This window comes from Melanerpes formicivorus, unplaced genomic scaffold (assembly GCF_026170545.1).
Source record: "Melanerpes formicivorus ecotype bairdi unplaced genomic scaffold, bMelFor1.0.p_v2 SCAF_9, whole genome shotgun sequence".
NCBI classification, from domain to species: Eukaryota; Metazoa; Chordata; class Aves; order Piciformes; family Picidae; genus Melanerpes; species Melanerpes formicivorus.
This window is the reverse complement of record NW_027142361.1, coordinates 1,060,614-1,197,190: the sequence shown is the minus strand read 5'-3', so window position 1 is coordinate 1,197,190 and position 136,577 is coordinate 1,060,614. Positions and strand designations below refer to the sequence as shown.

At 46.2% G+C, this 136,577-nt stretch overlaps 1 protein-coding gene and 1 non-coding gene across 4 annotated transcripts; one reads left to right on the top strand and one right to left on the bottom strand.

The window, feature by feature from the left end:
- Positions 1-33,336: 33,336 nt before the first annotated feature.
- Positions 33,337-91,576, bottom strand: ELOVL5 (ELOVL fatty acid elongase 5). Of its 3 annotated transcripts, none has more exons than XM_068142951.1 (8): positions 91,482-91,576; positions 56,115-56,180; positions 54,376-54,563; positions 47,729-47,806; positions 46,955-47,126; positions 45,325-45,449; positions 36,527-36,661; positions 33,337-35,086 (listed from the first exon to the last, which is right to left on the bottom strand). In XM_068142951.1, exons 2-8 carry the CDS (start codon positions 56,170-56,172, stop codon positions 34,955-34,957), a joined length of 888 nt encoding a protein of 295 aa, XP_067999052.1. In that variant the 5' UTR covers positions 56,173-56,180; positions 91,482-91,576; the 3' UTR covers positions 33,337-34,954. The 3 variants fall into 3 exon arrangements, with proteins under 3 accessions (XP_067999052.1, XP_067999050.1, XP_067999051.1); XM_068142949.1 differs by lacking the exon at positions 91,482-91,576 and adding an exon at positions 89,932-90,013; XM_068142950.1 differs by lacking the exon at positions 91,482-91,576 and adding an exon at positions 89,317-89,377.
- A 34,882-nt stretch (positions 91,577-126,458) lies between these two features.
- LOC137443542 (U1 spliceosomal RNA) lies at positions 126,459-126,622 on the top strand. Its single transcript, XR_010987922.1, has one exon. It is a non-coding gene; the product is annotated as a U1 spliceosomal RNA (small nuclear RNA).
- Positions 126,623-136,577: the final 9,955 nt, after the last annotated feature.

Genomic DNA, 136,577 nt, shown 5'->3' with positions numbered 1-136,577 from the left:
TTCCTCCATCCGACCCTTCTTGTGGATGGGGACCACGCTGGCCAGTTTCCAGTCATCTGGGACCTCACCGGTGAGCCAGGACTGGAGGAAAATGATGGAGAGTGGCCTAGCTAGCACATCTGCCAGCTCTCTCAGCACCCTAGGATGGATCCCATCCGGTCCCATGGACTTGTCAGTGTCCAAGTGGCTCAGCAGGTCCCGAACTAATTCCTCATGGATTTCCAGGGTATTACTCTGCTCCCCGACCGCAATGCCCAGCTCCGGAGACCACTCGTCCTGAACTCCTGCCTTGCTGTTAAACATTGAGGCAAAGAAGGTGTCCTGACGAATCATGAGCCCACCGAGCTAAGAATATCTCACCTCGGTGTTTCCTGTCGAGATCAAGATTAGAGTCCATGTCTACTTGAGAAACTCTTGCAGCCAGATCGGCCTGATGGTTGTGTTGCTGTTCCTCAGTAGCTTTGCTCTTAGGAATGTGAGCATCGATGTGTCTCACTTTCACTGGAATTCTCTCGATTCGGTCAGGAATGTCCTGCCACAGGTCAGCTGCCCAAATGGGTTTACCTTTCCTCTGCCAACCACTCTTCTTCCAGTTCTTTAGCCAACCCCATAGAGCATTGGCTACCATCCATGAGTCGGTGTAGAGATAAAGCTTTGGCCATCTCTCACGTTCAGCTACGTTGAGGGCTAGCTGGACATCTTTTACCTCTGCGAACCTACTGGATTCTCCTTCTCCATCCTTCGCCTCTGCAACTCGGCGTGTTGGACTCCACCCTGCAGACTTCCACCTTCGCTTGTTTCCAACAAGACGACAGGAACCGTCTGTGAACAAAGCATATTTCTTTTCATCATCGGAAAGGTCATTGTAAGGAGGAGATTCCTCAGCACGAGTTACTTTCTCCTCTGGAGGTTTAGCACAGTTGATACCTTCAGGCCAACTTGAGATCACCTCCACTAGACCAGGTCTTTCAAGATTTCCCATTTGCGCTCTCTGTGTTATCAGAGCCATCCACTTAGACCATGTTGAGTCTGTGGCATGATGTGGTGTGGAGCCTTTGCCTTTGAACATCCAATTCAAAACTGGCAATCTGGGAGCTAAGAGAAGTTGTGATTCAGTTCCAATTACTTCAGAAGCTGCTTTTACTCTTTCATAGGCAGCCAGAATTTCTTTCTCTCTTGGAGTATAATTAACCTCTGAACCTCTGTAACCTCAACTCCAGAAACCAAGAGGTCGTCCACGTGTCTCACCTGGAGCTTTTTGCCACAAGCACCAGGTTGGACCATTGTCACTTGCAGCCGTGTACAAAATGTTCTTAATGTCTGGACCATCTCGGACAGGTCCCAGACCCATTGCTTGAATCACCTCTTGCTTTATCTGGTCAAAGGCTGCTTGTTGCTCAGGTCCCCAGTGGAAATGGTTTCTCTTTCGAGTCACATCATACAGAGGTTTCACAATCTAGCTATATCCAGGAATGTGCAGTCACCAAAATCCCACTATCCCCAAGAAACGTAGGGTCTCTTGCTTGTTTGTGGGATTTGCCATGGTAGAGACTCTATTTACCACATCCACTGGAATGTGTCGGCGTCCATCCTGCCACCGCACTCCCAAAAATTGAATTTCTGTGGTAGGTCCTTTCACCTTGTCTCGTTTGATGGCAAAACCAGCATTCAGAAGAATGTCAATGATTTTGTTACCTTTCTCGAAGACTTCTTCTGCAGTTCTATCCCAGACGATGATGTCATTGATTAACCGGACGTGTTCTAGAGCACTGCCTTTCTCCACAGCATCGTGGATTACTGCATGACAGATGCTTGAGCTGTGGATCCAGCCCATTGGCAGCCTGTTGAAAGTGTACTGGATTCCTCTCCAGGTGAAAGCAAACTGAGGCCTGCATTACTCTGCTATGGGAATAGAGGAAAATGCATTAGCAATGTCTATGGTAGCATACCATTTGGCCTCTTTGGATTCCAGCTCATACTGTAGCTCCATCATGTCTGGTACTGCTGCACTCATAGGTGGTGTCACTTCATTTAGGGCTCGGTAGTCTACCGTCAGATGCCAGTCTCCATTCTGCTTCCGCACAGGCCACACTGGACTGTTGAAAGGTGAATGAGTTTTGCTGATGACTTTCTGACTCTCCAACTGACGAATCAGATTCTGAATGGGCAACAAAGAGTCATGGTTGGTTCTGTATTGTCTGTGATGTACAGTCTGAGAAGCAACCGGCAATTTAATGTCCTGTGTCTTATGTTGTCCCACAACTGCAGATTCATCAGAAAGTTCAGGTCTAGCAGATAGCTTCAATTTTTGTCCATCAATATCTATAGAAGCTTCTCCAAAAGCCCATTTATAACCTCTAGGGTCTTTGAAACGCCCTTGTCTCAGAAAATCAATTCCCAAAATACAAGGTGCGTCAGGTCCGGTCACAATTGCATGCTTCCTCCATTGTTTACCAGTTAAACTTGTATTAAACTCTTGTCGTAGTTTGGGCTGGGTGCCCTCTGCTACAGGGTGCTTCCTGTGTCCAGAAGTCCAGCCCAGTGGGTGGACACAGGAAATTAGGTTATTTCCTACCATGATCCCTTGCACCACTATAAGTTTTGTGGCGGGGTCTGGCACTTGCTCTTTTCTTCCTCCTCCGTCAGTCGGTAACATGGGGGAGAGATCTCCTGGCCTTGGGCCTTGCTAGGCCCAAGGCCACGGGGGGATGGGCAGTCTCAGATCTGGCCAGCTGAGACTAGCCTAGCAATGGGAGGGGGAAGAGGGAGCCCTGGGGGTCTCGGGTGTACCCCCAGGTAGGGATGGGTTTCTCTGGGTCTGTTTTGGGTTCTTTTCTCTCGTCACTGTATCTCTAGTTCTCTGCACGCACTCACTGTTCTATTTAAACTTTCCATCACTTTTGCAATCTGTTTGTCTGAGTCATTATTTTTTTGCGCGTGGTGGGGAGGGGGTCTGCCCCATTACCTTACTTAACTCTTGAGATCCACCAGTGACTCCCAGAATAGTTATAGACTCTGATCCCTGATAATTTGATGGCATTATGGTGCACTGAGCTCCTGTGTCAATCAAGGCCCTGTACTTCCAAAATTGTGAAGTGCCAGGCCACTGGATGTACACATCCCAATAGATTCTGTTATCTCTGTTATCCCTCTCCTCCCCCTGGCGGGAGGCAGGGCACCCCTAGTTATGGGGAACATGCGCACATGTGCATTGAGCACAGTGTGCAGTGTTATAGTTTCATAGTTTCATAGTTTCATAGTTTCATTCAGGGTTGGAAGGGACCACAAGGATCATCTAGTTCCAACCCCCGTGCCATGGGCAGGGACACCCCACACTAGATCAGGCTGGACAGAGCCTCATCCAGCCTGCTCTTAAACACCCCCAGGGACGGGGCCTCGACCACCTCCCTGGACAACCCATTCCAGGGTTTCACCACTCTCATGGTGAAGAACCTCCTCCTCACATCCAGCCTGAATCTCCCCACCTCCAGCTTCATTCCATTCCCCCTAGTCCTATCACTTCCTGATATCCTGAGAAGTCCTTCCCCTGCCTTCCTGTAGGCCCCCTTCAGATACTGGAAGGCGACAATTAGGTCACCTCGGAGCCTTCTCTTCTGCAGACTGAACAGCCCCAACTCCTTCAGTCTGTCCTCATAGGAGAGGTGCTCCAGCCCTCTGATCATCCTCGTGGCCCTTCTCTGGACACGTTCCAGCACCTCCACATCCCTCTTGTAATAGGGGCTCCAGAACTGGACACAGTACTCCAGGTGGGGTCTCACCAGGGCTGAGTACAGGGGGAGGATCACCTCCCTCGACCTGCTAGCCACACTTCTCCTGATGCAGCCCAGGATCTGATTGGCTTTGCGGGCTGCAAGTGCACACTGAGAGCTCATGTTGAGCTTTTTGTCCACCAGCACCCCCAAGTCTCTCTCCTCAGGGCTGCTTTCCAGCCAGTCACTGCCCAGCCTGGATTTGTGCCTGGGATTGCCTCGACCCAGATGCAGGACCCTGCACTTGCTCTTATTGAACTTCATGAGGTTGGCCTGTGCCCACCTCTCCAGCCTGTCAAGGTCCCTCTGGATGGCCTCCCTTCCCTCCAGCGTGTCTGCTGCACCACACAGCTTGGTGTCATCAGCAAACTTGCTGAGGGTGCACTCAATGCCACTGTCCATGTCCCCCACAAAGATGTTGAATAAGATAGGTCCCAGGACTGATCCCTGAGGGACTCCACTTGTCACTGGCCTCCACTGGGACATGGAGCCATTGACAGCCACTCTTTGGGTGCGGCCATCAAGCCAGTTCCTTATCCATCTAGTGGTCCACCAATCAAACCCATGTGTCACATGTTTGGAGACCAGGATGTGGTGCGGGACAGTGTCGAAGGCTTTGCTCAGCTTTGCATGTTACAACTGGAGCCACTGTTGGAGCTACTAGTGTTGTTCTGGGGAACTGTGGAAGTAACAGCTACCCTTCTGGTATTGCTACCTCGGGTTCTGCCACTTTGCAATTCCCTCAGTCTCCTGAAAAGATTAGAAGTTGGTTGGCCATCCCAGCAGTTCATGTTCTCACCAAACTGATCACGCAGAGTTATCCAAACAGTTCTACGTGATTGCCTTGGTGGTCTGTTTTGATTTGATCTGTTTTGGAATGACCTCCTTGGAGGATGTGTATTCCTCACAGATGAAACTTGCATCCACCTGGAGGAAGAATTGAAATTATCCCTCTGTGCCAATTGGGATATGGAGTTTATAAATTCATGTTTTAACTCTCTTATGCAATTCTGTATATCACCAGACATAGTTTTAATGGCCGAAACCAAAGAAACACGTGTCATGCTATCTTCCAATTGTCTCATTTGATCACTGAATTGGCCAACCGTAGGAGAAGCTCCACCATAACTTCTTGACACAATTCTGCTTGCCAGAATGTTTGCATAATTAGAAGGAGCAAGTTTGATGATCTTTTTAGCAAGACCAATACCCACAGGAATGTCATCAGGATTCAGAGTTTCATGTTCACCATAGAGTAGCTCTCTAACAGCAAATTCTCTCAAGCGCTTAATTCCCTCATCTATGGTAGTCCAGGGTTTAGGATTCCATGGAAGATCATCTTGGGAAGGGTATCTCAGGGCAACCGCCATTAAAAGGCGTATCCACAGATTAACCTTACCGAGAGCCCTGCCTAGATGTCTATCTATTCCATTATCCCTCGAGAGAGTTCCTAACTGAGCTGCTGACTTGTCTCCAACTGTTAGAGCTGGAGCACCTGTATCATAACACCTACTAAGCCAAGCTAGAACTGGCTCCTTATCTGCCCTGGTGAAATCTTTACGGACATTACGCATTCCTCACGCGGTGAGGAACATTCTAAAATATCATCTTCCTCCTCTTCTCCCTGAACTTTTTGTCCTAATAATCCTGCTGTCATGTTCTCAAGGATCTCTTTAAGCTGAGAACCACCTTTGCCAGCTCCTTTCCTAGCTTCATCTCTATCCTGCTTTTTTCTCACTAGGTTAGCTAGATCTTTAAAACAAATCTTCTCTTCCTTCTCAGCAGGATTTCTTAGAGTAGAGGGCCCCTCACCAGGATCAGTCTCCTCCTCTTCTCCATCTTTGGCCTTTCCACCTCTAGTCTTTAAAGGAGCCACCTTAACTGGAGCTGTGTTTGAATTTACAGCCACCTTAATAGAAGCTGACAGGTCCTGAGATAAATCAGCTGCTGGGGCAGTGACTTCCGGTCCCACCGAGAGAGTGGGCGGAAATAACGTTGCTCCGTTAATGGCCGACGGAGAAGAAGGAGGAAGAGAAGGAGTAGGCGCCATGTTGATACCAGCCGCCGCCCTTGGCAGCTTGTCAGAATCAGCAGCAAAGTCATTTAGAGCTGCTTTACCAATTAACTTTTTAGCCCTCTTTTAACTGACAGGGAGTCTCCACATTCCTCATCACTAGATGACTCTGGGACTGATCCAGAGCCATGGCATTTTCTTTTTGATCTAGTTTTAATAAGAAAGCACGCCCTGGACATCTTCCTCTCCCGTCACAAAGAAATCAGGAGATACACGTTAATTATCAGCGAGAGCAGGATTATACACATGAAATAAATCACCTTTGGATCCCAGCCATCACCTAAAGTTGCTCTCTCCTCTGGCGGAATCTTAAAACCCTTTATCTCAATTGGGAGGGTGGAGGAGGTAACATTTCTGTATCTTGCTGGCCATAAGAAATTCACACATTTTCTGTACCATAGTTTAACTCTATACATAACCCACAGATAAATTGTACGCACCAAATATTTACCCAGGTAATCCAAAATCAGGGATCTGCTAGCCAAAGTGTCGTGGGACAAAGCCCTGGAAGGAAGAGGGACCCAGGACAGCTGGTCACTATTCAAGGACCACCTCCTCTGTGTCCAGGAGCTCTGTATACCAACAAAGAGAAAAGCAGGTAAGAATGCTGGGAGGCCTGCCTGGATGGGCAAGGAGCTACTGGACACACTATTACTTAAAAGGAAACTCTACAGGAAGTGGAGAGAAGGACAGCTAGAACAGGGGGAATATAAGGAAGCTGCCCGAGCAGCAAGAGTCCTGGTTAGGAAAGCCAAAGCAGAGTTTGAATTGAATCTAGCCAGGGAGATTAAAGGGAACACTAAGAACTTCTACAGGTATATTAATGGGAAGAAGAAGACTAGGGAAGGTGTGGGCCCCCTCAGAAAGGAAAATGGTGACATGGTCACAAGTGATGAGGAAAAGGCTGAGGTACTTAATAACTTCTTTACCTCAGTCTTCACTGCAAGGGCCTCTAGCCACACTCCTCATGTTATGGAAGTCAAAGCCAGGGACGGGGAGGAAGAACTGCCCATTGTAAGTGCAGATCAGGTTCGTGATCATCTGAAGAACCTGAAAGTGTTCAAGTCCATGGGACCCGACGGGATACACCCATGGGTACTGAGAGAACTGACAGAGGAGGTTGCTGAACCCCTCTCTATTATATTTCAAAAGTCATGGCAGTCTGGGGAAGTCCCCACAGACTGGAAAAGGGGAAACATTGCCCCCATCTTCAAAAAGGGTAAGAAGGAGGAACCAGGGAAGTACAGGCCAGTCAGTCTCACCTCTGTGCCTGGAAAGATCATGGAGCAGATCCTCTTGGAGTCACTACTCGCTCAAAAGAATAGTGAAGAGGTGATTGGGAACAGTCAGCATGGCTTTGCCAAGGGCAAATCCTGCCTGACCAACCTGGTGGCCTTCTATGAGCAGGTGACAAAATTAATAGATGAGGGGCGAGCAACTGATGTCGTTTACCTGGACCTGAGCAAAGCCTTCGACACTGTCCCGCACCACATCCTGGTCTCCAAACTGGTGACACATGGGTTTGATGGGTGGACCACTAGATGGATAAGGAACTGGCTTGATGGCCGCACCCAAAGAGTGGCTGTCAATGGCTCCATGTCCCAGTGGAGGCCAGTGACAAGCGGAGTCCCTCAGGGATCAGTCCTGGGACCTGTCTTATTCAACATCTTTGTGGGTGACATGGACAGTGGCATTGAGTGCACCCTCAGCAAGTTTGCTGATGACACCAAGCTGTGTGATGCAGCAGACACGCTGGAGGGAAGGGAGGCCATCCAGAGGGACCTTGACAGGCTGGAGAGGTGGGCACAGGCCAACCTCATGAAGTTCAATAAGAGCAAGTGCAGGGTCCTGCATCTGGGTCGAGGCAATCCCAGGCACAAATCCAGGCTGGGCAGTGACTGGCTGGAAAGTAGCCCTGAGGAGAGAGACTTGGGGGTGCTGGTGGACAAAAAGCTCAACATGAGCTCTCAGTGTGCACTTGCAGCCCGCAAAGCCAATCAGATCCTGGGCTGCATCAGGAGAAGTGTGGCTAGCAGGTCGAGGGAGGTGATCCTCCCCCTCTACTCAGCCCTGGTGAGACCCCACCTGGAGTACTGTGTCCAGTTCTGGAGCCCCTATTACAAGAGGGATGTGGAGGTGCTGGAATGTGTCCAGAGAAGGGCCACAAGGATGATTAGAGGGCTGGAGCACCTCTCCTATGAGGACAGACTGAAGGAGTTGGGACTGTTCAGTCTGCAGAAGAGAAGGCTCCGAGGTGACCTAATTGTGGCCTTCCAGTATCTGAAGGGGGCCTACAGGAAGGCTGGGGAAGGACTTCTCAAGATCTCAGGTAGTGATAGGACTAGGGGGAATGGAATGAAGCTGGAGGTGGGGAGATTCAGGCTAGATGTGAGGAGGAGGTTCTTCACCATCAGAGTGGTGAAACCCTGGAATGGGTTGTCCAGGGAGGTGGTCGAGGCCCCGTCCCTGGGGGTGTTTAAGAGCAGGCTGGATGAGGCTCTGTCCAGCCTGATCTAGTGTGGGGTGTCCCTGCCCGTGGCAGGGGGGTTGGAACTAGATGATCCTTGTGGTCCCTTCCAACCCTGAATGAAACTATGAAACTATGAAACTATGAAAATCAAACCCAAACAATATCTGTAAACCAGAGCCCCAAAAATTGAAAAGAATAATCGCTCTACAAACCACAACACCTTTATGTTTGCTAATTCAGCTCAAAAACTCTAAATCAATAAAGAAATAAATTAAATTAATTATCTGCCCCATGTTGAGCGCCAAGAAAAAAAAATGTCGTAGGGTTGGAAGGGTAAGGCCAAAAAGCCTCCTCCCTCCCCCCTGTAAAGTAAAGGGAAAGAAAATTTGAAGGGAAAGGGAAAAAAACCTCACAGCTGAATTAGCAAAGCAATGGGCGCTGTATATTTACAAAGCAGGGAAACGCAGGGAAATATATAAAAATTTACTATATTTACAGTATATACAGAAATATACAACAAATTGGCACAGAAATGAGAGTTCCCCCCTCTGCTGAGGGAGGTTCCCCACCTCTGCTCTCCCTCTGTCTCCCCCTTTCCCCAGAGTGGGTTAGAAAGAGAGAGAAAGAGAAAAAAAAAGTTAGAAGCAGTTCTGTGTTAATTGGAAAGCAGTTAATACAGGCCTTGCAGTTTATCAGTTTTTCAAGGTCAAGCCTTGGCCGAAAGCTCAGAACAGAAAGCTGCTGCCCTAAGGATGAGCGGAAGGAAGACTGAAGATAAAATTGCCGGAATGCCCAGGATACCCTCCTGCACTCCCAGTTCAGAAGGTGCTTCCTCCCAATCTACCAATGGAATTAGTTTAGGTCCTTCTTTTCGTTTACCAACTTCCGACCACCATATTGCCTTTCTTAAGGGGACAGCCTCAAATGGTCACACCAAGGTTCCTAGAGGGGGTATGGAGAGCGAGTTTTAGGGGCAAAAGGGAAAGGTTTAACGTCTTGGTAGCTAAGGATGTTAAATTGGAGACTGAAGGTGGATAGTCGGTTTTTTAGTGAAGAATTGGTGGGTGTGATGTATGGAGAAATAATTCGTGTCGATCAGGATGCATAGGATCCAGGCTGTTCGGTGAGTTTTGCCTGGGTAGGGGTCCTGGCTACGGGGTCCTGGAATTTCACTGTGGGTGAGGATTCCAGGATTCTGGATGGTAGTCAGGTGGTCTTCACAGCCCTGGAGAATTCGGGCTGTGAAGGGGCAGTGTTGTTTCTGCGGTCTGGGGGCTGTGGAGACTGGTTGTCCGTGGGGATCGGGCGACCAGCGCTGCGTCCTGGTTTTCGGCGTCCCGGTGGTGAGGGGCCCGGTTTCGGGGTTTTGGTGTCCTGCGGTCCGGTTTCTGGAGGGGCCTGGTCCGTGGGGGGCCCGCGTCGCGTTGGCAGGTTTGACATCCTGGTTCCCGGTGTTCCGGCAGTGGGGGACCCGGGTTCAGGAGTTTTCGTATCCTGCGGTCGGTTCCTTAGGGGGACTTGAACTGTGGGGGCCCGTGGCGCAGTCACGCTCGCAGGTCTGACGTCCCGGTTTCTAAGGGGGGACCTCGGTTTGAGGGACCTGCTTCGGGAAGGTTTTTTTCCGTGGTTTCAGGTTTCCACAGGAGGGCAGGGACCTGGGCTGCGGCGTGTGAGGGTTTTTTTTGCGGTTTGACTTTGCAGGGGATCGGCACAGTGAGGGGGGGTTGGTCGTTTGCAGGGAGCGGTCTGGTGGCTCGGAGCTGGCGTTTCAACTGCCGCCACTCGGTTTTGACCCCCGGGCAGTGATTAGTGATCAGGAGAATGGGACAAAAGCAAGTCATCAGAACTCCCTCCCATTCCCATCTCAGAGAGCGCCTTAGGGATCATATTATAGTATTGGGATGATGAGTTGAGAAAAGGGAAATCAAAGAAAAAATGGTTTATCTTTTGATGATTGGATTTGCCAAGCTTTGAAAAAGTGTTTTAGTAGGGAAGAAGCTGAATATGCTGCTGTTTGGATTAGGGCTTCACACCCTACCCCTGTTCCCATATTTAAGGACAAAGACAAGGAAAAGGCAGACAGGCTGGCATGAGAATATGGGAGAGGTGGAATCAGAGTGGGGGGGGCCACCAAGAAATCAGAAGTGGCCTAATCAAGATCCTCAGTGGGACCATCAACAGCTTCAAGGGAGACAGAACATGGGAGGTAATACAAGGAACTGAAGAAGCTGTGCCCAGAAATTTTGATAAAGCCTATAGTAAGCATTAAAGGAAGCCTCCTACGGAGTGGATGGTAAGATTAAAGAGAAGTTTGCAGCTCTATTCTGGAATAGATCCCAGTTCTGCAGCTGGGGTGATACTTCTCAGGATGCAGTTTGTGGCAAAACCATGGGCAGATATTAGAAATTGGAAAAGATTGAGGATTGGCAAGACAGAGGTTTAGAGGAATTACTACGTGAAGCTCAGAAGGTGTTTGTAAGGAGGGATGAAGAGAAACAGAAGGCAAAAGCTAGAATGTTGGTAACTGCTGTAAGGGTTCTGTTGATTATGGATAGAGAGGGAAAAAAAAAAAAAGAGGTAAAAGTCTTATATGATAAATTAGCCCTCAAAAGTAATATTAAATGGAGTCCAGAAGATGATGAGTGATTGGATAAATAAAAAGAATGTTGATTGATGCTCTGTTTTAAATTTGCCTGAAGTAAAAATTCTGTTGGGCATTGTTCCAAGTTATTAGATTCTGTAAGTAGGTGAGGGCCAATTTGCTTATCAGCGGCCTTTATTAGTAGAGGAGGCCCAGAAAGCAACTTTTTATTTTGTTCTGGTCTCAGATCCCACCTTTGGGATTCCTGATATATATAAAATTAAAGCTGGGGATAAAGTGTTAATAACTACTTGGAAAGGAGAGTGTAATGGGTTGGGGCAGGCCCCCTCCCCACCACGCGCAGAAATAATGACTCAGACAAACAGATTGCAAAAGTGATGGAAAGTTTAAATAGAACAGTGAGTGCGTGCAGAGAACTAGAGATACAGTGACGAGAGAAAAGAACCCAAAACAGACCCAGAGAAACCCATCCCTACCTGGGGGTACACCCGAGACCCCCAGGGCTCCCTCTTCCCCCTCCCATTGCTAGGCTAGTCTCAGCTGGCCAGATCTGAGACTGCCCATCCCCCCGTGGCCTTGGGCCTAGCAAGGCCCAAGGCCAGGAGATCTCTCCCCCATGTTACCGACTGACGGAGGAGGAAGAAAAGAGCGAGTGCCAGACCCCGCCGCGAAACTTATAGTGGTGCAAGGGATCATGGTAGGAAATAACCTAATTTCCTGTGTCCACCCACTGGGCTGGACTTCTGGACACAGGAAGCAGCCCTGTAGCAGAGGGCACCCAGCCCAAACTACGACAGAGAGTCACTAATTTCCCCCTGGGAAGGATGGTTTTTTTTTTGTTTTGTTAACAACAGATCCAGCTGTCCATTCTGCAACATCAAATCTGCATTACAAGAAAATATCAAGGATTTCATTCTGTGTATAAAACATCCTGGGACTTGATGTCATTGGGGATGGGTAAAGTGTAATAGCAGTGGTAAACTGGTTATTTAGAAAAGTGATGGTAAACAATGATGTGCTGAGAGTGTGTGTGGTTATAAATGTATCTATGTAGTTATAATTTGAAGTGATTAGGACAGAGGATTCATCTATGTTCTGTGTGTTAAAGTACCAAAAACTGTGTTCGGCTAGTGGGACCACAGAGACTGCAATACAGACAGCCAACAAAGGACTGGTGGATCCATCCACTGAATGGACTGTGGTACCCCAAATGGAGGACATAAAGATGGTCATGATTTGAGTTCCAGTATCAGAATAGGAGTCGTAATGGTCCTTGCCTGAAAACATCACAAACTAGAAACAGGTTGGGGTTCGAAATTGGTACAACCTCCCTGGACAAGGGAAGGAGACATGGTCTGCGCAGAGCATTGGTGGGGATTGTAGGAGGCAAGACCGGGTAGACCTCTGTAATTGCCACGAAGAAGATCTAGAACCATGGCTGTGGGCAGCAACCCCATAGGCCATGTGAGTGGAGTTGCAAGTCAAACCGGACTCCTAATTCCCAGGATTAACCACTCGGAGGGAGAAAGTTGTCACCCAGATATTGGTATATATAGCATACCCACTCACTGTGTATGGTGCCTATTAAAGTAAAAGAGGAAATATTTTCAGGCAAGGAACATCAGTTGTTATCCCATTCCTGGGGACCATGGGGCTTGATCATTGGGCTGGATCGTTGGGCTGATGGTCTGTATTGTGTGGGGTATTGGGAAAGAAAGGTGAGGTGCCAACAGGTCTAAAGACTGGCCAGGTCAAAAGTGCAGGTTTTGTCTCAATCCTGATGGAGAGGGGTGGGAGCGTGTTGGGGAATATATGAATATGTACGTTTTAATATATTAATATGTATGTTTGCTGTCTATATAAGTTCACCTTGTGTTGTTGGGGTGCGCCTCTAGCAAACTCGCTATGCGCCCAGCGCTGTGTTGCCTTTATTTTATAATAAACTGGTTATAAATTTCAGCAGAGAGTTCATTTCTCACACACAGGTCTGCACTCTGATCATTTTAATCAAAACAGCTCCTGTTTTCCCTGGAAAGCCACCACTCCCAAGGTCATTTGTGTAATCAAGGTCAGAAGCACCATAAAACCCTTTACATAGAATATGCTTGGTTTAATCTCCTCTTCCATCATGACTCCTGTTTCCACACTAGGAAGAGCTCTTAATTACAAAGTCTTTGCAGTGGTGAGACAGAGGGCAATGTGCAATTTTAGTCTTATCTTTGTTATGCAAAATTAATTATATTTTGGTCATCCCTACTACGAGGAGCTCTGGTGATGATGTTTCAAATATTAGGCTAGAGCTCTGTTTACCTAATACCTTTCTCTCCAGTCCTCCTCTTTTAAAAAGGGCATAAATGTAATCTGTTATGAACATACTGCAGTGCAACTGCAAGGAAAAAGCCTTTGGCTGCAAAATCTGTAGCACAATGTAAATATTTATGCACCATCCTAAATGTACTAAATGGTGGCATATTTGTCACTGCTGTCAGCTCTAGGTTTTTATGAAATACTTCTGGTGGCACCATGCAGGCCAGCAGGCACCAGCCAGTCCCCAGCTGTCACCTCGCAGGTGCCACCAGGAGAGGGCACCCCATAGGTGCAAATCCCACCCCTACGCCGGCTTTTGAATCCCCAGGGTGCTCACCCTATTGATCAGACACCTCCAATCTCCCTCTCAGCCAGCATAGCTAGCACCAGTCCTGGACTTAACCAAACCTGACTTTTGGAGGACTTGGTTTAAAATCTCGGTGCTTGCTTATATCAGACAAACCGTCTGTGTAAGAGACAAAAAACTCTCCTAATGCTGCTTAGAGCTGCTATGCCCGTTTTTGAGGCCAGAAGGCCAAATGTAGCATAGTTGTGTTTTGGGGATTTTTGTTTGCTTGCTCGGGCAAGGCGGGATGGATGGGGTTTGGTCTTGAGAGGTTTAGGGGGTTACTTGGCAGGTTTTGGGTCTGATCTTTGCTTCTACTTCATAAATTCTCACAGTGACTATGTTTTTTTTCCTAAGTGCTCTGGCCAGCCAGGTATTTGGCCCCACAGTTTTGGAGATTTCTGAAAACCTCCTATCTCACTTCTTTTTGACCAAAGGAGAGTGAGTTGTTCATTATTCTGATTCTGCAAATGAACTTTAGGTAAATATTGCATATTGAAAACATGCTGACAAACCACACCGAGCATCCCTCACTAAAATACATGGTCTGGTTTCAGGAGTGTGTATGTGTGTGTGTGTGTGTGTGTCCCCTTTCAAAACCTCCTCATGCAGCTGTGTCAGCCAGAACGAGCAGCCATTCTTCCCATTCTCTTAGTGTGGAAACAAGCATCAGATGTAAAGACAACTCCTTAGCTCTTTATTTAACTCCTGGGGACAGAAGGGTCTTTTTCATGATGATTTGAATAAAATCTGCACAAATAACTTTAAAAGGAAACAAAGCTGACAATAGCTAGCTGATAATGGTTATGCCATCTGTATGCATGGCAGGTATTTCCTGGTCTTTTCGGCAAACTGTGACCGTTTGAGGCCGTGCCCTTAAGAAAGGGAATATGGTGGACGGAATTTGGTAAACGGAAAGAATAATCTAAACTATTTCATTGGTGAAGTGGGAGGAAGCACCTTCTGAACTGGGACAGCAGGAGGGTATACTGGGTTTTTCCAGTACTTTATCTTCAGTCTTGCTTCCGCCTCTCCACGGTGCAGCAGCTCTCTTTCTCTGCTGGGCTTTCTGCCAAGGCCTCGGCCTTGAAGACAGATAAAGGCTGGTATTAACTCCCTTCCAATTAACACAAACTGCTTCTAACTTTTTTTTTTCCTCTCTTTTCTTTCTCTTTCTAGCCCATTCTGGGGAAAGGGGGGGAGAGAGGGGAGAGCGGAGGTGGGGAACCCCCTCTGCCGAGGGGGGTCACTCTCATTTCTGTGTTACTCTGTTGTATATCTTTGTATATATTGTAGATATTGTAAATTTGTAAATATTCCCCTGCATACCCTACATTGCTTTGTAAATATAGCTCCACTGCCTTGCTAATTCAGCTTGTGAGTTTTTTTTTTCCTTTCCCTTCAAGTTTCTTTCCCTTTGCCTTACAAGGGGGAAGGGAGGAGGCTTCTTGACCTTACCCTTCCACCCCACCACATTTTTTTTTTATTGGCGTACCCAACGTGCGGCAGATAATTACTTTAATTTATTATTTGATTGATTTAGTGTTTTCTAGCTGAATTAGCAAACATGAAGGTGTTGTGGTTTGTGGAGCGATTATTCTTTTCAATTTTTGGGGCTCTGGTTTACAGATATTGTTTGGGTTTGATTTTGGATTACCTGGGTAAATATTTGGTGCGGACAATTTATATGTGGGTTATGTATAGAGTTAAATTATGGTATGGAAAAAGTATTAATATCTTATGGCCAGTGAGATACAGGAATGTTACCTCCACCACTCTCCCAATTGAGATAAAGGGATTTAAGATTCCACCGGAGGAGAGAGTAACTTTAAGTGATGCCTGGGATCCAAAGGTGATTTATGTGATGTGTATAAATCTGTTGCTGGTGATGGTAATTGCATATTTACTGTTCTCTCTGCGGCGAGAGAGAAAGATATCCAGAGCTTATTTTGTTATTAAAACTAGATCAAAAAGAAAACGCCGTGGCTCTCGATCAGTCCCAGAGTCATCTAGTGACGAGGACTGTGGAGAACCCGTGTCAGTCAAAAAGAAGGCTAAAAAGTTAATTGGTAAAGCAGCTCTAAATGACTTTTCTGCTGATTCTAGCAAGCAGCCAAGGGCATCGGCTGGTATCAACATGGCGCCTACTCCTTCTCCCACTCCTTCTCCTTCTTCTTTTTCTCCGTCGGCCAGTAATGGAGCAACGTCACTTCCACCCACTCCCTCGGTGGGACTGGAAGTCACTGCCCCAGCAGCTGATTTATCTCAGGACCTGTCAGCTTCCATTAAGGTGGCTGTAAATTCAAACACAGCTCCAGTTAAGGTGGCTCCTTTAAAGACTAGAGGTGGAAAGGGCAAAGATGGAGAAGAAGAGGAGGAGACTGATCCTGGTGAGGGGCCCTCTGCTCTAAAAGATCCTGCTGAGGAGGAAGAGAAGGTTTGTTTTAAAGATCTAGCTAACCTAGTGAGATCAAAGCAGGATAGAGATGAAGTTAGGAAGGCAGCTGGCAAAGGTGGTTCTCAGCTTAAAGAGATCCTTAGGAGAATGACAGCAGGATTATATGGGCAAAGAATTCAGGGAGACGAAGATGAAGATGATATTTGGAGTGTTCTTCTCCACAGGAGGAATTGCGTAATGTCCGCAAAGATTTCACCAGGGCAGATAAGGAGCCAGTTCTAGCTTGGCTTAGTAGGTGTTATGATACAGGTGCTTCAGCTCTAACAGTTGGAGACAAGTCAGCAGCTCAGTTAGGAACTCTCTCAAGGGACAATGGAATAGATAGACATCTAGGCGAAGCTCTCGGTAAGGTTAACCTGTGGATACGCCTTTTAATGGCGGTTGCCCTGAGATACCCTTCCCGAGATGATCTTCCATGGAACCCTAAACCCTGGACTACCACAGACGAGGGAATTAAGCGCTTGAGAGAATTTGCTGTTAGAGAACTCCTCTATGGTGAACATGAAACTCTGAATCCTGATGACATGCCTGTGGGTATTGGTCTTGCTAAAAAGATCATCAAACTTGCACCTTCTAATTATGCAAACATTCTCGCAAGCAGAATTGTGTCAAGAAGTTATGGTGGAGCTTCTCCTACGGTTGGCCAATTCAGTGATCAAATGAGACAATTGGAGGATAGCATGACACGTGTTTCTTTGGTTTCAGCCATTGAAACTCTGTCTGGAAAAATTGAGAATTGCATGAGAGAGTTAAAGGATGAATTTAGAAATTCCATATCCCAATTGGCACAAAGGGATAATTTCAATTCTTCCTCCAGGTGGGTACAAGTTTCATCTGTGAGGAATACACGTCCTCCAAGGAGGTCATTCCAAAACAGGTCATTCCAAAACAGGTCATTCCAAAACAGACCACCAAGGCAATCACGTAGAACTATTTGGATAACTCTGCGTGATCAGTTTGGTGAGAACATGAACCGCTGGGATGGCCAACCAACTTCTAATCTTTTCAGGAGACTGAGGGAATTGCAAAGTGGCAGAACCCAAGGTAGCAATACCAGAAGGGTAGCTGTTACTTCCACAGTTCCCCAGAACGACTCTTATGGCTCCAACAGTGGCTCCAGTTATAACATGCAAAGTTATAACCCTGCAAACTATGTGCAATGCACATGTGCGCATGTTCCCCATAACTAGGGGTGCCCTGCCTCCCGCCAGGGGGAGGAGAGGGATAACAGAGATAACAGAATCTATTGGGATGTGTACATCCAGTGGCCTGGCACTTCACAATTTTGGAAGTACAGGGCCTTGGTTGACACAGGAGCTCAGTGCACCATAATACCATCAAATTATCAGGGATCAGAGTCTATAACTATTCTGGCAGTCACTGGTGGATCTCAAGAGTTAAGTAAGGTAGAGGTTAATATAAGTCTAACTGGTAAACAATGGAGGAAGCATACAGTTGTGACCGGACCTGACGCACCTTGTATTTTAGGAATTGATTTTCTGAGAGAAGGGCGTTTCAAAGACCCTAGAGGTTACAAATGGGCTTTTGGAGTAGCTTCTATAGAAATTGATGGAGAAAAATTGAAGCTATCTGCCAGACCTGAGCTTTCTGATGAATCTGCAGTTGTGGGACAACATAAGATACAGGACATTAAATTGCCGGTTGCTTCTCAGACTGTGCATCACAGACAATACAGAACCAACCGTGACTCTTTGTTGCCCATTCAGAATCTGATTCGTCAGTTGGAGAGTCAGAAAGTCGTCAGCAAAACTCATTCCCCTTTCAACAGTCCAGTGTGGCCTGTGCGGAAGCAGAATGGAGACTGGCGTCTGACGGTAGACTACCGAGCCCTAAATGAAGTGACACCACCTATGTGTGCAGCAGTACCAGACATGATGGAACTACAGTATGAGCTGGAATCCAAAGAGGCCAAATGGTATGCTACCATAGACATTGCTAATGCATTTTTCTCTATTCCCATAGCAGAGGAATGCAGGCCTCAGTTTGCTTTCACCTGGAGAGGAATCCAGTACACTTTCAACAGGCTGCCAATGGGCTGGATCCACAGCTCAAGCATCTGTCATGCAGTGATCCACGATGCTCTGGAGAAAGGCGGTGCTCCAGAACACATCCAGTTCATCGATGACATCATAGTCTGGGGCAAAACTGCTGAGGAAGTCTTCGAGAAAGGTAACAAAATCATTGACATTCTTCTGAATGCAGGTTTTGCCATCAAACGTGACAAGGTGAAAGGACCTACCACAGAAATTCAGTTTCTGGGAGTGCGCTGGCAGGATGGACGCCGACACATTCCAGTGGATGTGGTAAATAGAGTCTCCACCATGGCAAGTCCCGCAAACAAGCAAGAGACCCTACGTTTCTTGGGGATAGTGGGATTTTGGAGACTGCACATTCCTGGATACAGTCAGATTGTGAAACCTCTGTATGATGTGACTCGAAAGAGAAACCATTTCCACTGGGGACCTGAACAACAAGCAGCCTTTGACCAGATAAAACAAGAGGTGATTCAAGCAATGGGTCTGGGACCTGTCCGAGATGGTCCAGACATTAAGAACATTTTGTACACGGCTGCAAGTGACAATGGTCCAACCTGGTGCTTGTGGCAAAAAGCTCCAGGTGAGACACGTGGACGACCTCTTGGTTTCTGGAGTCAAGGTTACAGAGGTTCAGAGGCTAATTATACTCCAACAGAGAAAGAAATTTTAGCTGCCTATGAAGGAGTAAAAGAATCTTCTGAAGTGATTAGAACTGAATCACATCTTCTCTTAGCTCCCAGATTACCAGTTTTGAATTGGATGTTCAAAGGCAAAGGATCCACACCACATCATGCCACAGACTCAACATGGTCTAAGTGGATGGCTCTGATAACACAGAGAGCTCGAATGGGAAATCTTGAAAGACCTGGTCTAGTGGAGGTGATCTCAAGTTGGCCTGAAGGCATCAACTGTGCTAAACCTCCAGAGGAGAAAGTAACTCGTGCTGAGGAAGCTCCTCCTTACAATGACCTTTCTGATGATGAAAAGAAATATGCTTTGTTCACAGACGGTTCCTGTCGTCTTGTTGGAAACAAGCGAAGGTGGAAGTCTGCAGTGTGGAGTCCAACACGCCGAGTTGCAGAGGCGAAAGATGGAGAAGGAGAATCCAGTCAGTTCGCAGAGGTAAAAGCTGTCCAGCTAGCTCTCGACGTGGCTGAACGTGAGAGATGGCCAAAGCTTTATCTCTACACCGACTCATGGATGGTAGCCAATGCTCTGTGGGGTTGGCTAAAGAACTGGAAGAAGAGTGGTTGGCAGAGAAAAGGAAAACCCATTTGGGCAGCCAACCTGTGGCAGGACATTGCTGATCGAATCGAGAGAATTCCAGTGAAAGTGAGACACATCGATGCTCACATTCCTAAGAGCAAAGCTACTGAGGAACAGCAACACAACCATCAGGCAGATCTAGCTGCAAGAGTTTCTCAAGTAGACATGGACTCTAATCTTGATCTTGACTGGAAACACCGAGGTGAGATATTCTTAGCTTGGTGGGCTCATGATTCGTCAGGACATCAAGGCAGAGATGCAACATACCAATGGGCTCGTGACAGATCCATAGACATTTCCATGGATGCTATCACACAAGTCATCCATGACTGTGACATTTGTGCTGCTATTAAGCAGGCAAAACGACTTAAGCCCTTGTGGTATGGTGACAGATGGTCCAAGTACAAGTATGGTGAAGCTTGGCAGATTGACTACATCACTCTACCACGTTCTCGTTCTGGTAAGCAGTACGTGCTTACTATGGTAGAGGCAAACACTGGATGGTTGGAAACTTATCCAGTTCCACATGCAACTGCACGCAACACCATTCTCGGTCTGGAGAGACAGATCCTGTGGAGACATGGAACTCCAGAGAGGATTGAGTCAGACAACGGAACTCATTTCAAGAACAACCTTGTAAAGAACTGGGCAAAAGAGCATGGTATTGAGTGGATATTCCACATTCCCTACTATGCACCGGCTTCAGGGAAGATTGAACGCTACAGTGGTTTGTTGAAGACCACTCTCAAAGCCATGGGAGTTGGATCTTTGAAAAACTGGGAAAAACATTTAGCACAAGCAACCTGGCTGGTAAATAGTAGAGGTTCAGTGAACCGAGCTGGACCTGCACATTCAGATTTGCTACGAAAAGTAGAAGGTGACAGAGTTCCTGTTGTTAGAGAAAAGAATCTGTTAGGTAAAACTGTTTGGGTATTTTCACCCTCAGGAGAGGCTAAACCTGTCCGAGGGGTGGTTTCAGCTGAAGGTCCGGGTCACACTATTGGGTAATGCAAGAGAATGGTGAAATTCAGTGTATTCCACAAAGAAACTTAACTTTAGCTGAAAGAGGTTAATTTCAAACTGTTGTACAGCTACATCGCGTCCAGAGGAAGAATCAACGAGGAATCTACGGTGCACGAACCCTGAGATCCCTGAGAGCCCTGAGTCAACTAAGAGACCCTGAGAATCCCTGTTTCCCTTTCCTTCGCTTCGTCGGTGATGAAATGAACTGTTTTCCATTTTTCTCATTTTCTGATTTTCTTGGACTTTTGAATCATCTACATCTGAGCATAGCCGGAATGGACTATGAACATTACTTACGAACTGTAAATATCGTTTTGGATTGGATGGACAGTATGAAAAGCCAATGAAATTGTTTAGAAGGGGTGGACTGTGACCGTTTGAGGCTGTGCCCTTAAGAATGGGAATATGGTGGACGGAATTTGGTAAACGGAAAGAATAATCTAAACTATTTCATTGGTGAAGTGGGAGGAAGCACCTTCTGAACTGGGACAGCAGGAGGGTATACTGGGTTTTTCCAGTACTTTATCTTCAGTCTTGCTTCCGCCTCTCCACGGTGCAGCAGCTCTCTTTCTCTGCTGGGCTTTCTGCCAAGGCCTCGGCCTTGAAGACAGATAAAGGCCGGTATTAACTCCCTTCCAATTAACACAAACTGCTTCTAACTTTTTTTTTTCCTCTCTTTTCTTTCTCTTTCTAGCCCATTCTGGGGAAAGGGGGGGAGAGAGGGGAGAGCGGAGGTGGGGAACCCCCTCTGCCGAGGGGGGTCACTCTCATTTCTGTGTTACTCTGTTGTATATCTTTGTATATATTGTAGATATTGTAAATTTGTAGATATTCCCCTGCATACCCTACATTGCTTTGTAAATATAGCTCCACTGCCTTGCTAATTCAGCTTGTGAGTTTTTTTTTCCTTTCCCTTCAAGTTTCTTTCCCTTTGCCTTACAAGGGGGAAGGGAGGAGGCTTCTTGACCTTACCCTTCCACCCCTCCACATTTTTTTTTTCATCACTATTCTATTGAGCAAAAGTGTATTTGCATCAGATGTCTCAAATCCCTAGGAGCTCCGCACATCAAGAGCTGCTCCTCCCTCTCTCTCACTCTCCCAACCTCGAGCACTGTGGGAAGCAAAGCAATTTAATAAGTTAATAGAAGATCTTTCAGAAGATCCTTTCTAAAGGTACAGAAATGTTTTAGAGACACAGATCTAGAAAGGCCAGCACCAAGATCCTTTTGACTTTAAAGGAAGGAAGGTACATAAGCATGGGCTACAGATTTCTTTTCAAAAAGCTCATGTTTCTGCTGTGTGAGCTGAGATTCTGATTTCCTACAACAGCTAGTAAAACTGAATTAGTATCATTTAACAAACACATGGCTTGACAGATCATGATGACATGCTTCCCACTTGCTAAGTGGGATGAGACACTGTATGGCTAAGCAGCTACACAAACACAACACCTTGCATCAGTATGTGCAGAAAAAAATGTCACATGGTTTCACTTCTAATGAGGTAATTTATCACCACATAGCACCACTGGTGCTGGCTAATCCTAGAGGGAATGCTGTAAATTTCCACTAAGACAAGTGTAAAGCTGTAACAGTGCAGTTGGGCCATGCAACCAGAATGATTTTGCATTGTTTGCTCTCAGACAGCCAGACCATCCCTGTTTGAAAAGCCAGAACTCCAGCTGCCTGTGAAGGATATGGGGCAAATCCTCTCATAAGGAAATTCACACAGACTTACACAGAATTATTGAGGCTGGAATAGATCTCTGAAATCAAGTCCAGCCTATGACCTAACATCACCACACTGACTAGACCATATCACTAAGTGCCACATCCAATCTTTCCTTAAACACCCCCAGGGACAGCGACTCCACCACGTCCCTAGGCTGTCCATTCCAGTGTCTAATTACCCTTCCTAACATCCAGTCTAAATTAAGGACCTTTCTGCTGCCCATGGACTTCTTCCACACATGGTGCCACTGAAGTACCTTCCCTCCACTGACTTTAAAAACTTTCCAGGAATTATGGGCCATATTTCTGCGGCAGCTTCCATTTCAGCGGTAAGCTCCATCGGGAACACACATCGAGACCAGAAGCCTCGGAAAAGCACAGACTGCTGCTGTTTTTGACCTGAAGGACCCGCACAGAGTCTGTGCGCTCGGCAGGAATCGGCTCTCACTGATTCTCCACGTGTTCGGGATCATTCGGGCTCCCCTGTGTGCCGCGGCAGTTTCAAAGCCCGCGGCAGCTCGCGGCAGCTCCCATTTCAGCCCATGGCTTCTCGCTCGGACGCGCGCGCCGCCACAATTTTTAAAAAAAACCAAAACTTTCTCCAGTAGGTTCCGTGGGCAGGGCTAGCCATGGTGGTAACTCACCGCAATAACTCCTTTAAAAAGTCAGTCTCGACTCAGACTGAGGGGGAATATAAGCAGATAGGTAGGTGTCATAAGCAAGAGGTAGGTGTCCAGGCATCTAGCTGCAGACGGTGCTGGAACCTGGCACTTGAGATGCAGGGTAGAGGGGACGGCTCCTGCATTAGGTGTGAGCAGATCGACTGTCTGCTTAGCCTGGTGGCCGGACTGAAGGACAAGGTTGCTAGATTTAGAGATGTATGCAATTGCAGAAGGGTGACAAACCTGAGTAACCAGGCTCTGCAGGCCCCCCCCCAGCAGAGGCCAGTTATCCAAAAAGCAGAGGGGAATGGATGCAGGTTCCTCTCAAAAGATGCAAGGTTAAACCTCCTTGCCTCCCCTCACCCCCCCCACTGCCCTGGGAAAACAAGTACGGGGCATTGGAGGTTGAGGGTGAGGTGATTCTGATGTCGGAGGACACACCATCTGGGGTTTTCCCTGTGGCAAAACAGCCTAAGGTGAAACAACCTAAGGTGAAACGACCTAAGGTGAAACAGCCTAAGGTGAAACAGCCTTCCCCTGGCATCAGGACTTGCTCCCTTAAAAAAAAGAGGAGGGTAATTGTTATTGGCGATTCCCTCCTGAGGGGAACAGAGGGCCCCATATGTCGGCCAGACCCTACTCACAGAGAGGTTTGTTCCCTTCCAGGAGCCATGGTTGGAGATGTTACCAGAAGACTGCCTGGTATGGTGCAGCCCTCTGACTATTATCCCTTGATAGTTATGCAGTTAGGGAATGATGATGTTGCAACCAGAACTCCCAGGGCTATCAAAGATGACTTCAGGGCCCTGGGAGATCTGGTTGAGGGATCAGGTGCACAAATAATTTTTTTGTCTATACCCTTAGTTGCAGGTGGGAATACCATAAGGAACAGGTCAGCAGCTGTAGTCAACAAGTGGCTTAGAGGCTGGTGCAGGCAAAAGAATTTTGGGTTTTTTGATCTTGAAAAACTTTCTGCTGCACCAGGCCAGCTGGCAACAGATGGAGCACATCTGTCCCAGAGGAGGGGTAAGGTCAGAGTGTACGAGAATGGCCTATCCCTCAAAGGGAAAAAGATTCTGGGGAGGGAATTGGCAGGTCTCATAGATAGGGCTTTAAACTAGTTTCGAAGGGGGAAGGGGTTGAAACCAGTCCCCCCAGGCTGGGGTCTGGGGGTGATAAGCCAGAGCCAGAGGTGAAACCAGCAGCCTGGATGAAGTGCATGTACACTAATGCACGAAGCATGGGCAACAAACAAGAGGAGCTGGAAGCCTTGCTGCAGCAGGAAAGTTATGATGTAGTTGCCATCACAGAGACGTGGTGGGACGACTCACATGACTGGAGCGCTGCAATTGATGGCTACAGGCTCTTCAGGAGAGACAGGCAAGGAAGAAGGGGTGGAGGGGTGGCCCTGTACATCAGGGAGGCACTAGATGCCATTGAGACGGAGATTAGGGACGATCGGGTTGAGTGCCTGTGGGTAAGAATTAGAGGGAAGGCCAACAGGGCTGACATCCTGGTTGGAGTCTGTTATAGACCACCCAACCAGGAGGAGGCTGTTGATGAGCCATTCTATAGGCAGCTTCAGGCTGTCTCAAGATCGCCTGACCTTGTTCTCATGGGTGACTTCAACTTGCCTGATATCTGCTGGGATCTTAACATAGCAGAGAAGTGGCAATCTAGGAGGTTCTTAGAATGCATGGAGGACAGCTTCTTATCCCAGGTGCTGCGAGAGCCTACCAGGGGCAAGGCTATGCTTGACCTCCTCTTCACCAATAGGGAAGGGTTGGTGGATGATGTGGTGGTCGGAGGGTGCTTAGGGGCCAGTGACCACGAGATAATTGAATTCTCATTATTTGGTCAAGCCAAGAGGGGCAGCAAGAAGACCTCCACTCTGGATTTCCGGAGGGCGGACTTCAGGCTACTCAAGGAACTAATTCAGAGGGTTCCTTGGGATAAAGCCCTTAAAAACAAAGGGGTCCAGGAGAGCTGGTCCTACTTCAAGGAAGAATTGTTGAAGGCTCAGGGACAGGCTGTGCCAATGTGCCGGAAGACGAGCCGCCGGGGCAGACAGCCAGCCTAGATGGTTAAAGAACTTTTAATGGAACTAAGGGAAAAAAAGAGGGTGTATCACCTTTGGAAGAGAGGGGAGGCAACCTGTGAAAAATTTAAGGATGTTGCTAGGTCTTGCAGGAAGAAAATTAGGGAGGCAAAAGCGCACTTGGAGCTTAGTCTGGCCTCTGCTGTGAAGGACAACAAAAATTCTTTCTATAAATACATTAATAGCAAGAGGAAGGGCAGAGACAACCTCCACTCCTTGGTGGACACAGAGGGGAATGTTGTGATAAGGGATGAGGAAAAGGCAGAGATACTTAACACCTTCTTTGCCTCAATTTTTACTGGCAGGACAGAATGTCTTCCAGACAGCTGGCCTCCAGAGCTGGCAGAAGGAGCCAGGGAGCAGCATAGTTTTCCACTGTTCCAAAATGGGGTAGTTGGTGATCTGCTCAGCCGCCTGGATCCCCACAAGTCCATGGGACCAGATGGGATCCATCCTAGGGTGCTGAGGGAGCTGTCAGAGGAGCTGGCCAAGCCGCTCTCCATCATTTTTCAGCTGTCCTGGCTCACTGGAGATGTCCCAGAGGACTGGAAGCTGGCCAACGTTGTGCCCATCCACAAGAAGGGCCGGTTGGATGAGCCAGGGAATTATAGGCCTGTCAGCCTGATCTCAGTGCCAGGCAAGATCATGGAACAGGTCATCCTGAGTGCATTAACACAGCACTTAGAGGATGGCCAAGGGATCAGGCTCAGCCAACATGGATTTAGGAAGGGCAGGTCCTGCCTGACCAACCTGATCTCCTTCTACGAGCAGGTGACCCGCCTGGTGGATGTGGGGAGGCCTGTGGATGTAGTTTACGTGGACTTCAGCAAGGCCTTTGACACTGTCCCCCATAGCAAACTCCTGGCCAAGCTGTCAGCCCATGGCTTGGACAGCAGCACTCTGAGCTGGGTTAGGAACTGGCTGGAGGGCCGAACCCAGAGAGTGGTGGTGAATGGTGTCACATCCAGCTGGCGGCCAGTCAGTAGTGGAGTCCCCCAGGGATCAGTGCTGGGCCCCATCCTCTTTAACATCTTTATTGATGATCTGGATGAGGGCATTGAGTCTATCATCAGTAAATTTGCTGATGACACCAAGCTGGGGACAGGAGTTGATCTGCTGGAGGGTAGAGAGGCTCTGCAGAGAGACCTTGACAGGCTGGACAGATGGGCAGAGTCCAACGGCATGAGATTTAACACATCCAAGTGTCGGGTTCTGCACATTGGCCACAACAACCCCATGCAGTGCTACAGGCTGGGGTCAGAGTGGCTGGAGAGCAGCCAGGCAGAGAGGGACCTGGGGGTGCTGGTTGATGGTAGGCTGAACATGAGCCTGCAGTGTGCCCAGGCAGCCAGGAGGGCCAATGGCATCCTGGCCTGCATCAGGAACAGTGTGGCCAGCAGGAGCAGGGAGGTCATTCTGCCCCTGTACACTGCACTGGTTAGGCCACACCTCGAGTACTGTGTCCAGTTCTGGGCCCCTCAGTTTAGGAAGGATGTTGACTTGCTGGAACGAGTCCAGAGAAGGGCAATGAAGTTAGTGAGGGGCTTGGAACACAGCCCTATGAGGAGAAACTGAGGGAGCTGGGGCTGCTTAGCCTGGAGAGGAGGAGACTTAGGGGTGACCTTATTGCTCTCTACAACTACCTGAAGGGGGGTTGTAAACAGGCAGAGGTTGGTCTCTTCTCCCAGGCAGCCAGCACCAGAACAAGAGGACACAGTCTCAGGCTGCACCAGGGGAAGTTCAGGCTGGAGGTCAGGAGGAAGTTTTACACAGAGAGAGTGATTGCCCATTGGAATGGACTGCCCGGGGAGGTGGTGGAGTCGCCGTCACTGGAGGTGTTCAGGAGGAGACTTGACAGGGTGCTTGGTTACATGGGTTAGTTGATTAGGTGGTGTTGGATGATAGGTTGGACGTGATGATCTTGAAGGTCTCTTCCAACCTGGTTTATTCTATTCTATTCTATTCTATTCTATTCTGGAAAAGGTGTTGCTTTAACACAAATTACAGGAAGAAACAAGGTGAAGGGAAAAAAAAAAAAGGCAATTGCTTCACTCCAGGGAATGTTTTCCCAGATTGCAAGAGCTCCAGCTGTACCAAGGGCCAGTTCCCTCAGGATATGCTTTCTAGTTCCATGGTACCTTGCAGGCATTGATATATCTTCCTTACAATTGAGGAAGCTACCTTCTGCCCAAACTGTTGGATCGGTAAGAAAAAGATCCTAGGTGGGGTAGGTGACCTTGGCCAGCTGCCAGAAGTTTACTCAGCCACTCTCTGCCCTTCAATATGATTGGGGTGGGGGAAATGAGATGAAAAGCTTGTGAGCTGACATAAAGACAGGGAGGTCATGGGCAAAACAGATTTTGGGAAAAATAACTTAATATATTACCAAATAAAATAGAATTGAATGGTGAGAAACAAATACAAACTTAAACCACCTCCTCCATTTCTTCCAAGGCTCGGCTTTACTCCTTCATTCCCAACTCCTCTGCCTCCTCCCTGCTCTGAGTAGGTTTGTGTGTGGGTGTAGCTAGTCCAAAATAGCTCCTTTTTGCCACATCTTTTGTCTCATGCTCCAGTGTGGGCCCTTCTCATGGGCGGTGGGATATACCTTCAGGATAAATTTGTTCCAGCATGAGCTGCTGTTTCTTCAGGGCATGTCTGCTTGGTCCACCATGTGGTCCTCCACACACTGTGGTCTGGGTATCTGCCATGGTCCCCTCTGCAGGTTGCAAGAGAATCTGCTTCAGAGTAACTCTTTCCCTCCTTTTCTTGGTATTTGCAGGGTTGTTTCTCACACTTCTGTCCTCACTGCTAGACAGTGTTTTTCTTTTTCTTAAGTACTTTCACAGAGGCACCAACAGCTGGATTTTGCCAGAATGCAGAAGAGGACACCAGGGAGTCCCACCCCCTGGTGTTGCATGCTTTAAAATTGGCCAGTACCCTGTCTTCAGGCAATCCCCCAGGCCTCCATGCTACTCTTACAGGAAAACTGCTCCAGAGCCATATTCCACTAACAACGGCCTTCTTTCAATTTCTAGCCTAAGTTTACTTGTTTTGTGTCAGTTTATCCTTGGCACTGTCTACTGTCACAATGTCCATGTAGGCTGCAAGTACATTCCTTCTTAACCTTGGTCTTGCTACACTCTCATCTTGCAAGACTTAATTTATTTAACCATCCAAGTAACTCTTCTGCATGGCCGATCTTTCAGAATGTTTTCTTCAGAGCAGGTGACTATAGTGAGAGAAAAAATGTGTACCCATCAAAAGGAAGCCCCATCAGAGCCTTACCCTCCAACTCTAGCACATTCCTCTTTTTTACAAAACCCAGACTGATTAACAAATAAGGAATGTTTTCCCCTCTCTTTTCATAGTCAGAGCTCTAAGTTGTTGAACAGAGGATTCTTGAATGTCTTACTTTCTCTTTGGTCATTTCCCTGCGCCCTGGCGGCAAGATGGCGCTGGCCAGGGGGGTGGCGCTGGCCGGGGGGGTGGCGCTGCTGCGGCTCGCCGCCGGTGGCCTGCGGGGTCCCGGACGGCCGCTGTGGGCCCAGGCTCCCCTCCGCTTCTGCAGCAAGCAGGATGCCCCCCAGCCCCCCCCAGCCCCTCCGTCCCCCTACCAGGAGCGGCCCTGGGAGTACCTGGAGAGCAAAGAGTACCGCCTGCTCTACAGGGCCAGCCCGGTCTTTATTTCTGCTGGCCATCAGACCCTCTAGTATAGGTAAGCATTTCCAAGATTTAAAATAGTATCTACTGCAGATGGATGGAAGGTGGATTTCTTTTGTCTACACAGTACTTTTTATTAAACAACAACATGGGTAAATCAGGTGCAATCACTTCCAGAAAAGCTGTTACATTTTATCCCATTTTCTGTTTACTTCCTTGTACTCAGCCATTCTTCCCACTTATTCATGAACCTTGCATCACAATGAAATCAGACTATCAAGCCTACCAGTTGCCAGGTGCCACTTTCTACATTCTTCCTACAGAAAATACACCACCTACACCATATATCCTTGAAACACAAGACATGTAACTCTTGTTCCTCCTTCTGCACATTCCAGCTTGACTGACTTCAAGGCACCACACTTTTTTTAACTGACCCTTTACTATTATTTTTCTCCCTTTCTATCTGAGATGATTTTAGCACCTTTAACTGAAAAACTAATGCCTCTGCTACCACCATGTCATGGGAACCCCTGGGAACTCATTGAAATCCACTCTACAGATACTGAGAAACATACAGACCTTATTTTGTATATCCATCTTACATTAAATGAATTGAAAGTTCAAAATTGAATTCAAATTTACTTTTTAAACCAGTTCTTGCAACCCCCTGATGACTACAAGTAGCCACTTTTGTTGGTTCAGTAATTCTTGGCAGGAGGGTAACAGTGACAGTGTAAGTTAATCTTCTGTATCAACACAACTCTCAGCAGCACCTTTCTAACATGAGGTCTTGATCCACATTTTAATCGCTCCTTGACTGCTTCAAGACAATTCCCAGCAGCAGCCACAATCAAAATTGGCCTCTGATTTTATTTAGACTTTTCTTCGGTGTCTAGTTTACTTTTACATCTCTTTTTTTAACAGCCTTTTAACAACTATACTCCAGTCTCATACAACACAAAATCATTTCTATCAGCTTAATGCCTTAAGACAGTGTTTTGATTGGGATTAAATTAACGAGGCAGGAATGATAAAAAATATAGTTATCTTTATTTTTCCTGAAAAACCTTGTCCCAAAATTATGTACAAAACTGATTAAATTATTTACAGGTTCTGTTCGGTCGCGAATTCTACCGGGATGCTTACGGACAACTTCAGTACAAGTTAGAGAATTAAGGAAATGGAAAAAGCGAAGCCACAAAATAGCTTCACCCCATTTATAAAATCAGAAACAAGCCAGGACCTTAGGGAAAGTTATGAGAATGCTGGCTGTACTCACCAGGACAGAGCAGGAGTTTGGAGATAACGCTTAGGTCTTTCTTCAGTGGCAGGCTCCAGAACTGCAGGTTTTATAATCCGATTTGTGGATAACATGGCACAAATCCAAAGGAAAAGTGACCCGCCCAAATCAAAGAGTCCGTAGACACGGCTGCCATGAAGGAAAACTCGTGCAGTAGCACGGTCTGAACAGTGCAAGGAAAGCTGCAGTTTGATGGCAGGCAAGGTCACTCCAGCAGCAGGCAGAGAGCAGGACCCGAGGGTAGGCAGGCCCAGGAAGAAGCCAGTCCGAGTGCTGGTTTCTCCAAATTCCCCACGAATGCAGAGCGAGTCCAAGATGAGCCAAAATGAGAGCGGAAAAATGAGAGCGCCGACCGCTCTATTTAAGGCTTTCCGCGACAATAGTCCAATGTTAATGTATCCTGGGCGCGAAGAACCCAATCACAGTTACAAATCGCAGCGGGCTCCCTCACGGGTAAATACCTGAGAAGGACCTCTGCCCCGGCGGGAAGAATGGGCGCCTTTTACCTGTCCCCAGGGGAAGGCAATTTCGCGCCTTTGCCTTTTCATAGTTTCATAGTTTCATTCAGGGTTGGAAGGGACCACAAGGATCATCTAGTTCCAACCCCCCTGCCATGGGCAGGGACACCCCACACTAGATCAGGCTGGACAGAGCCTCATCCAGCCTGCTCTTAAACACCCCCAGGGACGGGGCCTCGACCACCTCCCTGGACAACCCATTCCAGGGTCTCACCACTCTCATGGTGAAGAACCTCCTCCTCACATCCAGCCTGAATCTCCCCACCTCCAGCTTCATTCCATTCCCCCTAGTCCTATCACTACCTGAGATCCTGAGAAGTCCTTCCCCAGCCTTCCTGTAGGCCCCCTTCAGATACTGGAAGGCGACAATTAGGTCACCTCGGAGCCTTCTCTTCTGCAGACTGAACAGCCCCAACTCCTTCAGTCTGTCCTCATAGGAGAGGTGCTCCAGCCCTCTAATCATCCTTGTGGCCCTTCTCTGGACACGTTCCAGCACCTCCACATCCCTCTTATAACAGGGGCTCCAGAACTGGACACAGTACTCCAGGTGGGGTCTCACCAGGGCTGAGTAGAGGGGGAGGATCACCTCCCTCGACCTGCTAGCCACACTTCTCCTGATGCAGCCCAGGATCTGATTGGCTTTGCGGGCTGCAAGTGCACATTGAGGGCTCATGTTGAGCTTTTTGTCCACCAGCACCCCCAAGTCTCTCTCCTCAGGGCTACTTTCCAGCCAGTCACTGCCCAGCCTGGATTTGTGCCTGGGATTGCCTCGACCCAGATGCAGGACCCTGCACTTGCTCTTATTGAACTTCATGAGGTTGGCTTGCGCCCACCTCTCCAGCCTGTCAAGGTCCCTCTGGATGGCCTCCCTTCCCTCCAGTGTATCTGCTGCACCACACAGCTTGGTGTCATCAGCAAACTTGCTGAGGGTGCACTCAATGCCACTGTCCATGTCACCCACAAAGATGTTGAATAAGACAGGTCCCAGGACTGATCCCTGAGGGACTCCGCTTGTCACTGGCCTCCACTGGGACATGGAGCCATTGACAGCCACTCTTTGGGTGCAGCCATCAAGCCAGTTCCTTATCCATCTAGTGGTCCACCCATCAAACCCATGTGTCACCAGCCTGGAGACCAGGATGTGGTGCGGGACAGTGTCAAAGGCTTTGCTCAGGTCCAGGTAAATGACATCAGTTGCACGCCCCTCATCTATTAATTCAAACCTCCACTGATGGAGGTGGGGGGAGGGGGGTGTGTTACCAAACATCAAAGTCAGAGGCAACCCCCAGAACAGCTCTAGATTAGGTTTGGGGCTTCGGCAGTTTTGTTGCCACAGTTTTGGTGGCAGAAGTCCTATTAGAAGTTCCAGCACTTTGCACACAGTGAACCACAAAGACTTCCTGGATTCCCAGACTTGTTTTCTGTTCTGCTTTTCCACTGACATTTGACAACTCAGTATTCCCAGTGACCGAGTGACAACAACCCCAGGGGTCGCTTGCAAGTCCCTAACACAGATCACAGGGTCTTCACACCAGGACCACCATAAGAAAAGCTATCTTTGGGGCATTTGAGATAACCTAGCCCATTCACACCTTAATAAAACAAGTCACCTCTCTTTCCGTCACTCAGGCTGTAGGGCCCAAGTACAGGAAGGGATTCCATCAGCTCATGAGCTGCACAAGATCTTAACAGTTTGAAGCTTGGTCATTCACTCTTTGCAAATAGGTACTCAGCTGATTTTACATGAAACTTCATGCTGTTGGCAGCAGTTGGTATTTTTTAATTTCTTCAGCCTTTACAAATCAAAAAGTCCTTTTAAAGGATTCTGCTATATTCTTAAGCACCAATCACAGTTACATCTAATAGGAAAACTGCAGATGATCAGGGCATTGAGGCAATCAAAGGGCTGTTACTTGCCCCAGATCAGGCAATGCAATGGAAGACAAGCCAGGTAGACAGACCAAAGGCTCCCGACTCAGTCCATCAGGCTGGATATCAATTATGGTGAGACACTTTTCAGTGGCTGCTGAGAGTACCCAGGAACCACAACCTTTTAACCTCCAGCTGTAAATTCTACAGATGCTATGTATCTTCCCAACATATCATCTGCCAGTTTTGCCAGTCCCCGAGTCTGTGTGGTGGCAGATGATGATAAAGGCATCACATTTTAACACTGTGTGCACTGACCTTGAGGGCTAGGTTTGGAGTGAAATAGCCCAGGCTCTGCTGGCTCCAGGTGGAAGGCCAGGTTGGTGCCATGGCTTCTGCCTTACACGTAGTCCCTGTATGTAGGCTTACCATCCAGAGAACTGCACCTTATGGAGCCTTACTAAGAAAACAAAATTTGCAGATGTGGGAGACAAAACCATCTTAGCAACCATCTCACACATTAGGAGCTCCCTCCCAGAAAAGAGCAGTAGCAGTATGAAACTTCTGAGCTTCCAACACAAAGTGCAAAGTCCATTTCCCTGTTTTTTGGAGTCTCCTATGTAAGCAGTTCTGGATTTATTCAGTATATCACAGAATTATCTGAGCTGATTAAACACAAGTGATCATTTCTGAGCCCCCTCAGACTGAAGTGCAAGGCTAACTATAAGGAAACTGTAAAAATGCTCCCATTCTGGAGAGAGGCATCATTCCCGTTTTATAAACAATATTTGAGGGAGAAAGTTCCTCTTGGCCATGTTAAGCTTTGCTCCCAGAACTCATTGTCTTGGAGCTATTTGGGCTGCTCTGCATTCAGTGTGTCAGTAATCTCAGCAGGAGGTTTAATCCATCACATGGACAAGTACTTCTACAGCCAGGCAAGGGAACAGCATTTAGTAGCAGCCAAAGGTTTCTGTAAGGAATTTGTTACCATCTCTCTAGTACACTAAATTTCTCTGAATATCTGCAGCTGTCCTTCCATCATGACAGCTCCTCCTTTGCCTGACAAGGGATTGGAGCAATACACTATATCTATACAAACCCACCAGAATTCAGGCAGAGATCATCAAAAGTGTTTTAATGATTAAACCATGTCAAACATTAACAATGTAGGTATATTCAGATGAGCCAAAGGTTTATTTCTAGCACATTTAGACAGCCTATTTTGAACATTACAGATGCTGTACTGAGCTATGTAAAGACTGCAAACCAGTACCTAGAAATGAAGACACACACAAGCTTTGATAATGTAAACATAACAGACACTGTCTTCTTCAAAACAAGGAATCAAAACCCACAAGGCTAGTAGGGGAACTTATGAATTCCCTAAAAGATGTGCAAAAATTTTAAAAATTATTTAATTAAAAAAAATTAAACATGTTAAAACTGGAATTTATATAAATATCAAAAAACCAAACTTGAGCAATGACCAGCAGAACATCTTGCACAATTTCAATTTTTTCAGAGCTTAATGAATAAAATATTCGTAAGCCAAACTCCACCCTGACAGATAGCAGAATACCAGCAACAGACACTAACTTTGCAACTGACTCCTCATATGTGCAAGGCAAGATTTTACAAGAAGGAGTAACTTCAACAAGTGCTCAAACTAAACCTTCAGATAACAAGCCAAAACATTACTGGTGATATACACAGCTCACGCTATAGAAACAGACATTTCCAGCACATTTCAGTAACATTAAAAAAAGCAACCCAAAATATTAGGTATGACCTACACTGTTTAATTTTGATGTTTGGGGAAAAAAAAAACAATATTTGTGTTAGGCACATTGTCAAAATGAACATATGCTACATGAAGAACAGTATGGATACCAACATAAATGCAGACAACACCATTGGAACAGCATCTGTATATACCCTAAACCTTAGAAACAATATTTAAGTCTCACTGGACTGTGTAAGTGCCAATTAATTTTACATTAGTGACGTACTTCAAACAAAAAAAAGAAGATTTATTAAAAAGGTAAAATGAATTTTCCATCCAATTTTTATTGTTTAGCCTGTTAAAGCCAAATATACAAAACTAAATGTGCCATTTCCAATTTCAATGTATCACATAAGAGATAAGTAACGTCATGTGTCACACAGAACAGTAAAACAATCAACAGATTCCTCTAAATGGCTTCTTTTATTAAAAAGTCAGTCAACTGAAAAGTTCAAACATACCCTAATTTTCAAAACAGTAATAAGCTTTTGGCCCTGCTTTTAATTTAAGGCATGTGTGTTTACCTACTGAAACCAACCAGCATTGTACAAATTACCTATACAATCACATGCAGGATCTAACAGTAAAAAAAAAAAAAAGAAAAAAAAAAAAAGGAAGTTCAGATTACAGTGTTTTCAAATTGTGAATCATAATTCAGCACCTATCATATTGACTAGTAAGGCAACAGCAGTGTTGGATACTACAATAATACTCCCTTCCACAGTCTACAGTGGGGGCAGTGACAGCCCAGAATTATTTTTAAACTTTAACCTACTTTTATGTTCTGTATACAGTTTCTATGATGTTTGCACTGGTTAAGTCCTACATAAATCACACTATTCTAGGTAGGAATAGTTACAGTAGCCGTTAGAGTATTAGTGCACAACTCTTATTGTGCTTATAATCAGATGATTTTGTTGTTGGGGGTTATCAAAACGTTTTTTCAGTTTGGTCTTCAATCCTTCCTTTGTTTCCTTTGTTTCACATTGTTCTCAAGGGAAGAAAAGCTGTTTGTGTACCCATTCACAGTGGCTGTAGAGCCGTTCTGATACTCTTTCCTCCTTGAGGATGCCTTCTTGTTGTAAGTCTAAAATACAGGGAAAGACACATGGTTTTGCTTAAACAGATGCAAATAACTGTTTCCTCACAGTAACCCAAGAAACTCAAAAGTAAACTTGCTTCCATCGATTTTAAAGACCTGCTAGTGGCAAAGTCTAATGACCGTGTATGAGGCTATACTATTCCTTCATTTGGATAGTGAAAGAGAATTAGTTCACTGGAAAAGAAAAAGGCGTGGTGGTATGTTAACAGCAAATACGAAACAAGGAAAGCAATTTTATGAGCAGACTATGGCAGAAGAATACACTCAAAATGACAAGTGAGGAAGAAGGTTTGATGGACTACAGGGGACTAATCATGAACAAAGCTGGAACAGGAAATGGGAATACAAGAACAGTGAAAGAGGCTCAGAGACAGGAATGTGAAAGGAATTTGCACTGGTCAACATGGGAAGGAAAAACCTAATAGTATCAAGGAGGCTCAGGACAACAAAAAAAGACAGTGGAGTGAAAAAAGGTAAGTGAATAAAGTCTTTGTCATGGGGGGCTCAGTCATCTGGAAAGAGCATTTCCTAAAATGTGTATGTGAAAGACAGTTAAATGGTTAAAGATAAAATATGAGTAAAAATTATTAAGAATGCTATGTAATAGTTGGAATATAGTATCACATTTAATTACCATGTTCATATGCAGTCAATAACAGGAACCACAGGTCTGACTTTACGAAATGCCAGAAGATCAGATAGGGAAGCCTGCTATGTTTCCCTTCATGAGTTATTCTTCAGATCGTAAATGCTCAACTCCTTCAGGTGAGGTTTAATATATGTAACAGATTTTGTTTGGGTGCAGTAGGCTGTGTTGGTTTGATTTTCTGAAGATGGGTACATCTTTGCACAGAGACTGACTGTGACCTGCTCAAAACACATACTGAGCCTGGATCTGTTCAGACATAAAAATCAAGCTTTGTGGAAGCCCAAATCAAAATGCTAGTTTGCCATATGGAAATACAAACAAATGCCTGTAAAGGTGAGCCACAACCAGGTTTCTCTATGGTGAGAGTTTGGGTAGTTTCCCTGGATATAAACCAAACATTTTTCCCTTTTAAGAGCAGTAATGAATAATTATTTTGGGTGCTTCACAGGTTCAGAGGTTGCTGTTTTATTTCACACTGAAAGTCTGTTTCTTACATACAACTCTTCCTCTCCCATAGCTGCAGTTAAAATTACATTAGTGAAGCACTTCTTTTGTGCTATTTCTTACTGACTTTTACCAATGGTTCTGAATTACAGAGAGAAAACATCCAACAATTTGAAACTGAAGGGCAGACCAACAGCTATGCTGCTTTAAGAACACATGCATGTTACTGAAAGATAGCAAAAGGACATTTCAAGCATCACTTTCTGTAAACAGCTTTCAAATGAGAAACAGCCAGCAGAATGCTACAAAGAGTCAATGAATAATTCTTTTACCTGAATGTAGAAATTTGTGAAGAGGATAATCAAAGAAATCATATATGAAATCTGGAAATAGAGCCACCCCTGAGGAAATGCACATGGCCAAACAACACCACAGCTGGTCTGGAAGATTGTCAGAAAAAACTGAATCTGAGGAGAGAAAAAAAAAACAAACAAGAGTGCCCCCTTAAGAAAGAGAATATGGCAGTCAGATGTTTGTAAACAAAAAGAAAGATCTAAACTAATTTCATTGGTAGATTGGGAGGAAGCACCTTCTGAACTGGGAGTGCAGCAGAGTATCATGGGCATTCCTGCACTTTTCTGGTCAGTCTGTCTTCCCTCCTTCGGTGGCTTTGCAGCTCCTGGGCTTTCGGCTAAGGCTTGACCTTGAAACTGATAAACTGCAAGGCCTGTATTAACTGCTTTCCAATTAACACATAACTGCTTCTAATTTTTTTCTCTTTTCTCTCTTTCTAACCCTCTCTGGGGAAAGGGGGAGAGAAGGGGAAGCAGAGGTGGGGAACCCCCTCAGCAGAGGGGGGAACTCTCATTTCTGTGCTACTTTAGTGTATATCTTTGTATATATTGTAAATATTGCAATTTCTGCACATAAACCTGCATTCCCTAAACTGCTTTGTAAATATATAGCAACCCTCCTTTACTAATTTGGCTGTGAGTTTTTTTTTCCCTTTTCAACTTTCTTTCCCCTTACTTTAGAGGGGGGAGGGAGGAGGCTTTTTTGGCCTTACCCTTCCAACCCTTGACATTTTTTTTTCTTGGCGCCCAACATGGGGCAGATAATTAGTTTAATTTATTACTTGATTGATTTAGTGTTTTCTAGCTGAATTAGCAAACATGAAGGTGTTGTGGTTCGTATAGAGACTGTTCTTTTCAATTTTTGGGGCTCTGGTTTACAGATATTGTTTGGGTTTGATTTTGGATTACCTGGGTAAATATTTGGTGCGGAAAATTTATCTGTGGGTTATGTATAGAGTTAGACTATGGTATGGAAAATGTATTGATTTATTATGGCCAGCGAGATACAGAAATGTTACCTCCACCACTCTCCCAATTGAGATAAAGGGTTTTAAGATTCCACCAGAGGAGACAGTAACTTTAGGTGACCGCTGGGATCCAAAGGTGATTTATGTGATGTGTATAAATCTGCTGCTGGTGATGGTAATTGAATATTTACTGTTTTCTTTGCGGCGAGAGAGAAAAATATCCAGAGCCTGTTTTGTTATTAAAACTAGAGCAAAAAGAAAACGCCGTAGCTCTGGATCAGTCCCAGAGACATCTAGCGATGAGGAGTGTGGAGAATCTGTGTCAGTTAAAAAGAAAGCTAAGAAGTTAATTGGAAAGGCTGCTCTAAATGACTTTGCTGCTGATTCTGGCAAGCTGCCAAGGGCGGCGGCTGGTATCAACATGGCGCCTACTCCTTCTCTTCCTCCTTCTTCTCCGTCGGCCATTAACGGAGCAACATCATTTCCACCCACTCTCTCGGTGGGACCGGAAGTCACTGCCCCAGCAGCCGATTTATCTGAGGACCTGTCACCTTCTATTAAGGTGGCTGTAAATTCAAACACAGCTCCAGTTAAGGTGGCTGTTTTAAAGACTAGAAGTACAAAGACCAAAGATGATGGAGAAGAAGAGCTGGAGACTGATCCTGGTGAGGGGCCCTCTACTCTAAGAAATCCTGCTGAGGAGGAAGAGAAGATTTGTTTTAAAGATCTAGCTAACCTAGTGAGAGCAAAGCAGGATAGAGATGAAGCAAGGAAAGGAGCTGACAAAGGTGGTTCTCAGCTTAAAGAGATCCTTGAAAAAATGACAGGAGGATTATTAGGGCAACCAGTTGAGGGGGAGGAGCTACCAGATGACATAACTGAGTGTTCGTCACCCCCCGAAGAGATAAGAAATGTCCGTAAAGACTACACCAGGGCAGATAAGGAGCCAGTTCTAGCTTGGCTTAGTAGGTGTTATGATACAGGTGCTCCAGCTCTAACAGTTGGAGACAAGTCAGCAGCTCAGTTAGGAACTCTCTTGAGGGATAATGGAATAGATAGACATCTAAGCAGGGTTCTCGCTAAGGGTAATCTGTGGATACGCCTTTTAATGGCGGTTGCCCTAAGATACCCTTCCCGAGATGATCTTCCATGGAATCCTAAACCCTGGACTACCATAGATGAGGGAATTAAGCGCTTGAGAGAATTTGCTGTTAGAGAGCTACTCTATGGTGAACATGAAACTCTGAATCCTGATGACATTCCTGTGGGTATTGGTCTTGCTAAAAAGATCAAAGCTGCTCCTTCTAATTATGCAAACATTCTGGCAAGCAGAATTGTGTCAAGAAATTATGGTGGAGCTTCTCCTACGGTTGGCCAATTCAGTGATCAAATGAGACAATTGGAGGATAGCATGACACGTGTTTCTTTGGTTTCAGCCATTGAAACTCTGTCTGGAAAAATTGAGAGGTGCATGAAGGATCTGAAAGATTCCATATACCAATTGGCACAGAAGGATAATTTCAATTCTCCCTCCAGGTGGATACAAGTTTCATCTGTGAGGAATACACATCCTCCAAGGAGGTCATTCCAAAACAGATCACCAAGGCAATCACGTAGAACTATTTGGATAAATCCGCGTGATCAGTTTGGTGAGAACATGAACCGCTGGGATGGCCAACCAACTTCTAATCTTTTCAGGAGACTGAGGGAATTGCAAAGTGGCAGAACCCGAGGTAGCAATACCAGAAGGGTAGCTGTTACTTCCACAGTTCCCCAGAACAACTCTAGTAGCTCCAACAGTGGCTCCAGTTATAACATGCAGAGCTATAACACTGCACACGGTGCTCAATGCACATGTGCGCATGTTCCCCATAACTAGGGGTGCCCTGCCTCCCGCCAGGGGGAGGAGAGGGATAACAGAGATAACAGAACCTATTGGGATGTGTACATCCAGTGGCCTGGCACTTCACAATTTTGGAAGTACAGGGCCTTGGTTGACACAGGAGCTCAGTGCACCATAATACCATCAAATTATCAGGGATCAGAGTCTATAACTATTCTGGGAGTCACTGGTGGATCTCAAGAGTTAAGTAAGGTAGAGGTTAATATAAGTTTAACTGGTAAACAATGGAGGAAGCATACAGTTGTGACCGGACCTGACGCACCTTGTATTTTGGGAATTGATTTTCTGAGAGAAGGGCATTTCAAAGACCCTAGAGGTTACAAATGGGCTTTTGGAGAAGCTTCTATAGAAATTGATGGACAAAAATTGAAGCTGTCTGCCAGACCTGAACTTTCTGATGAATCTGCAGTTGTGGGACAACATAAGATACAGGACATTAAATTGCCGGTTGCTTCTCAGACTGTGCATCACAGGCAATACAGAACCAACCGTGACTCTTTGTTGCCCATTCAGAATCTGATTCGTCAGTTGGAGAGTCAGAAAGTCATCAGCAAAACTCATTCACCTTTCAACAGTCCGGTGTGGCCTGTGCGGAAGCAGAATGGAGACTGGCGTCTGACAGTAGACTACCGAGCCCTAAATGAAGTAACGCCAACCATGAGTGCAGCAGTACCAGACATGATGGAGCTACAGTATGAGCTGGAATCCAAAGAGGCCAAATGGTATGCTACCATAGACATTGCTAACGCGTTTTTCTCTATTCCCATAGCAGAGGAATGCAGGCCTCAGTTTGCTTTCACCTGGAAAGGAATCCAGTACACTTTCAACAGATTGCCAATGGGCTGGATCCACAGCTCAAGCATCTGTCATGCAGTGATCCACGTTGCTCTGGAGTAAGGTGGTGCTCCAGAACACATCCAGTTCATCGATGATATCATTGTCTGGGGTAAAACTGCTGAGGAAGTCTTCGAAAAATGTAACAAAATCATTGACATTCTTCTGAATGCAGGTTTTGCCATCAAGCGAGACAAGGTGAAAGGACCTACCACAGAGATTCAATTTCTGGGAGTGCGGTGGCAGGATGGACGCCGACACATTCCAGTGGATGTGGTAAATAGAGTCTCCACCAGGGTAAATCCCACAAACAAACAAGAGACCCTACGTTTCTTGGGGATAGTGGGATTTTGGAGACTGCACATTCCTGGATATAGCCAGATTGTGAAACCTCTGTATGATGTGACTCGAAAGAGAAACCATTTCCACTGGGGACCTGAACAACAAGCAGCCTTTGACCAGATAAAACAAGAGGTGATTCAAGCAATGGGTCTGGGACCTGTCCGAGATGGTCCAGACATTAAGAACATTTTGTACACAGCTGCAAGTGACAATGGTCCAACCTGGTGCTTGTGGCAAAAAGCTCCAGGTGAGACACGTGGACGACCTCTTGGTTTCTGGAGTCGAGGTTACAGAGGTTCAGAGGCAAATTATACTCCAACAGAGAAAGAAATTCTAGCTGCCTATGAAGGAGTAAAAGCATCTTCTGAAGTGATTGGAACTGAATCACAACTTCTCTTAGCTCCCAGATTACCAGTTTTGAATTGGATGTTCAAAGGCAAAGGATCCACACCACATCATGCCACAGACTCAACATGGTCTAAGTGGATGGCTCTGATAACACAGAGAGCTCGAATGGGAAATCTTGAAAGACCTGGTCTAGTGGAGGTGATCTCAAGTTGGCCTGAAGGCATCAACTGTGCTAAACCTCCAGAGGAGAAAGTAACTCGTGCTGAGGAAGCTCCTCCTTACAATGACCTTTCTGATGATGAAAAGAAATATGCTTTGTTCACAGACGGTTCCTGTCGTCTTGTTGGAAACAAGCGAAGGTGGAAGTCTGCAGTGTGGAGTCCAACACACCGAGTTGCAGAGGCGAAGGATGGAGAAGGAGAATCCAGTCAGTTTGCAGAGGCAAAAGCTGTCCAGCTAGCTCTCGACGTGGCTGAACGTGAGAGATGGCCAAAGCTTTATCTCTACACCGACTCATGGATGGTAGCCAATGCTCTATGGGGTTGGCTAAAGAACTGGAAAAAGAATGGTTGGCAGAGGAAAGGAAAACCCATTTGGGCAGCAGACCTGTGGCAGAACATTGCTGATCGAATCGAGAGAATTCCAGTGAAGGTGAGACACATTGATGCTCACATTCCTAAGAGCAAAGCTACTGAGGAACAGCAACACAACCATCAGGCAGATCTAGCTGCAAGAGTTTCTCAAGTAGACACGGACTCTAATCTTGATCTCAACTGGAAACACCAAGGTGAGATATTCTTAGCTCGGTGGGCTCATGATTCGTCAGGACATCAGGGCAGAGATGCAACATACCAATGGGCTCGTGACAGATCCATAGACATTTCCATGGATGCTATCACACAAGTCATCCATGACTGTGACATTTGTGCTGCTATTAAGCAGGCAAAACGACTTAAGCCCTTGTGGTATGGCGACAGATGGTCCAAGTACAAGTATGGTGAAGCTTGGCAGATTGACTACATCACTCTACCACGTTCTCGTTCTGGTAAGCAATATGTGCTTACTATGGTATAAGCGAACACTGGATGGTTGGAAACTTATCCAGTTCCACATGCAACTGCACGCAACACCATTCTCGGTCTGGAGAGACAAATCCTGTGGAGACACGGACCACCAGAGAGGATTGAGTCAGACAACGGAACTCATTTCAAGAACAATCTTGTAAAGAACTGGGCAAAAGAGCACGGTATTGAGTGGATATTCCATATTCCCTGCTATGCACCAGCTTCAGGGAAGATTGAACGCTACAGCGGTTTGTTGAAGACCACTCTTAAAGCCATGGGGGGTGGATCTTTGAAAAACTGGGAAAAACATTTAGCACAAGCAACCTGGCTGGTAAATAGTAGAGGTTCAGTGAACCGAGCTGGACCTGCACATTCAGATTTGCTACGGAAAGTAGAAGGTGATAGAGTTCCTGTTGTTAGAGAAAAGAATCTGTTAGGTAAAACTTTTTGGGTATTTTCACCCTCAGGAGAGGCTAAACCTGTCCGAGGGGTGGTTTCAGCTGAAGGTCCGGGTCACACTTATTGGGTAATGCAAAAGAATGGTGAAATTCAGTGTATACCACAAAGAAATTTAACTTTAGCTGAAAGAGGTTAATTTCAAACTGTTGTACAGCTACATCGCGTCCAAAGGAAGAATCAACGAGGAAATCTACGGTGCACGAACCCTGAGATTCCTGAGAGCCCTGAGTCAACTAAGAGACCCTGAGATTCCCTGTTTCCCTTTTCTTCGCTTCGCCGGCGAAGAAACAAGCTGTTTTCCATTTTTCTCATTTTCTGATTTTCTTGGACTTTTGAATCATCTACATCTGAGCACAGCCGGAATGGACTATGAACTTTAGTCACGAACTGTAAATGTTGTCTTGGATTGGATGGACAGTGTGAACAGCCAATGAAATTGTTTAGAAGGGGTGGCATGTGACCATTTGAGGCTGCCCCCTTTAGAAAGAGAATATGGTAGTTGGATGTTTGTAAATGAAAAAAGGATCTAAACTAATTTCATTGGTAGATTGGGAGGAAGCACCTTCTGAACTGGGAGTGCAGCAGAGTATCATGGGCATTCCTGCACTTTTCTGGTCAGTCTGTCTTCCCTCCTTCGGTGGCTTTGCAGCTCCTGGGCTTTCGGCTAAGGCTTGACCTTGAAACTGATAAACTGCAAGGCCTGTATTAACCGCTTTCCAATTAACACATAACTGCTTCTAATTTTTTTCTCTTTTCTCTCTTTCTAACCCTCTCTGGGGAAAGGGGGAGAGAAGGGGGAGCAGAGGTGGGGAACCCCCTCAGCAGAGGGGGGAACTCTCATTTCTGTGCTACTTTAGTGTATATCTTTGTATATATTGTAAATATTGCAATTTCTGTACATAAACCTGTATTCCCTAAACTGCTTTGTAAATATATAGCAACCCTCCTTTGCTAATTCGGCTGTGAGTTTTTTTCCCTTTTCAACTTTCTTTCCCTTTACTTTACAGGGGGGAGGGAGGAGGCTTTTTTGGCCTTACCCTTCCAACCCTCAACACAAGAGAAACAGAACACATGAATGGAAGGAAGAAAAAAGCCATTAGTGACCAAAATTTTACAAGTTCATCTTCTCTGTTTTGCTGGCAGTGTAAACATGAGTTAACAGATATTCAGGTTGCATTATTCTGTTACGTGTTTTTTATTTGATTAATCTTGTTCCATTTCAGACCACTAGAGTATCTTAGGTAGAACTGATTTATACATATACTAAGGAACAAAGTCCACCTTCTCCCTAGTGAGAGCTCACTAGGGTTTGACTCTACCATCATAAGATCATAGATCTGCATCTCACCGCTTCAGCTGCAAAAGATTTGGGGTCACTGGTTCTACACACAGATCTTGCAATCCTCTCCCACAAGCAGGGTCTGCCTGGCCCCAGTGGAAGAATTTTTGGGGGTAAAGGCTGAAGGGAAGCTGGTGGTGGGGTGTGTGTGTTGGGGCTTCATTATCTTCAATTATCTCTTTTGGGAAAACAGAGTTTAGCTTTAAGTGCTGCAGAGGGCCTTCAGCAAAATTCATCCTTATGTAAAGGCTACCAGACCAGATTAGGGAATGTTTATTTAAAGAGGGAAAGACCATTGTGTTCTGCTCTGCTATTTTGCTGCCCTAACAGCTATGCATGCAGAGCAGGCAGGGAAGTGAAAGCAGCTATGACAATAGCCAGGAGAACAACAAAGACACTCAGACACTTCGACTCTGCAGCAGTCGGCCAAGCAGGGTGAAGAACAGAGCCTAAATCCCTAAGGCAAAAAATAAACAACCACAAGGCAACTCCTCCATACTGTCCCCCAAACAATGATCCTCACTGCTTAGCCATCCTTCAGGAAGGAAGAGTGCTAAAAAGAAAACAAATAGTTTTGTGAATCAACATTCTGAATTGCTGGCAGCAAATGGTATTAATCATCACCAGTAAATGTTATTAAACCTATTCACAGCTCAGAGAGGGTGCCAAGGGGAAGGTGGTGGTAGGAAGATAACAGAAAAGTCTGTCCCTAGGCTTCGGTTTCTCCACCTACAAAATGTGTGACAGAACATCCATGCACATTTCCTTGCGGTGTTCTGACACGTTATACACATTGAAACTTGGTTCTCATGCAGTATCACTACAGCATGTGCCATATTCCTTAATTGCATTGCTCTTTTCACCTCCAGTACACAACATTGGAACTTCATCACTGTACACACAGGAAACAGCACAAATGGATACAAGGAGTCCAACAGAGAGTTACATGAGAGAAAAAAAATAAGTCTGCCCATTTAAGTGCAGAAGGAGCTGAGAAATATTGAACATATTTTAATAAACCATTTGCAACTGCATGCAAAAGTGAGACAGAAAAGCCATTGTCTTGCAGGACTAGAATAAAGGGCCTTGTGAGCTAGGGACTGTATTGCACTTGGGTTCTGATCTGTCATTTCAACATCAACCTGAGCAAGCATGCACAACAGTGTGCTGGCTCAAATGGGTTTGGAAGAAAAGCTCCTCTCTGGCTAGTCCCAGAAACCCAGGGTCGCAACTCCCAAATACATCTAGCTGTACAACGTGGTGAGGTGGAGGAAGATCCCACTTATCTTGGCACTGATTTGTGTACATCATCAGTCCCCAGCTCCCCATTGCCCTGAAAACAGAGTGAACAGAGGTGCAGAACGTGGATTTCTAAGGTGGTTTAGGCACTTAAAGATGTAGAAAGTACTGCTCTTCATTTTCCCTCCTTCTAACCCCTGCCAAAATTTCTAACTCAGTAAAGACAAGAGGGCCTCATCACGAATACAAGAGTGTGAAGTGTCGAGGAGCTGATCACTCACCAGCTGCCCCTGAGTGATGTATTTCTTCCACCACAGATAAGGACGCATTGCTGGAACAGCTGACAATCCATAGTAGGAGTACATGAGGACATGGATAAAGCTGTTCAGTGTGGCACCAAAGTAAGCTGAAAAAGGGCAGAGGAAAGAAAAGTACATTGCATTACCAGGACCACACTGTTTCATGGAACCTACAAGAATAACAAGGTCAAAATGTTACTATGTAAAATACTATTTCTTTTAGAAGAAAGGCTTGAGATTTATTCCCCCCTCCCTGATTTTTCTTCTGCTTGCTCAACAGAGCGGCTCAGTTGCTTTACAGCTGTGCACTTCATACTGGCTTTCTGGTTTTATTTCCTCAACTTACTCTTTTTCGCATCCACATTAGGGTTTCTCAGGGGAACTGAGGAAGCTGATAAAAAGGAGGCACGTAAAAATGCCCAACAATCAATAGCTCCACCCACCTAATTTTAGACTTATTTCACTTCCTTCCAAGCAGGAGCCTATTTTGTAATTTATAACCAAAAGTAACAGATACCTTCAGAAACTGCAAGTTAGTGATTTTATTTGTCCTTGTTTACAGCACCTTTAGTCATTAAAGAAATTTTTTAAACTTAACACCAAACTGCACAGAACTGTGATGGCCAAACAGAACATAAAGCTTGGAAAGGAAGAAGAAACACACATCACTAGAAATAGCATATAAGTAAGACCACATAAACACGTGATAGACTCAAAGTATCTGCACTTTTGACTGCTGTATAAACATGCATTGACTTCTCTGGAGGAAAATGTGGTTCCAGATGCACACTTCTTATAAATCCAGCATTACTCACTGTTGTGCTGACAACACAAAACAAATCAAAGTTTCTATGTTGTTTGGCTCAGAAAGCAGACTCCTGAGCAATCCAGCCTCTTGGTCTGCACTGCCAGTAGTTTGCATCCACTGGATTTGGAAAGGTTTCTCTTGGATGAGTGTTCAACGAAGCCAGTATCTACAAGCTGCACATCTGAACCACAACTAAACTATGCTAATGCAGTTAGGAAACTAGATGCCAGCTAAAAGCAATGAAATTAAAGAATCAAATCAAGATTGCCAGAGGTTAGCAGGATTTAGACATGGAAATCTCCCACTTAAGATGTACTCAGTTAAGTTTATTAGAGCTCAGGGGAAGAGATTCAAATTGAAATAATTTGTTATGGCTAGTGGTATAATGAGATTAAATTAAGAAATTAACATCTCAAGTGAACTTAATGGATACAAAAATCACTAGTAGCCATTTTGCAGCTGAAACAAGCTTCTGATCCCAAAGTGTTGTTTCATTAGAAGGTCTGCAACCACCACAAAAAAAGAGAAAGCACGGCTGACAGGTACCAGATCTGGACTGCTGCAGCTGATGAATGTCACACTGCCACACAAACTCTTGAAACTACAGAGGCATGCCTGTTCTAGAGACTCTGCAGGCAGCTTAATTCTTGCATCTATCTGCAATAGCTGCAATTCAGCAAAGCCCCTTAATATGAGACAGAACAAATCCTGCAGCTGAATGTACCAGAGATGTTTGGTTTGACCAAAAGAAAACCAAAATGATGCCCTTATTGCAAGTGTTCCCTACCATAGCCCAGTACTTACAGTGACCACAAGGCACCCAGTTCATAACAAACCACCAAATGTTCAGCATAGTTGCATGGTGGTAGACATGCAGAACGGTGATCTGATGATTATTTTTCCGCAAAATGAAAAAGAAGGTATCCATGAACTCAATGAGTTTGGAGAAATAGTACCACCAGAGGACATGTATGATCTAGGAAGAAGGAAACAAGTTTTAGCAGCACTGCATATTGGAGGGGCTTTGGCTAAGAAATTAAAATCCAGGTTCTGCCCTGCACTACTTGGACTGAAGACACTGCTGAGATCATCTTTAATATTTCTACCTCAGGTCTCCCAGTAGGAGATCTAGGTACAAATCCATAGCTAAGCTGAAAACAAGATGCCAAAGACTGCTTTATGAGGCTGTTGCTGTGTACCTGGGGTGTCCTAGGAGAAGCAACAAAATATTTAACTATAGTTTGTCCCACAGTGCTCTCTGAACAGGGACCAGAAGAAATCATTACCACATCTCAGAAAGAGAATCACAATACACAGTGCCTGGGATGCAGTCTGAAGACCAAGTCTTTATTTTTTGGCCTGGGTGCACTTGAAAATTTAGGTAATTCCTCACCATGAACATATTGCAGATTAACTATTATGTTTGACTATGCATAGTCCATTGTGTTGTGAAAGGAGGGGGGTGGAATAAGGCATACAGTTTGAATAAAATCTGTGTAAATAACACTATTCTGTTCTTCACTTGCACACAAGCAGACAATTTGGAACATTATTAGCTGTAAGGCTTAATGATGTTACCTTCATATCAGCTTCTCCTCCACTGTGTGTATCCTGACAGAAGAAATTGTATCCTCCTTCCCATACTCCTGTCACCAGCTGAGAAGATCAAAGAATAATGCATTATCTGGGGAGAAGGCTGTACCCTGCAGTACATGGAAACCTCCACAGCAGCTCTGATACCTGGTGTCAAGGGATTCATGGGCACCCAAGCACGGCATTAGGTTGAATTCAAGCCCCAAGCAGTGAACAAATCATAGTGGGGAGTGAATTAACAAATTCTTCTAATTGAGGTGTACCAGAATAAAAGTGGGAAGGAGCATCTTATCCCCACTTATCCCACATGGCATGTGGGTTTTCCAGAGTCATACTCCAGACAGACTCTCCAGAAATATCTTTCCTCCTTGGCTGATGACGTCATTGTTGGTGAAAGTGAACAACCAAAGTAAATATATTTTTCTTCTGATTTTTTTTGTAAAGAAAAAGTTGTATTTTAAAGGCCTGTTATATACAGAGATCTGACTACCATTTTTTCAGCCATGTAACAGAGCAAACCTTCAGTTTTGCTATCCTTTACAGGTAACAACTCATGTATTATTGTACTACAATTCTCCAAGATCTTTTTAAATAATTCACCTATCCTGCATTCACAGCATATCTCCCAGTACAAGTGACTTCCTCCACAGGATATGGCATTGCCTGCCTGACTTCCTGGCATAACAAATAACACCTCAAATATGACAAAATTACTTTTAAGAGAAATGACCAGCTATCAGTCATGGGGCTGGCAGAAGCAAGAGGCAAAATGGATGTCCATGTCCCACACTTTCATGGGTGGGAGATGGAGGGGCTGCTTGAGAGTGGGATGGGAAGAGGATAGGAGCAAGCCTTCCTTTAACAGCACAACAGAACAGAAGACTGGATGGTGCTTATTAAAACAATTCTCCCCTTGGGAACAGCAGGAGGAGAGGAATGAAAAAAATTGCCAGGTATCCCAAGAAACATTTTAAAGGCAGATAGAGATATCCTATCCTGCACAAGCAAGTTGTCCATTTTTTGGCCTTAATTACACTCATGCAGAATAAAAAAACCCTCACCTTTGCAAAGTCACAGTGGAAAAGTCTTTGTACCATAAGTAATTTAAAATAATCACTTGATTAAAAGACTACTATAACTGGTATGATTAAATGCCGCTCAGAACTGTGACCGAGAAGCTAATTCTAAAAGGTACAATAAAGATTATCACTTAAATGGACTACCTTCTCGTAATGTTATTTCTTCATGCCTCATTTTCCTCCTAGATTAGCTTTTAAAATATCACAGTATCACTTAGGTTGGAAAGGACCTCGAGGATCATCGAGTCCAACCTATCAACGCAGACCCCATGCCTAGACCATGGCACCAAGTGCCACGTCCAATCGCCCCTTGAACGCCTCCAGGGTCGATGACTCAACCACCTCCCTGGGCAACCGGTTCCAATGCCGAATGACTCGCTCGGTGAAGAATTTCCTCCTCACCTCGAGTCTAAACCTCCCCTGGTGCAGCTTGAGACTGTGTCCCCTTGTTCTGGTGCTGGTTGCCTGGGAGAAGAGGCCAACCCCTTCCTGGCTACAACCACCCTTCAGGTAGTTGTAGAGGGCAAGGAGGTCACCCCTGAGCCTCCTCTTCTCCAGGCTAAACAATCCCAGCTCCCTCAGCCTCTCCTCATAGGGCTTGTGTTCAAGGCCTCTCACCAGCCTTGTTGCCCTTCTCTGGACACGCTCAAGTGTTTCAATGTCCTTCTTAAACTGAGGAGCCCAGAACTGGACACAGTACTCAAGGTGCGGCCTAACCAGAGCAGAGTACAGGGGCACTATGACCTCCCTGCTCCTGCTGGCCACACTATTCCTAATACAGGCCAGGATGCTATTGGCCCTCCTGGCCACCTGGGCACACTGCTGGCTCATATTCAGGTGGCTGTCGATCAGCACACCCAGGTCCCTCTCTGTTTGGGAGCTCTCCAGCCACTCCGACCCCAGCCTATAGCTCTGCATGGGATTGCCGTAGCCAAAGTGCAGCACTCGGCACTTGGACTTGTTGAAAGCCATCCCATTGGACTCTGCCCATCTGTCCAGTCGGTCGAGGTCCCTCTGCAGAGCCTTTCTACCCTCTAACTGACTAACATCTGCCCCTAACTTTGTGTCATCTGCAAACTTGCTGATGACTGACTCTACCCCTTCATCCAGATCATCAACGAATATGTTGAAGAGGACAGGGCCCAGCACTGATCCCTGGGGGACACCACTGGTGACTGGCCTCCAGCTGGATGTGGCACCATTCACGACCACTCTCTGGGCCCGGCCCTCCAGCCAGTTCCTAACCCAGCACAGAGTGTAATGGTCCAATCCATGGGCTGACAGCTTAGTCAGCAGTTTGCTGTGGGGGACGGTGTCAAAGGCCTTGCTGAAGTCTAGGTAGACCACATCCACAGGCCTCCCCACATCCACCAGACGGGTCACCTGATCATAGAAGGAGATCAGGTTGGAGAGGCAGGATCTGCCCTTCCTGAATCCATGTTGGCTGGACCTGAGCCCTTGGCCATCCTTCAGGTGCGCAGTTATTGCCGCCAGGATAATCTGCTCCATCACTTTCCCTGGCACTGAGGTCAGGCTGACCGGCCTGTAGTTTCCAGGTTCCTCCATCTGACCCTTCTTATGGATGGGGACCACGTTGGCCAGTTTCCAGTCATCTGGGACCTCACCGGTGAGCCAGGACTGGAGGAAAATGATGGAGAGTGGCCTAGCTAGCACATCCGCCAGCTCTCTCAGCACCCTAGGATGGATCCCATCTGGTCCCATGGACTTGTGGATATCCAAGTGGCTCAGCAGGTCCCGAACTAACTCCTCATGGATTTCCAGGGTATTACTCTGCTCCCCGACCCCAACGCCCAGCTCCGGAGACCACTCGTCCTGAACTCCTGCCTTGCTGTTAAACATTGAGGCAAAGAAGGTGTTCAGGACCTCAGCTTTATCCTCATCCTCAGTAACTGTGTTCCCCTCCAGGTCCACTAGGGAGTTCAGGTTCTTCCTGCCCTTCTTCTTACTGTTAATATATTTATAAAAATGCTTTTTATTGTCTTTGACTGAGGTGGCCAGCTTCAGTTCCAGCTGGGCCTTAGCCTCCCTAATTTTATTCCTACATAATCTAACAGCTTCCCTGAACATACCTCGAGAAACCTTTGGAAGGAGGGGAAGGCGATACAGCCTCCTCTTCCCCCTTAAATCCTCCAGGAGCTGCTTGCTCATCCAGGCCGGTTGCCTTCCCCGCCGGCTTGCCTTCCGGCAGGTGGGAACCGCCAATTCCTGTGCCTTCGAGAGCTCCTGTTTGAAGTAGGTCCAACCCTCCTGAACCCCTTGGTTCATGAGGGCTGGTACCCAGGGGATTTTGCAGACAAGTTTTTTAAATAGGCTGAAGTTCGCCCTTCGGAAGTCCAAGGTGGAGGTTCTGTTGGTGCTCCTCCCTATCTCCCTGCATATTGAAAACTTCACTATCTCGTGGTCACTGCACCCTAGGCAGCCTCCCACGATCACATCTCCCACCAGCCCTACCCTATTGCAGAACAGCAGGTCAAGCAGAGCCTGTCCCCTGGTAGGCTCGCTTAACAGCTGTGTCAGGAAGCAGTCCTCCATTCGCTCCAGGAATCTTCTGGACTGCCTCCTCCCTGCTGAATTAAGTTCCCAGCAGATATCTGGGAGGTTGAAGTCACCAACAAGGACAAGATCTGATGATCTTGAGACAGCCTCCAGTTGCTTGTAGAACAACTCATCAGCCTCCTCATCCTGGTTGGGTGGTCTGTAACAGATTCCAATCAGGATGTCAGACTTGTTAGGTTGTCCTCTGATTTTGACCCACAGGCTCTCAACTACCTCATCTTCCACCTCAAGTTGTGTGGCAGATATTGACTCTCTAATATACAGAGCCACCCCTCCTCCTCTTCTCCCTCGCCTGTCTCTCCTAAAGAGCCTGTAACCCCCCAGTGCAGCACTCCAATCGTGGGTGCTGTTCCACCAAGTTTCTGAGATGGCGACTACATCATAGTCGCCCTGATGGATTAGGACCTCCAACTCCTCTTGCTTGTTGCCCAGGCTGCGTGCATTGGTGTACACGCATCGCAGCTGGGTTCCTGACTTCTCAACTAACCCTACCTTGCGCCCTACTCTTACCTCTGCAGAGGGACCGATTGCCTCACCCACCCCCTTCAGACCTAGTTTAAAGCCCTCCTAATGAGCCCTGCCAACTCCAGTGCCAGGACTCTCTTACCCCTTCTAGATAGATGCACCCCATCAGGACCCAGCAGGTCAGGTGCAGTGAAAGTTGCCCCGTGGTCATAGAACCCAAAGTTCTGCCGCTGGCACCATCCCCTGAGCCAATTGTTGATGGTGTGGGTTCTCCCATTCCTCTCAGTGTACACCCCTGACACTGAAGGAATTGAGCAGAACACCACTTGAGCTCCTGACATAAAGATCTGGAATGATCTTGTGTATTAAAGATAAATCAGCATCACTGCTACAGTGAGAGCAGGGCAGCCACGCACATCGATGGGAGACACAAGCAATTTCTCTCTCCAAGGGAATGCAGCCATGGGAGTACTCTTCTCCTAGACATAAGGCAGGCACAGCTGTACAAAGCACACCGATTTAATAGAGGTACACAGAGGACCTGTTACGTCCCAGAGCAAGTCTTGCACTAATCTGCTCTTAGGGCACCAAGGAGAAGCCTGCATGGCTTCACAAGTGCCTGCCAGTCGCTCAGACAGAAGACCACATTGTGCTGTGATCATGTTGTTAAGAGCTTACAGATGTTTTCATATAGTTCTCATAGTTCAGGGAAGTGTTAGGAATAGAAGGATAATCACAATGTTTATATTGTAATCAATCCAAATACTATCCAACACTGATGCTGAGGTCCATCAACTTTTTCCAAGGCTAGCATAGTTAAACCCAAAGAGCTTTCCCTGAAAGCAATACAGGCTCCCTACCTGAAGTACAACACAACCAAAGATGTCTGGATGGATCCTACCTTTCTGAAGGCTGAAGGCTATAGTTAGTTTCAGTTAAGCCCAGGTACTCCCTTGTTTCCAGAAAAGCATATAGTAATGTGCTAGGAGCTGTAATACTCTCATCTCACAGCCACAGGGGTTTAAATAACAGCAAAGCAACATCTGTAGGAAATTATAACATCTTTTATCACATAAATAGTTAATATCGTTCCAAAATTAATTTTATCCCTTCCTCTAATCAGAAGGAACTAAATGGTGAAAAGCTGTGACAGCTGCCCATGAATGGCTGTTGTTACCCACAAACCTTGCTTGGTGCAACACACACAATCCTTTTCCTGAGTGAGCCAGATGCTCCTTTGCCTCACACCAGTACTACTTCTGCACCTGTAATACTTTTGCCACTTGCTGGAAGGCTTTAGGAAAACAAAAACAACGGGCAACTCTGAGACCTGACTACAAATGCTCCCTAATGGCTCTGTTATGCATGGGACGGGGAGTAAAGCTCCAGGGAGTTGCTTATGTGCCACCCACAAAGCAATAAGAGAGGTGTCATAAATTGCCAGCTAGTGCATTTAAGTCATTCTTCATGCTGCTTGTGGTATGCTTTCAGGCAGGTCAGAGTTTCTAACCACTCCCAATGGCTGTACAGCAGGCCTCAACTTGCCCAGCAACAGGTTAGCGGATTCTCAGCAACCCTAGATTTGAGACAACCTTTTCCTGCCCACTCTATCTGAGTTCTTAAAAACCCAACTCAGATTTTTGACTAGACAATTCGCTACACAAGAGAAATAACTTCAAATTATTTACTATATAAACACCTTGTAAAGCAGTACAGAGTTAGCTACAAACTGAAAGGTGAACTACAGCTCACATGTAGTTCTGAGCATGTTGAAAAAAATAAAAATCTCTCCTTATGGAAAGGAGAAATGCTTTTGATTGAAGCCACACATTCAGTCATTTTTGACCACATTCTTATTTACAATGCCACAGTGCTTCATTTTCACTTTCGTTAAAAAAGAAATACCAAACAGTTCTAAGTAAAAGCAGCTAAAGTGCTCTCTGCAAAGTGGAAAGCTTTATAGTGCCAAAATCCTTGATTTGTTAGGCAAAAAAACAATTCCACAAAAAGCTCAATTCAGTTTGAAATATACGTTCAGATTTTAACTTCCAAGAAATAAATGAAGCACAACACCACTGATGTAATTGTCTCTGTAAAATTAAGAGGACATAAAATGAGCTATTGCAAGCTTACAAAGATAGATGTAGAAGGTATGCACGATTAAACACATTTAAATAAAACATATTTTGCCCTCCAATCCATCAGCACAATCACACTGAGCATGACTTCCAGGCAAGGAGGAGTTACTGAAAGAATAGCCAGATTTTGCAATGTTGCTAACCAAGGTCAGCACAGATGCTTAAGGCAAGGTTTGCTTCATACCATCCTTAGAGGTAACATTACAACTACGGTTTTCTCTCCTGAGAGGTGACATTGAAGAATGGTTGCAACACTTCTGCAGATGCTTCACTAGCTTTAGGAGGACTGTCCTCAGAGATCATTTTTAACATAAGCCAATGTAATTAAAACAGATACTACAAAATAACCATGATCCAACCCATTTTCTCCTACCTCATGAAACATATACAGAGAAAGCAGTGTAAGTCCAAGGTTGTAGACCACTAGAATACCCCTGCATGAGAATGGTTGCTTGTTCCGCATGTACTTTGGTCCTAGCCATACAATTAGTAAGTACAAGACTGAAAAGATAAAGGTAGGTGTATAGTTCTCCAGAAGAAGCCATCCTTTTACTCTGGGGTCTGAAACAAACAAAAACATATAAACACTTAGATTTTCTAAGAGAAAGAGTTCAGTGAATCCAGAAAAACTGTACCCAAAATGCTTCTAGCACAAGAATACTAGAGAAAGATAAAGGAAGAGCATCAAACCCTCTTATTAAGGGCTACATTGCTAATTACAACCTTTGTAAACAAGATTGTAGTTATACAGTTGTTAAAGAAAGAAGAAATAATTCTCTGCCTAAGGCAAAAAATATTCTTAAATTATTACTATTATTTTAAAATACTAATTACCATTCAGAATCATCATTCATCCTCAATAACCCAGATGAACTTAAATTATATAGAAAAGCTTCAACAACCCTCTCCCCTAATTCTCTCAAATAAAGCTTTGCCAATAGTGTACACCTTACTTCCTCAGAGCCAGCAAAGCTGAGTGAAACAGATAGTTTTGTGGTTATTGATAGATGATCCTAATAATTTTCTAATCAACACTAACTATAGTAGACTTACATATGTGCTATTGAGAAGGATTACAATTTTGAGCCCTTGTATGAGCAATGAAACCCACCAGTCAGTCCAGTCAGAAAAACCAGTCTAGATGGCAACATGCTGACTGCTCAAGAAAAGCAAATAAACCACTCTGCTCAAAAGGACAGCAGGGCAACACTTGGGACAGGTACCTTTGAACCATACCTATGTCGTCCATACCCAGCAACAGCATGGTTTCACTAAAGTCTGCCCAAACTGAAGCCGAGTTTACCAATTCAAGTACTGCTGGCATTCACAGCCCTGAATTAATTTTCATACAATCACAGAATGTTTTGGGTTGGAAGGGACTTCTAAAGGTCATCTATTCCACCCCTCCCCCTGCAGTGAGCAAGGACATCTGCAACTAGATCAGGTTGCTCAGAACCCCATACAACCTGACCTTGGATGTTTCCAGGGATGGGGCTTGTATCACCTCTCTTAGCAACCTGTTCCAGTGTTCCACCACCCTTACTTAAAAAAATATCTTCCTTGCATCTAGTCTAAATCTCTCCTCTTTTAGTTTAAAAACATTAACCCTTTTCTTATCACAACAGGCTCTGCTAAAAAGGTTGTGTCTATCTTTCTTGTAAGCCCTCTAAATATTGAACGTTTCCAAAAACTACATTTTTTTTCATTGAAAATTTTCTTAGCAGCTCCAGTTATGCAGGCAACAGTATTTTTATTTCATCAAATGCAAATTATAAAAAAGTTGGGTTTTTTTGTTTGCTTGTTCATTTTGTTTGGTTTGTTTTTATTAAAAGATATTAAATGAGGGAGGAAGGCAGCAAATATCTGAGTGAGGTAAGTCTTTCATGAAGACTAATGGTAACTGACAGTAAGAAGAATAGCACCTATGATTCTCATAAGTAAAAATTTGCAGCTCTGTAGGTCAAAAGGTCACAGGCATTGAGTAGACTTTATGATAGAATCATACATTTTGATGCTCTGAGGATATAAAAGATGTCAGAGGGAAGCTCTCTCACATACTCTAGTATATTCACTTCAGTATCAAGTGTGTACTTGATTTTTGACAAATCTTACCTCTGGGTCCAAGCCAAATATCAAAGTAACTATTGATTGTTTTATCCAGATGTTCCATTCTACAACCTATTGAAATGAAAAGGAGAAAGTTAGTTCTTCATCCCACAGAAATAATCACCTGAATACCATCTGTTAGGGTTAACAAAGAAAATACCAAGACATAAAAATTGTGGCAAACATACTGGACATTAGTAGCTTAGATACAGTTCATAAAAGTTTAGTCTCAGAGACAGCCACTGGTCTAAGAGTAATATTTGCCACTTAAATAAGCTCTTTCAACTATGGATCTAGATACACAGGAGTTTAAAATAACTCATATTAACTTGATGTTATTTTTTAATTCTGTATTTTTTAAAGTACAAATATAGGATGACATCTTTTAAGATCCTTCTGCAAGGAGCAAGAGGAGGAGGAGTGGACCCTGAGAAAGTCAGCAACATTGTTGAAAGACCTTCATAGTATTTATTCGACAATTTCAAGGAGCCTCAAATAGCTGGCAAGGCTATCTGGGGAGGAGGGGGGAAGGTAAAAGGTAAAATCTTGCTCTGCTATCACTTTTGTGGATGGGTGACTGATTACAGCTCTGATTAACAGGCCATAAAACCAAGAGATCAACAGTCACCAAATGACAGAGTGGGCTTCAGAGGCAGAGGAGAAAGCATCACAATTTCTGTCATGGGCATCTCCAGTTCCAGAAACTGCTTACTGGTAGGACATTACCAGATAAACCTCATCCAACATCAGTACCATACAGTGATTCAAATGTCATTTATCATCATCTCACATGTCCAGTATTTACTGGAAGTATCTGCTACACATTCTGAGATACATAAGCCATTGTATGTTCCTAAGGCTAAAGCAAGAAAGAGGCAGCAACATTTTCCACAAGCAGGGAAAATTGCACATGAAGCTGTTCTCAAGAGAATAGAAAGTAAGTTTCTTTGTGACTGAAAAAAACCCAAAGCAACCAAACCAAAAGACCTTCCAATTTCCCCTTTCCTATCCAGAACAGTACTGAACTTTCACTAAAATAACTTTATCAATTTTTATCCTCCCCCAAATACTAACAGCAATTTTTAGTAGCATAAGCAACACACAAGCTGTCAACGTGCCCTCAGTGCAAACCAAAACAATGAGTTTACATGTAGTTGCTAACAACAAAAAAGTTCATCTCTGTATGTTTTTGTTCAAGTTGAAGAAAGATCTCTCTTCCACCTGTGTAAACCCTGCCTCTAGGGGATTTCCGATTTACGCAAGCAAAATGAATAGTAGGTCCTGTGGTTTTGGTCAGCTGGGACTGACACCTCTCTTTCTTTTGAATCCAACAAGAAAAGCCAAGCAGAATGCAAATTATGTCCTCTCCCCAGTCCAAAGCAGGACTGCGAGCCACTCAGCCCTCACAGGGCCTTTGATTTCCTGTGGAACCAAGAAAATACAAGAAGCCTGGATACCTGCATTTACATCATATGATCTCCTTTACAAGCCCACATCCCATCCGCTGTAGGGCTGTAGGCAGGAGGCTGATGTGTTTGCCAAGGATTGCTGACTGCACCCCCAATCCTCTGTTTCCCACAAGGCTCTCAGGGACACAGCTCTTGGGAACATGTGCAGAAGAGGACTATCCCCTCTGCTGCATAGTAAGAGGAAGTTCTTCACAATGAGGGTTGTAAAATACCAGAACAGATTGCTCAGAGATATGGTGGAGGCCACATCCCTGAAACATTCAAGGTCAAACTTGATGGGACCCTAAGAAACCTGATAATACTTAAACACATACCTGCTCACTGCAGGGGGCTTGGACAAGATGGCCTTTGAGGGTCCCTTCTAGCCTGATGCGTTCTATGATTCTAATTCTATGCATCAAGTCTTTGTACAGCTTTGGACTACACAAAGACAAACTTCTCTGGAATCTAGTCACCAGACACAAACAAAAGAGCTTGATTAAAATAACCAGCAGTCTTAAAAGTCTCTTTTAATCCTGATTCATAATGGCTTTATTTTCCAACTGAAGAAGCCCAACCCAAATAAATCCCCACTTCACAAGGTGCATTTTTGGCCTTACACCACCTCACCAGCTATGACACACAAACTGTGAGCACTTACATGAACAGCCACAGTGCTGGCATGCTGGTGTCCTAGGAATATAAAAAATTAACTGAGAAGCATATGTTGTGCCACCAGAAGCATGAACATCAGGACAATTGTGAGAAATGAGTATATAATTTCCAAGAAAAAAGAGAGTTACTCAAAGCTAACCAAAGTTTCTTCCTTCCACCCCCTCCCCTTTTTTTTTCCCCCCAAACTGCCAGCTCTTAAATATTACCAACAAAGCACTCCCCAGCAGATCATTTTGTTGCTTATAATCCCCATTTACTCAATTTGTCTGTTGCTCCTTTGATCCAGTACCAATTGATGCACTGCATCATCCAATAACCCAGCATCTGACTTCAACTCCCCTTTGAGCAAAGGAATACTTCAGATGAGAGAGTTTATTTCAACAATAAAGATTTGTTATACAAAAATACCTAAGCTCAATTCGGAACTTATTTGCTATATATTGTTGCTCGTCGGAAAATGAAAACACAGTTATGCAAATGAAACAACTAATAAAGCAGAAACAAACTGTCTAGCTATAGCAAAGAGAGTAAGAAATAAAATTCCATAAAATTGGAAGAAAAACTCCTTCCCCAAAAGAAGGAGACTTTCTGCAGAGGTCTCAGCTTTTTTGAGCTGTTGCCCCAAAGCAGCTTTCTGTGCCACTACCCCAAAGTGACATTTTGTGGCAGCATTATCAGACAATAGATTGTCAAAGGCACAGTGAAGGAAGAACTACTCCTGGTGTCGATTTCCAGAATTTTCAGAAAAAGAAATTGTTTCAAAAGAAACTCATGTGTGTAACAGAAAAACAGAGGGAAACAATCTGCTTTTGTTCCAGAGGGGGTCATGTGAAAATGCATCAAGTCTCCTGCCAACAGCCACACAACATTAAACACTGCTTCAACACCAGCAACTACAACAGCTCTTTTTAAATTAGAATAGTTTCCCAATTCAGAGAAACATCTACTCCCAGGAAAACTAAACCAGTAGCCATTTGAAACACTGTAATCGACGTGTTTCCTAATACTGAAAGTAAGCAAATTCTGCAGCTGACCAGCTACAGGAGCAGATCAATATTAATACACCTTTTATCTAGAAATCATGCCACAGCAAGGCACTTTCTTCATAAGAGAGGTGCTCCATCTCTGAATTTTTTGGCCCTCTTCTGGACCCATTCTAACAAGGTCCATGGTTCTCCTGTGCTGAGGACCACAGAGCCGCATGAAGTACTCCAAGTGGAGTCTCATGAGAATAGTGGGAGAGAATCACCCCTTTCAGCCTGCTGGTCACACTTCTTTTGATGCATCCCACGATATGGTTGGCTTTCTAGGCTGTGCACACATATTGGTGGATAAGAAGCTAGATGTAAGCCAGCAACACTCCCACTTCATCACCCAGCCTGTGTTTGCACTTTGGATTGACACAACCCATATGCAGGACCTTGTACTTGGCCTTACTGAATCTCATGAGGCTCACACAGGCTCACTTCTCAAGCTTGAGCAGGTCCCTCTAGATGACATCCCATTCCCAAGGACAATCAACTGCACCACTTACCTTGGTGTCATCTGCAAACTTGCTGAGGGTGCTCTCAGTCCCACTATGCCATTGATGATGATATTAAACAGTACTGATCCCAGCACAGATCTTCATTTTGATACTGAGCAACTGACCACTGGATGTGACCAATTCCTCATTTGTCGAACAGTCCAGCCCATCAAATCCATTTCTCCAATTTAGAGCAATGGATCTTGGGGGGGACAGAATGAAAGGTATCACAGAACTCCAGATAGATGACATAGCCTTATTTGGTACCTTTGGTCAGGAAACAACCCCACCCAGTTATGCCACACACTGCTTTTTAAAACAGGTACTTCTAACTCCACTCGTTACTTTTTACAAACTTGCCTTTCTACAATAGACATCATCCTCTCTCTGCTACTGAATTTTACCAGTACAGTAAGGCCCCTAAACACCAGGGCAAGCTGGATCAGTCTGGAAGTGCTTAGGCTTACAAACTGAAAGATGCTTTATTCCTTCAGCTTTAAATAGTTAATCCATGAAAATGCATATCTGATGTTTTAAACAAAACACAAACATAAAGGCTAAAATTACACCTTGCCCCAACAAGATCAAGCCACATCATTAAAACACTACTTTTTAAAAAATCCTCTGGATTTAGGTAGAAAAGTTTTTTGGAAATCCACAGAACATTTTGCATTCCTGATCCACTTCTGGTGCTGTAAGCTGGGACATGCGCTACACTCTATCAGCCAGCCACGTTTGGGCAGATACCAACTCTGCCCTGCCTCTCACTCCAGGCCATAGATGGCCTCAGTGCTCCTCAGGGTGGCAAATGAAAACATAGGCCAAAAGCTATACAGAATAAATAACATCGTGCAAGAAAAGCACATTTTTTTTTTCCCCCTATAGTCTACCAGCAGTGACTCCCTGCTCTTCTAACACACATTGCTACTCTCTGAGAAAAGGGCTACTAAATACTGAAGTATTCTACCAGTTCCTGCCCTTCAAAGGAAATTCTCTCCTATGCGTTCCACTGAAAACACATTCCAAGGGGGTTATGCCAAAAAGTGATTTAAGAATTCTGGGTCATATTTTAATGCAGTTTCTTGAGTTTCTTCTTGGAGTAACTGTAGTTTCCAGGTACAAAGATAAGGCATGAAAACACACAGGTTTGCTCTGTCCCACGCCGCTCTCTTTAAGCGAGCCAAACAGCAGCAACAAAATGTTATGAGCAGAAAGCTCAAAGAACTAGGAGCTTGCACCCTTTCAAGAGGATTTTTCAGGTCTCACCCTGCTGCTCAAGAACCACCGACTGTAGTTTTCATATTTAAGTGCTTGAACTTGAGTTCCAAAAAAATCCCCAAAATAGGCATCTAAATATTTTGCTGGCTTCTGAGAACAACACACTGTCAGGCCTGACTGCTCAGCCTTCTTAGAAAACAGCCACTTTCTCCATTCTTAAATTAGGACCTAGAAGCCTAATTTTAGGTACTCAATTCTGGAAATCTTGAATTGTGTTTTCTCATTAAAGTCACGTTTACCAGTCCCTGCCACTGCAGAGGTGAGTCCTCTTTTCACTCCTCCAGAAGCACAAACTATCCCTCCTCCGAAGACACAATGATCATGCTGCTGTTTGCTTTTGTAAATACACTGGAAATGAAAATGCTCAGCTGCTTGCAAACTGGAAGACAGCACTGATAATCAGAGCTGTCAACCATTTTCTGTCCATTTTCCAAAGCATTTCTCCTTTCTATTCCCAAAGCCTTAACTGCCTCTTACATGTATTCCTTTTGCCTTTCAACTTGCTGCCAACTTCGGATTCTATTTTTCCCCCCCTTTTTGAATACCCTTTTAGGTCTCAAGCATGCTAAATGATAGCAATAAAAAGGGGGTTAGAATAAATCATACTCCATATTTATCTGAAAGTGCAAGTACATTTATTTTATGAGAAACCAGGTGAAGCATGAGTACTGTGGATTTTGCACTTTAGTTTTGTTAACATGCAAGAAACTGTTTTAAAACTTTATGTTGTGACTGTTCCTCCTGCAAAGCCATGTGGATTTTTGGTCCACCTTGCACCACCAGCAAATCATCCAGCCTACTGCTGACTCATCTGAACCCACAGTGCTGGGCTTTCACAAACACCAGTAGCACCAGCATTAAGGAGGTCTAGTAATAAACAACTGGTATAAAATGCAGGGAAGCATATAAAAATGCAAGACAAAGGAGAGAAGCCAGTCTCAAACTGGTTAACCACAACGGTATTTAAAAAAAAAAAAAAAAAAAAGGAAAATCAGGGGCTAAAAGAAGACTTTGGCTGGTTAACAAGGGGCTAGCTTTTTGCCATTTGTTCTTGTGTCATGCAGGATCACAGGATGCTAGGGGTTGGAAGGGACCCCAAATGTCGTTCTATCCCCCCAAATCCTTCAGTAGAGATTACCTTCATACATAAAGACAAACCACATAACACAGCTGTAGTAATTTAAAAAATTACAATACAGAAACAAATACAAGAAAGGATACTGCAAAATGCAGTAACTAATTGTTTCTAATACCTGGTACCGTAGTAAAACAGAAACTTATCATCTTCAGCTGACAGGTTAAGACGAAGCACAGTCCTTGTGGTTTTATTCAGATTTTCAGATGAATTAAACTGGCTCAAATCAGGATCTAAATTCCCTAGGATTAGGACATTCACCAGCATTTCACACTTGGTCAACAGCTCTTGCTATGCCATGGGATAACTTCAGACAGAGGAGAGACACCAAAGGTGATGGGCAAGCAGGAAGCAACCACACAAACGTACCCATGGAAGTAAGTACTAAGAATCAGAGGAAAATGGTGCACCACCACCTCTTCAATCAAGAGGGATGCAGCCAGCATCTAGCTACAAATCAAGATATCTCAAAGCCTGCCTCAGCAATGGATCTGGCATCCCTTGGAGTTACAGTAAAGCATTCCCTGCAACAACACTTATTTTCCAGGAATAAATGGTTCAAGAAGGTACCTTCTGCCCATACTCCAACACCACTGTGATACTGGAAACTTCCTCACCACTGCCAGCTTACAGAGTGGTGGTGTTAGAGTAATAAAGTGCAGATTGCAAAAGTATTTACAGAATAAACTTGGAAGGAAGAAAAGGCAAAGTACGCAGGTTTGTTCAACTGCTGTGTTTGTTCGTATGCAACTCTTGCATGTGCAAGGACACTTCACAGACAGCTCCTGGATGGGAGTTAAAAAACTGTTTGTTTTGGGTTGTATTTTGGTGGTGGTGGTTGGTTGTTACTTTTTTTTTTTGGTGACCGTTTGAGGCTGTGCCTTTAAGAAAGGGACAGTGCTGGGACACTCTGGCTGAATGTTTTGTAAACATTGATGTTCTAAACAAATTTCATTGGTAGACTGGTAGAATGAAGTTTTAAGTTTTAGAGCAGCTGGAGTTTTTTCTCAGTTCGTCCCTTTCCTTCTCTCTTCCAGCTTGCCTGCTTCTAGGCTCCTTGCCAGAGCGACCTTGAACAGATAAGCAACTAATCCTACTAATAGGCCTACTAGAATTCTGCTTTATTAATAATTGCCTTTTTCTCTCTTTCTAACCCTCTGGGAAAAAAGGAGGTAGGGGGAGAGAAGGGGGTACAGGGGGGGAGCCCTCCTCCTTCGGAGGGAATTTCATTCCTGTATTCTTGTTTTTTTTTTTACTTTGCTGTATAGTTCTGTATATATATTGTAAATACTGTATATTGTGTACAGATCTTGCATTTTCCACATTGCTTGTAAAATATAGCATTCCTTCCGCTTCTCCGGCTGAGTTAGCTGTGGTTTTTTTCCTCTTTGTGGGGGAAAGTTTAGGCCTTCTCTCTCAAACCACCACAGGGGGGCAGAGTGAGTTGTTGGTGGTTGTTTTGTTCTTGTTTTGTAATTTTTAAGGAAAGAAACAGAAGAATATGCAGCAAACTAGGTTAGATGGAAAGAGGGAAAGTATGTACCTGGCACAAGAGCCACAAGCTGACTTTTTTGGAAGGAATGCCACAGTACAGTGTTTGCTATACAGCTTTGGTCCAAAGCTCTCCTCCTCAAGCAGTATTGTGACTATTTCTTAACAGTTACTGTTCTAATCTGAAGCTCTCTTTTTTCAAAAGCTGTGCTGGTATTGCATTTGGGAAAACATTCTTAGCTGTAGTTCACAATTGCAAATTACTCTGAAGAAGCCTGGGAAGTTACAAAGCTGAGAACATGGAGGAACCAAAAGCTAAGCCCAGAGGGCCATAAAGACTTGAAGACTTGAGTCTTCTTTCTCTTAGTCAAGTGCCACCTGCAAGGAGGTCTGGAAAACCCTTTTTATCCCCATTAACTACCATTCACTCAAGCCAACCATTTGCTTCCACAAAAAAGAAAGATATAGTCCCAAAGCCTACTTAAATGAGCCTTTGTGGTCAAAAGGCTGCATTTTCCAATGAGTTGTTGAGACCACAGCCAACAGGTTCAAAGGACAGAGAAGCCTAGTCCTGCATGACCATTACTAGCAGCAAAGTTCAAGAATATGGTGTAGCTTCAGAATATGGAATACAAAATTAACCAGGCTGGAAAATACCTATGAGATCATCGAGTCCAATCTATCACCTAACACCATCTAATCAAATGAACCGTAGAATCATGGCATGAAGTGCCTCATCCAGTTTCTTTTTAAATACTTCCAGTGATGGTGACTCCACCAACTCCCTGGGCAGCCCATTCCAATGGCAAATCACTCTCTGTGAAGAACTTCTTCCTAACATCCAGCCTAAACCTCCCCTGGGGCAGCTTGAGACTGTGTCCGCTTGTCCTCAGCCTCTCCTCATAGGGCTTGTGCTCCAAACCCCTCAGCCACTCCAACCCCAGCCTGTAGCACTGCATGGGGTTGTCGTGACCAAAGTGCAGGACTTGTGAATGCCATCATGTTGGACTCTGCCTGTCTGTCCAGCTGGTCAAGGTCCCTCTGGAGAGCCTTTCTATCTTCTAACTGATCAACACCTGCTCCCAACTTGGTGTCATGTGCAAATTTACTGATGACTGACTCAATCCCCTCATCCAGATCATCAATGAAGATATTAAACACTGAATTAATTACAGTCCTCAATAAAAGTCTATTTCTACACTTTTACTTAGAAGAACACATGCATACTGACACTGTAAATGCACCTCACAAATTGCCTTTCTGCTGCTTCTTCACCCAGCCTACAAGAAATCAATCTTAAAACTTTTGTTTTTCTGATGTACATTTGTGGGACATGACTTAGTCGTGTATAGCTGCAGCTACACCAATACTTGGTGGCTTCATTTTAAGGTGCTAAACATCACACTGGACAATACTGTTCAGTGTGTATAGTGGTACTACCAAAAGAAAGTCAGGCAAGTACAAATGACGGTTAGCTTTAAATGCAGGAAGTACCAAAAAAATTATTTTTTTTCCCCACCTTTCAGAGAATGAAAAGGAAAAAAAAACACAAAACCAAGTGTAACAATTACTCCAGACACAATTGTTATGCCATGGTATCAGGCTGCCTTTTGAGTACCTAATCTCCTTTCTCAAGGATAAAGGTGTTAACTCTATGTAAGGCAAGATTTTGACCTTTTTTATTTCCTGCTCAGGACTGACAAGCAGCATTGAGAGTGAAAACATGTTCTTGCAGAAGGGCAGAAGAGGAGACAGGAGTTTTCTTACAGATGCATCAGTAGAAGCACTCTCCCCCTTTCTCTTATTGTACAACACTTAGCATATCTATAAATGAAGTGTTCCCAAAACCACACAGCTGGCTGATGGCATCTCTGTTACAGGGCTGAAAAGGCTGGTGGATTCTGAGGAGCTGAACATCCTTGACTGCATGTCGAGGGTTGAGGGGAAGGCCCAGCCTTCTCCCCCCCCCGTAAAGTGAAGGGAAGAAAACTGAAAGAAAACCACATCCAGATGAGCAAAGGGAAATGTGCTATATTTACAAAGCAGTTTAGGAAATGCAAGGGAATATATACACAATTTACAGTATTTACAATATATACACAGGAATATACAACAAAGTAACACAGGAATGAGATTCCCTCCTCTGCTGAGGAGGGTTCCCCCCCTGTACCCCCCCTTTTCTCCCCTTTTTCCCCAAAAAGGGTTAGAAAGAGAGAAAAAGAGAAATTGTTAATTAAAGCAGAATATGGTTAGAGCAAATGTGTTAGTGCCTCACGGTTATCAGTTCCAAGGTCAGTCTGGCCGAAAGCCCAGAAGCTGCAAGCTCCGAAAGGAGAAAGTGCAAGACTGAGTGAGACAAGTCTCACTGGGAATCAAAACTTAAGGCAGTGCTCTGCCTCTCCACCAATGAAATTAGTTTAGACCTGTCTTTTGTTTATAAAACATTCGGCCATGGTGTCCCTTTGTTAAAGGCACCACCTCAAACGGTCACACTGCACCAGAACCACACCAAGCCAACTGCTGCTGAGAATCAGCAAGTTTTAGGGTACAGAATCATTATTCCTGAAAACCACAATTGACTCCCAGACTGGTTAGGAAAGAAAGGATTTCTGCATGTACATTTCTTTAGTTTGACATTTGCAGCACCACCTTAAACATTACTTCATCAGAAGACTCTGCTCCAGGAGGCAATTACTGCAATTTCTTGTACTCTTTGTTTTAAGGGAAGAAAGACAGAACAAACAACTAAAAGGAAATACTGCAGTGGTAAAACTTGGTGTGATCTTATCACTCGCTCTTTCTATGAACTTTAAATAGATTACTGGAGGAGAGAAATCTCACAGTGCTTACACATCTAGTAACTGCCAGCGCTGTTTTCTACAAGCGCATACTATAAAAAATTTAGTCACGTGCAGGAAATTCCAGCAAAATAAGTCTGTTTCCTCGAAAATGTAGCCACTCTCTTCTTTCATTAAGAAGCAATGAATTCTTGGTAGAGTGGAAATCCTACTGCCATTGAAATCTGTCCCAATGAAGAGCCGAGCTAAACTGAACCCTCAACTTTAGTGACAGGCTGTGGAAGGTTTTACTACATTTGCTTCACACTTTCAAAAGCAAAGGCAAAATCAGTACTGTACTTTCTTGTATCTGCCTAGGTGGAGGGAAGCAGGGGGAAATTGAGGTAGCCCCCCCAAAACAACCAAGCAAGAGTATCAGCTTTCAGGCAACTCCATCCCACCACCTGATTTATTTCTGGAGAAGCATCAGCACAAGGCAGACATGTGGGTGACAAAGAGGTCTTACTGTTACAGTTTGAGCTGGGTGCCCCCCTGCAATGTTTACTTCCTGTGTCCAGAAGTCCAGCCCAGAGGGCTGGACACAGGAAATTATGTAGTATTTCCTACCACAATCCTTTGCACCACTATAAGATCCAGTGCGGAGTCTAGCACCTCCTATTCTCTTCCCCCTCCGTCAGCCGGTAACTGGGGGAGATGCCTCCTGGCTTTGGGCCTGGCTAGGCCCAAGGCCATGGGGGGATGGGCAGTCTCAGATCTGGCCAGCTGAGACTAGCCTAGCAGTGGGAGGGGGAAGAAGGAGCCCTGGGGGTCTTTGGTTTTCCCTCAGGTGGGGATGGGATCTCTCTGGGTCTGTTTTGGGATTTTTCTTTGTCACTGTGCTTTTGGCTTTCTGTAAATGTTCACTGCTTTCTATTTAAACTTTCCATCACTTTTGCAATCCGTTTGTCTGAGTGTTTATTGTTGCCAGTGGTGGGGAAGGGGGCTGCCTCAACCCAGCACACTTACTCAATTGAAGCTGAGAAAAGCCATCACATTGTACCCAACCTTACTCAAAAAACATAGCAATAAGAAAGGTAAATAAAACAGATTAAAAGAAAGATACAGAATCTTTAAAGCAGAATTCCAAAGTGTTATTAAAAGAAGGCCAAAATAAAATGCATTGCACATATGTGGTGAAGGCACATTATGCCCCGATACTGAATCTTGTCCCAGCATGTGGGCAAGTTCCCCCTCCCTTGGAGGAAGACAAAAGCCAAGGCATTAGCCAGGCTTGCACGCACCCAGCGCATGCAGCGCTCGTGCTTACACCAAGCTTCATGCTTTCTATAGGCTGAAGCCAGTTGCTTATGAGAGTGCCCATTGGTCAAGCCCAGCCTCGAGGAATCTATAAGTATCACCCCAGTTGGTAAACACGTTGCCCCCTCATTTACTTTGTCTCTGTGCTTGCTCGAGAGAGTAATTCTCGAGCTGCAGCCTTTGCCATTGAGCTTATTGTTGTTAGCTTCTGTTATACATGCACGCATACTGGAAGCATCTGCATCGTTAAGAAGCCCAGAGGGAGGACCTTCGCTGAGCCTGAGGAGTTCAGCGTTGCTGCAGCCAGCTGTGCCGACCGGGAGAGCCCATCGTGCCACCGGAGGACTGGACCAAACCCCCGAGGGTAAGATCTGCCCAGTTGCCGGGGAGAAGGGACTTGATCCAAACCGAGTCCACGTATGTCTAGCCCCGCCGTAGCGGGAGAGACGCCGCCGAGTGCCGCTCTGAGCCCTGTGAATCCCAGGGAAAACCAAAGCATTGTTCGTGCTTATACTGCACCGAACCCGGGACCACTACGAGAGTCCTGTTGTTCCTTTAAGCTCGGTAAAGAGAATCCGCCACCTAACGCAGCCGCATTCTCTCCCCGAGGCTCTTTGCATCAGCCCCGAGAACCGCCGTGGTTGGGCCGACCCCTGTAGCTTCGCCTGCTTCCGTCGTTCGAGCCCACCTACCGGCCACCGTCGTCCCGCCCTGCTGTGCGAGCCGACTTTAGAGGGCCGACCCCACAGACCGTCCCCGACCAGGACCGATCCCTGTTGTCTGAAGGGGATTGAGTATCGTCCACGTGCTTTCCACCCACTAGCACTCAGTTCAAAGTATCCGCGTCTAGCAGAGTAAGCGCTGACGCATAGAAAGATTATAATATTGCTGTGTATAGCCAGATGCCGCCCGCGTCCCGCCGAGTCTCCACCTAGTGGCCAAGCGGCAGAACTGCACCCTTCGTTATATAAATATAGAAAGGGTTTATAGATAGTTCAATTACGTTATAATCATAACACTAAGCCAGTTGTGGAATCTATTTCACGAACGTGCACTAAAACATGTATATAAGTTGGTGATTCATCGGTTAGTAATAGTTTGATAATTAATAAAGTAATATTTTTCATAATTCATATTTCATATTAATAAATTTAATAACCTCTTCACCACAACGTATCATGGTACATATGGGAATAGTTCTAGTGAAAACTGCAAGAATTGCAGGAAAAAAGAAAACGAATTGTTGTACATATGTCAATGTCATGCAGAGATAACAGGTTTCATAAATCTAATCATAACAGCATAAATTGAGAGATTATTGCCCTATTGAAAAAACCAACAAAAAAAACAAAACCACCTTGAAATGTTCAAAAAATGAAGGAGGCAAATTTCATAACAAATACTATAAAGTCGTGAAAACTGCAGGAATAAGGATGGTCTCAAGGCAGGTCAGAAGTGAGAGAGCAGACTCAAGGGGAAGCAGAACATTAACCATCAAGAGGCAGAATCACAAAATTAACCAGGTTGGAAAAGACCTGAGAGATCAAGCCCAACCTATTACCTAATACCTAACCACCTCATGACAACTAAACCATGGCTCCAAGTGCCACATCCAATCTTTTTTTGAACCCTTCCAGGGATGGTGACTCCACCACCTCCCTGGGCAGTCCATTCCACTGGCCAATTACTCTTCTGTGAAGAACTTTCCCCTCACCTCAAGTCTGAACTTCCCCTGGTGCATCTTGAGACTGTGTCCTCTCGTTCTGTTGCTGGTTGCCTGGGAGAAGGGACCAACCCCCACCTAACAGATGGAGACCAATGGCAGATTTCTTTAAAAACAAAGGCAACTTGAATGTTTTATTCACTCTAAATACAGCAAAAGTTTTCAGTCAGAAACTGAGCTAATGATAAGAAACACACAGTAAAAGATCAAAATAAAAAGCTGAACTGATGGTGAATATGACTAAAACCTTTTACTGCACACTGGTCAGCCTGTAGCTGAGGACCTTGAATACAGATAGGAAGCATCACCTTTAATTTCCAGCCTTCAAGCATCATGGACTGTGAGAAACAATCAACCACCTGACCAGTGGTTTGAGACACCTCTTGAGTGCAGTAGCCTAAGACTAAATGTTAATGGGAAGTTTGATTTTCTGATGCCAAGCACTTTTTACTTGGTGCCCAAAGTTTAAATTTATTACATGGGAAAAACATATTGCTAGATAATTAGAAAGTGATTTACACATGGAAAATAAACTTTCTCCCTAACTATGTTCCATGCAGCAAAGTGAAAACCTAACTTCCAGTGTATTTTATAATCATTCATATTTGCCAGGAGTAAAAGACAGGAAAAGAGTTGTGTTTCATCAGCCACACTTGCAAAGCAACTCATTAAACTGGGCAAAAGACAACCTCTTTAGCTTCTATAGTAAAACTTTGTATGAATCTATCTACAGATGGCAATATATTAGAAGTTACTCAGTGGCTGAACCCAAACCTTTACATTCTGAGCACACCTATTTCATGTATGTTTTGTACAGACTGTAGGATACAGAATGAAGCTTCAGGCAATGAAGTTGCTTAGTTGTGTTAGCAACTCTCTGAAAGTTCCCCCCTCTGGAATCTTACCACCACAGCTCTATTTTTACTGCATACTAAAAGCAAAACATGCAGAAAAATCCTTCATGAACCATTTTTTCAAATATCAAAAGACAATTCCAGTGGTTGGATGCTATTTTTCCACAATGCCTTTTCCTCCCTGGAATACTAGTCCTCCATGCAGATGTTTCATCTCTAAAATAAACAATGACTCTTCATTTAAATAGACATGCTATTCTGGACCAGAGAAGCTAAATGCTCAAAGTCATGGACTCACACAGGAACTGGTACATAGTGAAGGAAGAGAGGAATGAAAAAATAAATAAACCAGATTTGACTGATATTCTACTCTCCTGTTAGCCACTGACAGCTTAGGTGGGAATTTGGTAGAGTGATGCTGTGTCAGTCACCAAAGGCCAATCAGGGCTCCTCTGGCAGTTCAGCCTTGCTCCTCTGTTCTGCAAAATAAAACTTCCAGGACATCAACAAGCTTTTTAAAGGCAAAGCCCTAAAAAGTGATAGAAAGATATATCAAAGTGAAAAAATGAGCAATAAAGTGGGAACAAAGAAAAAGTAGGAAAGGGCAGGTCCTGCCTGACCAACCTGATCTCCTTCTATGATCAGGTGACCCGCCTGGTGGATGTGGGGAGGCCTGTGGATGTAGTCTACCTGGACCTCAGCAAGGCTTTTGACACCATCCCCCATAGCAAACTCCTGGCCAAGCTGTCAACCCATGGCTTGGAGGGGAGCACACTGTGATGGGTTAGGAACTGGCTGGAGGGCCGACCCCAGAGAGTGGTGGTGAATGGTGTCACATCCAGCTGGCAGCCAGTCAGTAGTGGAGTCCCCCAGCAATCAGTGCTGGGCCCCATCCTCTTTAACATCTTTATTGATGATCTGGATGAGGGCATTGAGTCCATCATCAGTAAATTTGCTGATGACACCAAGCTGGGGGCAGAAGTTGATCTGCTGGAGGGTAGAGAGGCTCTGCAGAGAGACCTTGACAGGCTGGACAGATGGGCAGAATCCAACAACATGAGATTTAACACATCCAAGTGTCGGGTTCTGCACATTGGCCACAACAACCCCATGCAGTGCTACAGGCTGGGGTCAGAGTGACTGGAGAGCAGCCAGGCAGAGAGGGACCTAGGGGTGCTGGTTGATGGTAGGCTGAACATGAGCCTGCAGTGTGCCCAGGCAGCCAGGAGGGCCAATGGCATCCTGGCCTGCATCAGGAACAGTGTGGCCAGCAGGAGCAGGGAGGTCATTCTGCCCCTGTACACTGCACTGGTTAGGCCACACCTCGAGTACTGTGTCCAGTTCTGGGCCCCTCAGTTTAGGAAGGATGTTGACTTGCTGGAATCACCTTTGGAAGGAGGGGAAGGCTTCTCGAGGTATGTTCAAGGAAGCTGTTAGATTATGTAGGAATAAAATTAGGGAGGCTAAGGCCCAGCTGGAACTGAAGCTGGCCACCTCAGTCAAAGATAATAAAAAGCATTTTTATAAATATATTAACAATAAGAAGAAGGGCAGGAAGAACCTGAACTCCCTAGTGGACCTGGAGGGGAACACAGTTACTGAGGATGAGGATAAAGCTGAGGTCCTGAACACCTTCTTTACCTCAATGTTTAACAGCAAGGCAGGAGTTCAGGACGAGTGGTCTCCGGAGCTGGGCGTTGGGGTCGGGGAGCAGAGTAATACCCTGGAAATCCATGAGGAGTTAGTTCGGGACCTGCTGAGCCACTTGGATATCCACAAGTCCATGGGACCAGATGGGATCCATCCTAGGGTGCTGAGAGAGCTGGCGGATGTGCTAGCTAGGCCACTCTCCATCATTTTCCTCCAGTCCTGGCTCACTGGTGAGGTCCCAGATGACTGGAAACTGGCCAACGTGGTCCCCATCCACAAGAAGGGTCGGATGGAGGAACCTGGAAACTACAGGCCAGTCAGCCTGACCTCAGTGCCAGGGAAAGTGATGGAGCAGATTATCCTGGCAGCAATAACTGCGCACCTGAAGGATGGCCAAGGGCTCAGGTCCAGCCAACATGGATTCAGGAAGGGCAGATCCTGCCTCTCCAACCTGATCTCTTTCTATGATCAGGTGACCCGCCTGGTGGATGTGGGGAGGCCTGTGGATGTGGTCTACCTAGACTTCAGCAAGGCCTTTGACACCGTCCCCCACAGCAAACTGCTGACTAAGCTGTCAGCCTGTGGATTGGACCACTACACTCTGTGCTGGGTTAGGAACTGGCTGGAGGGCCGGGCCCAGAGAGTGGTCGTGAACGGTGCCGCATCCAGCTGGAGGCCAGTCACCAGTGGTGTCCCCCAGGGATCAGTGCTGGGCCCTGTCCTCTTCAACATATTCGTTGATGATCTGGATGAAGGGGTAGAGTCAGTCATCAGCAAGTTTGCAGATGACACAAAGTTAGGGGCAGATGTTAGTCAATTAGAGGGTAGAAAGGCTCTGCAGAGGGACCTCGACCGACTGGAAAGATGGGCAGAGTCCAATGGGATGTCATTCAACAAGTCCAAGTGCCGAGTGCTGCACTTTGGCTATGGCAATCCCATGCAGAGCTATAGGCTGGGGTCGGAGTGGCTGGAGAGCTCCCAGACAGAGAGGGACCTGGGTGTGCTGATCGACAGCCACCTGAATATGAGCCAGCAGTGTGCTCAGGTGGCCAGGAGGGCCAATAGCATTCTGGCCTGCATTAGGAATAGTGTGGCCAGCAGGAGCAGGGAGGTCATAGTGCCCCTGTACTCTGCTCTGGTTAGGCCGCACCTTGAGTACTGTGTCCAGTTCTGGGCTCCTCAGTTTAAGAAGGACATTGAGACACTTGAGCGTGTCCAGAGAAGGGCAACAAGGCTGGTGAGAGGCCTTGAACACAAGCCCTATGAGGAGAGGCTGAGGGAGCTGGGATTGTTTAGCCTGGAGAAGAGGAGGCTCAGGGGTGACCTTATTGCCCTCTACAACTACCTGAAGGGTGGTTGTAGCCAGGAGGGAGTTGGCCTCTTCTCCCAGGCAACCAGCACCAGAACAAGGGGACACAGTCTCAAGCTGCGCCAGGGGAGGTTCAGACTCGAGGTGAGGAGGAAGTTCTTCACCGAGCGAGTCATTCGGCATTGGAATGGGTTACCCAGGGAGGTGGTTGAGTCATCGACCCTGGAGGCGTTCAAGGGGAGATTGGACGTGGCACTTGGTGCCATGGTCTAGTCATGGGGTCTGCGGTGTCAGGTTGGACTCGATGATCCTCGAGGTCCTTTCCAACCTGGGTGATACTGTGATACTGTGATACTGTAATGAGTCCAGAGAAGAGCAACGAAGTTGGTGAGGGGCTTGGAACACAAGCCCTATGAGGAGAGACTGAGGGAGCTGGGGCTGCTTAGCCTGGAGAGGAGACTCAGGGGTGACCTTATCACTCTCTACAACTACCTGAAGGGGGGTTGTAAACAGGCAGAGGTTGGTCTCTTCTCCCAGGCAGCCAGCACCAGAACAAGAGGACACAGTCTCAGGCTGCGCCAGGGGAAGTGTGGCCGGTTGACGTTGCCCCCTTAAGAAAGGGAATATGGTGGACGGAAGTTGGTAAACGGAAGGAATAGTCTAAACTAATTTCATTGGACGAGTGGGAGGAAGCACCTTCTGAAGTGGGAGTGAAGTGGACATTTCCAGCACTTCTCTGTCAGTCTTGCTTCCGTCTTTGCTTCGTGCAGCAGCTTTGCCTGTGCTGGGCTTTCTGCCAAGGCCTCGGCCTTGAAAACCAGATAACAGGCCTGTATACTAACTCCCTTCCAATTAACACGAACTGCTTCTAACTTTTTTTTCCTCTCTTTCCTTTCTCTTTCTATCCCATTCTGGGGAAAGGGGGGGAGAGAGGGGAGAGCGGAGGTGGGGGACCCCTCTGTGCCGAGGGGGCTTACTCTCATTTCTGTGTTACTCTGTTGTATATCTTTGTATATATTGTAGATATTGTAAATTTGTAAATATCCCCCTGCAAACCCTACATCGCTTTGTAAATATAGCTCCACTGCTTTGCTAATTCAGCTTGCGAGTTTTTTTTCCTTTCCCTTCAATTTTCTTTTCCCTTTACCTTACAAGGGGGAAGGGAGGAGGCTTCTTGGCCTTACCTTCCACCCACCACATTTTTTTTTTATTGGCGCCCAACGTGGGGCAGATAATTAGTTCAATTTATTATTTGATTGATTTAGTGTTTTCCAGCTGAATTAGCAAACATGAAGGTATTGTGGTTTGTGGAGCGATTATTCTTTTCAATTTTTGGGGCTCTGGTTTACAGGTATTGTTTGGGTTTGATTTTGGATTACCTGGGTAAATATTTGGTGCGGACAATTTATATGTGGGTTATGTATAGAGTTAAATTATGGTATGGAAAATGTATTAATTTATTATGGCCAGTGAGATACAGGAATGTTACCTCCACCACTCTCCCAATTGAGATAAAGAGTTTTAAGATTCCGCCTGAGGAGACAGTAACTTCAGGTGATGCCTGGGATCCAAAAGTGATTTATTTGATGTGTATAATCCTGCTTTCAGTGATAATTAACGTGTATCTCCTGATTTCTTTGCGGCGAGAGAAAAAGGTGTCCAGAGCTTGTTTTGTTATTAAAACTAGGTCAAAAAGAAAATGCCGTGGCTCTCGATCAGTCCCAGAGTCATCTAGTGATGAGGACTGTGGAGAACCCGTGTCAGTTAAAAAGAAGGCTAAAAAGTTAATTGGTAAAGCAGCTCTAAATGACTTTGCTGATTCTAGCAAGCAGCCAAGGGCATCGGATGGTATCAACATGGCACCTACTCCTTCTCCCACTCCTTCTCCTTCTTCTTCTTCTCCGTCGGCCAGTAATGGAGCAACGTCACTTCCACCCACTCCCTCAGTGGGACCGGAAGTCACTGCCCCAGCAGCTGATTTATCTCAGGATCTGTCAGCTTCCATTAAGGTGGCTGTAAATGCAAACACAGCTCCAGTTAAGGTGGCTCCTTTAAGGACTAGAGCTGCAAAGGCCCAAGATGGAGAAGAAGAGGTGGAGACTGATCCTGGTGAGGGGCCCTCTACTCTAAAAGATCCTGCTCAGGAGGAAGAGAAGGTTTGTTTTAAAGATCTAGCTAACCTAGTGAGATCAAAGCAGGATAGAGATGAAGCTAGGAAAGCAGCTGGCAAAGGTGGTTCTCAGCTTAAAGAGATCCTTAGGAGAATGACAGCAGGATTTTATGGGCAAAGAATTCAGGGAGATGAAGATGAAGATGATATTACGGACTGTTCTTCTCCAAGGGAGGAATTGAGAAATGTCCGTAAAGATTTCACCAGGGCAGATAAGGAGCCAGTTTTAGCTTGGCTTAGTAGGTGTTATGATACAGGTGCTTCAGCTCTAACAGTTGGAGACAAGTCAGCAGCTCAGTTAGGAACTCTCTCAAGGGACAATGGAATAGATAGACATCTAGGCGAAGCTCTCGGTAAGGTTAATCTGTGGATACGCCTCTTAATAGCGGTTGCCCTGAGATACCCTTCCCGAGATGATCTTCCATGGAATCCTAAACCCTGGACTACCATAGATGAGGGAATTAAGCGCTTGAGAGAATTTGCTGTTAGAGAGCTACTCTATGGTGAACATGAAACTCTGAATCCTGATGACGTTCCTGTGGGTATTGGTCTTGCTAAAAAGATCATCAAACTTGCTCCTTCCAATTATGCAAACATTCTGGCAAGCAGAATTGTGTCAAGAAGTTATGGTGGAGCTTCTCCCACGGTTGGCCAATTCAGTGATCAAATGAGACAATTGGAGGATAGCATGACACGTGGTTCTTTGGTTTCAGCCATTGAAACTCTGTCTGGAAAGATTGAGAATTGCATGAAGGATCTGAAAGATTCCATATACCAATTGGCACAAAGGGATAATTTCAATTCTTCCTCCAGGTGGGTACAAGTCTCATCTGTGAGGAATACACGTCCTCCAAGGAGGTCATTCCAAAACAGGACATTCCAAAACAGGTCGTTCCAAAACAGACCACCAAGGCAATCATGTAGAACTATTTGGATAACTCTGCGTGATCAGTTTGGTGAGAACATGAACCGCTGGGATGGCCAACCAACTGCTAATCTTTTCAGGAGACTGAGGGAATTGCAAAGTGGCAGAACCCAAGGTAGCAATACCAGAAGGGTAGCTGTTACTTCCACAGTTCCCCAGAACGACTCTTATGGCTCCAATAGTGGCTCCAGTTATAATATGCAAAGTTATAACCCTGCACAATATGTGCAATGCACATGTACGCATGTTCCCCATAACTAGGGGTGCCCTGCCTCCCGCCAGGGGGAGGAGAGGGATAACAGAGATAATAGAATCTATTGGGATGTGTACATCCAGTGGCCTGGCACTTCACAATTTCGGAAGTACAGGGCCTTGGTTGACACAGGAGCTCAGTGCACCATAATACCATCAAATTATCAGGGATCAGAGTCTATAACTATTCTGGGAGTCACTGGTGGATCTCAAGAGTTAAGTAAGGTAGAGGTTAATATAAGTCTAACTGGTAAACAATGGAGGAAGCATACAGTTGTGACCGGACCTGACGCACCTTGTATTTTGGGAATTGATTTTCTGAGAGAAGGGCGTTTCAAAGACCCTAGAGGTTACAAATGGGCTTTTGGAGTAGCTTCAATAGAAATTGATGGACAAAAATTGAAGCTATCTGCCAGACCTGAGCTTTCTGATGAATCTGCAGTTGTGGGACAACATAAGATACAGGACATTAAATTACCGGTTGCTTCTCAGACTGTGCATCACAGACAATACAGAACCAACCGTGACTCTTTGTTGCCCATTCAGAATCTGATTCGTCAGTTGGAAAGTCAGAAAGTCGTCAGCAAAACTCATTCACCTTTCAACAGTCCAGTGTGGCCTGTGCGAAAGCAGAATGGAGACTGGCGTCTGACAGTAGACTACCGAGCCCTGAATGAAGTGACACCACCTATGAGTGCAGCAGTACCAAACATGATGGAGCTACAGTATGAGCTGGAATCCAAAGAGGCCAAATGGTATGCTACCATAGACATTGCTAATGCATTTTTCTCTATTCCCATAGCAGAGGAATGCAGGCCTCAGTTTGCTTTCACCTGGAGAGGAATCCAGTACACTTTCAACAGGCTGCCAATGGGCTGGATCCACAGCTCAAGCATCTGTCATGCAGTGATCCACGATGCTCTGGAGAAAGGCGGTGCTCCAGAACACATCCAGTTCATCGATGATATCATCGTCTGGGGAAAAACTGCTGAGGAAGTCTTCAAGAAAGGTAGCAAAATCATTGACATTCTTCTGGATGCAGGTTTTGCCATCAAACGAGACAAGGTGAAAGGGCCTACCACAGAGATTCAATTTCTGGGAGTGAAGTGGCAGGATGGACGCCGACACATTCCAGTGGATGTGGTAAATAGAGTCTCCACCATGGCAAGTCCCACAAACAAGCAAGAGACCCTACGTTTCTTGGGGATAGTGGGATTTTGGAGACTGCACATTCCTGGATACAGTCAGATTGTGAAACCTCTGTATGATGTGACTCGAAAGAGAAACCATTTCCACTGGGGACCTGAACAACAAGCAGCCTTTGACCAGATAAAGCAAGAGGTAGTTCAAGCAATGGGTCTGGGACCTGTCCGAGATGGTCCAGACATTAAGAACATTTTGTACACGGCTGCAAGTGACAATGGTCCAACCTGGTGCTTGTGGCAAAAAGCTCCAGGTGAGACACGTGGACGACCTCTTGGTTTCTGGAGTCGAGGTTACAGAGGTTCAGAGGCTAACTATACTCCAACAGAGAAAGAAATTCTAGCTGCCTATGAAGGAGTAAAAGCATCTTCTGAAGTGATTGGAACTGAATCACAACTTCCCTTAGCTCCCAGATTACCAGTTTTGAATTGGATGTTCAAAGGCAAAGGTTCCACACCACATCATGCCACAGACTCAACCTGGTCCAAGTGGATGGCTCTGATAACACAGAGAGCTCGAATGGGAAATCTTGAAAGACCTGGTCTAGTGGAGGTGATCTCAAGTTGGCCTGAAGGCATCAACTGGGCTAAACCTCCAGAGGAGAAAGTAACGCGTGCTGAGGAAGCTCCTCCTTACAATGACCTTTCTGATGATGAAAAGAAATATGCTTTGTTCACAGACGGTTCCTGTCGTCTTGTTGGGAACAATCGAAGGTGGAAGTCTGCAGTGTGGAGTCCAACACGCCGAGTTGCAGAGGCGAAAGATGGAGAAGGAGAATCCAGTCAGTTCGCAGAGGTAAAAGCTGTCCAGGTAGCTCTCGACGTGGCTGAACGTGAGAGATGGCCAAAGCTTTATCTCTACACCGACTCATGGATGGTAGCCAATGCTCTGTGGGGTTGGCTAAAGAACTGGAAGAAGAGGGGTTGGCAGAGAAAAGGAAAACCCATTTGGGCAGCCAACCTGTGGCAGGACATTGCTGATCGAATCGAGAGAATTCCAGTGAAAGTGAGACACATCGATGCTCACATTCCTAAGAGCAAAGCTACTGAGGAACAGCAACACAACCATCAGGCAGATCTAGCTGCAAGAGTTTCTCAAGTAGACATGGACTCTAATCTTGATCTCGACTGGAAACACCGAGGTGAGATATTCTTAGCTCGGTGGGCTCACGATTCGTCGGGACATCAAGGCAGAGATGCAACATACCAATGGGCTCGTGACAGATCCATAGACATTTCCATGGATGCTATCACGCAAGTCATCCATGACTGTGACATTTGTGCTGCTATTAAGCAGGCAAAACGACTTAAGCCCTTGTGGTATGGTGACAGATGGTCCAAGTACAAGTATGGTGAAGCTTGGCAGATTGACTACATCACTCTACCACGTTCTCGTTCTGGTAAGCAGTACGTGCTTACTATGGTAGAGGCAAACACTGGATGGTTGGAAACTTATCCAGTTCCACATGCAACTGCACGCAACACCATTCTCGGTCTGGAGAGACAGATCCTGTGGAGACATGGAACTCCAGAGAGGATTGAGTCAGACAACGGAACTCATTTCAAGAACAACCTTGTAAAGAACTGGGCAAAAGAGCACGGTATTGAGTGGATATTCCACATTCCCTACTATGCACCAGCTTCAGGGAAGATTGAACGCTACAACAGTTTGTTGAAGACCACTCTCAAAGCCATGGGAGGTGGATCTTTGAAAAACTGGGAAAAACATTTAGCACAAGCAACCTGGCTGGTAAATAGTAGAGGTTCAGTGAACCGAGCTGGACCTGCACATTCAGATTTGCTACGGAAAGTAGAAGGTGACAGAGTTCCTGTTGTTAGAGAAAAGAATCTGTTAGGTAAAACTGTTTGGGTATTTTCACCCTCAGGAGAGGTTAAACCTGTCCGAGGGGTGGTTTCAGCTGAAGGTCCGGGTCACACTTATTGGGTAATGCAAGAGAATGGTGAAATTCAGTGTATTCCACAAAGAAACTTAACTTTAGCTGAAAGAGGTTAATTTCAAACTGTTGTACAGCTACATCGCATCCAGAGGAAGAATCAACGAGGAATCTACGGTGCACGAACCCTGAGATCCCTGAGAGCCCTGAGTCAACTAAGAGACCCTGAGAATCCCTGTTTCCCTTTTCTTCGCTTCATCAGTGAAGGAATGAACTATTTTCCATTTTTCTCATTTTCTGATCTTCTTGGACTTTTCAATCATCTACATCTGAGCATAGCCGGAATGGACTATGAACTTTACTCACGAACTGTAAATATCGTTTTGGATTGGATGGACAGTATGAACAGCCAATGAAATTGTTTAGAAGGGGTGGACTGTGGCCGGTTGACGTTGCCCCCTTAAGAAAGGGAATATGGTGGACGGAAGTTGGTAAACGGAAGGAATAGTCTAAACTAATTTCATTGGACGAGTGGGAGGAAGCACCTTCTGAAGTGGGAGTGAAGTGGACATTTCCAGCACTTCTCTGTCAGTCTTGCTTCCGTCTTTGCTTCGTGCAGCAGCTTTGCCTGTGCTGGGCTTTCTGCCAAGGCCTCGGCCTTGAAAACCAGATAACAGGCCTGTATACTAACTCCCTTCCAATTAACACGAACTGCTTCTAACTTTTTTTTCCTCTCTTTCCTTTCTCTTTCTATCCCATTCTGGGGAAAGGGGGGGAGAGAGGGGAGAGCGGAGGTGGGGGACCCCTCTGTGCCGAGGGGGCTTACTCTCATTTCTGTGTTACTCTGTTGTATATCTTTGTATATATTGTAGATATTGTAAATTTGTAAATATCCCCCTGCAAACCCTACATCGCTTTGTAAATATAGCTCCACTGCTTTGCTAATTCAGCTTGCGAGTTTTTTTTCCTTTCCCTTCAATTTTCTTTTCCCTTTACCTTACAAGGGGGAAGGGAGGAGGCTTCTCGGCCTTACCTTCCACCCACCACAGAAGTTCAGGCTGGAGGTCAGGAGGAAGTTTTACACAGAGAGAGTGATTGCCCATGGGAATGGACTGCCCGGGGAGGTGGTGGAATCGCCATCACTGGAGGTGTTCAGGAGGAGACTTGACAGGGTGCTTGGTTACATGGGTTAGTTGATTAGGTGGTGTTGGATGATAGGTTGGACGTGATGATCTTGAAGGTCTCTTCCAACATGTTTTATTCTATTCTATTCTAAAGTGGGGAGAGAGGTGGAAAATCCCTTCACATCATTGCTAAGCTCCTTCACACCTGTTATTGGTAATTCACTTAGAATCTCCCTCACTGCAGGTTCATAGACGGGGACCTCCTCCTTCAGAGGCAACACAGCACTAAAGGATTTAGAGCACTCGCTGTGAAATCATCATTTTTCATACACTGTAAATCCTGGCAACGTCCCCATATGTTCACCAAGTATGTCCTTCAGGACTCAAACCGTGCTATATGCAACTGATACCTGTGCTGGCACATCATTTGAGCCTGATGTGTTTTGTGAAACCAAGAAATGTTCAGTCTGCACAACTCTAAATACATGATAGCTCTGTAATTGCTCAACTAGATCTCGGATTTGAGTATCTTATCTAAACAGGCTCTGAACTGAATTTAGAAAAACCTTTGAAATCAACATTAGCAGTCCCTTCCTGTACCTTAATGCAACCACTTAGCAGCAGTGATAGAACAGGAAATCAATATAAAAAAATCCTGAAGGATGTTATTTTTGTTCTGCAAGGCATGGCCAGACTTGCAGCCTGCTTTTGCTTGCTTCAAAGGAGATGATGATAGTTTTGAAAGAGCAGAAGAATGGTTAGGGAAGTTATAAGTTCTGGGAACCTTTCAAGTAAAAGTGGAGGACTGAGTATGGCCCCTAGGGAACTACTCGGGAACCTGATGAAGGCTGCAGAATTAGAGGACAGAGCTGTGACCATTTAACTCTCATGACAAGTAATCTGGCACCATCATTGGCTCTAAAAATGCCTCGCAGCCATGCACAATTTTTACCTATAAACACATAGAGGCAGCAGCAGTTCATGCATTAGCAAGACAGTGATCTACACTGAAACACAGTGGTCTTTCTGTGAGGCATTTTTTTTCCCTTCTCATTTTTAATTTGAGCAGACAAGGCTTGCCAGATGTAATACCCATTATTGACTTACTCAATGCAATCTCTCTCCACATCTCTGTAAGGGGTCTGCTGCTCCATATATTATTGGTGTTTCTTCTCATGTGTCTTCCCCTAGCCCTCAGACTACATTTTAATCTCTTGCAAAAGGTAATGGGGACACCCACACAACATTTCTCAGCTCACAGTTGAGTTCAGTGTCTGGGGCCAGGCAAGTCCAGCCACTTCTGCTACAGCCAGAGCAAATGAGAAGCTGCAGCGGTGTCTATGGTGTAAGTTGTACCTTCTGGGTGGCATGCAAGTCAGAATTCAATAAATTATGAAAAAACCTGCTCAAATCTTCCACAAGAGGCTTTTCTGCTTAGACCTATTAAGGAGGCAGAGAAAATTCATAAGTAACCAGGCCTGCTAGACTTCCAGCTTTTTTTCCTGTCACTATATCACATATGTTAATAAAAAAAGAAAATTCTGAACCATGTTACAACCACGGGCATTCTTCTCCTTAACAAGGATTCATGCACGGAGTAAGTCAAGATGACAAAAATAATGTAAACCTTCACAACATGCCAAAAGGCCACTATACAGGAGTGAACTGAAGGGCAAATATACAAGGGATAAATACATGCCCCTGATTTAGGACAAACAGCTGAGAGCTTGCACCATTTCACAGGGTCTTTGGTCAGAGTAACCTCTTTGTGCAGGCACTGCAAAAGATAAGCACCAAACAAAAATCAGACATCCACCATAAGCATCTGCTACCCTGCAATCCACAGAATACACAAGAATGCAAGCACAACTATCATTGTGTCCTGCAAAGCCAAGCCCTATGCCTCTACCAACACAGTCCCGCATCTACCATGCAAGGTCTTGCTCAAAAAGGTTGTGAGCAGCCATTTGAAGACTGAACATGTAGACGCTTTTCAGTATGCACACGTGCATGCACCTAAACTAGCATGCACACTATTTGAGCTTCAGCACACAAAAAGGCTTCTCAAGTTTCTTCTTCTAAAGGGCAGGGAGATGTTAAACATTGGAGAATGTAATTGTCCTAATTGGTTAAAAGTTTAATTATTGTTATTTAAGTCAAAGGTCCTGTCGTAGTTTGGGCTGGGAGCCCTCTGCTACAGGGGTGTTTCCTGTGTCCAGAAGTCCAGCCCAGTGGGTGGACACAGGAAATTAGGTTATTTCCTACCATGATCCCTTGCACCACTATAAAATTTTACGGCAGGGTCTGGCACTTCCTCTTTCCTTCCCTCTCCAACACCCAGTAACTGGGGGAGAGATCTCCCAGCCATGGGCCTGATTAGGCCCAAGGCCACAGGGGGATGGGCAGTCTCAGATCTGGCCAGCTGAGACTAGCCTAGCAGTGGGGGGGGGGGGGGGGAAAGGAGGAGCCCTGGGGGTTTTGGGTGCACCCTCAGGTGGGGTTGGGATCTTTCTGGGACTGTTTTGGGGTCTCTCTTGTCACTGTGTTTCTAGCCTTCTGCACATACTCACTGTTCTCTATTTAAACTTTCCATCACTTTTGCAATCTGTTTGAGTCGTTATTTCTGCGCATGGTGGGGAGGGGGTTTGCCCCAACCCATTACAGGTCCTTCCTACCATTTGGCTAAGAAGTGATTCTCAAAATGATGATTTAAAACATCAGCATTTTTGGAAGTTGCCTGAGAACGGGAAACAATCCTTCAGCAAAAGGTTAACAGAAGCTGTGTGATTAAATTATGTGCACAGAAATAGCAAATCTAAGAGGAAGCCTATGGTTTCCCAAGTCTTCATCATATCAAATGAAACCAACCCTAAGGACAGGGGACCAGCTCAAGAATTAGACCTCTGTGTCAAGAATTGATAAAGTAGAGGTAAAGATATAAGCACATTTCTTTTGCACATTTCTGAGAGCTTCAAGATCAAATTCGATCTTTAAGACCTCTATCTGAACACAGATGTCATGGTTTCAGCTTAGCAGAGGCATTCCTCCACCAAGCTGCAGTCTGCTCCAAACTCACAACCATATAACACCATGTAAGTAGCACTTGGTAGGGGCTCCATAGCCAACAAAGGCACAGTAGAAACACTGCCTTAATCTGAAATGCTTCCCAGAAAGTTTGTAAAAGCATAAAGTACAGGGAGGGAGAGGGGAGAAAAAAAAAAAAAAAAAAAAAAAAGAAAAAAAGAGCAAGCCAGGCAGGAACGCAGACTTCCATGCTTACAAATTAATTAGCTAAACATATGGCCTAAAAACAAAGTATTTTGAGGTGTATTTGGCTTAATACGATAAACCACATTATTCTGCAAATTAATACTAATTTTTTTCTAACACTACTAACATCCTTGAACTGTGACAACAGAAACTTCCCTCAGCACGTACATGCCCCAAAAGCTGAACTGTTACTTGAAATCAAGACATTATTTTTCTGAAATGCAGACTACATTTTACAGCAGAGAGCCTGAGCTTGCGCATGTGAAGAAAGCAATTATGCTTCAGTCACAGCAAGAGAAACAGTTTTCTCAAGGCCACACAGGGAGAGGATACCTTCCAAGTGATCACTGAAGAGGAAGAGTCACTTTGTTCAAATCACTGACCCAGTGTCTCAAAAGTCAGGGTTATGTAGGGATCAAAGAGCAGGGCAGAATTCAAAAATGCAGGGAAAAAGGTTTATTCCACATTTGTTGTAGCTTTACACATGGAAGTTTTATCTCCTGTAAATATCAGTGCAACTCAACATATTTCATCATGGCCCAAAGCACCTCATTTGACAGGCAAATGTTTGCTATGAAGCTTTGACACGGAGGTCAATTAAATCCATACAACTTCAGCATAAATACAAGTTCATGGAAGGTTTTGCATTTCTACCTGCTCAGTATGCCACTGGTCATCCACAAAGCTATCATTAACAAAACATGACCTCTACAGCTAATAATGCTTTAATAAGGGCATGCAAAATACCCAGATGCAAAGGGATGCTGAGACCAACTCTTAACTCACAGTATTCATAGTTTCATAGTTTCATTCAGGGTTGGAAGGGACCACAAGGATCATCTAGTTCCAACCCCCCTGCCATGGGCAGGGACATCCCACACTAGATCAGGCTGGACAGAGCCTCATCCAGCCTGCTCTTAAACACCCCCAGGGACGGGGCCTCGACCACCTCCCTGGACAACCCATTCCAGGGTTTCACCACTCTTATGGTGAAGAACCTCCTCCTCACCTCCAGCCTGAATCTCCCCACCTCCAGCTTCATTCCATTCCCCCTAGTCCTATCACTACCTGAGATCCTGAGAAGTCCTTCCCCAGCCTTCCTGTAGGCCCCCTTCAGATACTGGAAGGCCACAATTAGGTCACCTCGGAGCCTTCTCTTCTGCAGACTGAACAGCCCCAACTCCTTCAGTCTGTCCTCATAGGAGAGGTGCTCCAGCCCTTTGATCATCCTTGTGGCCCTTCTCTGGACACGCTCCAGCACCTCCATGTCCCTCTTGTAATAGGGGCTCCAGAACTGGACACAGTACTCCAGGTGGGGTCTCACCAGGGCTGAGTAGAGGGGGAGGATCACCTCCCTCGACCTGCTAGCCACACTTCTCCTGATGCAGCCCAGGATCTGATTGGCTTTGCGGGCTGCAAGTGCACATTGAGAGCTCATGTTGAGCTTTTTGTCCACCAGCACCCCCAAGTCTCTCTCCTCAGGGCTACTTTCCAGCCAGTCACTGCCCAGCCTGGATTTGTGCCTGGGATTGCCTCGACCCAGATGCAGGACCCTGCACTTGCTCTTGTTGAACTTCATGAGGTTGGCTTGTGCCCACCTCTCCAGCCTGTCAAGGTCCCTCTGGATGGCCTCCCTTGCCTCCAGTGTGTCTGCTGCACCACACAGCTTGGTGTCATCAGCAAACTTGCTGAGGGTGCACTCAATGCCACTGTCCATGTCACTGACAAAGATGTTGAACAACACAGGTCCCAGGACTGACCCCTGAGGGACTCCGCTTGTCACTGGCCTCCACTGGGACATGGACCCATTGACAGCCACTCTTTGGGTGCGGCCATCAAGCCAGTTCCTTATCCATCTAGTGGTCCACCCATCAAACCCACATTGAAGTAGAATGATTCATTTGCTTTTGGAGAAGTGACAACTACACTTAGCAGCACACATCTGCAGAATCTCTACACCTGGTAAGGGAATTCACTAGACTACCATTGTGTTTTCTAAATGCTTGATGCTTTGTGCTTCATAGGAATCAACCATTTCATGGAGGAAATTAAATAACTCTCCAATACACTGAATGCACCAGGAAAGCATTTACCGACCACATACTTCAGACAAGTTGGCTCTTGTGCTCGTTTACCCTGTAAGATGTGTCCTAAATGCCAAAACACAAATAGAGAAACCAAGGTAATAAATTTGATTTATCTCCCTGGTATGATTTGAAGCAGCACTTGTTTGATTTGTCAATCAAAAAAATCAATCCAGGTCACTGTTTGCAATACTTTTATCAAGCAGAGATATAAATGCTATTCTGTCGGTCATGGGAACAAGATTCAGTACCCTCAGTTACCCAGTTATAAACCACTTTTATCAATCAGCACTTAGGCTGACATTGCTGGAGCTCCTAAACAATGTTCTCTAAACTGTATTGCTGCAATACCTATGAAAGACTAGGGCAAAGCAATCTGAACTGGAAGTAAGGTTTTAAACAGACTAACTCCTATTTGATGTATGATTATCCTTTTCATTTGTCTATGCATGTTAACTTTCACCTAAGGAAGGAAAAAGTGTTTCCAGTGCTAGTGTGCACACACCATTTGGATTGCAAGAATCTTCTGCGTTTTAACACATCTAAGAACCACAAAACAAATTAGTGACTATACTGTATATGACAAAACAACTACAGACTACAAGGATTAGTGGCAGTTTTGTGAAGTGTTTGGATGCACCCAAGGAAGTGTGCTTTGACTGGCATACGCCAATTTAAGTCTATTATATAGTCAAACAGCTTTCAAAAGCATGTATTTGAGCCTGGAAGAACATAATTTTGTACACTGTAGAAACAGGAAAGCAAAACCATTACCACAAAGAGCTGAAATTAACAGCCCCAGAAGTACTCCTAAATTTATATAGTTCTATAGGTCTCACCCCTATGCAACTAATTTCAGACACACAATGAAAGAGAATTGAGATTCTAAGGACAAAATGAGCACATTGTTCAGTTACACAGGGGAGGTTACGGCAAATAGCATCATCAGCTATGCATGCCTTTATGACCTTCATGAAGAGCTGCCAAACCTAAGCAGAGCTCTAATAGCTTTCAATATGCAGCAGTTTGCTTGTGACCCATCTCAAGACAGCATGCAAATAAAAAACCCACTAAAAAACAATAATAGGTAGAGGTATTTATGCTCCTCAGCAGTGAAAGAGTATGCCTGCCTCTGTTCAAAGTCAGAGAACAAACCTTCAATGTCTGGAATAAAAAAAACCCACACCACCAAGAGCCCATGTGCTCCATGAGGCTTTCCAAGTCCAAAGGAGGCTCTCCAGCACAGCCTATCTCAGGAGATGATTCTGTGCAGCTTTGGCTTCTTGCCACTGCAGCAGGAACCCCTAGACAGGCAGCAAGCAGAGGACTGCCTAAGCCATCTCCTGTGCTGCCTGTAGGTGACACTTGAAACACCACCAAGCCCACCCTCCTGCCCAATTGCTGCTCTGCATCACCATACCACTCCTGCCCAGACCATCAGGCAGTGGCAGGCAAGAGAAAGGATGAATTGGTGACATCCTTTTAAGAACTAGTTCCAAGAGGGACAGAGGGTACAATAGGACACAGAGGCATGATGCTATTTTAACATAGGACTGTATGCAATTGCTCTCCCAAGATTTGTCTCAGGTGGGATGCAAATGGCGTTAATTGGGAGACTTGCCATGGAGTGAGAACTGTGGAGACCACTAGAAGACAGGCAGACGACAAGCATTTTAACCATTTTAACCTTGCAAGCACCACCACCTTGATCTGTATAGGTGGGTTTTTTTCTGAGTTCAGTAGAAACAGATGTGCTTGATGTTGCAATGTTTGCTGCCCAAAAAATGAGGAAACTAAAGAAATGAGGTCAGCTCTGTACTTGAGAACATTTAAGCAATTACTAACTGAATGTCACTTAAAAGAAACACACCCTCCATCAGGCAGCTCTCGATTGCTTTCAGCACTGGGCTTGCCACCTGCAGCTGGCAGACTTGAGCACCAGGTCAGCCTGAAATCCTAAAATATGGTCAGTTCCACCATAATTCCAAAAATCTGAATCCTCAAGCATATTTACAAAGATCTGTTCCTAGCAAAGCACAAAAGAATGAGCAATTAAAGGTGCTGCCCAGAGGCCAAATGAATTTACACAGTTATTTACAATTCACACTTGGTTTTGTTCCCTTACTTGTATCTTCCGTAAGCTAATTTCTCTTGCAAACAACACAGAATGAAGGTCAGTGTGGAAAGAAGAGATTAGATCAGAGAATTAAAAATATTTTATTTCAACTCTGGCTGTACTAAAGGCAAGGAATGCAACAAGAGGAATTCTTGCTGAGAAATGTAAAAACAAACTTACTAAAAATACTACAATAAGCATACCCAAAGACTGTTCTGACAGCACATAAACTAAGTAGCTTTAATGATGCTGTATTTATATACCAAATATGCACAAGTTTTTGCCAAAGATACTTCACTCAATCAGCTGCTGGTATGTAAAAGATACTAAACCACATAAAATGCTTTAAAAAATAGTGAGGCAAACAGACCAACAGCCAAACTCTTCCTTAGCTTGCAAGGCAAAGTTCCATGGTCTGTTAATTTCACTGCTGCACTCTCTTGTTGTATTTGAATGTTAAAATACAAGAGACTTAAGTTAGATCACTGATGAGAAATTCACTTCACTACTTACAGGGGAAAAAAACAACCAAAAACACAAAGAAGTACCTAAGGGTTTCCAGTATGCATTACATATGTAACATGTACCTCATAAGAAATTCAGTAAAATCCATCAAAACACTAGCATGTCTTTTAGCATCCTTGACCTATGTCAGCTGGCAACAACATCTTTGAGAGCAAACCCACTCTTAACTTCAGCAAGCTCAGCACAGTGATCCTTTTCATCTGCTCCTCAGTTCCTGTAACGCTGGGAGTGGATCTCCACCCAACTGACCTCAGATACCTCCAGGCACCACAAGGTTTCAAGGGAAATCCTCACTGTGCGTGCAAGTCCAGCTCCCCTCGAGGCAGAGTACATGCCTTGGCTACTCAAAGCTTTGAAAACAGATCGTGTCTCATGCATCCCAAATACAAGAATACTTCTATAAGACTCCAGCTTCCATTGCTAACCAGCATCAGGTGATCATGCATGCCACAGGCTTACTCACCCTGACCCAGCTTCCACATCTGTTAGCAGCGGTAAGACTACACCAGGATTTCTCTCTAGCTTGAAGTTTTATAACAGCAGAGAAAAATCTCAGGCTGCAGCTGTGTCAAAGGAAAGAGGATGCAGAGTGAAATGCCAGAACTCTATTGCAAAACTTTGGTATTATTCAGCAATTTATATTAAAAATAAGTAAATATTTCTAGACTAGCAGCTTAATACTGATGCAGCAACACCGTTAGCCTGCATCTGCCAAAACTTCACAGCTGCTATGCCCTCCACCCACACAGGGCCAGCGGCAATAATTTAAGGCAACCGCTTACAGCTGCCAGGTCCTTGGGGAGAAGAGCTGCTCTTGCAGAGATAACCTCACTCTGGAAACAAACCTGGCGTGAAACTCCAGTGTGAGGTTGTGCCACCACTGCCAGTCTGCCTGGCCTCCTCTGCCTTCAGCTGCAGGGTGTTTCCATCTACACACAGTGGTTTCAAAGACTTCCTGATCAGAAGCATCCTAACTGCAGCCCTGCCCCTCCTGTCTTGTTTTCCCTCACCATGGCCAGCATCTGGCTGAGTTCACGGGTTTTGCTACAGCCTCGAATCCCGCAGCACCAGCACTCACCTGTTTGTATTCTCTGAGAACAGAGATGAGCCATGTGGGGCACCACTGTGCAGCCCAGAGCACGGGGCACTGCTGTGCAACCCTAGATCGAGTACATGTCATCGCCATGCAACCCCAGAGCATGGGGCACCAAGCAGGCGGTACATACACTCCCAGAGGGAGAAACGCCTCTTGTCATCCACCAGGAGCCTTTCTTGCTGAGCAAGCCAAGATTCACAGATTGTATCGGGTTGGAAGGGACCCTCAAAGGTCATCTTGTCCAACCCCCTTGCAGTGAGCAGGGACACATCCAACTAGAGCAGGCTGTTACTATTCCTGCCCAGGTCTGCAAACTTGGCCTTTTTGTCTGTAGCTTCCGAGCGCGGGTGGGTGCCGGGAAGCTCTCTGGGGTCGGAGCCTCAGCTGCTGCGTCCCTGGGCAGCAAGGCGGGGGTGGGGGCAGGTAGGCAGCCAGCACAGGCAGGGAAGGGCAAAACACTTAAACTGCCCAAGACAATACTCTACATAGCCCCGAGCGATACCACTTCTAGCGCTGCTGATGCCCAAGGGTTTCCAGGAGATAGAAGAGATAAAAGCAAAAGTCACGAAGATTTTAAGGAAGTCCCTGCATTCGCATCTGACATACTGACACATTTCTATCGCATGCTCTCCCTTTTCTACTTAGTTCCTAATGCTTGTACTCTTTAATAATTTAGATTTTAAAAGAGGGACTGCACATCTTCATGGCGCTACTTTAATGTGGCATCTGTCCTGTCCCATTGACAAACTCGGGAATTACCGTCCCAGCGGCTCCACTTCTGAACAAGAGGCCGTGAGCAAGACTACGGTCCGGATTCAGGTCAGAAGTCTTCCCTTCCAGCCCGCCGCGCCCCCCTGCTGACATCCAGCCCCTCTCTCCGAGGCTGCTCGCACGGACGGCATCGCCATGCGCGGAACCGGGCTCGCAGTGTGCCCCCTGGGCTGGCAGGATGCACACGCACACCACAGGGGAAAAAAGAGGTCAGGGTTTTTGTTTGGAGCCATAACCTCTCCCTTAAACGCGGCCGGAGAGACGGGCGAGCGCCGGGGGGGGGGGGGGGGGGGGGGGGGGGGAGGGGTGTGTGGGGGGGTGGTGTTCCCCCCCCCTTCCTGCCCCGATTCTTTCTGTCGACTCCGTGCCCCGCCACGGCGGAAGGGGCTGCCGCCGCCCGGGGATGCAGTAGCCATGGCAATGCGAGATTGCAACATTCTCTTGACTAACTGCACGGGGGAAAGACGCTCCCGGCGAAAACCCCGGCCCTTCCACCGCCCCGTCCCCTCCCTTCCCCGGCCCGGCCGTCCGGCCGCCGTTGCCGGCCGCGATGCCTCCGCTCGCCACCGGGTGCCAAGCCCGCCTTCCACTCCGCGCCCCGTCACCGCTGCCGCACTTGTTGCGCACCCCGCGGAGCGGCGCCCCCGGCCCGCCGTGGCCCACATCTGGTATGCGCCCTACTCCTCTGGGCGCGGGCAGCCGTATCCCACCGCCGGGCGGGAGCTCCAGCTCCGCTCTCCCCTCGAGGGACGCGGCCCTACCTGGCAGCGGCGGCAGCAACGCTTGGAGCGTCGGAGGGCACCGGCCGGCTCTGTCACGCTGCGGCGCCGCGGGGCGGAGCCGAGGCGGGAGCGGGGCGCGGGGGCCCCGCCCCACGAGCGGCCGTGGGCTGACCGTGACGTCAGAGTGGTGCGGAGGGCTAGAGGGCAGAGGAGGGGTGGGCGCCATGACGTCACGGCCTCTGAGGGCCAATCCAGCAGCCGCGGAAGACCGGGAAGTGGGGCGAGTGAGTTACGCTGGTTCCATGGAGTCGTAAGGATGGGTTTGGTTGGAAACGACCTTTCATATCATCGGGTCTAACGCTTAACCCAGCACTGCCAGGTCACCTCTAAACGATGTCCCTCAGCACCACATCTACAGTGCTTTGAAATCCCTCCAGATATTTGGACTCTGCCACTGCCCTAAGCAGCCTCCTTCAGGAACTGACAACTCGGGGAAAAAATTGTTCCTCATGTCTGACCTAAACCTCCCCTGATGCAGTCTGAGGCTGTGCAGGTGCTCGTGGTGGTCTGTGTGAGCCCTGCAAGGGCATGAGCCCATCAGGTCTGAGCCACAACCACAAGTCCAGGCCCTGTGTCCACTAATGGAGATTAAATGAAATGTAAAGCAGTTCTTTGTTAATGGAGGGCTTTCCAGACCAGGCCATGGAAGCAGTGAAAAACAATATGGGATCATGTAATTAAAGACCATCATAATGATATAAGCTGCAGGCCTAAATTAAAGATCACGGGGAAATGTAGATGCCTCTTTCCTGTGTGCTGAGTGACGGGCTTTACAAGATTATAGTGTTTGTGAATATATGCTCTGAATGTGACAAATGCATAGGATTTTAACTAAGTCATATAGTAACCCTCCAGGTTTTGCTGTGTAATTTATATGCATATACTAAGCCTGTCCCCACAGTGTCAGATATCAGTGGAAGGAATCTCAAAGCATCCTCATTGGCTCCCCTCCAATGGCCAGGGCATTCAGCCTGCTCCAGGATGCTCCATGAGGTAGTAGAATCATAGAATTGTCTTGGTTGGAAAAGACATTTAAGGTCATCAAGTCCAATCATTAACCCAGCACTGCCAAGTCACAACAAAACCATGTCCCTCAGCACCACCTCTATATGTCTTTTAAATATCTCCAAGGATGGTGACTCAACTACTTGCCCGGGCATCCTGTTCTAATGATTGACAGCACTTGTGGTGAAGACAGTTTTTCCTAAGGTCCAACCTAAACCTCCCATGGCACAACTCAAGGCTGTTTCCTCTTGCCCTATCATTTTCAGCTAGGGAGGAGAGATCAATCTCCATCTTCTTCCAGCCTCCTTTCAGGTAGGAGTAATAATGCAATAAGGTCTCCCCTCAGTCTCCTTTTTACGAGTCTGAGCAACCCTAGTTCCCTCAGCCACTCCACATAAAAATTGTTCTATAGACCTTTCACCAACTTCACTGCCCTTCTTTGGACATTCTCCATCACCTCAGTGTCCTTGTAGTGAGGGCCCCAAAACTGAATGCAGCACTCAAGGTGTGATCTCAGCAGTGCTAGGTACAGGAGGTGTGGTGGGTGGAAGGTAAGGCCGAGAAGCCTCCTCCCTTCCCCCTTGCAAGGTAAAGGGAAAGAAACTTGAAGGGAAAGAAAAAAAAAAACCTCACAAGCTGAATTAGCAAAGCAGTGGAGCTATATTTACAAAGCAATGTAGAGTATGCAGGGGGAATATTTACAAATTTACAATATCTACAATATATACAAAGATATACAACAGAGTAACACAGAAATGAGAGTGACCCCCCTCTGGACAGAGGGGGTTCCCCACCTCCGCTCTCCCCTCTCTCCCCCCTTTCCCCAGAGTGGGATAGGAAGAGAGAGAAAAGAGAGGAAAGAAAAAAAAATGTTAGAAGCAGTTTGTGTTAATTGGAAAGGAGTTAATATACAGGCCTGGTATCTTGTTTTCAAGGCCGAGGCCTTGGCAGAAAGCCCAGCACAGAGATAGCTGCAGAGCTGCTGCACCAAGAAGAGGCGGAAGCAAGACTGACTGAGAAGTGCTGGAAATGTCCAGTATAGTCCCAGCTCAGAAGGTGCTTCCTCCCACTTTACCAATGAAATAGTTTAGACTATTCCTTCCGTTTACCAACTTCCGTCCACCATATTCCCTTTCTTAAGGGGGCAACGTCAACCGGCCACAGTCCACCCCTTCTAAACAATTTCATTGGCTGTTCATACTGTCCATCCAATCCAAAACGATATTTACAGTTCGTGAGTAAAGTTCATAGTCCATTCCGGCTATGCTCAGATGTAGATGATTCAAAAGTCCAAGAAAATCAGAAAATGAGAAAAATGGAAACCAGTTCATTTCTTCACTGATGAAGCGAAGAAAAGGGAAACAGGGATTCTCAGGGTCTCTTAGTTGACTCAGAGCTCTCAGGGATCTCAGGGTTCGTGCACCGTAGATTCCTCGTTGGTTCTTCCTCTGGACGCGATGTAGCTGTACAACAGTTTGAAATTAACCTCTTTCAGCTAAAGTTAAATTTCTTTGTGGAATACACTGAATGTCACCATTCTCTTGCATTACCCAATAAGTGTGACCCGGACCTTCAGCTGAAACCACCCCTCGGACAGGTTTAGTCTCTCCTGAGGGTGAAAATACCCAAACAGTTTTACCTAACAGGTTCTTTTCTCTAACAACAGGAACTCTATCACCTTCTACTTTCCGTAGCAAATCTGAATGTGCAGGTCCAGCTCGGTTCACTGAACCTCTACTATTTACCAGCCAGGTTGCTTGTGCTAAATGTTTTTCCCAGTTTTTCAAAGATCCACCTCCCATGGCTTTGAGAGTGGTCTTCAACAAACCATTGTAGCGTTCAATCTTTCCTGAAGCTGGTGCATAGTAGGGAATGTGGAATATCCACTCAATACCGTGCTCTTTTGCCCAGCTCTTTACAAGGTTGTTCTTGAAATGAGTTCCGTTGTCTGATTCAATCCTCTCTGGAGTTCCGTGTCTCCACAGGATCTGTCTCTCCAGACCGAGAATGGTGTTGCGTGCAGTTGCATGTGGAACTGGATAAGTTTCCAACCATCCAGTCTTTGCCTCTACCATAGTAAGCACGTATTGCTTACCAGAACGAGAACGTGGTAGAGTGATGTAGTCAATCTGCCAAGCTTCACCATACTTGTACTTGGACCATCTGTCACCATACCACAAGGGCTTAAGTCGTTTTGCCTGCTTAATAGCAGCACAAATGTCACAGTCATGGATGACTTGTGTGATAGCATCCATGGAAATGTCTATGGATCTGTCACGAGCCCATTGGTATGTTGCATCTCTGCCTTGATGTCCCGACGAATCATGAGCCCACCGAGCTAAGAATATCTCACCTCGGTGTTTCCAGTCGAGATCAAGATTAGAGTCCATGTCTACTTGAGAAACTCTGGCAGCTAGATCTGCCTGATGGTTGTGTTGCTGTTCCTCAGTAGCTTTGCTCTTAGGAATGTGAGCATCGATGTGTCTCACTTTCACTGGAATTCTCTCGATTCGATCAGCAATGTCCTGCCACAGGTTGGCTGCCCAAATGGGTTTTCCTTTTCTCTGCCAACCCCTCTTCTTCCAGTTCTTTAGCCAACCCCATAGAGCATTGGCTACCATCCATGAGTCGGTGTAGAGATAAAGCTTTGGCCATCTCTCACGTTCAGCTACGTCGAGAGCTAGCTGGACAGCTTTTACCTCTGCGAACTGACTGGATTCTCCTTCTCCATCTCTCGCCTCTGCAACTCGGCGTGTTGGACTCCACACTGCAGACTTCCACCTTCGCTTGTTCCCAACAAGACGACAGGAACCGTCTGTGAACAAAGTGTATTTCTTTTCATCATCAGAAAGGTCATTGTAAGGAGGAGCTTCCTCAGCACGAGTTACTTTCTCCTCTGGAGGTTTATCACAGTTGATACCTTCAGGCCAACTTGAGATCACCTCCACTAGACCAGGTCTTTCGAGATTTCCCATTCGAGCTCTCTGTGTTATCAGAGCCATCCACTTGGACCAGGTTGAGTCTGTGGCATGATGTGGTGTGGAACCTTTGCCTTTGAACATCCAATTCAAAACTGGTAATCTGGGAGCTAAGAGAAGTTGTGATTCAGTTCCAATCACTTCAGAAGATGCTTTTACTCCTTCATAGGCAGCTAGAATTTCTTTCTCTGTTGGAGTATAGTTAGCCTCTGAACCTCTGTAACCTCGGCTCCAGAAACCAAGAGGTCGTCCACGTGTCTCACCTGGAGCTTTTTGCCACAAGCACCAGGTTGGACCATTGTCACTTGCAGCCGTGTACAAAATGTTCTTAATGTCTGGACCATCTCGGACAGGTCCCAGACCCATTGCTTGAATCACCTCTTGTTTTATTTGGTCAAAGGCTGCTTGTTGCTCAGGTCCCCAGTGGAAATGGTTTCTCTTTCGAGTTACATCATACAGAGGTTTCACAATCTGACTGTATCCAGGAATGTGCAGTCTCCAAAATCCCACTATCCCCAAGAAACGTAGGGTCTCTTGCTTGTTTGTGGGACTTGCCATGGTGGAGACTCTATTTACCACATCCACTGGAATGTGTCGACGTCCATCCTGCCACCGCACTCCCAGAAACTGAATCTCTGTGGTAGGTCCTTTCACCTTGTCTCGCTTGATGGCAAAACCTGCATTCAGAACAATGTCAATGATTTTGTTACCTTTCTCGAAGACTTCCTCAGCAGTTTTACCCCAGACGATGATATCATCGATGAACTGGATGTGTTCTGGAGCACCGCCTTCCTCCAGAGCATCGTGGATCACTGCATGACAGATGCTTGAGCTGTGGATCCAGCCCATTGGCAGTCTGTTGAAAGTGTACTGGATTCCTCTCCAGGTGAAAGCAAACTGAGGCCTGCATTCCTCTGCTATGGGAATAGAGAAAAATGCATTAGCAATGTCTATGGTAGCATACCATTTGGCCTCTTTGGATTCCAGCTCATACTGTAGCTCCATCATGTCTGGTACTGCTGCACTCATAGGTGGTGTTACTTCATTTAGGGCTCGGTAGTCTACTGTCAGACGCCAGTCTCCATTCTGCTTCCGCACAGGCCACACTGGACTGTTGAAAGGTGAATGAGTTTTGCTGACGACTTTCTGACTCTCCAACTGACGAATCAGATTCTGAATGGGCAACAAAGAGTCACGGTTGGTTCTGTATTGTCTGTGATGCACAGTCTGAGAAGCAACCGGCAATTTAATGTCCTGTATCTTATGTTGTCCCACAACTGCAGATTCATCAGAAAGTTCAGGTCTGGCAGATAGCTTCAATTTTTGTCCATCAATTTCTATTGAAGCTACTCCAAAAGCCCATTTGTAACCTCTAGGGTCTTTGAAACGCCCTTCTCTCAGAAAATCAATTCCCAAAATACAAGGTGCGTCAGGTCCGGTCACAACTGTATGCTTCCTCCATTGTTTACCAGTTAAACTTATATTAACCTCTACCTTACTTAACTTTTGAGATCCACCAGTGACTGCCAGAATAGTTATAGACTCTGATCCCTGATAATTTGATGGTATTATGGTGCACTGAGCTCCTGTGTCAACCAAGGCCCTGTACTTCCGAAATTGTGAAGTGCCAGGCCACTGGATGTACACATCCCAATAGATTCTATTATCTCTGTTATCCCTCTCCTCCCCCTGGCGGGAGGCAGGGCACCCCTAGTTATGGGGAACATGCGCACATGTGCATTGCACATAGTTTGCAGGGTTATAACTTTGCATGTTATAACTGGAGCCACTGTTGGAGCCATAAGAGTCGTTCTGGGGAACTGTGGAAGTAACAGCTACCCTTCTGGTATTGCTACCTCGGGTTCTGCCACTTTGCAATTCCCTCAGTCTCCTGAAAAGATTAGAAGTTGGTTGGCCATCCCAGCGGTTCATGTTCTCACCAAACTGATCACGCAGAGTTATCCAAATAGTTCTACGTGATTGCCTTGGTGGTCTGTTTTGGAATGACCTGTTTTGGAATGTCCTGTTTTGGAATGACCTCCTTGGAGGACGTGTATTCCTCACAGATGAAACTTGTACCCACCTGGAGGAAGAATTGAAACTATCCTTCTGTGCCAATTGGTATATGGAATCTTTCAGATCCTTCATGCAATTCTCAATTTTTCCAGACAGAGTTTCAATGGCTGAAACCAAAGAACCACGTGTCATGCTATCCTCCAATTGTCTCATTTGATCACTGAATTGGCCAACCGTGGGAGAAGCTCCACCATAACTTCTTGACACAATTCTGCTTGCCAGAATGTTTGCATAATTGGAAGGAGCAAGTTTGATGATCTTTTTAGCAAGACCAATACCCACAGGAATGTCATCAGGATTCAGAGTTTCATGTTCACCATAGAGTAGCTCTCTAACAGCAAATTCTCTCAAGCGCTTAATTCCCTCATCTATGGTAGTCCAGGGTTTAGGATTCCATGGAAGATCATCTCGGGAAGGGTATCTCAGGGCAACCGTCATTAAGAGGCGCATCCACAGATTAACCTTACCGAGAGCTTCGCCTAGATGTCTATCTATTCCATTGTCCCTTGAGAGAGTTCCTAACTGAGCTGCTGACTTGTCTCCAACTGTTAGAGCTGAAGCACCTGTATCATAACACCTACTAAGCCAAGCTAGAACTGGCTCCTTATCTGCCCTGGTGAAATCTTTACGGACATTTCTCAATTCCTCCCGTGGTGACGAACAGTCTGTAATATCATCTTGATCTTCATCTCCCTGAATTCTTTGCCCGTAAAATCCTGCTGTCATTCTCCTAAGGATCTCTTTAAGCTGAGAACCACCTTTGCCAGCTGCCTTCCTAGCTTCATCTCTATCCTGCTTTGATCTCACTAGGTTAGCTAGATCTTTAAAACAAACCTTCTCTTCCTCCTGAGCAGGATCTTTTAGAGCAGAGGGCCCCTCACCAGGATCAGTCTCCTCCTCTTCTTCTCCATCTTTGCCCTTTCCAGCTCTAGTCTTTAAAGGAGCCACCTTAACTGGAGCTGTGTTTGAATTTACAGCCACCTTAATGGAAGCTGACAGGTCCTGAGATAAATCAGCTGCTGGGGCAGTGACTTCCGGTCCCACTGAGGGAGTGGGTGGAAGTGACGTTGCTCCATTACTGGCCGACGGAGAAGAAGAAGAAGGAGAAGGAGTGGGAGAAGGAGTAGGTGCCATGTTGATACCAGCCGATGCCCTTGGCTGCTTGCCAGAATCAGCAGAAAAGTCATTTAGAGCTGCTTTACCAATTAACTTTTTAGCCTTCTTCTTAACTGACACGGGTTCTCCACAGTCCTCATCACTAGATGACTCTGGGACCGATCGAGAGCCACGGCGTTTTCTTTTTGATCTAGTTTTAATAACAAAACAAGCTCTGGACACCTTTTTCTCTCGCCACAAGGAATACAGAGAAAACACATTAGTTATCACCAGCAGCAGATTTATACACATCACATAAATCACCTTTGGATCCCAGGCATCACCTAAAGTTACTGTCTCCTCAGGCGGAATCTTAAAACCCTTTATCTCAATTGGGAGAGTGGTGGAGGTAACATTCCTGTATCTCACTGGCCATAAGATATTAATACATTTTCCATACCATAATTTAACTCTATACATAACCCACATATAAATTGTCCGCAGCAAATATTTACCCAGGTAATCCAAAATCAAACCCAAACAATATCTGTAAACCAGAGCCCCAAAAATTGAAAAGAATAATCGCTCCACAAACCACAATACCTTCATGTTTGCTAATTCAGCTAGAAAACACTAAATCAATCAAGTAATAAATTAAACTAATTATCTGCCCCACGTTGGGTACGCCAATAAAAAAAAATGTGGTGGGTGGAAGGTAAGGCCGAGAAGCCTCCTCCCTTCCCCCTTGCAAGGTAAAGGGAAAGAAACTTGAAGGGAAAGAAAAAAAAAAACCTCACAAGCTGAATTAGCAAAGCAGTGGAGCTATATTTACAAAGCAATGTAGAGTATGCAGGGGAATATTTACAAATTTACAATATCTACAATATATACAAAGATATACAACAGAGTAACACAGAAATGAGAGTGACCCCCCTCTGGACAGAGGGGGTTCCCCACCTCCGCTCTCCCCTCTCTCCCCCCTTTCCCCAGAGTGGGATAGGAAGAGAGAGAAAAGAGAGGAAAGAAAAAAAAATGTTAGAAGCAGTTTGTTTTAATTGGAAAGGAGTTAATATACAGGCCTGGTATCTTGTTTTCAAGGCCGAGGCCTTGGCAGAAAGCCCAGCACAGAGATAGCTGCAGAGCTGCTGCACCAAGAAGAGGCGGAAGCAAGACTGACTGAGAAGTGCTGGAAATGTCCAGTATAGTCCCAGCTCAGAAGGTGCTTCCTCCCACTTTACCAATGAAATAGTTTAGACTATTCCTTCCGTTTACCAACTTCCGTCCACCATATTCCCTTTCTTAAGGGGGCAACGTCAACCGGCCACATGAAATGTAAAGCAGTTCTTTGTTAATGGAGGGCTTTCCAGACCAGGCCATGGAAGCAGTGAAAAACAATATGAGATCATGTAATTAAAGACCATCATAATGATATAAGCTGCAGGCCTAAATTAAAGATCACGGGGAAATGTAGATGCCTCTTTCCTGTGTGCTGAGTGACGGGCTTTACAAGATTATAGTGTTTGTGAATATATGCTCTGAATGTGACAAATGCATAGGATTTTAACTAAGTCATATAGTAACCCTCCAGGTTTTGCTGTGTAATTTATATGCATATACTAAGCCTGTCCCCACAGTGTCAGATATCAGTGGAAGGAATCTCAAAGCATCCTCATTGGCTCCCCTCCAATGGCCAGGGCATTCAGCCTGCTCCAGGATGCTCCATGAGGTAGTAGAATCATAGAATTGTCTTGGTTGGAAAAGACATTTAAGGTCATCAAGTCCAATCATTAACCCAGCACTGCCAAGTCACAACAAAACCATGTCCCTCAGCACCACCTCTATATGTCTTTTAAATATCTCCAAGGATGGTGACTCAACTACTTGCCCGGGCATCCTGTTCTAATGATTGACAGCACTTGTGGTGAAGACAGTTTTTCCTAAGGTCCAACCTAAACCTCCCATGGCACAACTCAAGGCTGTTTCCTCTTGCCCTATCATTTTCAGCTAGGGAGGAGAGATCAATCTCCATCTTCTTCCAGCCTCCTTTCAGGTAGGAGTAATAATGCAATAAGGTCTCCCCTCAGTCTCCTTTTTACGAGTCTGAGCAACCCTAGTTCCCTCAGCCACTCCACATAAAAATTGTTCTATAGACCTTTCACCAACTTCACTGCCCTTCTTTGGACATTCTCCATCACCTCAGTGTCCTTGTAGTGAGGGCCCCAAAACTGAATGCAGCACTCAAGGTGTGATCTCAGCAGTGCTAGGTACAAGAGGATACTCACATCCCTGGTTCTATTCTTGATACAGGCAGGATGCTATTTGCCTTCTTGGCTACCTGAGCACCCTGCTGGCTCATGTTCAGCTGGCTGTCAGCCAGCATGCCCAGGTCCTTTTCCACCAGGCAGCTTTCCAACCACTCTGTCCCAAACCAGGAGTGTTGTATGGGGTAGTTTTGGCCCAAGTGTGGGGGCCAGTATGTGGCCTTGTTGAACCTAATGGGGCAACAGCAAGGAAGCCCTGGCATTAGTATGACCAACAGGAAGAAGGCAGTTTATTTCTTCCTCACTCTCCATCTCTCACTTACTCTGTCATGCTAGAAAAATGACCTTTTTCTTTTCTCCTTCTTCCCCCCCCCCCCTTTCTTTGCTAATTAAATGAAAATATTACATAAATAGCAGCTTTGCTTTGCAAAGGGGAGGAGTTGAGCAGCGATTTGTGTGGGTTTTATTTGAGATCAAGTATCTTCACTCAGGTATCTTTCTAAAACAGCAGTTTTAGAAAGCTCAATGGAAAAGGAGTTCCTGGAGCTTCCTCTGCAGCTATAGGAAGTGGCCATACAAGTGAAGACATCAAGGTTAACTATGTCAACCCAACATCTAATAGCTTCTCCTGGGTAGTAATATGCTGGTCCTATGTCTGTAATCATTTAGCTGAATCTGTGTGTTGTGACCTTACCTAACCTGATTGAAGCTCAGTGTGCAAACAGTCCCCAGAGTTGACTCTAGGCTGTAAACAGGCAACATAATGTGGTGTGTTTGCCCAGTGGGATCATAAATGATCTTTGTTAAGCTCCAACTGGGACAAGAAAAATTTTCTGTCCAAAGTAGAATCTATGGCTATGCCTTTATTATTGAAGGACCAACCCCCCTTATGAATTTTGTGTGTGTGAGTTGAAGCTTCTCACAACCATCCTTGCTTTTGGTGCTCAAGTTTGTGTTTTGGATGTTTCTAAGGCATCCCTTCTTATTTGAAATGAGTCAAGCAATCTTGCTTCTGTCAAAATTAGTGGAATAAGGCACAGGTCCCATTTTTTATCACTTGAGCTAAAATGTTCTCAGCTCATTGAAATGTGACCAGCATTAGATCTTTTCACATCTGTAAATCTGAACTACACTTTTCAATGTATTTTAAAAAAGTTGCTTCCCAATGGGTACGCACATTTGTTTCCATGGTTTATTGATGAGAGGTGATTGCACTGAGTGTTATTTTCACAGCCAAAACAGCTTTCTAAATCTGGAAGATACTTAAATAATTAAGATTCAATATGGCAGTTTAAAGCTAAAAATAAGAACAATTTGCCATTTTAGATGCAAAAAAAGAAGAAAGGAATGGATCAGGGTGTGGGGAACATAGGGTGAGATGCCAGTGGTAGCCAGAAAGTCAAGCAGCACCCTGTGCCAGAGAGGCATATACCTGGTATCCATGCCACACACTGCCAACAGGCAGAGGAGTGTGCCTCAGGCCACCAGAGGCTGGCATGCACCCACTTTGACTCTCTCTGCCATGGAGCTTGCTCTTCTTGCTTGGTGGTCAGGTTTTAGTGAGGCTTTGTGCACCAAGGGTGTTGAGTAGCTGTCACTGGAAAGGAGGGCCACAGGAGAAAGGATGAAACTGAGGGTACCTTGGAGTTTGCCAGCCTGGCTCCAGTGTGAGATTCCCTGCCAGTCCATGGGGCTGCTGATTCTTCCCTCTTCTGGCCTTTCCAAAGTGTTTTTGCTGTTATCAGTCAGAGAACAAGAGCAAGGTTGTGGCATGGAAAATGTTATTTCAGAATTACCCATGCAGGGGAACTAAGCAAACAATGCCAAATGTCTTGGCACAAAATATTTGGCATTCAGTGAGTCACAGGGGCTCACTGGTGTCATTCTGGGCTGCAGATATACTGAATCTCAGTGTTGTACAGTGTTGTCTGTATGAGGATTATTGTGGTAAGATGAGGAATGATAGTTTTAAACTGAAAGAGAGTAGATTTTGATTAGATATAAGATGAAACTCTTTACTGTGAGGGTGGTGAGACACTGGAATAGGTTGCAGACAGTTGTGAATATCCCCTCCCTAGAAGCACACAAGGCCAGGTTGGATGGCACTTTGAGCAGACTTGTCTAGTAGAAGGTGTCCCTGCCCATGTCAGGGGGGTTGGAACCAGATGATCTTCAAGGTTCCTTCCAACACAAACCATTCCGTGACTCTATGACTCTTGTAATCCTGCTCTTTGAGAGAGTATCCACCTCTGTGGAAAGCCAAGTCTGAAGTGACACAGCCTAGGTAGCAGCAGCAGTGGTGACAAGAGGCCTCAGCAGATATGGTTGTCCTCACCGAATCAATGGTAGACAAAAGCAAAGGGTTAAACAGATTCTGACCTTTGAGAGCAGGAGTGGGAGGAGAGCAGCTGGAGCAGCTAGAGTGAAGAGTCAAGGAGAGCCACAGCACTGGACAAAGGAGTTTTGAGCAGAAGGCCCATCAATGTTGTATTTGAAATTAGCCTGGATAAAGTTGTAGAGGTGTGTATCACAGGGAAATGATCCTGAATGGTCTTCTTAGAGGGGATGAGTTACCAAATCTCTTCTATTTAAAAAAAAATCTATTAAAAATCCTACCCATGCCTATTTAGTAGTGGTTCATCACACACACTGTAATGAATAGATCCTTGTTTTGATTAGAAACAAATTAATTCAATTTTTCCAGAAATAAATTAGCAAATTGATTAGAATAAATGATCATCATTTGCACTCAGTCATAAGAGGAATTTTCAGTTCTGCCTCGGTTTGCCTTGGCTTCCCTCTAGGCTGACTGCAGCAGCTCCATGTTCTTTATCAGCAAGATAAGTGGGATGTGATTACTGTTCTCTTTAAATCAAATACTGGACTAAAGTATCAGACTTGAAATTTCATCATCTGTCTCTTCTGAATATGGCATTTTCTTCTGCTGTGCAAGCCACGAATGCTTCATGCTGTTTGTACAACTTTGTCTAACTTTAGAGTACTTGATCTTCATAGAAAAAGCTTCCAAATGAGGTTTTCTTCACAATTTTGTACTTGGCAAGTGTCACAGTATCACAGTATAACTTAGGTTGGAAGGGACCTCGAGGATCATCGAGTCCAACCTATCAACACAGACCCCATGACTAGAACATGGCACCAAGTGCCACGTCCAATCTCCTCTTGAACGCCTCCAGGGACGGTGACTCAACCACCTCCCTGGGCAACCTGTTCCAATGACAAATGACTCGCTCGGTGAAGAACTTCCTCCTCACCTCGAGTCTAAACCTCCCCTGGCGTAGCTTGAGACTGTGTCCCCTTGTTCTGGTGCTGGTTGCCTGGTTGAATGTGTCATAAAGCAAGTGGCTGGATGAAGCTACTATTCTGAGATTCCAACACAAAACTGGTGTGAACACACTGGCTCTCTGTTCTGAGGTATGATCACATTACAAACTGGTGTTAACTTTTGAAGGTGCTTTTTCCTCTCTGCCATCAAGGACAAAATTCTCTCAACCTGGGGTGGAGGCAGGTTTTCTGTCCTATGTTTCTAATCCATTTTCACACATTTTACATTAACAACAGATACTGTCCTGCATTTCCTCTTCCCTCAACTCTGTAGTGCACAGTGCTGTAGGCAAATGATTAAATAAGACTGAAGACCTGCACCCACTCACCAAACTTGTTTTAAGAGCCAGGTTTACCCCCAATGTTTGATCAGTGTCCCACAAGAGCAAATTTTATTTTTTCTTGCCAAATAGGTCAAATAATTAGAAAGTTTTCTCTGCCATAGGTGTTAGTATTAGGCTGATCATCATCTCAGAGAGAAAATTTGATTAAAGTCCATTCTTGTCAATACTGCTTACCTTAGTTCCTTGGTATATGTGCATTTTTCCTTGGTGCCTTCAGCTAGCTGCCAAAGCTATAATTGCCCCAGGCTGAGGTGATAACAAGCCCAGGGAATCTTGCAGATATATATTAACTGCTTTGCCCCTGTGGCACTGCTAGACAGCTGTCCCTAGCAGCTGCTAGGACTGGTAATGAGACACACTGAGAATTAAAAGGTGTTTCTGATGAGCAAGTAGTAAAGGAGCAGGTAGTTTCAAAATGGGTACAAAGAAAGTGGTCACTTAACCCAGAGGCACAAGTGGTCAGCTATGGGGGTAGTGTACATGCGTCCTCAGTTTGTTGCCTCTTTGCTAGTGCCTGACGTAGAAGTGGCCTCTCATTTATAACCCTGTACTCAAACTCAGTGAGGCATGACCCACCGTACCCTGTATGTGGTTTTTGCTGATGGTCGTAGCATGCAAGGGAGGGGACAGGATGTAGGGATCACCTCACCCAGAAGTAAGGACCTTGGCTGGATCTTGCCCTGGTACTCCTCTGCCTGCTGCAAGCTGAAAGCCTCTGAAGCTCAGTCCTGCTCTATTTTCCCCTGACTGCTTTTAGATATTAGAATAAACAAACCTTTATTAGAATAAACCAAACCAGGTTGGAAGAGACCTTCAAGATCATCGTGTCCAACCCATCAACCAATCCAACCCACCCAAATAGCTAACCCATGGCACCAAGTACCCCATCAAGTCTCCTTCTGAACACCTTCAATGACGGCGACTCCACCACCTCCCCGGGCAGCCCATTCCATAGCGCAATCACTCTTTCTGTATAGAACTTCTTCCTGACATCCAACCTGAACCTCCCCTGGCACAGCCTGAGACTGTGTCCTCTTGTTCTGGTACTGGGTGCCTGGGAGAAGAGACCATCATCCGCCTGTCTACAACCTCCCTTCAGGTAGTTGTAGAGAGAATTGGATGCCTGTTCCTTGCCTGTTCTTGTTGTGGTGCCTTTCTGCTGATTTACTGTATGGATTACATCTAATCCTTCAAAATAATGTTCATTCCTGAAAACAACATCATAGACCCATCATTGTCCATTGTGATCGGTCTCCAGTTTTCTGCTTTATCTCAAAACTAGTGGGGCCGAGAATGGGACCTGTCATGTTACTCAGTATAATGGAGCTGGTAGGAGTGCAACACTGAATTTCACAGTATTCACAGTATTCACAGTATCACTTAGGTTGGAAAGGACCTCGAGGATCATCGAGTCCAACCTGACACCACAGACCCCATGACTAGATCATGGCACCAAGTGCCATGTCCAATCTCCCCTTGAACGCCTCCAGGGTCGATGACTCAACCACCTCCCTGGGCAACCCATTCCAATGCCGAATGACTCGCTCGGTGAAGAAATTCCTCCTCACCTCCCCTGGCGTCTGGACCTCCCCTGGCGCAGCTTGAGACTGTGTCCCCTTGTTCTGGTGCTGGTTGCCTGGGAGAAGAGGCCAACTCCCTCCTGGCTACAACCACCCTTCAGGTAGTTGTAGAGGGCAATAAGGTCACCCCTGAGCCTCCTCTTCTCCAGGCTAAACAATCCCAGCTCCCTCAGCCTCTCCTCATAGGGCTTGTGTTCAAGGCCTCTCACCAGCCTTGTTGCCCTTCTCTGGACACGCTCAAGTGTCTCAATGTCCTTCTTAAACTGAGGGGCCCAGAACTGGACACAGTACTCAAGGTGCGGCCTAACCAGAGCAGAGTACAGGGGCACTATGACCTCCCTGCTCCTGCTGGCCACACTATTCCTAATGCAGGCCAGAATGCTATTGGCCCTCCTGGCCACCTGGGCACACTGCTGGCTCATATTCAGGTGGCTGTCGATCAGCACACCCAGGTCCCTCTCTGTCTGGGAGCTCTCCAGCCACTCCGACCCCAGCCTATAGCTCTGCATGGGATTGCCATAGCCAAAGTGCAGCACTCGGCACTTGGACTTGTTGAAAGCCGTCCCATTGGACTCTGCCCATCTGTCCAGTCGGTCGAGGTCCCTCTGCAGAGCCTTTCTACCCTCTAATTGACTAACATCTGCCCCTAACTTTGTGTCATCTGCAAACTTGCTGATGACTGACTCTACCCCTTCATCCAGATCATCAACGAATATGTTGAAGAGGACAGGGCCCAGCACTGATCCCTGGGGGACACCACTGGTGACTGGCCTCCAGCTGGATGCGGCACCGTTCACGACCACTCTCTGGGCCCGGCCCTCCAGCCAGTTCCTAACCCAGCACAGAGTGTAGTGGTCCAATCCACAGGCTGACAGCTTAGTCAGCAGTTTGCTGTGGGGGACGGTGTCAAAGACCTTGCTGAAGTCCAGGTAGACCACATCCACAGGCCTCCCCACATCCACCAGGCGGGTCACCTGATCATAGAAAGAGATCAGGTTGGAGAGGCAGGATCTGCCCTTCCTGAATCCATGTTGGCTGGACCTGAGCCCTTGGCCATCCTTCAGGTGCGCAGTTATTGCTGCCAGGATAATCTGCTCCATCACTTTCCCTGGCACTGAGGTCAGGCTGACTGGCCTGTAGTTTCCAGGTTCCTCCATCCGACCCTTCTTGTGGATGGGGACCACGTTGGCCAGTTTCCAGTCATCTGGGACCTCACCAGTGAGCCAGGACTGGAGGAAAATGATGGAGAGTGGCCTAGCTAGCACATCCGCCAGCTCTCTCAGCACCCTAGGATGGATCCCATCTGGTCCCATGGACTTGTGGATATCCAAGTGGCTCAGCAGGTCCCGAACTAACTCCTCATGGATTTCCAGGGTATTACTCTGCTCCCCGACCCCAACGCCCAGCTCCGGAGACCACTCGTCCTGAACTCCTGCCTTGCTGTTAAAAATTGGGGCAAAGAAGGTGTTCAGGACCTCAGCTTTATCCTCATCCTCAGTAACTGTGTTCCCCTCCAGGTCCACTAGGGAGTTCAGGTTCTTCCTGCCCTTCTTCTTATTGTTAATATATTTATAAAAATGCTTTTTATTATCTTTGACTGAGGTGGCCAGCTTCAGTTCCAGCTGGGCCTTAGCCTCCCTAATTTTATTCCTACATAATCTAACAGCTTCCTTGAACATACCTCGAGAAGCCTTCCCCTCCTTCCAAAGGTGATACAGCCTCCTCTTCCCCCTTAAATCCTCCAGGAGCTGCTTGCTCATCCAGGCCGGTCGCCTTCCCCGCCGGCTTGCCTTCCGGCACATGGGAACCGCCAATTCCTGTGCCTTCGAGAGCTCCTGTTTGAAGTAGGTCCAACCCTCCTGAACCCCTTGGTTCATGAGGGCTGGTACCCAGGGGACTTTGCAGACAAGTTTTTTAAATAGGCTGAAGTTCGCCCTTCGGAAGTCTAAGGTGGAGGTTCTGTTGGTGCTCCTCCCAATCTCCCTGCATATTGAAAACTTCACTATCTCGTGGTCACTGCACCCTAGGCAGCCTCCCACGATCACATCTCCCACCAGCCCTTCCCTATTGCAGAACAGCAGGTCAAGCAGAGCCTGTCCCCTGGTAGGCTCGCTTAACAGCTGTGTCAGGAAGCAGTCCTCCATTCGCTCCAGGAATCTTCTGGACTGCCTCCTCCCTGCTGAATTAAGTTCCCAGCAGATATCTGGGAGGTTGAAGTCACCAACAAGGACAAGATCAGATGATCTTGAGACAGCCTCCAGTTGCTTGTAGAACAACTCATCAGCCGCCTCATCCTGGTTGGGTGGTCTGTAACAGATTCCAATCAGGATGTCAGACTTGTTAGGTTGTCCTCTGATTTTGACCCACAGGCTCTCAACTACCTCATCTTCCACCACAAGTTGTGTGGCAGAGATTGACTCTCTAATATACAGAGCCACCCCTCCTCCTCTTCTCCCTCGCCTGTCCCTCCTAAAGAGCCTATAACCCCCCAGTGTAGCACTCCAATCGTGGGTGCTGTCCCACCAAGTTTCTGAGTTGGCGACTACATCATAGTCGCCCTGATGGATTAGGACCTCCAACTCCTCTTGCTTGTTGCCCAGGCTGCGTGCATTGGTGTACATGCATCGCAGCTGGGTTCCTGACTTCTCAACTGACCCTACCTTGCGCCCTACTCTTACCTCTGCAGAGGGACCGATTGCCTCACCCACCCCCTTCAGACCTAGTTTAAAGCCCTCCTAATGAGCCCTGCCAACTCCAGTGCCAGGACTCTCTTACCCCTTCTAGATAGATGCACCCCATCAGGACCCAGCAGGTCAGGTGCAGTGAAAGTTGCCCCGTGGTCATAGAACCCAAAGTTCTGCCGCTGGCACCATCCCCTGAGCCAATTGTTGATGGTGTGGGTTCTCCCATTCCTCTCAGTGTACACCCCTGACACTGAAGGAATTGAGCAGAACACCACTTGAGCTCCTGCCCCATCAATCAATTGTCCAAGGGCCCTGAATTCCTTCTTAATTGTCCTAGTGCCCTTCCTGTCAATCTCATCACTCCCAGCCTGTATTACCATCAGAGGGTAATAGTCCGTGGGCTGGATTAATTCAGGGAATCTCTTCGCAATGTCCCTAACCCCTGCCCCTGGTAGGGAGCAGACCTCCCTGTGGGATGGGTCGGGACGACATATGGGTCCCTCAGTACCCCCCAGGAGAGAGTCCCCAACAACTATAACCCTTCTCCCTTTCTTTGTGGAGCTAGTCGTTATAGCCGGTGGGGACCGCTTGGGTTTAGGCTTCCCCCCAGAGCTGGCCGTTACAGCTGGTGGGGTCCGCTTGGCCTTAGGCTCCCCTCTGGATGGCTGCTCTTCAGCCTCAGCCCTCTCATCCTTACTGCCCTCAGCCTGCAGGGCCTCATACTTATTATGCAAGGGCAGAGGAGGAGGAGGAGAGGGTCGGGGTGGATTTCTCTTGCCACCCCTGGCAGGGACCCGTATCCATCCCTCTCTGCCTCCAGGAACCCTTCCCTCAGCAGGGGAGATCTGCAGAGCCTTCTCCCGCAAGTCTAACTCCCTTTCGCTTTCCCTTATGGTCCTTAGCCTAGCTACCTCCTCCTTCAGCTCGGCCACTTCATCCTTCAGCTCTGCCACCATGCTGAGGAGAAAATTCACCTGCTCACACCGGACACAGGTGTCCTCTCCCTCCCCCTCTATTCCAAGTGCCAGGCTGAAGCACTCTCTGCAGCTGACAGCCTGGACTCCAGCATGTTGGTGAAACAGCTCTGTCTGGGCAGACGCTGCTTTTTTACCCTTCGTCCGAGTGACGACCATGATGCAATGTTTAAGGTTCGGGTTTTCTGTTTGGTTTTTTTTTTTTTGTTTTTTTTTTTTTTTTTTTTTTTTTGTCACCCGGCTGCTAGACAGCTACTGAGCCAAAATGGCGCCGCGCGCACAGCCCGGGCGGCTTTTAAAACTGCCGCGGCTGACGTCAGGCTCCCGTGACCCGTGCAGGCTCTCGTGAGCACGATCCTGCCGGCTCCTCCCCCTACTAGCAGTCCTCCCGACCCGCGAAGCCCCGAAAGGAAAGCAAAAGCAAAAGAAAAACCCCATTAAAAGTACTAGATGTTCTGGTTTGGAGGAGCAGTTAAAGGCATCATTTGTGATCCCTCTTCATGTGCCATGCTCTCTATCCATTTCTCTTTAGTCACAGCAAGTGTAAACTGCTTGAGGTAATCCTGTTGTTGAGAGAAAACATTGTTTTACTGCTTAAACAATAAATTGTGTTGTCTTAATGTGGGGCAACACTTTTTGCAGATGTTCTGACCTACCTGACAATATGTATATGAATCTGAATGGTTGTCATTCTGCTTTGGAATTTTTCAAATGCTAAATCCACGCAGACTGCTTTGTTGCTGAACTTCAGGGCACTAGCTCTTACCTGATAGTCAGCATAGTTATTAAGTCATTACTGCAGTCATGTTTTTGAGGAGGCTGTTTCCCTACAGAGAACTCAGATCTTGTTATAGCTCCTTTCAGTTTTAAGTGTTCATGGATCTTTTTTGTGTTTTCAGAAAATTATTATACCTGGATATTTGTCCTGAGTTAAAACTGCTGCATGTAATTTTAATTGTATGGTTTATTGAGAGATCACTGTCTGCACACACCAGTCTGAAGCTTCCCTTCCTGGCTGCAGTATACTAAAACTTTAGTAGATGTCATTGAGCCCTCCCTTGCCTGGCCTATTCCTAGATCAGTTCACTGCACATCCAGTGTGCTCTCTCTGTTGCTTGCCCAGCTGAGGTCTCAAGGGAAGAGTAACCTTATTGCCTGATATAAAGTGTTCAGCTGTCCTTTCCCACTCCTAAGGACTGTTCCAGCTCTTACCTGGGAAGGCAGAACCTGCCTTTGCCCTGTGGCATCTGCAGCCTTCTTGGGACCTCTTCTCTGATTCTTTCCTCCTGGGAAGAAGAAAGAAGGAGAATGTATTTTACAGCTAATTGGGAGAAAAAAAGTCAAGTTAAAGATTAAACATTCAAGGTAATAAATGTTTCAGGGTTTTTCACCTTCTGGCAGATCATCTTCAGAGGGCCATTTGAAGATATGCATCTGAAAAGTGACCTACCCAAAGCAGTGGCTGCTGTTTTTCCAGCCCTGCTGCTGACCTCAGGAGAACTGAGGAGAACCTCATTGGGTTCTACATTGGCAAGTACCCTGCCAGCTATTCAGAATAATCTCTGGTGAGTGATATAGCCACCCATTCAGGTCAGTTTTTGGGTAGGGGATATTTTACCATAAGCTAGATTCTAGTTAGGTTAAAAGTGTTTTTTCCATGGGAGGGAGAGATGGTTTGGCGGAGGTTTGCCGCGAGGAAGGAGCAGCCATCCTTTCACATGGTCAGACTCGTGATCCCAGCGGCGGGAGCGGCTGAATTTAAAAGGGTCAGCTGCGGCTCACGGGGACTCTCTTCGTCGGGCAGCCCTCTCGGGACAGCACCCAGACCAGCAGCCGCCGGGGACCAGCCACTGCTCTCCTTTTTGGACTGCGGGAATCGCCATCGCTGCGGAGGTTTGCCGCGAGGAAGGAGCAGCCGTCCTTTCACGTGGTCAGACTCGTGATCCCAGCGGCGGGAGCGGCTGAATTTAAAAGGGTCACCTGCGGCTCGCAGGCGCTCTCTTCATCGGGCAGCCCGTACTCTCTTGGACTCTCATGCGCCGCCCCACTTTCTCTAATTTTTTTTTTTTTTTTTTTTGTTGTGCAGTAGGTGCTGTGGCCAGGGACAGGCATAGTTGTAACTCGCAGCAAAATCTCCCTAAAAAAATCAGTGTCGACCCAGACTGAGGTAGAACAGAAGCAGGTAGCTGTCCAGGTATCTGGCTGTAGAGAATGCTGGAGCCTGGCTCTTGAGAAGCAGGGTTGTGGGGGCAACTCTTGTATAAGGTGTGAGCAGGTTGACTATCTGCTTAATCTGGTGGCCAGACTGAAGGATGAGGTTGCTAGCCTTACAAATGTAAGGGAATGTAGGAAAGAGATGGACCAAAGGAGGAAAGAGATGAACCAGAGGAGGAAAGAGATGAATCAGAGTAAGCAGGCTCTGCAGGCTCCCCCAGCAGAGGCTGGTTATCCAAAAAGCAGAGGGGAATGGACGCAGGTTCCTCTCAAAAGACGCAAACTAAAACCTCCTTGCCTCCCCTCACCTTCCCCGCTGCTCTTGGAAAACAGCTATGGAGCACTGGAGATCAAGGGTGAGGTGGTCCTGATGCCGGAGGACACACCATCTGGGGTTCTCCCTGAGGTTAAACAGCCTAAGGTTAAACAGCCTAAGGCAAAGCAGCCTAAGGTTAAACAGCCTTCCCCTGGCATCAGGACCTGTTCCCTCAAAAAAAAGAGGAGGGTAATTGTTATTGGTGATTCCCTTCTGAGGGGAAAGGAGGGCCCTATATGTCGGCCTGACCCATCTCATAGGGAACTCTGTAGTCTGCCAGGAGCCCAAGTTAATGATGTTACCAGTAGGCTGCCTAGACTGGTGCAGCCCTCTGACTACTACCCTTTACTAGTTATGCAGTTAGGGAATGATGATGTTGCAACCAGAACTCCCAGGGCTATCAAAGATGACTTCAGGGCCCTGGGAGACTTGGTTGAGGGATCAGGTGCACAAATAATTTTTTCATCAATACCCTTAGTTGCAGGAGGGAATACCATAAGAAACAGGTCAGCAGCTATAGTTAACAAGTGGCTTAGAGGCTGGTGCAGTCAAAAGGATTTTGGGTTTTTTGATCTTGGGAAACTTTCTACTGCACCAGGCCAGCTGGCAACAGATGAAGTACATCTGTCCCAGAGAAGGGGAAAGGTCACAGTATATGAGAATGGCCTGTCCCCCAAAGGTAAAAAGATCCTGGGAAGGGAATGGGCAGGTCCCATCGACAGGGCTTTAAACTAGTTTAGAGGGGGGAAGGGGCTGAAACTAGTCCCCTCAGGCAAGAGTCTGGGGGTGACAAGCTAGAGTCAGAGGTGAAACCAGCAGCCCAGCTGAAGTGCATGTACACTAATGCACGAAGCATGGGTAACAAACAAGAGGAGCTGGAAGCGTTATTGCAGCAGAAAAGTTATGATGTAGTTGCCATCACAGAGACGTGGTGGGATGACTCACATGACTGGAGCGCTGCAATTGACGGCTACAGGCTCTTCAGGAGAGACAGGCAAGGAAGAAGGGGTGGAGGGGTGGCCCTGTACATCAGGGAGGCACTAGATGCCATTGAGACGGAGATTAGGGACGATCGGGTTGAATGCTTGTGGGTAAGAATTAGAGGGAAGACTGGCAGGGCAGACACCCTGGTTGGAGTCTGTTATAGACTACCCAACCAGGAGGAAGATGTTGATGAAGCATTCTATAGGAAGCTGTCGAGGGTTGGAAGGGAAAGGCCTCCTCCCCCCCGTGTGGTGGTTTAGGCTGGGTGCTGGCCCGGATGCCACTGCACAGAACACACCTGGGAGGTCCCAAGGGGTGGACCCAGCCCAGGGGGTGGTCACAGGCAGGTATTCCATTTCCCATAATGCCCTGCTCCCCTATAAAATGCCCATGCGGGGTCTTCACTTCCTCTTTCGTCCCCAGCTGCAGCCTAGGTAAAATGGCGTGAGCCGCCTCCCTTGGGCCTGCCCAGGCCCAAGGCTGGGTTGGGGGGGAGGAAAGAGCCCTGGGGGGGGGTTGGGTGTACCCCCAGGTGGGGATGGGATGTTCTTGGGCATGTTCTGGGATCTCTCTCTTTGTCATGGTGCTTGTGGTTCTCTGTAAAGCTTTCATTGTTGTTTGTTTTTAAATTGATTTTCTATTAAAACTTTCCATCACTTTTGCAATCCCTTTGTCTGAGTCATTGTTTCTGCCCTGTGGTGGGGAGGGGGTTTGCCCCAACCCATTACACCCCGGAAAAGTGAAAGGAAAGAAAAAACTCACAGCTCAATTAGCAAAGCAGTGGGTGCTGTATATTTACAAAGCAATATAGAATATGCAGGGGAATATACAGAATTTACAATATTTACAATATATACAAAAATGTACAATAAAGTAGCACAGAAATGAGAGTTCCCCCCTCTTCTGAGGGGGTTCCCTACCTCTGTTTCTCCTTCTCTCCCCCTTTCCCCAGAGAGGGTTAGAAAGAGAGAAAAGAGAAAAAAAAATTAAAAGTAGTTATGCGTTAATTGGAAAGTGCTTAATACAGGCCTTGCAGTTTATCAGTTTCAAGGTCAAGCCTTGGCCGAAAGACCAGAACGCTGTGAGCTGCAAAGGGGGAAAAGCAAGACTGACTAGAAAACTGCAGGAATGCCCAGGATACTCTGCTGTACTCCCAGTTCAAAAGGTGCTTCCCCCCAATCTACCAATGAAATTAGATTAGATCCGTCTTTCATTTACAAACATCCGACTACAATATTCCTTTTCTTAAGGGGACAGCCTCAAACAGTCACAGTTCACCCCTTCTAAACAATTTCATTGGCTGTTCATACCGTCCATCCAATCCAAAACAACATTTACAGTTCGTGACTAAAGTTCATAGTCCATTCTGGCTGTGCTCAGATGTAGATGATTCAAAAGTCCAAGAAAATCAGAAAATGAGAAAAATGGAAAACAGTTTGTTTCTTCGCCGATGAAGCGAAGAAAAGGGAAACAGGGATTCTCAGGGTCTCTTAGTTGACTCAGGGCTCTCAGGGTTCATGCACCATAGATTTCCTCGTTGATTCTTCCTTTGGAGGCGGTGTAGCTGTACAACAGTTTGAAATTAACCTCTTTCAGCTAAAGTTAAATTTCTTTGTGGAATACACTGAATTTCACCATTCTCTTGCATTACCCAATAAGTGTGACCGGGACCTTCAGCTGAAACCACCCCTCGGACAGGTTTAGCCTCTCCTGAGGGTGAAAATACCCAGACAATTTTACCTAACAGATTCTTTTCTCTAACAACAGGAACTCTATCACCTTCTACTTTCTGTAGCAAATCTGAATGTGCAGGTCCAGCTCGGTTCACTGAACCTCTACTATTTACCAGCCAGGTTGCTTGTGCTAAATGTTTTTCCCAGTTTTTCAAAGATCCACCCCCCATGGCTTTAAGAGTGGTCTTCAACAAACCGTTGTAGCGTTCAATCTTCCCTGAAGCTGGTGCATAGTAGGGAATATGGAATATCCATAGTTTCATAGTTTCATAGTTTCATTCAGGGTTGGAAGGGACCACAAGGATCATCTAGTTCCAACCCCCCTGCCATGGGCAGGGACACCCCACACTAGACCAGGCTGGACAGAGCCCCATCCAGCCTGCTCTTAAACACCTCCAGGGACGGGGCCTCGACCACCTCCCTGGACAACACATTCCAGGGTCTCACCACTCTCATGGTGAAGAACCTCCTCCTCACATCTAGCCTGAATCTCCCCACCTCCAGCTTCATTCCATTCCCCCTAGTCCTATCACTACCTGAGATCCTGAGAAGTCCTTCCCCAGCCTTCCTGTAGGCCCCCTTCAGATACTGGAAGGCCACAATTAGGTCACCTCGGAGCCTTCTCTTCTGCAGACTGAACAGCCCCAACTCCTTCAGTCTGTCCTCATAGGAGAGGTGCTCCAGCCCTCTGATCATCCTTGTGGCCCATCTCTGGACACGTTCCAGCACCTCCACATCCCTCTTGTAATAGGGGCTCCAGAACTGGACACAGTACTCCAGGTGGGGTCTCACCAGAGCTGAGTAGAGGGGGAGGATCACCTCCCTCAACCTGCTAGCCACACTTCTCCTGATGCAGCCCAGGATCTGATTGGCTTTGCGGGCTGCAAGTGCACATTGAGAGCTCATGTTGAGCTTTTTGTCCACCAGCACCCCCAAGTCTCTCTTCTCAGGGCTACTTTCCAGCCAGTCACTGCCCAGCCTGGATTTGTGCCTGGGATTGCCTCGACCCAGATGCAGGACCCTGCACTTGCTCTTATTGAACTTCATGAGGTTGGCTTGTGCCCACCTCTCCAGCCTGTCAAGGTCCCTCTGGATGGCCTCCCTTCCCTCCAGCGTGTCTGCTGCACCACACAGCTTGGTGTCATCAGCAAACTTGCTGAGGGTGCACTCAATGCCACTGTCCACGTCACCCACAAAGATGTTGAATAAGACAGGTCCCAGGACTGATCCCTGAGGGACTCCGCTTGTCACTGGCCTCCACTGGGACATGGACCCATTGACAGTCACTCTTTGGGTGCGGCCATCAAGCCAGTTATTTATCCATCTAGTGGTCCACCCATCAAACCCATGTGTCACCAGTTTGGAGACCAGGATGTGGTGCGGGACAGTGTCGAAGGCTTTGCTCTGGTCCCGGTAAATGACATCAATTGCTCGCCCCTCATCTATTAATTTTGTCACCTGCTCATAGAAGGCCACCAGGTTGGTCAGGCAGGATTTGCCCTTAGCAAAGCCATGCTGACTGTTCCAAATCACCAATCACCTCTTCACTATTCTTTTGAGCAAGCAGTGACTCCAGGAGGATCTGCTCCATGATCTTTCCAGGCACAGAGGTGAGACTGACTGGCCTGTAGTTCCCTGGTTCCTCCTTCGTACCCTTTTTGAAGATGGGGGCAATGTTTCCCCTTTTCCAGTCTGTGGGGACTTCCCCAGATTGCCATGACTTTTGAAACATAATAGAGAGGGGTTTAGCAACATCATCTGCCAGTTCTCTCAGCACCCGTGGGTGTATCCCGTCGGGTCCCATGGACTTCAATACTTTCAGGTTCTTCAGATGATCACGAACCTGATCTGCACTTACAATGGGCAGTTCTTCCTCCCCGTCCCTGGCTTTGACTTCCATAACATCAGGAGTGTGGCTAGAGGCCCTTGCAGTGAAGACTGAGGTAAAGAAGTTATTAAGTACCTCAGCCTTTTCCTCATCACTTGTGACCATGTCACCATTTTCCTTTCTGAGGGGGCCCACACCTTCCCTAGTCTTCTTCTTCCCATTAATATACCTGTAGAAGTTCTTAGTGTTCCCTTTAATCTCCCTGGCTAGATTCAATTCAAACTCTGCTTTGGCTTTCCTAACCAGGACTCTTGCTGCTCGGGCAAGAGTCAATACCGTGCTCTTTTGCCCAGTTCTTTGCATGGTTGTTCTTGAAATGAGTTCCGTTGTCTGACTCAATCCTCTCTGGAGTTCCGTGTCTCCGCAAGATTTGTCTCTCCAGACCGAGAATGGTGTTGCATGCAGTTGCATGTGGAACTGGATAAGTTTCCAAACATCCAGTGTTTGCCTCCACCATAGTGAGCACGTATTGCTTACCAGAATGAGAACGTGGTAGAGTGATGTAGTCAATCTGCCAAGCTTCACCATATTTGTATTTGGACCATCTGTCACCATACCACAAGGGCTTAAGTCGTTTTGCCTGCTTAATAGCAGCACAAATGTCACAGTCATGGATGACTTCTTGTGGTGAAGAGGTTGTTAAATTTATGACTATGAAATATGTATTATGAAAAATATTATTTTTATTAATTATCAAACTATTAATAACCGATGAATCACCAACTTATATACATGTTCTAGTGCACGTTCATGAAATAGATTCCACAAGTGGCTTCGTGTTATGATTATAACTTAATTGAACTAGTTACAGGCTATTTCTATATTTATATAACGAAGGGTGCCGTTCCGCCGCTTGGCCACTAGATGGCGACTCCGCGGGACGCAGGCGGCTCCTAGCTGTACACAGCAATATTACAATCTTTCTATGCGTCAGTGCTTACTCTGGACGCGGATACTTTGAACTGAGTGCTACTGGATGGAAAGCACGTGGAAGATATTCGATTCCCTCCAGACAACAGGGATCGGTCCTGGTTGGGGTTGGCCCGTGGGGTCGGCCCTCAAAGTTGGCTCACATGGCAGGGCGGGACGACGGTGGCCGGTAGGTGGGGTCGGACGACGCGGCAGCAGGCAAAGCTACGGGGGTCGGCCCAACCACGGCGGTTCTCGGGGCTGATGCAAAGAGCCTCGGGGAGAGAATGCGGCTGCGTTAGGTGGCGGATTCTCGATTACTGAGCTTAAAGGAGCAGCGGGACTCTCGGAGTGGTCCCGGGTTCAGTGCAGTATAGGCACAACCAATGCCTTAATATTCCCTGAGATTCACAGGGCTCAGAGCGGCACATGTGGAGGCTCCTCCCGCTACGGCGGGGCTAGGCATATGTGGACTCGGTATCGATCAAGTCCCTTCTCCCCGGCAACTGGGCAGATCTTACCCTCGGGGGTCGGTCCAGTGCTCTGGTGGCACGGTGGGCTCTCCCGGTCGGTACGACTGGCTGTAGCGATGCTGGGCTCAGGTGTCGCTAAGGTCCTCCCTCTGGGCTTCTTCACAATGCAGAGGCTTCCAGTATGCGTGCATGTATAACAGAAGCTAACAACAATAAGCTCAATGGCAAAGGCTGCAGCTCGAGGCTTGCTCTCTTGAGCAAGCACAGAGACAAAGTGAATGAGGGGGCAACTTGTTTACCAACTGGGGTGATTTTTATAGATTCCTCGAGGCTAGGCTTGACCAATGGGCACTCTCATAAACAACTGTCTTCAGCCTATAGAAAGTGTGAAGCTAGAATTATGCCCATACTTGGTGTCACCATGAGCACTGCATGCACTGGGTGCGTGCAAGCCTGGCTAATGCCTTGGCTTTTGTCTTCCTCCAAGGGAGGGGGAACTTGTCCACATGCTGGGACAAGATTCAATATCGGAGCATAATGTGCCTTCACCACACCTTTGTGATAGCATCCATGGAAATGTCTATGGATCTGTCACGAGCCCATTGGTATGTTGCATCTCTGCCCTGATGTCCTGACGAATCATGAGCACACTGAGCTAAGAATATCTCACCTCGGTGTTTCCAGTCGAGATCAAGATTAGAGTCCATGTCCACTTGAGAAACTCTTGCAGCCAGATCTGCCTGATGGTTGTGTTGCTGTTCCTCAGTAGCTTTGCTCTTAGGAATGTGAGCATCGATGTGTCTCACTTTCACTGGAATTCTCTCGATTCGGTCAGCAATGTCCTGCCATAGGTTGGCTGCTCAAATGGGTTTTCCTTTCCTCTGCCAACCACTCTTCTTCCAGTTCTTTAGCCAACCCCATAGAGCATTGACTACCATCCATGAGTCGGTGTAGAGATAAAGTTTTGGCCATCTCTCACGTTCAGCTACGTCGAGAGCTAGCTGGACAGCTTTTACCACTGCGAACTGACTGGATTCTCCTTCTCCATCCTTCGCCTCCGCAACTCGGCGTGTTGAACTCCTGTCACCGGTTGGGGCTGTCCCCTTAAGAAAGGGAATATGGTGGACGGAAGTTGGTAAATGAAAAGAACTGTCTAAACTAATTTCATTGGTAAAGTGGGAGGAAGCACCTTCTGAACTGGGAGTGCAGGAGGTATCCTGGGCACTTCGGCACTTTTATCTTCAGTCTTGCTTCCGCTTTTCCTTCGGGCAGCAGCTTTCTGTGCTGGGCTTTCTGCTAAGTCTTCGGCCTTGAGAACCGATAAGCTACCAGGCCTGTATTAAATGCTTTCCAATTAACACAAAACTGCTTTTAACTTCTTTCTTTCTCTTTCTCTCTCTCTCTCTCTTCTAACCTGCTCTGGGGAATAGAGGGAGAGAGGGGGAGAGCAGAGGTGGGGAACCCCCTCAGCAAAGGGGGGGGAACTCTCATTTCTGTGATACTTTATTGTATATCTTTGTATATATTGTAAGTATTGTAAATTTGTATATATTTCCCTGCATATCCTGTATTCCTTTGGAAATATACAGCTCCACTGCTTTGCTAATTCAGCTGTGAGTTTTTTTTCCCTTTTCCCTTCAATTTTTCTTTCCCTTTACTTTACAGGGGGGAGGGAGGAGGCTTTTGGGCCTTACCCTTCCAACCCCACGACATTCTATTTTCTTGGTGTGCCCAACGTGGGGCAGATAATTAATTTAATTTATTATTTGATTGATTTAGTGTTTTCTAGCTGAATTAGCAAACATGAAGGTATTGTGGTTTGTGGAGCGATTGTTCTTTTCAATTTTTGGGGCTCTGGTTTACAGGTATTGTTTGGGTTTGATTTTGGATTACCTGGGTAAATATTTGGTGCGGACAATTTATATGTGGGTTATGTATAGAGTTAAATCATGGTATGGAAAATGTATTAATATCTTATGGCCAGTGAGATACAGGAATGTTACCTCCACCACTCTCCCAATTGAGATAAAGGGTTTTAAGATTCCGCCTGAGGAGACAGTAACTTTAGGTGATGCCTGGGATCCAAAAGTGATTTATTTGATGTGTATAATCCTGCTTTCAGTGATAATTAATGTGTATCTGCTGGTCTCCTTGCGGCGAGAGAGAAAGGTGTCCAGGGAATGTTTTGTTATTAAAACTAGATCAAATAGAAAACGCCGTGGCTCTCGATCAGTCCCAGAGTCATCTAGTGACGAGGACTGTGGAGAACCCGTGTCAGTCAAAAAGAAGGCTAAAAAGTTAATTAGTAAAGCAGCTCTAAATGACTTTGCTGATTCTGGCAAGCAGCCAAGGGCATCGGCTGGTATCAACATGGCACCTACTCCTTCTCCCACTCCTTCTCCTTCTTCTTCTTCTCCGTCGGCCATTAATGGAGCAACGTCACTTCCACCCACTCCCTCAGTGGGACCGGAAGTCACTGCCCCAGCAGCTGATTTATCTCAGAACCTGTCAGCTTCCATTAAGGTGGCTGTAAATTCAAACACAGCTCCAGTTAAGGTGGCTCCTTTAAAGACTAGAGGTGGAAAGGCCAAAGATGGAGAAGAAGAGGTGGAGACTGATCCTGGTGAGGGGCCCTCTGCTCTAAAAGATCCTGCTGAGGAGGAAGAGAAGGTTTGTTTTAAAGATCTAGCTAACCTAGTGAGATCAAAGCAGGATAGAGATGAAGTTAGGAAGGCAGCTGGCAAAGGTGGTTCTCAGCTTAAAGAGATCCTTAGGAGAATGACAGCAGGATTATATGGGCAAAGAATTCAGGGAGAAGAAGACCAAGATGATATTTTGGAGTGTTCTTCTCCACGGGAGGAATTGCGAAATGTCCGTAAAGATTTCACCAGGGCAGATAAGGAGCCAGTTCTAGCTTGGCTTAGTAGGTGTTATGATACAGGTGCTTCAGCTCTAACAGTTGGAGACAAGTCAGCAGCTCAGTTAGGAACTCTCTCGACGGACAATGGAATAGATAGACATCTAGGCGAAGCTCTCGGGAAGGTTAATCTTTGGATACGCCTTTTAATGGCGGTTGCCCTGAGATACCCTTCCATGGAATCCTAAACCCTGGACTACCATAGATGAGGGAATTAAGCGCTTGAGAGAATTTGCTGTTAGAGAGCTACTCTATGGTGAACATGAAACTCTGAATCCTGATGACATTCCTGTGGGTATTGGTCTTGCTAAAAAGATCTTCAAACTTGCTCCTTCTAATTATGCAAACATTCTGGCAAGCAGAATTGTGTCAAGAAGTTATGGTGGAGCTCCTCCTATGGTTGGCCAATTCAGTGATCAAATGAGACAATTGGAGGATAGCATGACACGTGTTTCTTTGGTTTCGGCCATTAAAACTATGTCTGGTGATATACAGAATTGCATAAGAGAGTTAAAGGATGAATTTAGAAATTCCATATCCCAATTGGCACAAAGGGATAATTTCAATTCTTCCTCCAGGTGGGTACAAGTTTCATCTGTGAGGAATACACGTCCTCCAAGGAGGTCATTCCAAAACAGGACATTCCAAAACAGGTCGTTCCAAAACAGACCACCAAGGCAATCACGTAGAACTATTTGGATAACTCTGCGTGATCAGTTTGGTGAGAACATGAACCGCTGGGATGGCCAACCAACTTCTAATCTTTTCAGGAGACTGAGGGAATTGTAAAGTGGCAGAACCCAAGGTAGCAATACCAGAAGGGTAGCTGTTACTTCCACAGTTCCCCAGAACGACTCTTATGGTTCCAACAGTGGCTCCAGTTATAACATGCAAAGTTATAACCCTGCAAACTATGTGCAATGCACATGTGCGCATGTTCCCCATAACTAGGGGTGCCCTGCCTCCCGCCAGGGGGAGGAGAGGGATAACAGAGATAATAGAATCTATTGGGATGTGTACATCCAGTGGCCTGGCACTTCACAATTTCGGAAGTACAGGGCCTTGGTTGACACAGGAGCTCAGTGCACCATAATACCATCAAATTATCAGGGATCGGAATCTATAACTATTCTGGGAGTCACTGGTGGATCTCAAGAGTTAAGTAAGGTAGAGGTTAATATAAGTTTAACTGGTAAACAATGGAGGAAGCATACAGTTGTGACCGGACCTGACGCACCTTGTATTTTGGGAATTGATTTTCTGAGAGAAGGGCGTTTCAAAGACCCTAGAGGTTACAAATGGGCTTATGGAGTAGCTTCTATGGACATTGATGGACAAAAATTGAAGCTATCTGCTAGACCTGAGCTTTCTGATGAATCTGCAGTTGTGGGACAACATAAGATACAGGACATTAAATTGCCGGTTGCTTCTCAGACTGTGCATCACAGACAATACAGAACCAACCGTGACTCTTTGTTGCCCATTCAGAATCTGATTCGTCAGTTGGAGAGTCAGAAAGTTGTCAGCAAAACTCATTCACCTTTCAACAGTCCAGTGTGGCCTGTGCGGAAGCAGAATGGAGACTGGCGTCTGACAGTAGACTACCGAGCCCTGAATGAAGTAACACCACCTATGAGTGCAGCAGTACCAGACAGGATGGAGCTACAGTATGAGCTGGAATCCAAAGAGGCCAAATGGTATGCTACCATAGACATTGCTAATGCATTTTTCTCTATTCCCATAGCAGAGGAATGCAGGCCTCAGTTTGCTTTCACCTGGAGAGGAATCCAGTACACTTTCAACAGACTGCCAATGGGCTGGATCCACAGCTCAAGCATCTGTCATGCAGTGATCCACGATGCTCTGGAGAAAGGCGGTGCTCCAGAGCACATCCAGTTCATCGATGATATCATCGTCTGGGGTAAAACTGCTGAAGAAGTCTTCGAGAAAGGTAACAAAATCATTGACATTCTTCTGAATGCAGGTTTTGCCATCAAGCGAGACAAGGTGAAAGGACCTACCACAGAGATTCAGTTTCTGGGAGTGCGGTGGCAGGATGGACGCTGACACGTTCCAGTGGATGTGGTAAATAGAGTCTCTACCATGGCAAGTCCCACAAACAAGCAAGAGACCCTACGTTTCATGGGGATAGTGGGATTTTGGAGACTGCACATTCCTGGATATAGTCAGATTGTGAAACCTCTGTATGATGTGACTCGAAAGAGAAACCATTTCCACTGGGGACCTGAACAACAAGCAGCCTTTGACCAGATAAAACAAGAGGTGATTCAAGCAATGGGTCTGGGACCTGTCCGAGATGGTCCAGACATTAAGAACATTTTGTACACGGCTGCAAGTGACAATGGTCCAACCTGGTGCTTGTGGCAAAAAGCTCCAGGTGAGACACGTGGACGACCTCTTGGTTTCTGGAGTCGAGGTTACAGAGGTTCAGAGGCTAATTATACTCCAAGAGAGAAAGAAATTCTAGCTGCCTATGAAGGAGTAAAAGCATCTTCTGAAGTAATTGGAACTGAATCACAACTTCTCTTAGCTCCCAGATTACCAGTTTTGAATTGGATGTTCAAAGGCAAAGGTTCCACACCACATCATGCCACAGACTCAACCTGGTCCAAGTGGATGGCTCTGATAACACAGAGAGCTCGAATGGGAAATCTTGAAAGACCTGGTCTAGTGGAGGTGATGTCAAGTTGGCCTGAAGGTATCAACTGTGCCAAACCTCTAGAGGAGAAAGTAACTCGTGCTGAGGAATCTCCTCCTTACAATGACCTTTCTGATGATGAAAAGAAATATGCTTTGTTCACAGACGGTTCCTGTCGTCTTGTTGGAAACAAGCGAAGGTGGAAGTCTGCAGTGTGGAGTCCAACACGCCGAGTTGCAGAGGCGAAAGATGGAGAAGGAGAATCCAGTCAGTTTGCAGAGGTAAAAGCTGTCCAGCTAGCTCTCGACGTGGCTGAACGTGAGAGATGGCCAAAGCTTTATCTCTACACCGACTCATGGATGGTAGCCAATGCTCTATGGGGTTGGCTAAAGAACTGGAAAAAGAGTGGTTGGCAGAGGAAAGGAAAACCCATTTGGGCAGCCAACCTATGGCAGGACATTGCTGATCGAATCGAGAGAATTCCAGTGAAAGTGAGACACATTGATGCTCACATTCCTAAGAGCAAAGCTACTGAGGAACAGCAACACAACCATCAGGCAGATCTGGCTGCAAGAGTTTCTCAAGTAGACATGGACTCTAATCTTGATCTTGACTGGAAACACCAAGGTGAGATATTCTTAGCTCGGTGGGCTCATGATTCATCAGGACATCAAGGCAGAGATGCAACATACCAATGGGCTCGTGACAGATCCATTGACATTTCCATGGATGCTATCACACAAGTCATCCATGACTGTGACATTTGTGCTGCTATTAAGCAGGCAAAACGACTTAAGCCCTTGTGGTATGGTGACAGATGGTCCAAGTACAAGTATGGTGAAGCTTGGCAGATTGACTACATCACTCTACCACGTTCTCGTTCTGGTAAGCAATACGTGCTTACTATGGTAGAGGCAAACACTGGATGGTTGGAAACTTATCCAGTTCCACATGCAACTGCACGCAACACCATTCTCGGTCTGGAGAGACAGATCCTGTGGAGACACGGAACTCCAGAGAGGATTGAGTCAGACAACGGAACTCATTTCAAGAACAACCTTGTAAAGAACTGGGCAAAAGAGCACGGTATTGAGTGGATATTCCACATTCCCTACTATGCACCAGCTTCAGGGAAGGTTGAACGCTACAACGGTTTGTTGAAGACCACTCTCAAAGCCATGGGAGGTGGATCTTTGAAAAACTGGGAAAAACATTTAGCACAAGCAACCTGGCTGGTAAATAGTAGAGGTTCAGTGAACCGAGCTGGACCTGCACATTCAGATTTGCTACGGAAAGTAGAAGGTGATAGAGTTCCTGTTGTTAGAGAAAAGAATCTGTTAGGTAAAACTGTTTGGGTATTTTCGCCCTCAGGAGAGGCTAAACCTGTCCGAGGGGTGGTTTCAGCTGAAGGTCCGGGTCACACTTATTGGGTAATGCAAGAGAATGGTGAAATTCAGTGTATTCCACAAAGAAATTTAACTTTAGCTGAAAGAGGTTAATTTCAAACTGTTGTACAGCTACATTGCGTCCAAAGGAAGAACCAACGAGGAATCTACGGTGCACGAACCCTGAGATCCCTGAGAGCCCTGAGTCAACTAAGAGACCCTGAGAATCCCTGTTTCCCTTTTCTTCGCTTCGTCGGTGAAGAAATGAACTGTTTTCCATTTTTCTCATTTTCTGATTTTCATGGACTTTTGAATCATCTACATCTGAGCGTAGCCGGAATGGACTATGAACTTTAGTCACGAACTGTAAATGTCATCTTGGATTGGATGGACAGTGTGAACAGCCGATGAAATTGTTTAGAAGGGGTGGACTGTGACCGTTTGAGGCTGTCCCCTTAAGAAAGGGAATATGGTGGACGGAAGTTGGTAAACGGAAGGAATAATCTGAACTAATTTCATTGGGAGAGTGGGAGGAAGCACCTTCGGAACTGGGAGTGAACTGGACCTTTCCAGCACTTCTCTGTCAGTCTTGCTTCCGCCTCTTCTTCGTGCAGCAGCTCTGTTTTGTGTTGGGCTTTCTGCCAAGGCCTCGGCCTTGAAAACCAGATAACGGCCGGTATTAACTCCCTTCCATTTAACACGAACTGCTTCTAAGTTTTTTTCCTCTCTTTTCTTTCTCTTTCTATCCCATTCTGGGGAAAGGGGGGGAAGAGAGGGGAGAGCGGAGGTGGGGAACCCCTCTCTGTCCGAGGGGGGTTACTCTCATTCCTGTGTTACTCTGTTGCATATCTTTGTATATATTGTAGATATTGTAAATTTGTAAATATTTCCCTGCAAATCCTACATTGCTTTGTAAATATAGCTCCACTGCTTTGCTAATTCAGCTTGTGAGGTTTTTTTTTCCCTTTCCCTTCAATGTTTCTTTCCCTTTACTTTACAAGGGGGAAGGGAGGAGGCTTCTTGGCCTTACCCTTCCAAACCCACGACAGAGAGTCAGAAAGTCGTCAGCAAAACTCATTCTCTTTTCAACAGTCCAGTGTGGCCTGTGCGAAAGCAGAATGGAGACTGGCGTCTGACAGATACTTACCTGGCAGGGGAGACACCATGATCAGGCAGGTGGTTTTCCCAGGGCGAGGCTCATCCTTTGCACTCCAGGTGTGCTGACCCCTGCGATTTCCCCAAATGCGGGAAACTCGACTGCATAATTTGTGGTAGTGGGGGACTGCGTTCGCGCTCTTTTTTTTCTGGCTGTAGAGAATGCTGGAGCCTGGCCCTTGAGACGCAGGGTAGTGGGGGCAACTCTTGTATAAGGTGTGAGCAGGTTGACTATCTGCTTAATATGGTGGCCAGACTGAGGGATAAGTTTGCTAGCCTTAGAAATGTAAGGAAATGTAGGAAAGAGATGAACCAGAGGAGGAAGGAAATGGACCAAAGGAGGAAAGAGGTGAATCAGAATCAGAAGAGGAAAGAGTTGAATCGGAGTAAGCAGGCTCTGCAGGCTCCCCCAGCAGAGGCTGGTTATTCAAAAAGCAGAGGTGAATGGACGCAGGTTACTCTCAAAAGACGCAAAGTTAAACCTCCTTGCCTCCCCTCACCTTCCCCGCTGCTCTTAGAAAACAGATATGGAGCACTGGAAATTGAGGGTGAGGTGGTCCTGATGCCGGAGGACACACCATCTGGGGTTCTCCCTAAGGCTAAGCAGCCTAAGATTAAACAGCCTAAGGCAAAGCAGCCTAAGGTCAAACAGTCTTCTGCTGGCATCAGGACCTGTTCCCTCAATAAAAAGAGGAGGGTAGTTGTTATTGGTGATTCCCTTCTGAGGGGAATGGAGGGCCCTATATGTCAGCCTGACCCATCTCATAGGGAACTCTGTTGTCTGCCAGGAGCCCAAGTTAATGATGTTACCAGTAGGCTGCCTAAACTGGTACAGCCCTCTGACTATTACCCCTTACTAGTTATGCAGTTAGGGAATGATGATGTTGCAACCAGAACTCCCAGGGCTATCAAAGATGACTTCAGGGCCCTGGGAGACCTGGTTGAGGGGTCAGGGGCACAAATAATTTTTTCATCAATACCCTTAACTGCAGGAGGGAATACAGTAAGGAACAGGTCAGCAGCTATAGTTAACAAGTGGCTTAGAGGCTGGTGCAGTCAAAAGAATTTTGGGTTTTTTGATATTGGGAAACTTTCCACTGCACCAGGCCAGCTGGCAACAGACAGAGTACATCTGTCCCAGAGAAGGGGAAAGATCACTGTATATGAGAACGGACTGTCCCCCAAAGATAAAAAGATCCTGGGTAGGGAATTGGCGGGTCTCATCAACAGGGCTTTAAACTAGTTTCGAAGGGGGAAGGGGCTGAAAAGAGTCCTCTCAGACAAGAGTCTGGGGGCGACAAGCTAGAGTCGGAGGTGAAACCAGCAGCCCAGCTGAAGTGCATGTACACTAATGCACGAAGCATGGGTAACAAACAGGAGGAGCTGGAAGCCTTGATGCAGCAGGAAAATTATGATATAGTTGCCATCACAGAGACGTGGTGGGACGACTCACACGACTGGAGCGCTGCAATTGACGGTTACAAGCTCTTCAGGAGAGACAGGCGAGGAAGAAGGGGTGGAGGGGTGGCCCTTTACATCAGGAAGGCACTAGATGCCATTGAGATGGAGACTAGGGACGATCGGGTTGAATGCTTGTGGATAAGAATTAGAGGGAAGACCAGCAGGGCAGACACCCTGGTTGGAGTCTGTTATAGACCACCCAACCAGGAGGAAGATGTTGACGAAGCATTCTATAGGCAGCTTAGGGCTGTCTCAAGATCTCTGGACCTTGTTCTCATGGGCGACTTCAACCTGCCTGACATCTGCTGGGAACTCAACACGGCAGAGAGGAGACAGTCTAGAAGGTTTTTAGAATGCATGGAGGACAGCTTCTTATCCCAGGTGCTGCGAGAGCCTACCAGGGGCAAGGCTATGCTTGACCTCCTCTTCACCAACAGGGAAGGACTGGTGGGCGATGTGGTGGTTGGAGGGTGTTTGGGGTCCAGTGACCACGAGATAATTGAATTCTCGGTTTTTGGTCAAGTCAAGAGGGGCGGCAAGAAGACCTCCACTCTGGACTTCCGGAGGGCAGACTTTGGGTTACTCAAGGAACTAATTCAGAGGGTTCCTTGGGATAAAGCCCTTAAAAACAAAGGGGTCCAGGAGAGCTGGACCTACTTCAATGAAGAATTGTTGAAGGCTCAGGGACAGGCTGTGCCAATGTGCCAGAAGATGAGCCGCCGGGGCAGACGGCCAGCCTGGATAGTTCATGAACTTTTAATGGAACTGAGGGAAAAAAAGAGGGTGTATCACCTTTGGAAGCGAGGGGAGGCAACCCACAGAATGTTTAAGGATGTTGCTAGGTCTTGTAGGAAGAGAATTAGGGAGGCAAAAGCACACTTGGAGCTTAAACTGGCCTCTACTGTGAAGGACAACAAAAAGTCCTTCTATAAATACATTAATAGCAAGAGGAAGGGGAAGGAAAACCTCCACTCCTTGGTGGATACGGAGGGGAACATTGTAACCAAGGATAAGGAAAAGGCAGAGATACTTAACACCTTCTTTGCCTCAATTTTTACTAGAAGGACAGAACGTCTTCCTGACAGCTGGCCTGCAGAGCTAGCAGAAGGAGCCAGGGAGCTGCACAGTTTCCCTATGTTCCATGAGGCGGTGGTTGGAACTCTCCTTAGCAGCTTGGATCCCCACAAGTCCATGGGACCAGATGGGATTCATCCTAGGGTGCTGAGAGAGCTGGCAGATGAGCTGGCCAAGCCACTCTCCATAATTTTCCAGCAGTCCTGGCTCACTGGCGAGGTCCCAGAGGACTGGAAGCTGGCCAACGTGGTGCCCATCCATAAGAAGGGCCGGTTGGATGAGCCAGGGAATTACCGGCCTGTCAGCCTGACCTCAGTGCCAGGCAAGATCATGGAACAGGTCATCCTGAGTTCAATAACACAGCACTTACAGGATGGCCAAGGGATCAGGCCTAGCCAGCATGGATTTAGGAAGGGCAGGTCCTGCCTGACCAACCTGATCTCCTTCTATAATCAGGTGACCCGCCTGGTGGATGTGGGGAGGCCTGTTGATGTAGTCTACCTGGACCTCAGCAAGGCCTTTGACACCGTCCCCCATAGCAAACTGCTGGCCAAGCTGTCAGCCCATGGCTTGGACGGGAGCACACTGCGATGGGTTAGGAACTGGCTGGATGGCCGAGCCCAGAGAGTGGTGGTGAATGGTGCCACATCCAGCTGGCAGCCAGTCATTAGTGGTGTGCCCCAAGGATCAGTGCTGGGCCCTGTGCTCTTTAACATCTTTATTGATGATCTGGATGAGGGCATTGAGTCCATCATCAGTAAATTTGCTGACGACACCAAGCTGGGGGCAAGAGTTGATCTGCTGGAGGGTAGAGAGGCATTGCAGAGAGACCTTGACAGGCTGGACAGATGGGCAGAATCCAACGGCATGAGATTTAACACATCCAAATGCCGGGTTCTGCACATTGGCCACAACAACCCCATGCAGTGCTACAGGCTGGGGTCAGAGTGGCTGGAGAGCAGCCAGGCAGAGAGGGACCTGGGGGTGCTGGTTGATGGTAGGATGAACATGAGCCTGCAGTGTGCCCAGGCAGCCATGAAGGCCAATGGCATCCTGGCCTGCATCAAGAACAGTGTGGCCAGCAGGAGCAGGGAGGTCATTCTGCCCCTGTACACTGCACTGGTTAGGCCACACCTCGAGTACTGTGTCCAGTTGTGGGCCCCTCAGTTTAGGAAGGATGTTGACTTGCTGGAACGAGTCCAGAGAAGAGCAACAAAGTTGGTGAGGGGTTTGGAACACAAGCCCTATGAGGAGAGGCTGAGGGAGCTGGGGCTGCTTAGCCTGGAGAAGAGGAGACTCAGGGGTGACCTTATCACTCTCTACAACTACCTGAAGGGAGGTTGTAGACAGGCTGATGATGGTCTCTTCTCGCAGGCACCCAGTACCAGAACAAGAGGACACAGTCTCAGGCTGCGCCAGGGGAGGTTCAGGTTGGATGTGAGGAAGAAGTTCTATACAGAAAGAGTGATTGCCCATTGGAATGGGTTGCCTGGGGAGGTGGTGGAGTCGCCGTCATTGAGGGTGTTCAGAAGGAGACTTGATGGGGTGCTTGGTGCCATGGGTTAGCTGTTTGGGTGGGTTGGATTGGTTGATGGGTTGGACACGATGATCTTGAAGGTCTCTTCCAACCTGGTTTGGTTTATTCTAATAAAGTTTATTCTAATAAAGTCGACTACCGAGCCCTAAATGAAGTGACACCACCTATGAGTGCAGCAGTACCAGACATGATGGAGCTACAGTATGAGCTGGAATCCAAAGAGGCCAAATGGTATGCTACCATAGACATTGCTAATGCATTTTCCTCTCTTCCCATAGCAGAGGAATGCAGGCCTCAGTTTGCTTTCACCTGGAGAGGAATCCAGTACACTTTCAACAGATTGCCAATGGGCTGGATCCACAGCTCAAGCATCTGTCATGCAGTGATCCACGATGCTCTGGAGAAAGGCGGTGCTCCAGAACACATCCAGTTCATCGATGACATCATCGTCTGGGGTAAAACTGCTGAGGAAGTCTTCGAGAAAGGTAACAAAATCATTGACATTCTTCTGAATGCAGGTTTTGCCATCAAGCGAGACAAGGTGAAAGGACCTACCACAGAAATTCAGTTTCTGGGAGTGCGGTGGCAGGATGGACGCCGACACATTCCAGTGGATGTGGTAAATAGAGTCTCCACCATGGCAAATCCCACCAACAAACAAGAGACCCTACGTTTCTTGGGGATAGTGGGATTTTGGAGACTGCACATTCCTGGATACAGTCAGATTGTGAAACCTCTGTATGATGTGACTCAAAAGAGAAACCATTTCCACTGGGGACCTGAACAACAAGCAGCCTTTGACCTGATAAAGCAAGAGGTGATTCAAGCAATGGGTCTGGGACCTGTCCGAGATGGTCCAGACATTAGGAACATTTTGTACACGGCTGCAAGTGACATTGGTCCAACCTGGTGCTTGTGGCAAAAAGCTCCAGGTGAGACACGTGGACGACCTCTTGGTTTCTGGAGTCGAGGTTACAGAGGTTCAGAGGCTAATTATACTCCAACAGAGAAAGAAATTCTAGCTGCCTATGAAGGAGTAAAAGCATCTTCTGAAGTGATTGGAACTGAATCACAACTTCTCTTAGCTCCCAGATTGCCAGTTTTGAATTGGATGTTCAAAGGCAAAGGCTCCACACCACATCATGCCACAGACTCAACATGGTCTAAGTGGATGGCTCTGATAACACAGAGAGCGCAAATGGGAAATCTTGAAAGACCTGGTCTAGTGGAGGTGATCTCAAGTTGGCCTGAAGGTATCAACTGTGCTAAACCTCCAGAGGAGAAAGTGACTTCTGCTGAGGAAGCTCCTCCTTACAATGACCTTTCTGATGATGAAAAGAAATATGGTTTGTTCACAGACGGTTCCTGTCGTCTTGTTGGAAACAAGCGAAGGTGGAAGTCTGCAGTGTGGAGTCCAACACGCCGAGTTGCAGAAGCGAAAGATGGAGAAGGAGAATCCAGTCAGTTCGCAGAGGTAAAAGCTGTCCAGGTAGCTCTCGACGTAGCTGAACATGAGAGATGGCCAAAGCTTTATCTCTACACCGACTCATGGATGGTAGCCAATGCTCTATGGGGTTGGCTAAAGAACTGGAAGAAGAGTGGTTGGCAGAGGAAAGGAAAACCCATTTGGGCAGCAGACCTGTGGCAGGACATTGCTGATCGAATCGAGAGAATTCCAGTGAAAGTGAGACACATTGATGCTCACATTCCTAAGAGCAAAGCTACTGAGGAACAGCAACACAACCATCAGGCAGATCTAGCTGCAAGAGTTTCTCAAGTAGACATGGACTCTAATCTTGATCTCGACAGGAAATACCGAGGTGAGATATTCTTAGCTCGGTGGGCTCATGATTCGTCAGGACATCAAGGCAGAGATGCAACATACCAATGGGCTCGTGACAGATCCATTGACATTTCCATGGATGCTATCACACAAGTCATCCATGACTGTGACATTTGTGCTGCTATTAAGCAGGCAAAACGACTTAAGCCTTTGTGGTATGGTGACAGATGGTCCAAGTACAAGTATGGTGAAGCTTGGCAGATTGACTACATCACTCTACCACGTTCTCGTTCTGGTAAGCACTACGTGCTTACTATGGTAGAGGCAAACACTGGATGGTTGGAAACTTATCCAGTTCCACATGCAACTGCGCGCAACACCATTCTCGGTCTGGAGAGACAAATCCTGTGGAGACACGGAACTCCAGAAGGGATTGAGTCAGACAATGGAACTCATTTCAAGAACAACCTTGTAAAGAGCTAGGCAAAAGAGTATTGAGTGGATATTCCACATTCCCTACTATGCACCAGCTTCAGGGAAGATTGAACGCTACAACGGTTTGTTGAAGACCACTCTTAAAGCCATGGGGGGGTGGATCTCTGAAAAACATTTAGCACAAGCAACCTGGCTGGTAAATAGTAGAGGTTCAGTGAACCGAGCTGGACCTGCACATTCAGATTTGCTACGGAAAGTAGAAGGTGATAGAGTTTCTGTTGTTAGAGAAAAGAATCTGTTAGGTAAAACTGTTTGGGTATTTTCACCCTCAGGAGAGGCTAAACCTATCCGAGGGGTGGTTTCAGCTGAAGGTCCGGGTCACATTTATTGGGTAATGCAAGAGAATGGTGAAATTCAGTGTATTCCACAAAGAAATTTAACTTTAGCTGAAAGAGGTTAATTTCAAACTGTTGTACAGCTACATCGCGTCCAAAGGAAGAATCAGTGAGGAATCTATGGTGCACGAACCCTGAGATCCCTGAGAGCCCTGAGTCAACTAAGAGACCCTGAGAATCCCTGTTTCCCGTTTCTTCGCTTCGTCGGCGAGGAAATGAACTGTTTTCCATTTTTCTCATTTTCTGATTTTCATGGACTTTTGAATCATCTACATCTGAGCGTAGCCGGAATGGACTATGAACTTTAGTCACGAACTGTAAATGTCATCTTGGATTGGATGGACAGTGTGAACAGCCGATGAAATTGTTTAGAAGGGGTGGACTGTCACCGGTTGGGGCTGTCCCCTTAAGAAAGGGAATATGGTGGACGGAAGTTGGTAAATGAAAAGAAGTGTCTAAACTAATTTCATTGGTAAAGTGGGAGGAAGCACCTTCTGAACTGGGAGTGCAGGAGGTATCCTGGGCACTCCGGCACTTTTATCTTTAGTCTTGCTTCCGCTTTTCCTTCGGGCAGCAGCTTTCTGTGCTGGGCTTTCTGCGAAGGCTTTGGCCTTGAAACCAATAAGCTACTAAGGCCTGTATTAACTCTTTTCCAATTAACACAAAACTGCCTTTAACTTGTTTTTTCCTCTTTTCTCTCTCTTTCTAACCCACTCTGGGGAAAAGGGGGAGGGAGGGGGAGAGCGGAGGTGGGGAACCCCATCAGCAGAGGGGGTAACTCTCATTTCTGTGCTACTTTATTGTATATCTTTGTATATATTGTAAATATTGTAAATCTGTATCTATTTCCCTGCATATCCTACATTGCTTTGTAAATATACAGCTCCACTGCTTTGATAATTCAGCTGTGAGTTTTTTTCCCCTTTTCCCTTCAATTTTTCTTTCCCTTTACTTTACAGGGGGGAGGGAGGAGGCTTTTGGGCCTTACCCTTCCAACCCTCGACATTTTATTTTCTTGGCGCCCAACGTAGGGCGCCAAAATGTAATGGGTTGGGGCAGACCCCCTCCCCACCACGCGCAGAAATAACGACTCAGACAAACAGATTGCAAAAGTGATGGAAAGTTTAAACAGAACAGTGAGTGCGTGCAGAGAACTAGAAATACAGTGACAAGAAAGACCCCAAAACAGACCCAGAGAAATCCCATCCCCACCTGAGGGTGCACCCAAACCCCCAGGGCTCCTCCTTCCCCCCCACGGCCTTGGGCCTAGCCAGGCCCATGGCCGGGAGATCTCTCCCCCAGTTACCAGGCGGCGGAGAGGAAGGAAAGAGAAAGTGCCAGACCCCGCCGTGAGACTTATAGTGGTGCAAGGGATCATGGTAGGAAATAACCTAATTTCCTGTGTCCACCCACTGGGCTGGACTTCTGGACACAGGAAACACCCCTGTAGCAGAGGACACCTAGCCCAAACTACGACAAGTAGCCTCTCACATCAATATCCATCCTACTTAGGTGCAGTGTGCTGATGATGTGATGAGTTGTGTTGACTGCTTCCCTGAGCAGAAGGCTAGTATATCTACACTGGGAGCAGCCACTTTTATTGAAAACACTGGAGTCAAAAATAGACCGAAGAACTGCAAATATATAAAACCTGTCAATTTCTTTGAGTTCTGCAGTAGTGCAACACAAATAGCTTGTCTTTAGTGTCACTGTTTCCTGCAAGGTGACAAAGGTGGGGACTTAAAAGATTTTCTTTCTATCCTGTTCCAGATTGTCTTTTAAAATAGGAAGGATATTAAGTATCTAAGGTCTACTTCATTTCAGGTGGGTGATCCCAAACTTTCTAAACCTTCAGCTCATGCCAACCTTGTAAAGGTTCTTCCTTAGGACCCCCTTATCATCACATATTTCATTAAAACATAGTAAGGACCAAAAACATCTGAGCAGTTGCTGTGGTTCATTCATTGGTGCCTCCAGCCTCTGTGTGGGAATGGCTGCTGTAGGAAGCCCTTGGACCCTTTAACCTCTGAGATGGCTTCTCTGTGTCGGGACAAAACAGCTGGAACTCAGAAATGCCAAGTTACTGCTCTTTAATGAGTTACCACATCACTTCAACAACAGACATAAGTTGTTTGTATTTTTACTTCTTCTTGGGAATGAGAAATTAAGTGCATCAACCTAAATCTTTGCAGATAGAAGCTAGAAAAGTGATTTTGCTGGAGATTGAGAGCTTTTAACTATGTCTCCTGCATGGGGACTTGTTCAGCTGCAGGGGGCACTTCAGTGTCTGAGCCCTTACATGGATTTTCACAAGAACTACATTAGTTTAGTATTTACCAGGGACACTTATTGCTGCTAACAGCTCTCTTTGGCACCAGAAACTCTTCTAGGCATATATATGAGAAGGCTTCTGTTCTCATAATCATTGTATTGCTACCAACATTCTATCATTATAAGTTAAAAATTGCCTGAGCTCCTACTTATTGCTGAAATGTGCTAAATTCCAGATGTAGTTGTTGCTGAGAAAAAACCCTTTGAAACTTTAGCTCCAGCATAGGTGGCATCCTCAAACTCTCCTCACCTTTCATTTCAACAGAGTTTTTTGTGTGGACATAACATGCATGGATGGTCTTTGTAAACAGCTCTTCTTGGTTTTTTGTTGTATGCCAAGGGAAGCATTAGAGACTCAGTGCAGTGCCTTTTATGTCACCTATCAGCCTTAATAGTGTTTTGTTATTTTATTACAGAAGTTCTCACTGAATTTCTTTATTTTCTGTGTTGGGGGCAACATAGAGAGTTCTCTGAAACTTGGGAAGAATAGTATCATAGTATCATTCAGGGTTGGAAGGGACCACAAGGATCATCTAGTTCCAACCCCCCTGCCATGGGCAGGGACACCCCACACTAGATCAGGCTGGACAGAGCCTCATCCAGCCTGCTCTTAAACACCTCCAGGGACGGGGCCTCGACCACCTCCCTGGACAACCCATCCCAGGGCTTCACCACTCTCATGGTGAAGAACTTCCTCCTCACATCCAGCCTGAATCTCCCCACCTCCAGCTTCATTCCATTCCCCCTAGTTCTATCACTACCTGAGATCCTGAGAAGTCCTTCCCCAGACGTCCTGTAGGCCCCCTTCAGATACTGGAAGGCCACAATTAGGTAACCTCGGAGCCTTCTCTTCTGCAGACTGAACAGCCCCAACTCCTTCAGTCTGTCCTCATAGGAGAGGTGCTCCAGCCCTCTGATCATCCTCGTGGCCCTTCTCTGGACACGTTCCAGCACCTCCACATCCCTCTTGTAATAGGGGCTCCAGAACTGGACACAGTACTCCAGGTGTAGTCCCACCAGAGCTGAGTAGAGGGGGAGGATCACCTCCCTCAACCTGCTAGCCACACTTCTCCTGATGCAGCCCAGG

Coding starts and splice junctions, on each gene's coding strand:
- ELOVL5 (XM_068142949.1), bottom strand. CDS start 89,965: ATGGCTCATCTCTGTTCTCAGAGAATACAAACAG. Junction 56,181..89,931: donor TTCTCAGAGAATACAAACAG/GTGAGTGCTGGT, acceptor TCATTTCAATAG/GTTGTAGAATGGAACATCTG. Junction 45,450..46,954: donor CTGGGTGCCTTGTGGTCACT/GTAAGTACTGGG, acceptor GCCCTTTTTCAG/CTTACTTTGGTGCCACACTG.